This window comes from Lissotriton vulgaris, chromosome 1_2, assembly GCF_964263255.1.
Source record: "Lissotriton vulgaris chromosome 1_2, aLisVul1.2, whole genome shotgun sequence".
In the NCBI taxonomy this organism is placed as follows: domain Eukaryota; kingdom Metazoa; phylum Chordata; class Amphibia; order Caudata; family Salamandridae; genus Lissotriton; species Lissotriton vulgaris.
In genome coordinates, this window is record NC_141686.1 from 35,314,901 (window position 1) to 35,459,079 (window position 144,179).

Below are 144,179 nucleotides of genomic sequence, written 5' to 3' on the forward strand. Positions count from 1 at the left end.
AAAATATAATGAAAATTAAAGAAAATCTTTGTATGCTAGGTATTTTTCTGCTTTTATAGATCAATTTGTTAGCTTGTATTTGGCAATATTAGTATGCCAACATTTAGAAAGGATATTCCAGGCAAATTTTAACAAATGGTGTATTTTCAAGCTACTTTACCCAGAGAGCTTCCGATGAGTACTTTATCGTATCATGTAATGCAATTACCAGCCCATCCGGGGAGCCATGCAGTGGTGAGCAAGGGGCAGGATCCCAGAGAAGATCACAAAATGTTTTCACAGAGGTAAGTAACATGTGCATGGGTTCATCAGAACAGACTTCTAATTTCTTTGGCACATGGTCATTCTACCTCTCTTAGCCATAGTTTCATGATCCATAAATGAGAACATTGTACCCAACAATAAAACGAACGTACTGCAAAAGGAGTCCCCATACCAATGCACAGGCATCACAGACTACAGTAGGCGTCATGACTCGTTTGCGTATAGGTCCACAAACTATTCTAAGACATCGAGTCTAATGGAAATTAAGAATGCAAACCTCCTTTAGTAATTAATATATAGAAGTAATAGGTGTACTTTCCACTCTTCCGGGATATTGCGTGGTTCTAACATCTAGTGCAATGTAATGTACTTGAAGCCTACGTGTATGGTCTCTGAGCTCTCATATACAATGCATACATGTATATATTTAGAAAGAAGTACACGAGCTTCGTTTGTCAGGAGACCTGGGAACGCTCGCTCCTCCAGATCAGCAGAAAGCTGCCTGGTCTCACATTACAAACAGCTCAGGCCTGGAGCCGCACTCGCGGGAGGAAGCGTTGCCATGGAAACCCACAGCAGTCTGTAATGCGAGCCTGTACTCAAGGCATTTACATCTGCAACTCCTCAATGGCAAAATCTTCCAATTTCATGCCTTTCACAAAAATATCAAAACACGCCGTTTGCAGCGATCAAAACACGCATAACGGCGTCTATGTTTGTATGCGAATACAGCGTGTCCTCGGCGAAATTCGTAAACCCGGCAGCAGATGATTTCAAGTTTTAAGAAAAGTCATTTTTCTCTTGCAAGAACCTAAATCACAGCGCTTTCTTAGGCACCAGCAGCCTGACCGCACCACCAGTCCGAATACACACACCTCAAGCGCTGCTCGTAACCAACAAAGTCCATCAAAGACAGCGCACGCGCAGAGTGGACTGTCAATGACGAATCAAAAGTGAACCCCTTTACAAGAGCAGCTTCAGGACCTCTCAATTAAGATGTCCAGGATAATGTTTATCATCATTTATATAATATCTAAATTTAAAAACTATACATAATGAGCACAATAAAAACAAGCTCTTGGGATTGCTGTGGGGAGGAGGGGGGGAAGAGAAATGCACGGCCTGGCGGCCGTGAAAGTGAAGTGAATAATTAGTGGAGGATAAATGCCTGCCTGAGGCCGAGCGCACGCTGGAGGAAGCTTCAGATGCCAGTGGGAGGGAGGCTGATTGCTTTGATGTGGACGCACAGATGGTGCCTGTGGAGGGAAAGCGCGTGCTTATTCACGTGAACTGTTGAAAATCCGCTGTTGGTTTGACAATTATTTTGCATACTAAAATTCTCCCCTATCCATTCCTTCAGAATGGCACAGGTGAGCCCTAAAAAATGGATAGACGAAATAGGGGACAGTGTGTGTCATAGAGTGTGGCATGAGCCCACATACCAATAGTTCGAGGTATTAATCACAAGCTGATGCTGGTGCAATAGTTGTACAAAAGTATTGTTCATGAATTCCAGGCGTGGTGGGAGTTCCTGGGGTGACAAGGTGGCGTGGAGATGTTCTGCAGGTGTCAGTGTCGTAGCCAGAGGAGCTGGGGGAGAGGTCAGTAACAGAAACCATCCCACAACCAGCAGGATGAGGAGGGCAAAAAGTATAACTATCGTGGAAAGGAAGCATTTACTGTTCAGAAGTTTGACATATTTCTTGTGCGCTTCAGACCCTCGGACCGCTGCCATTGTGCTCAGCCTGTTGTCACTAGCGACTGTCTGTGATTGGTGGTTGCTTCACTGGATGTGGATACCAAGAGTCCTACGGGCTTCCCATTGGTCCAGCATACCAGCACCGGTCTCAGCCAGAGATATCACAGCCCTACAGCCTATTATACACCAGACAGAGTCAAAGGCCAGCCCCTTTTCTTGGTCTCAAGTTGTAGCGAGTGGAAGAAGGTTTGCAGTGGTCTGGAAAGAGAGCTTCTTGTTCCTTCCTCTGGTCCTGCAGAGGAGGGATGACTGGACCCCCTCAGGTTTGATCAGTTTCGGCTTCCGAAGTGGTGTAATGAATCTAAGCATCACTGAAAAGGACAAAGGTCGGTACTACTTCTGTGTCGCAATCCGACAGTCCTTGTTTCACCCATTGGTCGTACGGGAGGGGGAGAGGCACCATTTTACAATGGGTAGCATGTATCCAGTTCTTTCTCCCTTCGACTTTTACAGCAGTGCGGGTGGCCAGACGAACCTGTCAGGGGTGCAACCAGTGGGGCTCCAGACACTTGGTACGCTGAAAGTTTCGGATCACCACCCGGTCACCTGGTTGAATGGTGTGGCCTGGGCCTTCACTCTTGTCAGGGATAGCAGTGGAATCTGATGATAAAGAGTACGAAAAGAATCGGTTAACTGGTACAGGTAGTCAGTCAATACTGGGAACTCAACACCAGACAATTTCTTGGGCCTTGGTACGCCCCATACATTAGCTGGTCTCCCGAATACCAATTTGTAGGGAGTTAATCCTATCCTTGAGTGGGCAGACGTCCTTACTGACAAGAGAGCAAGGGGTAGTGCCTCTACCCATGTAACGCCTGTTTCCGCCACTAATTTGGCCAATTTTAATTAAAGTACCCCATTGTATTTCTCCACCAATCCGGCTGACTGAAGGTGATTAGCAGCATGAAACTTTTGTCTAACACCAAGCCCGGAACACACAAACTGGACCACATTGGCTGTAAAATGTTGGCCATTGTCACTCGAAATTCAACGGGGCAACCCAAATCGGGGAAAGTAGTTTTCAACAAAACTTTGGCCGTTGTGATAGCTGTGCAATCCTTGGTGGGGTTGGCCTCCACCCATCTGCTGAAGGCACAGACCACTACAAGGACATATTTCAAATTCGCACACCTGTTCATGTGGATATAATCTATCTGGATGGCCTCAAAAGGAAACGTAGGTGGGGAGAAGCCACCAGCGGGGGTAACTGTACCTTTTCCTGGATTGTGCATAAGGCAGATCATACATGACTTAACCACTCGGTCAGCATATAGGGGTATTTTTTCATTATACCATGTTGGTTCTAGTAACTTGCATATTCCCTTTGCACTGATATGGGCAGGGCCATGGGCCATAGTGACAACTGGGGGGACATGACTGTCTGGTAACATCCATTGCCTCCCTTCGGATATACGCACCCAACATCCCTCTATCTCTTTCTCTGCCAGATGTTCCTACCATGTGTGCAGTGGCATGATATTGAATCTCGACCACACTCTGATTAGTATTTTCCAACTTTCCTCCTTCCACCACCCATCTGGCTGGTCCTGTCACAAACATTCCATCTGATTTACTTAGAGCAGTCTGTCTTGCTGTTTGGTCTGCAAGGGCATTGCCTTCCCCTACATCATCAGTCACTTTCTGGTGGGCTTTAGATTTAATCACTGCAACTTTTTTAGGTAATGTCAAGGCGTCTAGAAGTCTGTGTATCAGGGGTCCATGCTGTTTTCTGGTCCCATGTGAGGTGTGAAAATTTCTTTCGTTCCAGAGTCTACCAAAATTGTGAGCCACCCCAAAGGCGTACTGACTGTCCGTATAGATATTAACAGTCATGTTTTTACTGATTACACAAGCTCGTGCCAAGGCCATTAATTCAGCCGTTTGGGCCAATGCCTGTGGAATTTGTGCTGTCTCAACTAGTGTAACACGAGTGGCGAGGGCATATGCAGCAGATGTAGTTCCATTCGATCTTTTAAGACATGAACCATCTATGTATAGTGTTCCCTCAGCGTCTGTTATGGGGTTGTCTTGTAGGTTCACACAACCCTTTGTCTCTTCTTTTTTTTTTTTTTTTTTTTTTGGAAAACCTTTATTGATCAAAACAAAGTACACCGCTATTCAGCCGTACATCCCGGAGGCCAGGCAGCATCTTATCTCAAATCGGAAACAAGTACAAAAACAAGGCAAAGGAGTAGTCAGGTTTAATTTTACAATGAAGAATACTAAAATAACAATAAAGGAACAAAGTCAAGGAGAGAAAAAAGACAAAGGAAGAGAAAAGAACAAGGAAGGAAAAGAGGAAAGAAGACCAAGGCTGAGGGCCATAAGGATATTTTAGGCACATATCGCCGGGAGGGGCGGGGTGCGCGCATCCAACAAGCAGCAGGTTGCATAACAAAAAGATGGACGGGGAGCAACAGTGCCGGATACAACACATGGAACCTAGGGAAGGGGGAGCTACGGGGAAAGGCGGACCTCAGGCTGCGTCATCTCAGGGGGTGCACAAATGTCTCCCCTATATGAGTTCCATGCTCCCCAGACCAACCCCCACATCTTGGGCTTGCCCCGGGCCAGATAAACAGTCTTCTCACGGAGCATGCACCAATCCATGTTGGTCTCCCACAGGCCAACGGTGGGGGAAGTTGAAGCACCCCACTTCTGAGCAATGTCTCTCTTGGCTATCATATTGCCCAGGGTGACCCAACGGGTCTGAGTCACAGTATAGTCATTCGGGCCCCACACGTTAAGAAGGCAACGTCGGGCCTCCGCATGCAGGGTTACACCTGTAACCTCCCTCATCACCCCATGTACACGTCCCCAATAAGAGGCAATCGCAGGGCACTCCCAAAGTATATGCATAAAGGTGGCCAGTGCGCCACAACCCCGCCTGCACAGCCCATCTTGAGAGAGTCCCATACGAATCAGTCGTGGGCCCGTAACGTAAACCCTGTGGAGTATTTTCAACTGAACAAGTCTTAGCCTGGCCGAGATCGCCACCTCCTTAGGGGAGGAGACCGCAGACTGCCATTCCTCATCATCCATCTCTACCCCATCATTCATCCAAAGGTCTCTCAGTTTCACCAGTAAGTCAATCCGCACATTAATAAGCTTTTTATAAATCAAGGAGATGGCACTATCCGGCATATGGCCGTCCAGCACCCTATCCTCCAACGGGGATGACTCTGGCACTTTCTCTCCCACGGGCATGGACGAAGTGAGAGCATGCCGGAGCTGCGCATAGCGGAAATATTCAGAGTTACCCAATTGAAACTCGGCCTGGAGTGCCTCAAAGGATTTAATCTCACCTCTAGCCATCATGTCTACCCCCCTAGAGATACCGATTAGATCCCACCTATCGAACCCCTTGGAGTGCCACAGTTTCCCAAGCAGGTCCGAATCGTATAGGGGAGTTGCCAAGGTGAGCCTACCTTGCCAACCCAAAGTTTTAGTCACCGCCCTCCACAAGTGCACCGCCGTCTTAGTGGGTCCTGTAAGTTTACGATCCAGAGAACTAGAATACAACGCCCTGTAGTAGTTCCCATCGTTCATGAGCCAGCGATCCATGGCGTATCCTGGATTGGTCGCAGGCCCATAGACCCCGTGATTGACTGCAGCCAGCTGGGAGGCCCAGTAATATCGACGTATGTCCGGCAGTGCAATGCCGCCATCGTACCATGGTATAGTCAATTTGACAATGGAAATCCGCGGCCTACCCTCCCACAACAGGGTGCGCTGCAGGCTCTCGACCTCTCCGAAGTATTTGGCTGGCACTGGGTCCTGTGTGTTCTGGAGCGCATAAAGGAACCGAGGCAGGGGCATCATTTTAAACAATGCCGCCCGGCCCAACAGGGATATCGGCAATCTTTTCCAGCCCTCTACGTCTCGTCGGAGCCGAGCCAGAGGAGGGAGCAGGTTATGAGCATAACGGGTACGGGCATCCTTTGAAATATATATGCCCAGGTATTTGAATCCCTGCTGCGAAACCTGTATAGCACAACCGCGAGGGAGGCGCGGAGTGTCGCCACACAGGACATAAAGGGAGGACTTGGACCAGTTAATAACCAGGCCCGAGTAGCCCCCAAAAGTGCCCAGTATATCAAAGGCCATAATCAAAGACCGGCAGGGAGAGGTAAGATATAAAAGGATGTCGTCGGCATAGAGGGACACTCGGTCTTCAAATCCCGGCGACCACTTAATACCTGCAACGTCGGGATGCACCCGGATCCACGCAGCCAGCGGCTCGAGAGCCAGGGCAAACAGGAGAGGCGACAGCGGGCAACCCTGTCTATTGCCCCTGCGCAAGGCAAACGAGGCAGACAAGCGACCATTCACAGTCACATTAGCAAGCGGGGAAGAATAGAGGAGCCGGACCCAGCTGATGTACTCAGGCCCAAACCCGAACTTAGTAAGCACGGCCCAGAGGTAATTCCACTCAAGCGAGTCGAACGCCATTGTGGCGTCAAGAGAGGCAAGCACTGTTGGTTCTGTAAGCAAATGCGCCCTCGCCATGACCGCGTGGAGCCTACGAAGATTAAGGGCCATGTTACGATGCGGGATGAAACCGGACTGGTCCGGATGAACCAGGTCCGAAATCACTCCCACAAGCCGGTTGGCCAGGAGTGTCGCCAAGATCTTCGGCTCGGCGTTCAACAGGGAGATTGGACGGTATGAGCGGCACAGGTCTCGAGGTTTCCCTTCCTTGTGAATGACCACAATAGTGGCCAAACGTTGGTCAAGAGGGAGCTCACCGGTCTCGCGAGCCTCTAGGAACATGTCACGCAGAGGCGCAGCAACTGTATCAGCCTTGAGCTTGTACAGCTCCACCGGGATGCCGTTGGGTCCCGGTGCTTTCTCGGAGCGCAGCGATCTGATTGCCAATGCCACCTCGTCCACCGACAAGCCCCGGTCCATATCCTCCCGCTCGGCCTCGGACAAGCAAGGGAGTTCGATCTCCTCCAGGAAAGAGGCAGAGTCAGACTCAGACAGGGCAGAAACAGATGTATAGACCGACTCAAAGTAGTCCGCAAACGTCTCAGCAATTGCGGCAGGGTCAGTGACAACCAGGCCATCGTCGCCCAAGACCTCCGGCACAACTCGGGATGCCAATTCTTTCTTGTCCAGCCAGGCGAGGAGCTTACCCGCCTTATCACCGGCGTCATAGATCCTGCCCTGCTGTTCCCTGCTCTTCGCCTTAGCTGCGTCAGTAGCAGTGGCCCTGTATTCCGACTGCTTCAGGGCAAGAGCATGGAGCAGATCTGGAGTCGGCCCCAGTGCAAGCTGGGAATTCAGATCATCCATATCCAACTCCAGCCGAACCATGTCTTCGTCCCGTCTCCTGCGCGCATCGGCTATCAAGGAGAAGGCTTCTCCTCTAAGAACAGTTTTAAAGGCCTCCCAAAGAGAGACGGCCGAGGTGACTGAGCCCGAGTTTTCAGCAAAATACAGCTCAATGGATTTTACTAGGAGGTCACGGGTCTTAGGATTGCGAAAATACCAAGGGTTAATAGGTGCGACCCTCGACGTAGCCATTACATTAAAGTCGAAAGACACCCAAACTGGGGAGTGGTCGGAGATACCCCTGGCCATAAGGCGAGCGCTAGAAACCGACTGCGCCTGGGCCGCGGGGGTCAGGACATAGTCAATACGCGAAAGACTACCATGAGCCCCCGAGTGAAAAGTGTATTGTCTCTGGGAGGGGTGCAAGAGTCGCCAACAATCAACCATACCCATGGTGTTAAGGAAGTCCGGGAGCCAGGACTGTGCACTACGTAGATCTCTGGATGGGAAACGATCAAAATCCCCTGAAACCACAGAATTAAAATCCCCACCCAGAATCAGCAATCCCTCCGGGAGACCCAAAATGGCGCCCCCAAGGTCTTGAAAAGTGGATGTTTGCAGTCCCGGAGGGACATAAATCAAAACCAAAACCAAAGTACGACCCTCCCATCTGCACACCACTGCAACGTATCTGCCCCTATCATCGACTAAAGTAGACTCCACCTCCAGGGGAAGTGACATGCGCACCATGATGCCCACCCCTCGGGACCCCGTAGAGAACCCGGAATGGGCCACCATTTTGAATCCTCTCCTGTTCAAAGCTTTACAAGTGTTACCAACAAGATGGGTTTCCTGTAAAAGAACGACATCAGGGGCACAGCGTTTAAGCAATTGCAGAACAACCCCACGTTTAATGCGATCCCCCAACCCATTAACGTTCCAACTCAGCAAATTCAGTGATTTACCCCCCATCATCAATGACGTCCCACCCCCTCAACCCCCCCCGGAATGCAGCCCAAGAGCCAAGAGCATAAGAACAATAAAACCCCAGCCTTAAAGAGTATAGAAAGAATAGAACAAAGAAGAAACACACGTCCCAACGGCCCCCCACCCTGCACCCCTGCATTAGACTAAAAGCCACCCCAACTAGCAGTGTGCCTGTCGCCCCTAAAACTACCCTACAAGAAGCCCCTAGAGGAGAATAGAGACATCCTATCCCCCCCGTCACCCTCCATATCAAAAGTGCAGATAGTGATAAAAAAGTAAACATCAGTTAAAGTCGATGCCAACCGCAGCGACCCCCCCAGAGTAAAGTCACGGGTAAATTGTTAATTCCCTGGAACCTGAACCTCCTGCTGCATCTTCCGCCTGTTCATCCGGTTCGGTCCGGCGTTGAGGCAAAGTGTCCAGCCAGTCCCCTGCCGCATCCGGAAGGTCGAAAAACAGTGTCCGGGTACCATGCTCGATGCGGAGCTTTGCAGGATAGAGCATGGAGTAGCGCATCCCCAACTCCCGAAGCCGTCGTTTCACACCATTAAAACTTTGCCGGCGCTTCTGGATGGCCTGCGTAAAGTCAGGGAAGAAGTTAATGTCTGCGTTCTGGAACCGCAACGGGCCAGCGCTCCTCGATGCCTGTAGAATGGCGTCCCGGTCCCGATAATTAAAAAGTCTCGCAATGATGGGGCGAGGGGATGCGCCCGATTTCGGTGGGCCACCCGGGATCCTGTGCGCCCTCTCGACCGAGAAGAATTTGCTCAATCCTCCCGGCGCCAGTTTATTGACCACCAAGTCCTCTACAAACAGTTCCGCTGACTCTTCCTCGGCCTTCTCCGGAACTCCCGTGATGCGGACATTCTGGCGTCGTGCCCGTCCCTCGAAATCGTCGAGCCGGCGCGCCAACTGCCCATTAGCCATCTTCAAGTCTCGGACCTCAGTCTGTATGTCCGACATATCATTAGTGAGACTCGACGTTTTGAGGTCCAGCGACTTCACCTTGTCGTTTGTCTTGCCAAGATCGGCCCTAATGAGATTAAGTTCAATCTTTAGGGTATCCACTTTGCTGGACAGCGCCTCGTGTAGACTGTGCATTTCAGCTTTCACCCCAGCAATGGCGCCCATCACGTCGCGGAGTGTAAATTCAGGATCGTCAGGGGACACTTCCCGCAGCGAGTCTTTAGTTCGACCCGCCATGGCCGGAGATCCCTTGGATTGGGAGAATCGTTCGGGGATGGTAGATTGGGACTGAGTCGGTTTCCTGCTAACCCTCGGAGGTTTTCCTTTGTCCTGGTCCCCTTTGCCCGCCATGTTGGGGCGCAGTGGCCGGATAGACCGGGAGGGGGGGCGGGCACTGAGCGCACCCCCAGTAGACACGAGAAAGGCTACAGCGAGCGTCCCAAAGTCATACAGGGGGCTGGCAAGACAACGGCCGCCCGGTCCAGTAGGCCAAGTGAAGTGAGCACGGCAGTGCCGCACAAGGTGTCTCGAGACAGGCCCCTCTCGGTCCCAACGATGCAAGACAATGGCGCAGCTATTGTCCGCCGATGTCACGACGGCATATCTCGGCCCAGGAAGATCGGATTTTCGATCCGGGAACGGGCGCCGCTTCAGCACCGGCTCAGCTGTTGGTTCCCACCGCCGTGGGACAGGATAGATGACAGGATCCTTGCGGAGGATCGGGAGGTCTTCGGAGCTCCGAGCTCACGCGGCCATCTTGGGCGCCCGCGAAGCTCCTCCTGCCCTTTGTCTCTTCTTAAGTCCATAATATGCAGTCAGATTTTTTTCCCTTGTGTCTCAGTAGGGAGTAGTGTAGCTGGGTTTAGAATATTACATCTCCTAATGTCAATGTGACTGGAAAAAAGAGTGAGCTCATAACCTGTAAGTCGTGCACTGGTAAGGTGTTGTGTCTTGGTGTTGTTGAGCAAGGTATCTTCTGCATGTGGGACCATTAAGGTCAAGGGTGAAGACATAACAATACCTGCGCTAAGGCGGACCATAAGTGCAGCAGCAGTTGCGCGTAAACATCCAGGGAGGGCTCGGGCTACTGGGTCAAGTGTAGCCGAGAAATAAGCACAAGGGTGATGTTTGTCTCCAAAAATCTGAGTTCAGACCGCGCAAGCACAGCCATGTGTCTCATGGACAAAAAGGGAAAATTGTTTGCCATAGTCTGGTGTGCCTAACACTGGAGCTGTACATAAGGCATCTTTGATTGTCTGAAAGGCAGTCTCATGTTCAGTTGTCCATGGAAAACCTCTTTCTGGCATATCTTTAGTAGTGAGAGCTAAAAGAGGTTTGACAATGGCCGAGTAGTTAGGGATCCATTGTCTGCAATAGGGAGTTTGGGGCCTAGTTTTTCCTGACTGAATACTCTGTGCTAATACCGGGCATTCACTAACCCAGTGGCCATAAGCCTTACAGTAGGCACACTGGTCTCTACCAACGGGACCTGCCGAACTGATGGACTTCTGTAAAGGAGACTGAAGGGGGCGCTGGGGCAGCCTCTGGAACTGGTCCGAAGGCGGACCTTGGCCTCTAGCATTTTGTCCCCGTGGTGGATAAGCTTGTTGTAACAAAACTTTTGTTTTAAGGTACTTGTTCTTCCTAACCTCTTTGTCTTTATCTTCATTCTCTCTATTCTCATGATATTGGGCCATGGCAAGGATGCCTGAGGACACCAGAGGAAACAATCTGACCTAATTCCTGATAGTAAAGAGCCGGATTCTTACGGGGGTCTGGTAATTGGAATTTCAATTGAAGAACATCTGCTCTTTTCCATGGGACATGTACCCACATCCTACACCAGTGGGCTGGGGCTGCTCCAATACCCTGGTTATTGACGAGCACTGCAGGGATAAAGACGGGAGCTGTCTCTCTCATAGGCATTGCTTTGTCATTCGGAGATGGCGGAAAAGCCGTGGTGTCTCTGAACGCAATCATGATAACAAGGGCCTTGTAGTGTAGTTCCTAGTTTCCCACTAGGCCCTGCGCATTGGAATAACATAAACAGTAGTATCGACGTGGAACTGCGGATATTCCAGGCCTCCACTGACTATGCTAAACTTAATTGGGTTGTGTTACCAACTAGCTCAGAGGTCACTGGAAACTTTCTTCTCTGCATAGGAAGTGATCAGCTTCCTTGGCACAGACAAGAAGGGATTCAGCTTTCCAACAACCGTGCAACATGACAACTTTGCTCCTCAGATCAAGAGTCAATCTCTAGGGTCGTGTGAAACAATAGACATGTATTTCACTCAGTCAGATTAGTGCAGTTTACTTTCACGAGATGTAGAGAATAGAAAGACGGGCGTTTGTCAATAAAAGGTTAACATTTATTGAACAGTCTTTCTTCTCGTACAAGAGAAATGTATTGCCACAATTGCAATAATTGTTATTATAAAAAGTACGTACAGTAAGATAAGTATTGCGAAATAGAACTGTAAAAGCATTGATATGGTTTCTTAGCCATACAATGGTTTAAAAGTAATAAAACATATATACAGTCATATATACATTAGGCTAACATACTCAACTGGTGCTTCTAACTAAGCCTACCCCAGTGTGCCTGACCTAAGCCTAACACGTGGAAGGGGAGTAAGTAAGTAGCTTTAAGTTAAGTTGGTTTTGCCAAGGTTTGTTTCAAGAATTCTCGTCTAAGGGTTTAGTCAACACCATACCTCTGAATAGAATGATGGAGGATTGGTATCTCCTTCAGGGGTCTCTCTCGATATCCCAGTCACCCGCAAGGGTAAACCGGAAACGCCGTGGCTGGATTTCTCTGCACGAGAAAGGCAGCGGGTCTCTTCAGCGCGTCGAGGAAGGAGGGGGGACAGCGTCCACGGGCAGCTGGAATCTGCTGGATGTCTTCGCAGAGGACGGCTGCTCAGCTCCTTAAGCGTACTGCACCATAGTTCGCGCTTTTGCAGCGATAATGGTATCAGCAGCTTCACCACCACAGGGACAGCAGGCTGCAGCGACAGAGTGCTAGATTTACCAACATGGGGTCTTGCAGGCAGCTGGCATCAGCAACAGTAGCTCGCATTGCTTAAGGCAACGTTGGTAATATTTATACCTGACAGGTGCCGGGTTTGACGCAAGTTTGCTGGACATAAGACGTCAATTAAAGATGTCACTAGGAAGTGATAGTTATCAGTTGCTCATTAGAGTTCCATTACTAATCAAAACATAGCAAGCGGGGATTTCCAGGTTTGCTGAGTTTTTATCTTGTTGAAGAACTCGGAGTGTTATCTAGGAATATCAGATAGTGACTACTGCTCTGTCATTGCACTAATTGGTCGCAAAGGAAGTGGCAGAGAGAACTATGCTGGAATGTGGCTCTGTTTGTGTGAGGCCAGAGATGACTTTTCAGAAAATCGCACTTGAACGGTTATGCCAATATAGGGAATAAATGGATTTATAGCCGAATAGGGGCATAAGGTCACAGTATCGATCAGGAACCTAGATAAACACGCAACAACCACTCCACGGGTTAATGTACATCAAAATTACTAAAACTAAAGCAATTAGATGCATGTGTGACATTGCCCACCCCAAAATACATAAATGCATTAGAAATAGGCGTACTTGAAATACATGAAATTCAGGTACTGTACGTTTTTTGAAGCATAGTAATCATTCAAAAAATTATTGCATATGAAATCAATGAACGATTATGCATAAAGAATTACACATGAAGTATCTCTGACAGAAGAAGGGCGAGATAAATCATCACATAAAAATGCATTGTAATAACATGTGTGCTAGAGGCTGGTGTAATGTTGTTATGTCTCTAGATGTGTTTAGAAATAGAAGTGTGAAGCTTCTGTTCCCTAAGAATAGTTGTTACGTTAAGCAAAGAATTGTTCGTGCCAAAAAAGGTCAATATTAGAAAAATTGTCCAATTCAAAGAAAATAGATTTCCAAAGCTCTTGGCAGTTTTTGTTGATCAAAACTGAAGGCCGAATTCAGAGTTCATGGGAACGCTGTGTGTCGGAAAGCTTCTCAAAAGTTATTGTTTCTGTACGGGTGAGAACATCGTATCAGACAGGCTCTCAAAGAATTGGTCTACAAAATCAGGTGATAGTTCAACCAAATTAGATAGCGCTGTAACTTGGCAGGTGTGAGAATGATTGCTGTCATCGAAGGCAGGACCAGCAATGCTCACTGAACGTTGTACCTGGATGATGTTGCTTTTGTCACTCGCTCCACTGTTACCACTTGGCTGTAGCACAGGAGTCTCCACGAATGCCGTCATCAGGATCGGTAGCCGCTGGGGACAACACAATGCGTGAGCCGTTATTGGACTGAGCAAAGTATCGACGTCCATTGGTACTGCTGATGGAAGTAAAAGACAGATGTCCAACACGCATTCATCGCCGCAAAGCATACACCGTAGCACAGGTAAAATGCAATTTTGCCATATCGGTCTGAATGAAAGGAACCAGTTCATGTTTAGATCTCTCAGCCTGGCCAATCCAAGGACGTTAGTTATCCTGTCCCGGTAGCGCATTGCTAGGATTGTCTCTTCCATTCCCATGGGAGCTATGTCTGAGCCGAGGCTTGCCATAACGTAGCAGGAGGGTCAAAAATAGAATCCCTGCGACGAGTCCCAAAAACAATGGTATGCCGCCAAAAATGGAGTGCACAAAATTAGGAAAGATTCCCAAAATTGCATGGAAGGGTGTTAGCAGTCCCGTAAAGACTGTCTTAAATATGCCTGGGATGCTTGTTGCACTAGACATGTTAAGGAGTTGGCTGAACATTTCTACGAAATGCACGGGGCAATTTGTTGATAAAAGGTCATGAACTTCAGTAGCTGTCCTTGCAACTAGAAGATCATGCGTCTCTTTAGATGACGTTATAGGCACTGTTGTCTGTAAAAGTACAGATTTCATTTTGCTTAATGTATAAATTCGTATAGAATAGAGATTCAGACGAGGCCAGATGGGAGTCACTATGTCTGGAGGCCCACTCGGAAACAATGCTTGCATACAGCATTTGACCATGGATGTTACTTCTACTAGATAACTTTTCCCTGGCACGAGGCCACAACATCTGTGATCTGTTCTAAGAATGTAACTCCCGTTCGCGAGTTGCATAAAGAAGGGCTCTATCTGAGTTGCAGGTGTGACTAGCTGGTGGCATGAAAGGTTGTTTGAATTTCCATCACATGCTCTGTGTAAATTAATACCTTGACACAAAAGTATACCGCTTAGTGAATGTTTACAGTTATCACCACTAAGAAGTATATTTTTGTCGCTGTCACTATAGCAAGAATGAGTGTATGGTAATTTCCATTCAGATTTTACATATCCTTTACCCAATTGTTCATATTGGCCAGCAGGTATGTACTCAAGGCACTTTTTAAATCGGAATTGTGATAATTCCGTGTATTATCCATTCAATGACAGGACTCTCTGACATTGTCAATGATAATCTCTCGAGTTTTTCGATGCTCAGGATTGTATAGTCTGCTCCTTTCTGTGCCAAACTGATCTGTTTATCAGTAAGGTTAAAACTGGAAAATTGAGACTGGCCATGTTGTAACATTAGCAAATCTCTGTCTATCACATCAAAGGCAGAGGATACAATATTGTCCAACGAATATATTCTGGAAGACAGAGTCGTTAACCCATTGTCTACCACAGAAAGTGATTTCTCCAAATTAATACGATCAATTTCTCGTATTTTTTCAGCAGTTTCAAATTGCTTTACTTTCCAAGCCTCGTTGTAAGCAGCATAGATACTGGTCGCTATGAAACACTTTTTACGCTGTTTGCGTGGTCCAAGAATGAAATCGCGCAAATCAGCACCATCTTTTAGTAAAGACAAGTGTTGCTTAATTTCAGCCAGTGTGGACGAAGTTAGCCATTCAAGGCAGAGTTTCCCTACACTGTATGTTGTAATAATCCCTGGATGTTGTCTCTGGGAGTATCTAGGGTCTAATCTGGTCACTTTTAACCCCTGTGTTTTATTCAGGAATCTATCTTGACAGCTATTTGTGTCTGTAGGCCAGATTAACCACTTTTTCCAATCAGGATTTGTTCTGTTGAAATGTAAAATTTGTGACACGTCTAACTCAATATCTGTGGTTGTATTATCAGGTATTGGCTTTGGTATAGACGGTGTTTTAAGGTCTTTGATCTTAGCTAGGCCAAGACAAGATGTTTGGTGTATTGTGTCATTTAAAAATAACATTTGTTCTGGTATCATGCAGGTTCTAAATAGTGCTTCAATGCCTTGCACCTGCCAATCTTTTGTACCCCAAATTGTTTTCGTTTCAATATTATTTTTCCAATAATCAAAACCAAATGTCATCATTTTGTCATAAAATGCTTCTGAATATATCAATTTAGAATTTGTCAGCATTGTTTTCATTCCTGTTTTATCTAACAGTTATTATTTAGGTGGTGTAGAACAATGTTCCCATTGATTATACATAAAAACATTTCTAGGCTGTGCAGATTTATGCAAGTAATGATCCCCATAGTGGGTGTAACAGAATAACTGCTCATAACTAGATGAACCTTGTAAATAATCATGATCTGTGAATCTAGCTGACATTACTAAATCAGACATCATGTCATTAATACTGTTAAAGTCCCAATCATCAGAGAATGTACTAGGTGTCACAAAGTCACTTAAGGAAACCTTTAGTTGATGAGGATACTTCAGGATTTCGACCGGACCATAGATATCATAGTCTGTTTTCTCCCATACTACCCCACCAGGTATCGGAATTGCTGTGACATTTACTGTTGACAGTTCTCTTTTCTTCACATGGGATGATCTGTGTGGTTTCAGGACTAGGTTGAAGTTCTGACTTGCTGTGTCCATTGTAATATATTTTCCTTCAATGAATTTTCCCAAACACAGTACCATGATGAGCCAAAGCAGGAGGAAAAATACACCTAGACCGAACCAGAACTCTAGCCAAGGGGAAATAAGGTAGATTTCCTTCAATTGATGAAAGAGTTCCGTTGCTTTTTCTTTAAAAGTCTTTTTAGTTTCTGGCATCACTTCGGGGTCGTTTTGATCTTCAGAGAAGTTGTCGAAGTTGATGAAATAACCAGAGGCAGTTCTGTCAATTGATGGGATTGTTCTTTCAATCTGTCTCTCGGTAGCACTTTCTGATGCCACATCATTGTAGACTGGTGTTGTTTCTTGACGAACTGTTTCAATCTGTGTTTCAAGAGGCACGAGTTCCATGGCATTATTGCATAGTCCTTCATTGTGCACTGCAGGCTGATCGAATGTGATGAGTCTTTCAGTTTGAACCTCTTGGATTGTTGCAAGTTTGGGTATTCTGTTGTTTCTTGGGAGTCCACTGGGCCTACTGTTGATTATAGGCCACATGCTTGTGGTTTTACCAGATCGATAGACACGACTCTGTTCTCCTTTTTACCAGCAAGGGGCGGTAGCACAACTGATCTTGTTCCGGTGACTGCTAAGACAGGTACTGCTTTTCTGTAAGAAGGCCCAAATTCCTTCTTAACCGCGATCTTTTCTCTGACTAGATCCCCAATCTTTGGAATCCAGACAGGCCTTGCTGAGGCTGTTGCGGGTGGTGCCTCGTCAGTGGTACTTGGCTGTTGCTTTAACTTTATGTTGCTTAATGATTTTCTTGTTTCATTCAGTTCCTGTAAAACAGCCAAACGATCATTTACATCAAAGTGCGTTGTTTCTTCTTGTACCACTGACATCTGACTATCGAGGTCCTGAACTCGCATTCTAATTCCGAACAATAGTTCGTATGGGCTGAAACCTTTTAGAGAATTTCTTGGCATGTTGTTAAGACTAGTTTGGACACTTATTAAATGTTTGACCCACCCAGCGCCTGAACCTAATACCTTTGCTGTTATAGATTGCTTTATGTCCCGGTTTTTTCTTTCTACCACACTATTCCCTTCGGGGTGCGACGGACAAGAATACCGCAACCCAATTCCCATGCTGGCCATGGCCTCCTTATAAGCTCGAGAGCTGAAAGCAGGACCCTGATCAGAATGGAACGTGGTAATTGCGTATGTGCCGATAAAGACTCGCAAATCTTTTATAACCGTTCTAGTGTCAGCCGAGCGCTGGAGGCCTCATTTTTTAAGTGCTTTTCGTCTTAACTGTTAATAGGACGCAGGATGGGGTGTAGGCAGCGTTACGCTCTTTCTGACTGGTAGCCGGTAGCAAGGTTCGCTACTGCGATCCCTATTACAGTTTTCACAGTTGTTTGCATATATTTGGTGTTCTACACTCATTCCCGGCCACCAGAATACTGATTGTAATTCAGTCAGTGATTCCTTGATCTCTCTGTGCCTAAGACCCAAACCCATGTGTGCGTCTGCTATTAAAAATATTCTCCTGTTCATGTTTGGAATTACTCTGTCCCCCACTCCAGGGATTCGAGCAAAAGGAACGGAGTTTGCATCGAATATGTATGCATATTTGAGTGGATAGTTTACGGGTAGTGCTGCACAGTCGCCTTTTACGGTCGTTTTTACTGCCAGCATGGTTTCCCCGTCTATGTATTTAACTGTACGCTTTTTTGTGGCTACGGAAGCCGGTTTAGTTGCTTCCGCTTTGGCTGTATTAGCCAATGAATTCCCTGCAACGTGAACGCCATCACGTTGAAGACTCTGTGCGTGAATCACGTGAGTCTTTTGTAGTTCTTTACTTAAAAGAGCTACCTCGTTCCAGAGCAATTTATGCTTTATTGTGGCACCTGTGTCATCTTTGTAGTCGTTTTCGATCCAACTCTGCAGTTTATTGTTGTAAGAGTTGACGCAAAAATGAGAATCGCACACTATAAGTGTCGGGAATTCACGTTCTGCATTTTCGAGCGCCATCTTTAAAGATCTGATTTCAGTTCTTTGAACCGAACAGTTTCTTACAGATTCGGTTTTTGTTACTTTTGGTGTAATTTTACCGCACAGCCAACGACATTTAATGATCGCACATGCTGCATTGTAGGATTTTCTCTCTACGTTGAAATGCTGTACAAAGCTATCTGTATAGATTATACAGGCGTATTGTGGGAGAGGCAGAATTTCGATTGGCAGAGGATATTCTTCTTCATGTTCTAAATCATTCAGTTCTTCAAATTGCGGGGCGAAATAGTATTTCACGTCTTCCGCTCCTAGAGACTCTATGCACTGTATCCATTTCGGATCCAGTGACACTGTAGGCAAGTTTACTGGGCTGAATAGCGCCTCGAAGGCGGATTCCGCTGTAAGGATATTAATCCGTTTGCCGTGTGCTAGTTCTCGTTCATTTGCTAATGCGATTTGCACTGCTTTCACAGTTCTTTCTGTGGGACTGAATGCTTTTTCTGCTTGTGTGTACAAGTGAGATTTAATTGAAATTGGTACCTTTTCTCCCTCAATAGAGGTTAGGTACGTGAATCCGCATCTTCCTGGGATGACTCGGATTACAAGATCGATCGTGTTGTCACGTGTATCTAATTTTGTTTTTGCTAACATATCTGTTTGCAGTGATCTCAAAATTTCTGTGTGTTTTTGAGTCCAATTGATTTGTTTAAAATCAGGTTTAATTAGTTCGTAGAGAGGTTTAACCCTCTCTGCGTAATTTAGAATGTAAGTTCTTCCGAAATTCAGAAAACCGAGTATGGATTGTAAATTCTTCAGCGTTTTTGGAGCTTGGAGTACAGCGCACTTCTCTAAGAAGTTGTCCGCTAGGCTTTTCCCTTCACTTGATAATTCGTACCCTAAAAATAGTACTGTCAGATGGGCAATTCAGGACTTTTTAAAGTTGAATTTGTAACCCTCTGCTGCGAACCCAAGTATGATGGTGTTCACTCTTTTCAAGTGAGTATCCAAGTCGTCGTCTGTGAGATAAATATCATCTACGTAAGATAATGCTTCATCATCATAGATTTGTAGTAACTCTGTTACCCTAGCTGAGAATATTCCTGGGCTGTTCTTGAACCCCTGTGGGAGTCGACAGAATTTTTTCTGCGACCCAAATGCGGAGAAAGCGGTCAAATATCTGCTTTCTGGTGCAATGTTTTGACAAAAGAAACCATTAGAAATGTCTAATGTTGTTTTATATTTTTTCCTAACTATGTTATTCATTAGGGCTGCACTATGCGAGTTTTGTACTGCAAAAGTTTTGCAACATGTATTAAGATGTCTGTAGTCCAAAACTAGACGATATGAATTGTCTGGCTTGGAGACAGGAAACAAAGGATTGTTCATTTGAGAGGTGCATGTTTCAATCACCCCCTGGTACTCAAGTTGATCTAAGATCTCCCTGACCTGTTTTTTAGCTTCTTGCTTTATGGGATACTGCCGTTGGGCAGGTGGTTCACTTTTTAATTGGATTTTGTGAGGAGGTGAATCCTCATCCCATCCTTCATGATTTTTATACAATGCAGGTGCCTGGGCCACTGCCCATTTCCTTGCATATGTATATTTTTTGTGAATCGGAATGTGATTCGAGAAGGCAGGCATAATCACTTCTTCGCCACGAGGGCACTCCCTGACAAACTCTGGGGGCCAATCTTTTTCAGCTAACAGAATATCATAGCCTTTTGAGAGCTTATCCCAAAATAGACCCTTAATTTTCCTAGTCTTATCACCCTCTATACGCAATGTTATTTCGTATATTTTATGGGGCTCGCTAAGTCTGGCGTCGGCAGTTTCAACCTGAATGCATTCATTCGTGTCCACTGTCTCCAGATGACTCATCAAGATCTTGCGCGCTATACTGATTTCTGCTGCACTGTCCAACATTGTCAATGCCCACTCCCCGTTTTTCAACTGTGTCCTCAGTATTCTCGGCATGGTTGATTACTCTAATACTGGCTACCTTCTTTTTCTGAAATTGAGATTTTTTACTCTGAGCAGGTTCCTTGTCTTTGGACTTGGTGTGCTCTCCTGGGTCTGACCGTTCTCTTCTTTCCGAATTCTGTGGAAGAGATCGAGAGGGACGTGTATCAATACTTTGATATCTATCAGGTTTTTTCAGATTATCCCTATTTCTAAGGTTATATCTTTTCTCAGACGGCTCCCGCTGGGGAGACTGGCGTTCTCGAGTCGGAGTTCTTTCCCTCCGTCGAGGAGACCTTCCTCTGGACTGGAAAACTTTTTCCTTGGGAGTGGATTGTTTATTTCCATCCCAGCTCTTTTTAGGAGTGTTTAAATTATTTTTAATAAATAATCCTACTAACTCTCTATATGCTTTAGTTAATTCTCCTATGTTAACTAAGAGATCTTCTTTTGACATTTCTGCAATGTCAGGATGTGGTGTGTAGCTGGCTAGAACCGGCCACGTTGCTCCTGGTCTACCTAGTGGACCGAGCCTAGTTATGTGATCATTGTGTTTTAGGGCGCCATTAAACCAGAGCAGGTGCTCTTGAAATTTAAGTGGAATTTCAATCTCCTCGAAAGGAGCGTACTCTTCCGGAGGTTTCTCTATTTTGTAATAGTGAAACTCTTTTGTTCTAGCGTTTACCGCTGGAAAGTTTATCCATGAATAGAATACCTCTGTCTGCCGATACTCGTGAGCCTCTATCACGAAAATTACTGTACCACCTTGTGGTGTCAGTCCGTTATCTATAAGTTTTAAAGTTATAGATCTTCTTAAGTGGACCGGGATGATAATAGCATCCGGGTCTGTCTGTAGGAGACTTGAGTCCTCCTCAATTAGTAGGGATGCCAGTTTAACTGTTTCCCTTTCTTCCTCACTGTCTGTCATTTTTTTTATAAATGCAGGCTTTGCAGAGTTGGTCTCCAAGGAGACAAAGATTAGGTGCACAATATTTTGGAACACTGTATCCTTCAACGTTGAATAAACCAGAGCTTTACATAGGAATCTCTTCCTACTAAGGTCGGGCGGATTTTAACCTTTCACCCACTCCAGACGTCTATTGGAGTATTTACGGGAGAAAGGGGTGTGAAATATGCACGACTGAGTTACTCTAAAAGTCTTGCGTTAGTTTATCGCCTTACCAAACGTTAGGGCGCCATGTAATGTAGTTCCTAGTTTCCCACTAGGCCCTGCGCATTGGAATAACATAAACAGTAGTATCGACGTGGAACTGCGGATATTCCAGGCCTCCACTGACTATGCTAAACTTAATTGGGTTGTGTTACCAACTAGCTCAGAGGTCACTGGAAACTTTCTTCTCTGCATAGGAAGTGATCAGCTTCCTTGGCACAGACTAGAAGGGATTCAGCTTTCCAACAACCGTGCAACATGACAACTTTGCTCCTCAGATCAAGAGTCAATCTCTAGGGTCGTGTGAAACAATAGACATGTATTTCACTCAGTCAGATTAGTGCAGTTTACTTTCACGAGATGTAGAGAATAGAGAGACGGGCGTTTGTCAATAAAAGGTTAACATTTATTGAACAGTCTTTCTTCTCGTACAAGAGAAATGTATTGCCACAATTGCAATAATTGTTATTATAAAAAGTACGTACAGTAAGATAAGTATTGCGAAATAGAACTGTAAAAGCATTGATATGGTTTCTTAGCCATACAATGGTTTAAAAGTAATAAAACATATATACAGTCATATATACATTAGGCTAACATACTCAAATGGTGCTTCTAACTAAGCCTACCCCAGTGTGCCTGACCTAAGCCTAACACGTGGAAGGGGAGTAAGTAAGTAGCTTTAAGTTAAGTTGGTTTTGCCAAGGTTTGTTTCAAGAATTCTCGTCTAAGGGTTTAGTCAACACCATACCTCTGAATAGAATGATGGAGGATTGGTATCTCCTTCAGGGGTCTCTCTCGATATCCCAGTCACCCGCGAGGGTAAACCGGAAACGCCGTGGCTGGATTTCTCTGCACGAGAAAGGCAGCGGGTCTCTTCAGCGCGTCGAGGAAGGAGGGGGGACAGCGTCCGCGGGCAGCTGGAATCTGCTGGATGTCTTCACAGAGGACGGCTGCTCAGCTCCTTAAGCGTACTGCACCATAGTTCGCGCTTTAGCAGCGATAATGGTATCAGCAGCTTCACCACCACAGCGACAGCAGGCTGCAGCGACAGAGTGCTAGATTTACCAACACGGGGTCTTGCAGGCAGCTGGCATCAGCAACAGTAGCTCGCATTGCTTAAGGCAACGTTGGTAATATTTATACCTGACAGGTGCCGGGTTTGACGCAAGTTTGCTGGACATAAGACGTCAATTAAAGATGTCACTAGGAAGTGATAGTTATCAGTTGCTCATTAGAGTTCCATTACTAATCAGAACATAGCAAGCGGGGATTTCCAGGTTTGCTGAGTTTTTATCTTGTTGAAGAACTCGGAGTGTTATCTAGGAATATCAGATAGTGACTACTGCTCTGTCATTGCACTAATTGGTCGCAAAGGAAGTGGCAGAGAGAACTATGCTGGAATGTGGCTCTGTTCGTGTGAGGCCAGAGATGACTTTTCAGAAAATCGCACTTGAACGGTTATGCCAATATAGGGAATAAATGGATTTATAGCCGAATAGGGGCATAAGGTCACAGTATCGATCAGGAACCTAGATAAACACGCAACAGCCTCATGCATATCATCTCCCTGAACATGACCCTTGGCAATATCTAGTTTTAAATCAATCAATCCCTTAGGAGTATCTATGAACAATGCTTCGTATCTTTTCATTATAAGTGTGCACATGTACTCGGCCATGTCTGTTTGTTGTATGGCCGTCCACTGTCTAAACGTCGACCAGATATCTTTATTGCCATAAATATTACCATTATTTACCCAAAAAGCACATTGTTTTCGCATAGCATCCCTTTCACTACCCCCAGTGACTTCAGCAGACCTCAAAGACTCCTTTCTAGGGGTACCGAAGAATCCAAACAGGGTATTGGGCATAAGGGAGGACCATCTCGTTCGGTCCGGAGTGGCATAAGAGTCACCAACAGGGGTACCAATAGACTTATTATCAATCAGACGGGAATGTATGGTCGGGTTGGGTCAATAGGTGGGGCGTATGAACTGTCGGAGGAAGGGGTGCTGGCAGGATGACAGGAGTCAAAGGATCAGGCAGTGGTACAATGGGTGGGGCGGCCTCAACCACCACCGGTGGGGGTGGAGCGTTAGGAAAATTTTGAGGAAGAGTGGGATACATAGGAGCCGGAGCATAGGCAGGAGGTGGATCTTCAAGAATATCATTCAACAACGAGTCCCCCTCTTTTCCTTCAACATCAAGGTCCCTGGGAGAACGAGTGGGGTAACATTTTGTCACCATAGCCCTATGATGCCTATCTGCCATTTCAACCCCTTCCTGAACCTTATTTTCTAAATGCGCTTTCGCATGATCAGCCATAGACATCCTCTCTTTCTTTTTATTCAACGCTTGCTTTTTTCTAATCTTTTGATCTATTTCTTTCCTCCACAACGCGGTGGCGTCAAACATGGCTTGATGAGACCGTTTGCTGAGCCTCAAGCGGGCCTGGAGATCAAAGGAGCCAAACTGTGGCCACTGTAATTCAACATTGCTTTGTTTTGTATATTTTACCCATAAGGAATCAATCAATCAATCAATCAAAGCATTTATATAGCGCACTACTCACCCGGAGGGTCTCAAGGCGCTAGGGGAGGGGGGGTCCGCTACTGCTCGAACAGCCAGGTCTTCAGCTGCTTCCTGAAGGCAAGGTGGTCCTGGGTCAGGCGGTGGTGGGTCGGGAGGGAGTTCCAAGTCTTGGCGGCCAGGTAGGAGAAGGACCTTCCTCCTGTGGTGGCTCTTCGGATGCGGGGGACGGCGGCGAGGGCGTGGCCGGTCGATCGAAGCTGGTGTGTGGGAGCATAGAAGTTGAGGCGGCTGTTGAGGTATCCTGGGCCTTGGTTATGTAGGGCTTTGTGTGCGTGGGTGAGGAGACGGAAGGTGATTCTCTTGTTGACCGGGAGCCAGTGCAGATCTCTCAGGTGTCCAGAGATGTGGCTGCGACGGGGGATGTCCAGGATGAGTCGTGCTGAGGCGTTCTGAATCCACTGGAGTCTCTTCTGGAGTTTGGCGGTGGTACCGGTGTAGAGGGAGTTGCCGTAGTCCAGACGGCTGGTGACGAGGGCCTGGGTGACCGTCTTCCTGGTCTCGGTGGGGATCCACCGGAAGATCTTACATAGAATGCGCAGGATGTTGAAGCACGACGAGGAGACGGCGTTGACTTGTCTGGTCATGGAGAGGGAGGAGTCCAGGATGAAGCCCAGGTTGCATGCGTGGTCTGTTGGTTTGGGTGCGCTGCCCAGGGCGGGGGGACACCAGGAGTCGTCCCAGGCGGAGGGTGAAGATCCCAGGATGAGGACTTCCGTCTTGTCCGAGTTCAGTTTCAGGCAGCTGTTCATCATCCACTTGGCTACGTCTGTCAACCCTTCATGTAGGTTGGCTCTGGCGGTGGCGGGGTCGTTGGTGAGGGAGAGGATCAGCTGGGTGTTGTCGGCGTAGGAGATGATGTTGAGGTTGTGTTGGCGTGCGATGGCTGCGAGGGGGCTCATGTAGACGTTGAAGAGGGTTGGGCTGAGCGAGGAGCCTTGAGGAACGCCGCAGATGACTTCGGTGGCTTCTTATCTGAACGGGGGGAGGTGGACTCTCTGTGTTCTTCCGGCGAGGAACGAGATGATCCATTCCAGTGCCTTCTCCTGGATTCCGACGTTGCTGAGGCGCCGTACTAGGGTACGGTGGCAGACAGTGTCGAAGGCCCCGGAGAGGTCTAGGAGGATGAGGGCCGCTGTTTCTCCGTTGTCGAGCAGGGCTCGGATGTCATCGGTGGCTGCGATCAGGGCGGTCTCGGTGCTGTGGTTGGCCCATAAGCCAGACTGCGAGAGGTCGAGGGATCCGTTTGTCTCGAGGAAGGCGGCCAGCTGCTTGTTGACGGTCTTCTCGATGACTTTTGCAGGGAACGGGAGCAGCGAGATGGGGCTTAGTTCTTGAGGTCGGTGGGGTCGGCTGATGGCTTCTTTAGTAGAGCGCTGAGTTCGGCGTGCTTCCAGCTCTCCGGGAAGGTAGCGGTGTCGAAGGAGGTGTTGATGATGTCCCGCAGGTGGGGTGCGATGACAGCGTCGGCCTTGTTGAAGACGTGGTGAGGGCAGGGGTCGGTCGGTCGGAAAACATGATAGCAGATGGCCCATATTTAACATGCATCTCATAACTTGGAGTTCCTTCTGGAGGCAGCGGGCAGGCTGCCTCCAGAAGGGATGCCTCTGTACATACGCAACAACATAAATTTCGGAACTTACTACTGACTTGGCTTTTGCAAAAGTGAATACAGACAGAAAATAGAGCACAAGTGGTGGATGATCAGTCCCCCTTACCCGAAATATTGTTCTCTTCTGCAGACGTAGGCACGAGACCAGATCCAGACAGAGACCGCACTAAAGGGGGCACCAGTGGGACGCAGTCAGGTGGCCCAGACCGGATGGGGAAGACCGTGTGCAAGACTTCTGGTCTACCAGACTCAAAAGGGTCCCTCGGGTGGGGTACCTCCGCCGGACGTCTACCACGGACCCCCTCATGACCACCGGGCCAGACCTACGTCTCCGTGGTGTACCTGTTCAGGCACCATTTGTAGAGCCAAGAAAAGCCCACCTCAAGGAGGACTGGGGGCTTGGCGGTGTGGGAATCACCAGAGTCTACTCATACCCTCCTTGTATAATAAAGTGGACCCGGAAACCTCTGTCTGCAGAGAGAACCACCTTTATTACAATAGCCCGGGCTATGGAACAGAGTCCCAAGGTAGTCAGACACAAAACCCAGGAGGCTGCTAATTTACTCCACAGCAAACAAGCCTTATATACATTTGTATTCCACTCTTTTGGCATTCAGTCCATTGTTCAATCAGGGCGGTGTTTGCAGTTGATGACCTGATCAAGGCGGTGTTTGTAGTTGATGACCTGATCAAGGCTCAGCATTCAGACCATTGTTCAATCAGCTTGATCAAGACTCGGCATTCAGACCGTTGTTCAATCAGCTGGATCAAGGCTCGGTCAGTCAGACCATTGTTCAATCAGCTTGATCAAGACTCAGCATTCAGATCATTGTTCAATCAGCTTGATCAAGGCTCAGTCAGTCAGACCATTGTTCAATCAGCTTGATCAAGGCTCGGTCAGCCAGACCATTGTCCAGATGACCTGATGTTTACGAAGCAGGGAGCATAAGATGAAAAACAAGCTTGTTTACACAGGGCGTAGGTGTCTCATGGCTCTCTGTTGATGAATTGGTTAACCGCAAAGAACGAGAGGCTTGGGAATGTGATCGTTTTTTTTAGCGTCAGCAGAAATGGAGGCTGTAGGCAGGGTTTTGTCACGAGATGGCAAGAAATGGAGGAATGTAAGGAAATTACTAGGACCTAGTAAAAACTTATTTTCTTCATTACGTTGGATATACAAATTTTCTGTCAGGTTTAAAAAAGATTCTGGAACATAAGAACAATGCAAGACACTGGTTGCTGTTGTATTCGTTATTGGTTTAATACCTGCCACTAATTATTTGAGCGAAATTAATTTCAAGTTGATTTATTTTTACTCTGACAGGGTGTTGGGCCAGCATTTTTAGCGCAAACTCCACCACGGTTTTCAGGGAAGGACCAAAGTGAGTGAGGCTAATGAATATACAATAGCAATTTCCTTTTCTACATTACAATAGACTTCCATAAAGCGTATGTAGATCAGCTCATACCTATATTAAAAAACATCTATGAGGAACTCAAAAAACTGGTACTTTTCCTCGATCAATGAATGAAGCACTTATAAGCAGTGGCGGTGTGTCTATTGGGGCGTTGGGGAGTTGCCCCCCCCCCCCGCCCGCAGTGCCCGCAGCTCCCTCTGCGTCTCTGAACTTAAGTAAACTCTTAGTTTACTTAAGTTCAGAGACGTGAGGGAGAACTTACAATCATGTCAGTCAGCATGACGTCCGTCTGCCCACCCCTTCAGAGTCAGAAGGGGGTTGGCGGTCCGGCATCATGTTGACTAACATGATTGTCTGTCAGACGTCACCAGGGGCATGCAGCAGCACAAGTGCGCATGAGTTAGGACAGACGGCAAATGTTTGCACCGTGCCCACTCATGCGCAATAGTGCCTTCTCCATCTTGCGCATGCCCATTAGGAGAGCGATGGTTGAGCAAAGGCTCAAACCTCGGTCTTCTAATGGGCAGGCGGGCGGAGAGTAACAGTGCCCTAAATCAATCCTGGCGCTGCTGGGAGCACCAGGATTGGCTCAGAGGGGCTGCCACACACTTGGCAGCAGTTCCCGTAAGCGCCAACGGACCCGAGGCGGCCCGAACCTGCTCAGGTAGGATTTGTATTTTCTTTTAAAACTACCCTCACCCCGACCCTCACCCCCCGCGACACCCCCCTTCATCCCCCGCGAGCTGCGACTGAAGGTCAGGAAAAGCCCACCTTTTCATGGCTCGAGATTCAGGCACAGGTAGCTAGAAGATGAGATAGGTCTTACAGTGCTTGGCTTTTTGTTTCATTTTTTCATACACGAAGGACGTTGTTGGGGCCTGTGCTTCTAGCGCGTCATTTAACACAATATCCGCACGCACAGATTACAATAAACTGTGGACTGAGTTTGTTCCTTTTTAGTTTTAAGTAACTACTGTCACTGCCGTCAGCAGGTCTCCAAGCGTCTCACATGTTTTGGCGTTAAAGGATGCAAGTTCATATGAGGATTAAATGATGTGCCCACGGTCACACAATTTGGTAAAACAATGATGTTGAGATTGGCAGTTAGGTCCTTTGTCACCAGTTAGGCAGTTTCTATACCACCTAGCTGTTCATGTTTGCGAGACTATACCAACCAAGCGCGTGCTCAGTTCTAGCTCAGCGCTTTCGGTTAATTTGCAAAATGTATGAAGTTGAAAAGGTCCAGTTTTTTTTAATCTTTGAATATGTAGTTTGTCGTTAATAAATAGAACCATTTTACTCTGTCGATTTAACTGGAAAGATAACTTTTAGTGTTGGAAAAGCCTATAGAAAGTGTACTGTCACTGAGGCCCACAAACCCAGCCTTTTCTTTGCAGCTGCTGCAAGTCAGTTATAACAGTGCCAAGGAGCAGCTGCATAAGTGCCCTGCGGCCTCACCCACTGAGGTGCAGAAGCAAAGGGGGTTGTAAAGTGGCCTGTGCAGGGACACACGCTTGGCTTAAAATTTGCATCTTCCGAGGGAGTGGGAAGGGGGGCTGCTGCTGAAGATTACGGACACGCCCTGGATAGACCCTTTCTCCCAGGTTTAATTTCAGTCATTTTGCACTTTGATTTCTGAAATCATAAATCTCAGGGCAGGCTTGAGTAACAGGGCCCTGCAAATTTGTTTACTTGTCCCTGGGCACGGATTTGAGGTCATACAACAGACAGACCTGGGCGTGAGATGGATATGCTTTATTGGCGGCCTTTCCCATGTTCGGAAATAGATTTAACTTGTGCGTACATTCTTTCCTAAAACATAAATGGGACACTCAGATTTGTAAATTCAAGGATTGAATTGCATTTCCTTTCCACATCTCTATAGTGTGGCACATGGGGAGAGGGTGGGTGAAGGGCTGTAGGAGTCTCAGGTGCCTGATGTGGGTCGTCTGATGGATGTAGTTAATTGGAGAATATATGTGGCTGTGGGGGATATGAGTTAGACATTAGAAAAGGAGCAAGTAATAAGGCCTAATGATGTGCGCCTGGTGGCTGGAGGGGCACATGGGATGTAGGTGACATACATTGGAGTGTAGAAGACACATAATGTCTGTAAGGTACATCTTGATGCAGTGGGTAATATGTGAACACTTATGAGGTGTGTGAGTGGCACACACTTTCTACGACGGAGAGCTGTGCGACCTATCGTAATTATTTGGGGTATATCATAGAAACATGTGTGCTGTGTGCTCTTGACATGGGGTGTGTTTCAGAGAGACCTGGATTTTGTGAAAGATATAGAATAGGTGGAGGTAAGTAAGGTCTGTGTGAAAGGTCCATGGTCCAAGGGCCTGTCCGTATGGGTCTGTGAAATATGGGCTGCCTCGTGCAAAAACGAGACATACCATAGTTGGCATATTGGGAAAGTGTGTAGGTGTTATATGGGTAACAGCTGGGTGTTTAATATGAGGCTTTGTATACATGTGCCAGATTTAGACAGCATTTGTGCGCCCACTAAGCATGGGCGAATTTTGCGAATCTGGCGTTTGCGAATTTTGCGAATTTGCGAACTCGCAATCCGCAAAATCCGCGAATTCTTGCAAATTTGCGGATTTTTTTTGTGTTCGCAAGGATTTCTGCCAGTTCGCAAGGATTTCTGACAGTTTGCGAGGGTTTTGTAACAGTTCGCAATTGCGAACTTACATGTCGGCTCGCAACGGTCACGATTATGTTGTTTCTACGTCTGGTTCATCATCACAGGTTCCCAGCACCCTCTGTTTCACCCCTGCCACCCTCTGTTTCACCCATGCCACCCTCTGGTACATCAATGCCACCCTCTGGTTCATCATCACAGTAGATTATGGGGGGAAAAAGCAAGCACACCTGCCTGCTTCAACTGACATGAATTAATTTGGGGTTGATTTATTAATGTGTCACTGTTTTAAAATTCCAGTCTGGCACCTGCTTCCTTATCTGTAATTTGCTTTCTGTTGCAGTGCAATTTTTTTTTCCAGGACCTTTGTGGCCTACTTGTAGCTATTCTATGAGCCTGCTGTGAGGGTCAGAGCAGGGTCATACAATTGTTGCAACTAGCAACTGAACTCTGGAGGGGCCCTTGTCAGGAAGCACTACAGGGAACGGTTACTAATGATGAGTTTGAACTTTTGAACCTGCTTTCACTTTTGCAAAACTCGTTTTTCTGCAGAACAGCATTACAGCAACTGTAATGCCCCACCAAGCTTATATGAGAAAGTTGATTTCTAATCCAAAAGTTATCCAAAGAAAATCAAAAGGCCTCAAATCCAAAAAAGTGCAGGCAAATGTCAACCTGAGGAGTTATTCTGATAAAAATCATCATTTTCAGAAGGTCTATGCTGCTTGCTAGTAGATTTCTTGTGCAGAATTGCAACTTTTGTAATTTCGCGAGTGCGAGATTGTTGCTGCCCGCCGCACCTACATGTTCGCAATTGCGAACTTACACCGCAAAGAAAAAAAATCCGATGCGTGCGAATTTGCGGATTTTCGGTAAATTCACGAGCGTTCGCGGATTGCGAATTTACCGAAAATCCGCAAAATCCGCGAGCGTAACGGATTTTCCGCCCATGCTTAGCGCTCACTTGGGGGGGCTTTCGAGTGTCACGTATGTGTGTGGCAGATGTCACAGAAAGTATAATATTTCAATCAGCAAATGCAGCAGGGAAGGTTGGTAACGACGTGTGTTCCCTTGAGGCTATGCATCGTAGGCCTTATGCTCTTGATCAACCCTTGTTTGATTGACATCTATTACTCCCACTCTTAACAATTCATACAAGACCAGTTGTGATTACTCGCAAACCTTGTTTCATGAACTTCAATGTTTACAGTGCCTAAATATTGTGTCTAGTTTCTTGTGGCAATGGACCTAGGGTCATCTAATCCCTCTTCATGCACACGTTATTATAGCTACTTATTTTTACATGAACTTACGTTCACAGGTCACTGTGTGCATCTTTTTACATGAATATTGAGATACATGCTTCAGATGCCCTGCAACATGACATCGATTTGTAGGTTAATATGGATGACCCATACGGTAGAGCCCATTGGTCAACCTGTTGCCTTTGATTACAGTGCTTGCTTTTATTTAGATAAGCACATCCCTACATCATGCTTTTGCTGCTTCATGTGCTATTGGGCATTCGGTTACTGCGAATACTCCACTTCTAGTTAACACCCTGCACATGGTTTTCTTGTTTCCTCAAGTTTGCTTGAAAATGCACCCTTTGTCCACTCTTTTTTTACCCTTGCTCGCCATAGTGCAGTACAGCAATAATTTTACCCCTCACCACTTTCAAATGTCACCAGGGCACCAGTGCTTATAAGCACTTATAACCTCGCTCCTACAGCCTGGGAAGCCAGCAGATCAATGCAATTCGTATAGACCGCTATCCCTCATCAATAATGATGCAAAAATCCTCGTAAACATACTGTCTAACAGACTAAGTTTGTTAATGGAGAAGTTGGTACTACTGATCAGGCATGCTTTGTCCCTGGCAGCGCAACATCCCACAAAGTCCGTACCCTTTTCTCCATTCTGCAAAACATTGATCTGGAATTGGTAGCCGTGGTGGTCTTGCTTGAAGCCAGGAAGGCCTTCAGTTTGGTGAAATGGGATTATCCATTAGGGATACTACAATGAATGTGAATGATAATAGGCTTCCTTTGGTGGATATGACTTCTATATAGCTCTCCAGAAGCCAGAGTTCTAATTAATGGAGAGACATCGCCACCCTTCTCAATTACTAGAGGCACACAGCAAGTATGACCATTATCCCCTTTGCTATTTGCATTGGCTATTGAGCCCCTTGCGGCCAAATTGCGACAACACCACCAGGAAAGGGCTTTGCATTGTAACATGAGACATATAATTATTTTTTCCCTTTATGTGGATGATCTCACTCTGTACCTCAGAGACCCTCAACATAATCTCAATCCTATATTGAGAGAGTTAATTATATTTGAGGGGATATCGGGTATTCATAATAACTGGGGACAGTCACAGCTCTTTTGCTCACAGCTGCTGCAATGCCCTTCTCACTTGACTATCCTAGAGATGGCGTGAATCAGAAGTGAAGTACCTGGGGATACATGTCACGGCAGATCGTACGGAACTAATGCAACTTAAGTAAGGAATCGTATTGGCGACTATTACAAGCTGTGTCACACGCTGGATCTCATGGCCCTCTCACTGGCAGGGTGAACCTCTCTAATAAAAATGGTGATTCTCCCTAAGTTACTATATTTTTTTATGAGTATACCATATGATCCTGGTAGACATGTCTTTGCTGCTTTGAGGACGGAACTTATTAGATTGACATGGGGAGGCAAGCAACCGAGGCTGAAATGGGAAACACTCATCAGGCCTCATCAGGCCTTATTCCTAAGGTGGCTTTGACATTCCCAATCTAGAACTGTATTATATATGTGCCCAAGCTCACTATGCAAATTACTGATTTCACTCACTGACATACATGCTACATCTATCAGTGGAACAGTGGCTCACAGATCTGATCCCTTTGACGGGATTTATAATTATTATTCCTAAATCTCACGAGAAAGATCCCACGACGGTGACATGCACTGTCACTGCATGGCGAAGCGTAGCTGAGGTACTAAAGGCTCCAATGATATACTCGCCCCTACTTCCTTTAGCGTACCATGCACATATACAGGTTATTGAAGAATCAAGCTTCAAATACGTCTCATAAAGACAAACATACGGTGCTGGGGAGATCTATACAAAGATGGGAAATTCTGTACACTGGAACTAAGCATGGGCGAATTTTGCGAATCTCGCGTTCGCGAATTTTGCGGATTTGCGAACTCGCAATCCGCAAAATCCGCGAATTCTCGCGAATTTGCGGATTTTTTTTTTTTTGTGTTTGCGCGGGTTTCTGCCAGTTCGCGAGGGTTTTGTACAATGTCGCAAATTGCGAACTTACCTGTCGGGTCGCAAGTTTCGCGAACTTGTTGTTTCTACGTGTCCAGCCTGTTTGGGACACTCTTCTTCATCACTGCCACTCTCTGTCACCACTGCCACTCTCTGACTACTCATGCCACCCTCTGGCCCACCCATGCCACCCTCTGTTTCATCACAGCACCCTCTGGTTGTCCAGTCAGTGTACATTATTGTGGCAACGCAAGCACACCTTCCCTGCCTCAAGTGACCTGAATTAATTTGGGGCTGATTAATGTGTCACAGAATATTTTTTTAGCTGGCACCTGCTTCCTTAGTGCTTCCTGATTAGTGAACTTTTGCACTTGCTAAGTGCTTTCATTGTTGCAAAATTAGTTACAACTCCTGCCCTGCCCCAACTGACAATAATGAATTAGGGGCTGATTAATGGATTTGAACTGCCAGCCTGGCTCCTGCTTGTCTCCCTTAGCTGTAATTCAGGACCTTTGTGGCATATGTGTAACTATTCTGAGGTTCAGAGCAGGGTCACATAATAGTTGCAACTGGCAACTGAACTCTGGAGGGGCCCCTCAGCAAGCGCTACAGGAAATGGCTACTAATGATGAGCCTGAACTTTTGAACCTGGTAAGTAGTTTCAGTTTTGATTAGATCGTATTTCTGCAATTTTGCACTTATTCGCGGGGCGCGAAGTTGTACTGGGAAGCCGCGAACTCACGCGAACAGTGCGAGCAGTGCGAGCAAAATCCGCTGCTCGCGGATTTGCGGATTTTGCGGGAGATTCGCGAATCTCGCGGATTACGAATTTCCCGAAAATCCGCAAAATCCGCGAGCGAAACGGATTTTCCGCCCACACCTAACTGGAACTGTTTTTTAACAATTTAGATCCAACCCCCATGGATATATTCCTATATGTGAGATTGAGACGGGGCATTAAGGAGAACACACACTCCTTCCCACTGGAACCACTGGTATAATCCCCGCTACATACACTATTGCAGTCTGAAGCACCCACTCATGTAGTATCCTTGTTATATCACACAATCCAAACTAACTAGGTGCTGGACCAGTGTGCTGCACGAGAGCAGTGGGATAAAGATCTTGGCATTGAAATGACAGATAAACAATGGGAATATTGCTGCATGCAAACACGAAAGTAGTCTGCAAGTAGCCGCTTACTCAATATTAACTTTTAAAATTCCTCATCAAACTTATTACACACCTGTCAAAATGTACCAATTTAAGCTTAGAGATAATGACCAATGTGACAGATGAGGGGAGGAAGGGGTGGAGTTTCTACACCTTGCTTGGAGCTGCAATAGAAAAAATCAATACTGGCAAGAAGTGTTTACAGTATTGGAGTAGATGATATCATTGCCATTATTAGCATCCCTGTCATTAGCTCTACTAGGATACACTGAGCACATTGATGCAGGATATAGAAAATATGTGTCGCTTGGGCTTTTACTTGCTAAGCATAGAGTTGCATGCAGATAGGGATGAGATAGGGCCCCAAGTTTAAGGAGTGGATCAGAGACCAACTATTCTGGCAGGAACACACACTGTCTTACATATTCAGAGCTGCTTCCGCCCACTTCTTGTCCAAAGGACATATGGGACCCCCTAAAAACATATTTATTATCCCATACAGTGGAAGTCACAGGTGACCAAACGTCACGATGAGGAAAGATACACGGGTATGACATATGGCATCGGATGTGGGAAGTCAAGTGATACAAACCAAGTTGGAATTTATAACCATGTTTAGAGTGAGTTCACTACAGGAGGTTGTCCCGTGACACATGAAGCAATGAAGTAGGAGACCTATATGAGACCAAGAAATGTTTTTGTTTATCTATGGCAAATAGATGAATACGTCTCTATATATGACCAAACATAATGTATGTTATTACTTTATATGGAAAAAGAGAAGGAAAAAAAAAGAAATGTCTCTGCTCAAGTTCTGACTATAGCAAATATTTGAAGCATATATGTGAATTCCATGTTTCTTTCTGCCTATGTACAACTGTTAAAATATGTGACTAATGATTGATAAAAAAATATTTTAAAAAGTTTGTCCTTATATTTGAGCACAACCCCTGTCCCTCTTCTCTCTTATCTGTTTGTAGGGTAGTCATTAAATGGGTCAGTGGCCTGGGTGATCACATTGAAAACAGTTGTTACGTTGGCTTCCCTGCTGGCTCCCACGTACTCCTTTTCCCCACCACGCCCCATGCACTTGGTTGCACCCCAAGCTGCCTTTCTGATGCTGCATCCTTAATAGCATTGTGTTTGTACTCCATTATTTTTACCTTCCCTATTTTAACTTCCTCACATTTTCCTCTGCAAACCACTCCTGATAGTCTGCACAGTATCTGGCTGCTGCTAATATTTTATTGAGGGGCTCTTATCACAAGCAAATAAGGGCAGTTTGCAATATGTGTCCTGATATTTGAGTACAACCCCTGTACGAAAGTTGTATCACTGATGGGCAAGCCTTCACCAAATGGGATTTTCATGCCACTATGCTGGCGATATATTTATAACAGGAGCTTCTATTATGTATAGACTATCTCTTTCTTTCCTTGGATTATATGCATTGTTTTTTACCAATCTACCCTCTCTTCTGGCACTTATGTTTTTCTATGGTTCAAACCCCAAATTAAATTAACTGCAGCATCTGGACACAGGCCATTGTCTTTCACTCTCTTTAGTTTATCTTTTTATCTATTCCCACTCCAGTGTAACCATATTGGGGGAAAGTATTGGACACTAAAGGGGTGATGTTAACTATTACCACTCCACTCTAATCATACTGGGAGAAGGTGTTGGACACTAAATGTATTACATCTACTATTCCCACTCCAATCTAACGATATTGAGAGAAAGTGTTGGACACAGAAAGGGGTGACAATTCATTTTCCCCCTCCAGTCTAACCATATTGGTGTTGTACACTAAAGGGGTGACATTTAGTATTCCAACTCCAATTTCATAATATTGGAGGAAGATGTTGGACACTAAAGGGGTTCTATGTACTATTCCCACTCCAATCTAAAGCTATTTGACAAAGATGTTAGACGCTTGCATTTAATATATACACTTCAATCTAAAACATTTTAAATAAGGCTAACCAAATTACATTCACAATTAATACTCCATACTCACACAGAATTGTATACAATACAATAACATTTAATCAACAAACACTCTATCCAGAACTACAGACCTATATATACATATTTAAACATCAAAATAGATTTTGTTTTACAAATAATAATTAATATAAATATTAAAAAATGTACTACGATTCCTAAACTTTATACCATAAAAAGGCATGATCCAATATTAACAATCCTAAAAATAATTTAATCCATGTTTTACTAAAAACTCCCCCCAATCAAACTTAATACACATAACATCAAGCACACTACAATATCATCTACATCAGTATTTTTTTACAGTGACTTTAAAAGCAACACTAAAAATTATATTTTTACCATTGACAATTTCTGTTGATGATATTCCTGAAATCCCGATATCCTTAACACAATATTTTTGTATGACTATATTGTTTTCTGATAGTTTGCCCTAATACCGTTTAAGTCTACTTTACTTTGATGTAAGAGGAAACCTTCCTCCTTCCCTCGTGGTATCTTCCATCTGCTGTAACAATTAATTGAGGCTTTGTGTCCATGCACTTGTTTGGGCAGCCATTTCAAATATGAGCTGTTGGAGGTTAGCCACGGACATTTGTTCTAGGGTAAGAACATCCTCAAATTTTTGTTCCATACCAGATCATTTTCTAAGGAAGCGTAAAAACACCTGTACCATTTGCTTTGTGCATGTTTTGATAATATTGTGGATGGCTTTATCAGCATATGTAGTCTGCCAGTGTTCTTTTTCTAAAAAGTGTGTTAGAACAGTTTTATTAATTGTGCTCTTAAAGCCCTTATCTGCTATTTCTTCATCCACTCGTTTTGAAAAAACATAGCTCCAATGCATTTCTGTAGCTTCTATTTTTAGGGGGCGTGCAAATCAATAGTCTGGTAAGAATGTCTTCCATCAGAGGGCTCGTCTCATCCTGTTCTTCTGTGCCAGTGCACACGGGACTGGAAATGATGGATGGATGCCCATAGTATTTATTATTTTCCCCTCCAACTTTATTTTTGTCTGTTTAGATTGTAGAGGGTCCCTGGATTATTTGCTAAATCTAACAATATTAGCACTTTGTGTACCTTTCCTTTCACCTCATTAGTCAGACCTCTAGCAGCTAAATCTCACTCATTAAATGCTTCCCAATGAATCAAACAGAGTTTCTTTACTTTTTACAACAATATTTGCTTTAAATAGTTCTGACGCTATAACTCAAAGGTACCCTGTCATGGAAACTGCAGTTTTTATTTTCTAGCAGTGATGGCATGCCAATTACTTAACAATACAGAAAAGGGGGTGGTGATGGACAGAGTATCTGAATTAAACAGAACACTCATTGAGGTTCCGTGAGAATCGTAATGACGTTTGGGCTTGATCGAATATGGATGAGTTTGGTATCTACGAACCGCAAATGACGAGTTTAGTGGGTATACGCGTTTTCGCTACACTACTTAGAAGGGTTTGTCTTATTTACGAGTTTCTTCATCTGAACCCTCGGGTTCCATTTTAGATACGGCATCCATTTTGTTTCTTGCCCTCACGTAGCCGGCGAACGAGCAATGTCCGCCTGATGACCCTGGGACTCCCAAGCTCTTGCGGAAGATCCATATTCCTTTGAGTGTGTCTTTATGACTAGGGGAATGACACGGCAAAGGCAGATGGCTTCTCTCGAGGCTCATCTTGCCGTGCCGGTCTATTGTTTCAGCCTTGCATGCGCTAGGCTCGAGTCCTTTGATCCTGTGATCATGCTTCCGATATTGCCCCCACACTCTTTTCAATCTGTTGTCTGTCTTTGTTTTCCTTGCACCTGTTTCTGTCCCTTCTCTTCGCTCGTTTACAACCAGAATGGAATGTGCCTAGTGGTGGGATAGCGTGCTTTTGCAGTTGGGAACCGGCAATGCTACTGTAATTATGTTCCGGGCTTCTGAAAACATGAATGCAACCCTTTTGAAGTTTACCGTGAGAACTGAGTTGTAACCTTTTGTATGTTGTGCAATGGCGAAAATGCGTATATAAGGAGCGATCCACTTTTGCAATTCGAAGCAGACTCTCAGAACCTACACTTTGTTGTACTTCTAGCGATTTCTGTATCCCTGCAGTAAATAAACGCTGATCTTTGACGCCGAAGGAAGTGTCCCGTGTCTCTGTAATTTGTACGCCGGAACAGGTATCCCCACGAAGGTTTCAGGTGTTGTGCCCTGGCACCGCTGGGCCTTAATTTAGCCCAGTCCTTCAGTTGGCGCCCAATGTGGGGCGACATCAGCGGTACCGGCCTAAAGCCTGACGATCGTGAGGAACTTCGTGTGAAATCTCAGAGGGAAGGTGCACCCCGCTTCATCGATCCTGTTGTCGAAATAAGTGGTCCGAAGATTTTTCCCGCGAAGATTTCCGCTTCCTGACGGCTGCGACGGACTGATGCCCTGACTGTCGACCTGTTTTGGCGCCTGGCGTAGTCCTTTGTACGGCGAGACGATAGACGGGCCTTCCTGGTGACGCCATTGTTCTTTCAGTTAAGTATTTGTGAGTCGCTCCCAGTCCTTAGTTGTTGGTTCTTTGGTTCCTTTTTGGGACATTTGCTTTGTACTTTGAAACTTGGTTGTTGTTGTTGAAACTTGGTTGTTTGCATGGTTCCATTGCATTTGTGGTTCTTAGTTGTTGATTCTTAGTTGTCGGGTTTTTCTTTGACGATTGCAATTGCCAAAAACCGAGGGTCTCGTATTTTTGCGAGGATATCGTAATTCGATAACCCTTGAAGTTTGAAACTCGGTTAGTGTGCACGATGCCTGGCCGTAGTATTTTGTTTGGTTTCCTTAAATGTTGCAACACGGATTCCCGGTTGGAGGACTCGTGTCCGAGACCTCCAGTTGGAACTCCGATTTATGAGCTCTATAGTCGACATGGAGTAGGCCCCATTGTCTATAATGAATTCTGGATCCGTTATACAAGAAAGGATGGTGTTCTTAGTTGGCCACCCCATGGTAGCTTTGAGACTGAGATTTTAGATAATCTCGAAGCAAAATTGTTTAAAAAGAAAGCTAGGCCAGCAATGTTTGATTCCTTTCGGTTATGGCGCAAAGAGGCCAGACAGAAAGAGATCAAGCAGATTAAGAAAAATAAGAAAGAAGGTATTATTTCGATGATGCAAGGTGCAGAACAGCATCAGCGAGACAATGCAGAGAAGGAAAAGGACGTTTCTATTAGACAGCATAGCATGGCGGTGGATAAATGTTATCCGGTTTTACCGTCGAGTTCTGAAAAGAAGGAAGAAGCATCGAAAGAGGATCCTTTGTTATCGTATTTACTAAAATCACCACCTCCTTATGTACAGGGTACTATAGCTCCTGTAGTTTCCCCTGTTCTTCCACCTGTTGTTCCGGCGGCTGCTGGTCAGCCCGTAGCTGGTCCTGTTCCTCCGAATCCCCTTGTTCTTCAAGTGGGCCCTGCTCCTTTACCGCCTCTTCTTCCTACTGCTCCTACGTTTACTCCTACTATTGTTGCTCCTGCTCTTCTTTCTTCTTCTCCTTCTGTTCGTAATCGTATTCCTACTTCTGTTGCTACTCTCTATTCTCCGCTTCTCGGATCGTTACTTGAATCAGATGTCTCTGAAACTTCACAGAGACGAAGTCAAATCCCTGGTGGAAGGGAGAGTGCGACGTTAGTAACTATGGCGCGTAGGTGGATTAGACACCCTGCTAAATACACTTCGCGCATAGTTTTTGATACATTCTCTCAGTTTAATGAGCCCACACAGAGATTCGTGTTTGAGGAGATGTGCAAATCATTAAGAGAAGAGTGGGGTAATGATGAGTTAGATATCGTACCGCCCGACTTGACTGAACTTCAGGGTCAGTTTTCGAACGGTATGATCGTAGGTGGTGATGTACGGCGTTTGTTAGCTTTTAGGTCCAAAGTGCCTTCTCGAATGTCATTTGATGACGACTCTGATGACCCAAAAGCGAAACCTGATCAGTATCCTATGCGAGAGGTTCCCCCAGTGTGGATGCCAGGTGATGCTGCTGCTAATCCTGCTATTTTGCCACACTTCCAGAGAGTTTGGATACACCTCCCATGGAAGCGATCAGAGGTTTTGCAGGTGAAGCAGTCTTTGCCTGATCCACAAAAGAATCCAGCAGGTTATTATAAGGAGTTATCCCAACTCGTGGATGCTTCTATTATGAACCTTGCTGATATTGACATGTTATTTGGTAATGTCGTACCGCAACCAGTCTGGGCGAAAATTCGCCAGGAGAATCATGCAGTCGAGCTAGGTGGTGATTGGGCAGCACTTGTAGCGGCCGATGGACGACAAGTTGGTGGGGCTAAGCCTGAACAGTTAATTACGGATCTGCCCCAAAGAATTATCACGCTCATGAAAACACTCATGCCAGCGATGAGGGTGAACTGGGATAAATTGTCTGCTTGCAAACAAAAGAAAGACGAGAGTGTCTCCGATTTCTTTACTAGGTTTGAGGAGGCATTTATCGATCATAGTGGTCAGGATATGAGCACTGAGGGAGGCCAGCGATTGTTTGACGATAAGTTCGTGCTCAATCTGTTGCCTGAGCTATGCAACAAATTGAAAAATTCTGAAAGTGCATGGGCTGTCTCAACAACGGCTCAAATATTAGCAACGGCTCAATACTATGAGAATAGGGAAAAAGAAGAGAACGATCGTGCAGACTCACAACAGCAGCATGTGCAGTATCGACCGCAAGCACAGTCCTCTAGGATGCAGTCGCGCTCTGACTCCTCTGCATCCAGATCTATGCTTGGGTATAATCAGTGTGCATATTGTAGGGTAGAGGGCCATTTGAAGTTTAACGAATGGTGTTTCGGTTCGAGGAGGTCGTGGTGGTTCTCAGCAAGCATCTCGAGGTAGAGGTCGTGACTCCTCTCACAATCAAAATGAGCGTTCTGCTCCTTCATCGGACGCAAACAATTGTTTTGATCAGCGAAATACATCGTCTGGTAGATCTGCGCAGTATCATGTGGATGACTATTACGTCGAGAATGACATTGGTGTGGACAACAATTACTAGGACAGCCATAGACAAAGAGAGGGAGTTGTATCAGTTCCGGTTGATCAGAGAGGGCCTTACGTCGCAGTTGCCACATCGGGCGTAATTGAGCCTTTTCTGTTGGACACTGGTGCAGCAAAAAGTTCCATCATGCATTCGAAACTCCCTGGCGCACCTTTGTCTGGCTTAACGAACGTTTCTGTTGGATACTCTGGCGCCCCGGTTAGCAATCCAGTTTCTAGCCCTTTGTCCCTTACGATCGGACCACGTGAGCTAGAGGCTCCTTTGATTTTAACTACTGGTTGTGGTGAGAATCTCTTGGGTCTGGATTTGCTGAATCGGTTATATGCGACTCTGTATTGCTCTCCTACGGGAGTGGAGCTTACATTAGGTAAGAGAGTGACCTCTCTTATGTACTTGTCAACTGATAAGTTCCCGCCGGAATTGAGTTCCCTTCCTGAGTCTTTATGGGCAACAGGTCCCAATGATGTGGGCCTATTAGACATACCACCTTATGTAGTCCAATTGAAATCACATGTGAGATTACCACGTAATCCCCAATATCGTATCTCTCTTGATGGCGAGCGAGCGCTATTAGCGATCATTTACGATATGATCGAGAAGGATGTTATTGAAGAAACTAGGGGAAATGTGTGTAATAGTCCTGTGTTACCTATTTTGAAACAAACTGATCCATCCAAGCCTCCGGTGTACCGTTTTGTAATCGATTTGAGAGAAGTGAATAAAATTGTCATCCCACAGTTTCCAGTGGTGCCCGACATTACAGCTTTGCTGACTCTGATTCCAGCCTCTGCCTCCTGGTTGTCGGTGATCGACCTAAAGAATGCTTTCTGTAGCATTCCGATTGCTGAGGAAAGCAGAGATCTATTCGGCTTCTCATTAGGTGGTCGCAGTTTTCGGTTTAAACGCGCACCACAGGGCTACTGTGAGAGTCCATCGATCTACAGTCAGGCCCTTAAGAGTCAACTTGATTCATTTGTGTTACCTGCGGGTGCAGCCTTGATTCAGTACGTCGATGATCTGTTAGTGGCTGCTGACACTGAGCAAATTTGCAAAACTGCTACAGTATCGTTGTTAAAGCACTTATGTGACTTACATCACAAGGTGTCACCTTCTAAGCTACAGTATTGTTGCCAAGAAGTAACCTATTTAGGTCACTTATTGTCAAAGGAGGGAAGAAGGTTGACCCCAGAAAGAATTGCAGCGATTGCTCGAATGACTGTGCCAACAACTCAGAGAGATGTACGTGCCTTTCTAGGTATCACGTCATACTGCAGGCAATGGATTCAAAACTTTTCATTGTTAGCGAAGCCATTGTCAGCTCTTACGTGCAAGGATGTTCCGACTCCTTTGCCATGGACTGAAGATTGTCAGAAAAGTTTTTCTGAATTGTGTGATGCGTTGTGTTCGGCTCCTGTTTTAGGTACCCCTGATTACAGTAAGCCGTTTACACTATACGTTCACGAGAGAGAAGGTTGTGCGTTAAGTGTTTTGACGCAACAATTTGGCGGCAAACAGCGTCCATGTGCATATTTTTCTTTGACCTTAGACCCAGTAGCTAGAGCATTGCCGAGTTGTCTAAGAGCGACAGCGGCAGCTGCGGTGTCCATTCGACAGTCCGCAGGTCTGGTCATGGATAATATGCTCACAGTGATGGTTCCGCATGCAGTTGACACTCTCTTGAATCGAACAAAGACTCAACATCTGACGAGCGCAAGGTTGTCCGGTTATGAGTTGACACTTTAGGAAAGTCATATACAGATAAAACGTTGTAATGTGTTAAACCCAGCAACATTGTTGCCGATCAATATGGAATCAGGTGATGTAGCGCCACATGTCTGTTACTTAAGGACTGAAGACGAGACTAAGGGTCGTATTGACCTGAAAAACACTCCATTGGTAGATCCCGATGGTACTTTGTATGTTGATCGTTCATGTTTCAAGTTGCCGAATGGTGATGTGACGACTGCGTATGCTGTAGTGACATTGAGTACGGTTGTGGAAACTGCGAGATTGAGTCAGAATTCGGCGCAGGCGGCAGAGTTGATTGCTTTAACGAGAGCATGTGTTTTGTCTAAAGGAAAGCGAGTGAATGTGTTTACCGACAGTCAGTATGCATTCGGCGTAGCGCATAGCTTTGGTCGATTGTGGAGAGAAAGAGGATTCATGACGTCGCATGGTACGAAGATCCAACACTGACAGCTCGTGAACGGTCTTCTTGATGCACTTACATTGCTTAAGCAAGTGGCAATCATTAAATGCAGCGCGCATCGAAAAGTTACAGATGATATTGGTCGTGGTAACATGTTTGCAGATGAGATTGCTAAAGAAACGGCTAAGAATCTGACGAATCGAATATATGTTACGAGTTCAGTGAGATGGCCGACGGAGACTGGTATGTGCGAGGACACAGTTGAGAGTGTGAAAGTGATTCAGAATGAAGCTACCGAGACTGAAAAGGCTAAGTGGAAAGAAAGCACTGGGAAGTTAGATACGAATGGATGTTGGGTTGATTTGTCAGAATATCAGAGATGGATGTTACCGGATGCGTATGTGCTTGCCGTTGTTACTATGGCCCACGGCATGTCACATATTAGCGAGAAAAGGTATATGTAAATTGTTGTCTCCTGTATGGAAGAATGATGAGATTGCTAAGTGTGCTGAGAGAGTGGTTAAGAACTGTATGGTATGTTTGATGCATAATCCTGGCAAGGGCACCCCCACTCCACCTGGTCATTTTGCTCCTGCTACATGCCCCTTTGAAGTTATCCAATTGGACTTCATCCATATGGAGAGATGCAATAATCTAAAATATGTGTTGGTTGTGGTTTGCGCATTCTCCAGATGGATTGAGGCCTACCCTCTTAAGGATAATACTGCCCTGTCCACAGCAAAAGTTCTACTTAAGGAATATTTCCCAAGGTATGGCATGCCACGGATCGTATGGTCGGATAATGGAAGTGAGTTTGTGGGAAGTGTGATGAAGAGTGTGTGTAAGGGCCTGGGAATTCGCCAAAAATTTCATAGTGCTAATCATCCCCAGTCGGCGGGTTTAGTGGAAGGGTACAATGGTACTCTGAAACTGAAACTTGCCAAAATCCAAGCAACGACTGGTTTAGCATGGCCTGACGCATTGCCTCTAGCTCTCTTATCGACCAGGGCGACTGTGCACTCTCGAGTAGGGCTTAGCCCATATGAGATTGTGTTCGGCCGTCCTGCGAACATTTGGGGAGTTCCGAGGCCTAAAGAGTTTGACAGACTTGAATATCCAATGTTGATTGACTATCTTTACGATCTGACTGCTAAATTGAGTTTGATTCATTAACAGGTTTTTGAAGCTCTACCGGCACAAACAGAAGGACCAGGACATCGGCTCCAACCTGGTGAATGGGTCGTTGTTCGCAATTTTGGGAGAAAACGGAATCTTGAGCCAAGGTTTGTGGGACCCTACCAAGTTCTGTTGGCAACGAGGACTGCAGTTCGGCTGGACGGTAGAAAGCATTGGGTGCATGCCACCCATACGAAGAGGGTTCCGCTCCCATTACCAGCAGATAATTGGTCTCGGAAAGGATTTGCCCCGACTGAGACTGACATTATTCCAAGCTACGTGCCATTTAGTGATGCTCAACTTGTAGAGAACGATTTAGCTCAATCAGATACACCTGTTGAATCATCTGAAACTGTACCTTTGTCCTCAGCATTGGAGAATTCAAGTTCTGAACTGTCATCTGAACAATCGAACACTGTTTTCCCATCTGAACCGTTGTTTGAAGAGCAAACTCGATCTGGAAAATGTCGATACTTCCTTCGATCGCGTGATATGGACAAATAAAACTTCCCTTTTATTTTTGAACGTACATTACACCCTCACTGTTGCTATGAATATTGTGGACATTTGCATTTTTCCCTGATTTTGAATCCGTCAATTTTGTTTTACATATCACGTGTGTTCCTCTTTTTGTGCAGCTAGGAGACTTATATTAAAATTGAAGGTTTAATTGATTAAACCTACCATCTGGGTTGACCGTAGGGCCGTGCGGGTACCTACTTCTGTTTAGCAGGTTTCTGACACTAGGTCGGTTACTTTTGTCGGTTTCTGGGTACTCCTGGGAATTGATAATCGCTACTCAGAACGAGGTGCGTCAAGAAAGTTACGGACGGTTTTCAGAGGATGAAGTTTTCTAAGCTGTCAGAAATAGAGAGGATGTCGGCGCAAAGATCCAAATTGCATAAGATTTTACGAACAAAATGTTTTTTGTTACAGGTTTTCATGTTGTTCCTAACTGTTTCTATGCTACTGGTGGGTGGAGTGTATTATGGGATTCAGTCGCTATTGCCTTCCACTTCACCTACCTCTCCTTCTCATGATCTGAATTCTGTTCCCGTTCCCACTATTTCTCCACATTCCTTTCATCTTCTGCCCCACCATGAACAGGTTAGACATGCGGAATTTATGAACAATTCCTTTGTCCAACTTCTGCATCAACATCAGTTGGTGATGAACACTACTAACTGTTGGGTGTGTGGGTTAATGCCACATACCATGGATAAGGGTATTCCGTATTTGGTTCTTCCCTACAGCCCCCAGGGGTCAGCTCGAGCATTCCAAACTATGTTCCGTAGTGCACTAGATTCCTACCCCCGTCGAGAGCCACGCTCCACAGACCTTGGTCCCGGCCCGTATCACAAGTCGTTAGCGATAGCGATTGCTGATTTGGATAGAGAGATTTTTGATGCATCGCTTATTCCAGAGGAAGAGGTGCGAGCCTACAAGGATTTGAGTGAGGCCGAGTATAGTAAGTCAGTGGGTGATAGACAGCTTAAAAGCTCGTCTCCAATCTGGATCGTACCCCACCTAGGTCATTTTTGTCTGCAAGGTCTTGATCGAAATCCGAGAGCTCAACTTGGGAAGAGTGCTTGTACTGAGACATACGTTTTACCGATGCTCTCTTCCCCTGTATTTCTGACTGCCAAGGGTACTTATTTCGTCTGTTATGATCGCGCTTATACGTGGTTGCCCCGTGACTTTTCGGGCACCTGTTATATCGCAAATTTTTTGCCACCGACTTTTACAGTCGCCTCAGATTATCACAAGACTAGAGTTGTGAGAGGCGTTATTAGCAAAGAGGACACTGCCGGTCAAGAAGCAGGAGACTTCTTTAAGGGTTTCCTACCGTTTTGGGGACCTATGGTCAATAGTAGGAACCTGAGACAGTTGACTCGTGTGGTAGAATCAACTGCTAACATAACTGCAAGTGCTCTTGGTAACCTGACAGCAGAGCTTCAAGCGGATAGACTTATGACGTTACAGAACCGTATGGTTCTAGACGTTGTACTCGCAGATAGAGGTGGTGTGTGCAAGGTGATCCATTCGAGCTGCTGTATTTTCATACCTGATAACGCTCCAACTGTTTATTAAGCCATCTCGAAGTTGCATAAAATCTCCGAGTCCATACACGTGGACGAAGGTGATTGGACGCTTCTAGGATGGTTTTGGGGCCTGATGTCGACTTGGGGTAGGAAGATTCTGATGATTGTAGGGGTTGTTGTGACGTTTCTGTTCACGTGTTGTCTTTGCGTACAGTGTGGTCCTGCCTTATGTAGCCTCTGTGCTACAACGTGTATAAGAAGGCCTTCTGTTACCAGAGAGACATTGATGGATAAGATAATGTTCCAGCAACATCTAAACGATCTGATGAATATCGATATTGATTCTGATTTCGACTAGTGCTTGCCTACATGAGGCCAAAAGGAGCGTCTGAGGTTCCGTGAGGATCGTAATGACGTTTGGGCTTGATCGAATATGGATGAGTTTGGTATCTACGAACCGCAAATGACGAGTTTAGTGGGTATACGCGTTTTCGCTACACTACTTAGAAGGGTTAGTCTTATTTACGGGTTTCTTCATCTGAACCCTCGGGTTCCATTTTAGATACGGCATCCATTTTGTTTCTTTCCCTCACGTAGCCGGCGAACGAACAATGTCCGCCTGATGACCCTGGGACTCCCAAGCTCTTGCGGAAGATCCATATTCCTTTGAGTGTGTCTTTATGACTAGGGGAATGGCACAGCAAAGGCAGATGGCTTCTCTCGAGGCTCATCTTGCCGTGCCGGTCTATTGTTTCAGCCTTGCATGCGCTAGGCTCGAGTCCTTTGATCCTGTGATCATGCTTCCGATATTGCCCCCACACTCTTTTCAATCTGTTGTCTGTCTTTGTTTTCCTTGCACCTGTTTCTGTCCCTTCTCTTCGCTCGTTTACAACCAGAATGGAATGTGACTAATGGTGGGATAGCGTGCTTTTACAGTTGGGAACCGGCAATGCTACTGTAATTATGTTCCGGGCTTCTGAAAACATGAATGCGACCATTTTGAAGTTTACAGTGAGAACTGAGTTGTAACCTTTTGTTTGTATGTTGTGCAATGGCGAAAATGTGTATATAAGGAGCGATCCACTTTTGCAATTCGAAGCAGACTCTCAGAACCTACACTTTGTTGTACTTCTAGCGATTTCTGTATCCCTGCAGTAAATAAACGCTGATCTTTGACGCCGAAGGAAGTGTCCCGTGTCTCTGTCATTTGTACGCCGGAACAGGTATCCCCACGAAGGTTTCAGGTGTTGTGCCCTGGCACCGCTGGGCCTTAATTTAGCCCAGTCCTTCATCATACCCAGTCAAGAGATCAGGGCTTGATCCATGACTGTTTTTTAGCTCACTGCACCATCCCAGCTCAGAACCTGGCTACATGCAAATTAGTCTGTCCCTGGCCCAGTGCATCATGGGAACAGGGCAGACCAAACTACCAAGCCAATTCTTATACTGGGAAGGAAACAAGCTTCCGGGGACCGGTTTCTGGCATTACAGCCGTCTTCAGCCCGGCTTGCTTGAATGCTGATGGTGCAATGAGCAAGGGACTCACATCTGAGTATACCCTTCCACGCTTATGGTGGACAAAACGATTCAGAAAAGGGGGTGGTGATGGACAGAGTATCTGAATTAAACAGAACACAAATACCCAGTCAAGAGATCAGGGCTTGATCCATCACAGTTTTTTAGCTCACTGCACCATCCCAGCTCAGAACCTGGCTACATGCAAATTAGTCTGTCCCTGGCCCAGTGCATCATGGGAACAGGGCAGACCAAACTACCAAGCCAATTCTTATACTGGGAAGGAAACAAGCTTCCGGGGACCGGTTTCTGGCATTACTGCCGTCTTCAGCCCGGTTTGCTTGAATGCTGATGGTGCAATGAGCAAGGGACTCACATCTGAGTATACCCTTCCACGCTTATGGTGGACAAAACGATTCAGAAAAGGGGGTGGTGATGGACAGAGTATCTGAATTAAACAGAACACTCATACCCAGTCAAGAGATCCGGGCTTCATCCATCACCGTTTTTTAGCTCACTGCACCATCCCAGCTCAGAACCTGGCTACATGCAAATTAGTCTGTCCCTGGCCCAGTGCATCATGGGAACAGGGCAGACCAAACTACCAAGCCAATTCTTATACTGGGAAGGAAACAAGCTTCCGGGGACCGGTTTCTGGCATTACAGCCGTCTTCAGCCCGGCTTGCTTGAATGCTGAAGGTGCAATGAGTAAGGGACTCACATCTGAGTATACCCTTCCACGCTTATGGTGGACAAAATGATTCAGAAAAGGGGGTGGTGATGGACAGAGTATCTGAATTAAACAGAACACTCATACCCAGTCAAGAGATCAGGGCTTGATCCATCACCGTTTTTCAGCTCACTGCACCATCCCAGCTCAGAACCTGGCTACATGCAAATTAGTCTGTCCCTGGCCCAGTGCATCATGGGAACAGGGCAGACCAAACTACCAAGCCAATTCTTATACTGGGAAGGAAACAAGCTTCCGGGGACCGTTTTCTGGCATTACAGCCGTCTTCAGCCCAGCTTGCTTGAATGCTGATGGTGCAATGAGCAAGGGACTCACATCTTAGTATACCCTTCCACGCTTATGGTGGACAAAACGATTCAGAAAAGGGGGTGGTGATGGACAGAGTATCTGAATTAAACAGCACACTCATACCCAGTCAAGAGATCAGGGCTTGATCCATCACCGTTTTTTAGCTCACTGCACCATCCCAGCTCAGAACCTGGCTACATGCAAATTAGTCTGTCCCTGGCCCAGTGCATCATGGGAACAGGTCAGACCAAACTACCAAGCCAATTCTTATACTGGGAAGGAAACAAGCTTCCGGGGACCAGTTTCTGGCATTACAGCCGTCTTCAGCCCGGCTTGCTTGAATGCTGATGGTGCATTGAGCAAGGGACTCACATCTGAGTATACCCTTCCACGCTTATGGTGGACAAAACGATTCAGAAAAGGGGGTGGTGATGGACAGAGTATCTGAATTAAACAGAACACAAATACCCAGTCAAGAGATCAGGGCTTGATCCATCACAGTTTTTTAGCTCACTGCACCATCCCAGCTCAGAACCTGGCTACATGCAAATTAGTCTGTCCCTGGCCCAGTGCATCATGGGAACAGGGCAGACCAAACTACCAAGCCAATTCTAATACTCGGAAGGAAACAAGCTTCCGGGGACCGGTTTCTGGCATTGCTGCCGTCTTCAGCCCGGTTTGCTTGAATGCTGATGGTGCAATGAGCAAGGGACTCACATCTGAGTATACCTTTCCACGCTTATGGTGGACAAAACGATTCAGAAAAGGGGGTGGTGATGGACAGAGTATCTGAAGTAAACAGAACACAAATACCCAGTCAAGAGATCAGGGCTTGATCCATCACAGTTTTTTAGCTCACTGCACCATCCCAGCTCAGAACCTGGCTACATGCAAATTAGTCTGTCCCTGGCCCAGTGCATCATGGGAACAGGGCAGACCAAACTACCAAGCCAATTCCTATTCTGGGAAGGAATCAAGCTTCCGGGGACCGGTTTCTGGCATTACTGCCGTCTTCAGCCCGGTTTGCTTGAATGCTGATGGTGCAATGAGCAAGAGACTCACATCTGAGTATACCCTTCCACGCTTATGGTGGACAAAACGATTCAGAAAAGGGGGTGGTGATGGAGAGAGTATCTGAATTAAACAGAACTCTCATACCCAGTCAAGAGATCAGGGCTTCATCCATCACCGTTTTTTAGCTCACTGCACCATCCCAGCTCAGAACCTGGCTACATGCAAATTAGTCTGTCCCTGGCCCAATGCATCATGGGAACAGGGCAGACCAAACTACCAAGCCAATTCTTATACTGGGAAGGAAACAAGCTTCCGGGGACCGTTTTCTGGCATTACAGCCGTCTTCAGCCCGGCTTGCTTGAATGCTGATGGTGCAATGAGTAAGGGACTCACATCTGAGTATACCCTTCCACGCTTATGGTGGACAAAACTATTCAGAAAAGGGGGTGGTGATGGACAGAGTATCTGAATTAAACAGAACACTCATACCCAGTCAAGAGATCAGGGCTTGATCCATCACCGTTTTTTAGCTCACTGCACCATCCCAGCTCAGAACCTGGCTACATGCAAATTAGTCTGTCCCTGGCCCAGTGCATCATGGGAACAGGGCAGACCAAACTACCAAGCCAATTCTTATACTGGGAAGGAAACAAGCTTCTGGGGACCGTTTTTTGGCATTACAGCCGTCTTCAGCCCAGCTTGCTTGAATGCTGATGGTGCAATGAGCAAGGGACTCACATCTTAGTATACCCTTCCACGCTTATGGTGGACAAAACGATTCAGAAAAGGGGGTGGTGATGGACAGAGTATCTGAATTAAACAGAACACTCATACCCAGTCAAGAGATCAGGGCTTGATCCATCACCGTTTTTTAGCTCACTGCACCATCCCAGCTCACAACCTGGCTAAATGCAAATTAGTCTGTCCCTGGCCCAGTGCATCATGGGAACAGGGCAGACCAAACTACCAAGCCAATTCTTATACTGGGAAGGAAACAAGCTTCCAGGGACCGGTTTCTGGCATTACAGCCGTCTTCAGCCCGGCTTGCTTGAATGCTGATGGTGCATTGAGCAAGGGACTCACATCTGAGTATACCCTTCCACGCTTATGGTGGACAAAATGATTCAGAAAAGGGGGTGGTGATGGACAGAGTATCTGAATTAAACAGAACACAAATACCCAGTCAAGAGATCAGGGCTTGATCCATCACAGTTTTTTAGCTCACTGCACCATCCCAGCTCAGAACCTGGCAACATGCAAATTAGTCTGTCCCTGGCCCAGTGCTTCACGGGAACAGGGCAGACCAAACTACCAAGCCAATTCTTATACTGGGAAGGAAACAAGCTTCCGGGGACCGGTTTCTGGCATTACTGCCGTCTTCAGCCCGGTTTGCTTGGATGCTGATGGTGCAATGAGCATGGGACTCACATCTGAGTATACCCTTCCACGCTTATGGTGGACAAAACGATTCAGAAAAGGGGATGGTGATGGACAGAGTATCTGAATTAAACAGAACACAAATACCCATTCAAGAGATCAGGGCTTGATCCATCACAGTTTTTTAGCTCACTGCACCATCCCAGCTCAGAACCTGGCTACATGCAAATTAGTCTGTCCCTGGCCCAGTGCATCATGGGAACAGGGCAGACCAAACTACCAAGCCAATTCTTATACTGGGAAGGAAACAAGCTTCCGGGGACCGGTTTCTGGCATTACTGCCGTCTTCAGCCCGGTTTGCTTGAATGCTGATGGTGCAATGAGCAAGGGACTCACATCTGAGTATACCCTTCCACGCTTATGGTGGACAAAACGATTCAGAAAAGGGGGTGGTGATGGACAGAGTATCTGAATTAAACAGAACACACATACCCAGTCAAGAGATCAGGGCTTCATCCATCACCGTTTTTTAGCTCACTGCACCATCTCTGATCAGAACCTGGCTACATGCAAATTAGTCTGTCCCTGGCCCAGTGCATCATGGGAACAGGGCAGACCAAACTACCAAGCCAATTCTTATACTGGGAAGGAAACAAGCTTCCGGGAACCGGTTTCTGGCATTACAGCCGTCTTCAGCCCGGCTTGCTTGAATGCTGATGGTGCAATGAGTAAGGGACTCACATCTGAGTATACCCTTCCACGCTTATGGTGGACAAAACGATTCAGAAAAGGGGGTGGTGATGGACCGAGTATCTGAATTAAACAGAACACTCATACCCAGTCAAGAGATCAGGGCTTGATCCATCACCGTTTTTTAGCTCACTGCACCATCCCAGCTCAGAACCTGGCTACATGCAAATTAGTCTGTCCCTCGCCCAGTGCATCATGGGAACAGGGCAGACCAAACTACCAAGCCAATTCTTATACTGGGAAGGAAACAAGCTTCCGGGGACCGGTTTCTGGCATTACAGCCGTCTTCAGCCCAGCTTGCTTGAATGCTGATGGTGCAATGAGCAAGGGACTCACATCTTAGTATACCCTTCCACGCTTATGGTGGACAAAACGATTCAGAAAAGGGGGTGGTGATGGACAGAGTATCTGAATTAAACAGAACACTCATACCCAGTCAAGAGATCAGGGCTTGATCCATCACCGTTTTTTAGCTCACTGCACCATCCCAGCTCAGAACCTGGCTACATGCAAATTAGTCTGTCCCTGGCCCAGTGCATCATGGGAACAGGGCAGACCAAACTACCAAGCCAATTCTTATACTGGGAAGGAAACAAGCTTCCGGGGACCGGTTTCTGGCATTAGATCCGTCTTCAGCCCGGCTTGCTTGAATGCTGATGGTGCATTGAGCAAGGGACTCACATCTGAGTATACCCTTCCACGCTTATGGTGGACAAAACGATTCAGAAAAGGGGGTGGTGATGGACAGAGTATCTGAATTAAACAGAACACTCATACCCAGTCAAGAGATCAGGGCTTGATCCATCACCATTTTTTAGCTCACTGCACCATCCCATCTCAGAACCTGGCTACATGCAAATTAGTCTGTCCCTGGCCCAGTGCATCATGAGAACAGGGCAGACCAAACTACCAAGCCAATTCTTATACTGGGAAGGAAACAAGCTTCCGGGGACCGGTTTCTGGCATTACAGCCGTCTTCAGCCCCGCTTGCTTGAATGCTGATGGTGCAATGAGCAAGGGACTCACAGCTGAGTATACCCTTCCATGCTTATGGTGGACAAAACGATTCAGAAAAGGGGGTGGTGATGGACAGAGTATCTGAAATAAACAGAACACTCATACCCAGTAAAGAGATCAGGGCTTGATCCATCACCGTTTTTTAGCTCACTGCACCATCCCAGCTCAGAACCTGGCTACATGCAAATTAGTCTGTCCCTGGCCCAGTGCATCATGGGAACAGGGCAGACCAAACTACCAAGCCAATTCTTATACTGGGAAGGAAACAAGCTTCCGGGGACCGGTTTCTGGCATTACTGCCGCCTTCAGCCCGGCTTGCTTGAATGCTGATGGTGCAATGAGTGAGGGACTCACATCTGAGTATACCCTTCCACGCTTATGGTGGACAAAACAATTCAGAAAAGGGGGTGGTGATGGACAGAGTATCTGAATTAAACAGAACACTCATACCTAGTCAAGAGATCAGGGCTTGATCCATCACCGTTTTTTAGCTCACTGCACCATCCCAGCTCAGAACCTGGCTACATGCAAATTAGTCTGTCCCTGGCCCAGTGCATCATGGGAACATGGCAGACCAAACTACCAAGCCAATTCTTACACTGGGAAGGAAACAAGCTTCCGGGGACCGGTTTCTGGCATTACAGCCGTCTTCAGCCCGGCTTGCTTGAATGCTGATGGTGCAATGAGCAAGGGACTCACATCTGAGTATACCCTTCCACGCTTATGGTGGACAAAACGATTCAGAAAAGGGGGTGGTGATGGACAGAGTATCTGAATTAAACAGAACACTCATACCCAGTCAAGAGATCGGGGCTTGACCCATCACCATTTTTTAGCTCACTGCACCATCCCAGCTCAGAACCTGGCTACATGCAAATTAGTCTGTCCCTGGCCCAGTGCATCATGGGAACAGGGCAGACCAAACTACCAAGCCAATTCTTATACTGGGAAGGAAACAAGCTTCAGGGAACCGGTTTCTGGCATTACAGCCGTCTTCAGCCCGGCTTGCTTGAATGCTGATGGTGCAATGAGCAAGGGACTCACATCTGAGTATACCCTTCCACGCTTATGGTGGACAAAACGATTCAGAAAAGGGGGTGGTGATGGACAGAGTATCTGAATTAAACAGAACACTCATACCCAGTAAAGAGATCAGGGCTTGATCCATCACCGTTTTTTAGCTCACTGCACCATCCCAGCTCAGAACCTGGCTACATGCAAATTAGTCTGTCCCTGGCCCAGTGCATCACAGGAACAGGGCAGACCAAACTACCAAGCCAATTCTTATACTGGGAAGGAAACAAGCTTCCGGGGACCGGTTTCTGGCATTACTGCCGTCTTCAGCCCGGTTTGCTTGAATGCTGATGGTGCAATGAGCAAGGGACTCACATCTGAGTATACCCTTCCACGCTTATGGTGGACAAAACGATTCAGAAAAGGGGGTGGTGATGAACAGAGTATCTGAATTAAACAGAACACAAATACCCAGTCAAGAGATCAGGGCTTGATCCATCACAGTTTTTTAACTCACTGCACCATCCCAGCTCAGAACCTGGCTACATGCAAATTAGTCTGTCCCTGGCCCAGTGCATCATGGGAACAGGGCAGACCAAACTACCAAGCCAATTCTTATACTGGGAAGGAAACAAGCTTCCTGGGACCGGTTTCTGGCATTACTGCCGTCTTCAGCCCGGTTTGCTTGAATGCTGATGATGCAATGAGCAAGGGACTCACATCTGAGTATACCCTTCCACGCTTATAGTGGACAAAACGATTCAGAAAAGGGGGTGGTGATGGACAGAGTATCTGAATTAAACAGAACACTCATACCCAGTCAAGAGATTAGGGCTTCATCCATCACCGTTTTTTTAGCTCACTGCACCATCCCAGCTCAGAACCTGGCTACATGCAAATTAGTCTGTCCCTGGCCCAGTGCATCATGGGAACAGGGCAGACCAAACTACCAAGCTAATTCTTATACTGGGAAGGAAACAAGCTTCCGGGGACCGGTTTCTGGCATTACAGCCGTCTTCAGCCCGGCTTGCTTGAATGCTGATGGTGCAATGAGTAAGGGACTCACATCTGAGTATACCCTTCCACGCTTATGGTGGACAAAATGATTCAGAAAAGGGGGTGGTGATGGACAGAGTATCTGAATTAAACAGAACACTCATACCCAGTCAAGAGATCAGGGCTTGATCGATCACCGTTTTTTAGCTCACTGCACCATCCCAGCTCAGAACCTGGCTACATGCAAACTAGTCTGTCCCTGGCCCAGTGCATCATGGGAACAGGGCAGACCAAACTACCAAGCCAATTCTTATACTGGGAAGGAAACAAGCTTCCGGGGACCGGTTTCTGGCATTACAGCCGTCTTCAGCCCGGCTTGCTTGAATGCTGATGGTGCATTGAGCAAGGGACTCACATCTGAGTATACCCTTCCACGTTTATGGTGGACAAAACGATTCAGAAAAGGGGGTGGTGATGGACAGAGTATCTGAATTAAACAGAACACTCATACCCAGTCAAGAGATCAGGGCTTGATCCATCACCATTTTTTAGCTCACTGCACCATCCCATCTCAGAACCTGGCTACATGCAAATTAGTCTGTCCCCGGTCCAGTGCATCATGGGAACAGGGCAGACCAAACTACCAAGCCAATTCTTATACTGGGAAGGAAACAAGCCTCCGGGGACCGGTTTCTGGCATTACAGCCGTCTTCAGCCCCGCTTGCTTGAATGCTGATGGTGCAATGAGCAAGGGACTCACAGCTGAGTATACCCTTCCACGCTTATGGTGGACAAAACGATTCAGAAAAGGGGGTGGTGATGGACAGAGTATCTGAATTAAACAGAACACTCATACCCAGTAAAGAGATCAGGGCTTGATCCATCACCGTTTTTTAGCTCACTGCACCATCCCAGCTCAGAACCTGGCTACATGCAAATTAGTCTGTCCCTGGCCCAGTGCATCATGGGAACAGGGCAGACCAAACTACCAAGCCAATTCTTATACTGGGAAGGAAACAAGCTTCCGGGGACCGGTTTCTGGCATTACAGCCGTCTTCAGCCCGGCTTGCTTGAATGCTGATGGTGCAATGAGCAAGGGACTCACATCTGAGTATACCCTTCCACGCTTATGGTGGACAAAACGATTCAGAAAAGGGGGTGGTGATGGACAGAGTATCTGAATTAAACAGAACACTCATACCCAGTCAGAAGATCAGGGCTTGATCCATCACCGTCTTTTAGCTCACTGCACCATCCCAGCTCAGAACCTGGCTACATGCAAATTAGTCTGTCCCTGGCCCAGTGCATCATGTTAACATGGCAGACCAAACTACCAAGCCAATTCTTACAATGGGAAGGAAACAAGCTTCCGGGGACCGGTTTCTGGCATTACAGCCGTCTTCAGCCCGGCTTGCTTGAATGCTGATGGTGCAATGAGCAAGGGACTCACATCTGAGTATACCCTTCCACGCTTATGGTGGACAAAACGATTCAGAAAAGGGGGTGATGATGGACAGAGTATCTGAATTAAACAGAACACTCATACCCAGTCAAGAGATCGGGGCTTGATCCATCACCATTTTTTAGCTCACTGCACCATCCCAGCTCAGAACCTGGCTACATGCAAATTAGTCTGTCCCTGGCCCAGTGCAACATGGGAACAGGGCAGACCAAACTACCAAGCCAATTCTTATACTGGGAAGGAAACAAGCTTCCGGGGACCGGTTTCTGGCATTACAGCCGTCTTCAGCCCGGCTTGCTTGAATGCTGATGGTGCAATGAGCAAGGGACTCACATTTGAGTATACCCTTCCACGCTTATGGTGGACAAAACGATTCAGAAAAGGGGGTGGTGATGGACAGAGTATCTGAATTAAACAGAACACTCATACCCAGTCAAGAGATCGGGGCTTGACCCATCACCATTTTTTAGCTCACTGCACCTTCCCAGCTCAGAACCTGGCTACATGCAAATTAGTCTTTCCCTGGCCCAGTGCATCATGGGAACAGGGCAGACCAAACTACCAAGCCAATTCTTATACTGGGAAGCAAACAAGCTTCAGGGAACCGGTTTCTGGCATTACAGCCGTCTTCAGCCCGGCTTGCTTGAATGCTGATGGTGCAATGAGCAAGGGACTCACATCTGAGTATACCCTTCCACGCTTATGGTGGACAAAACGATTCAGAAAAGGGGGTGGTGATGGACAGAGTATCTGAATTAAACAGAACACTCATACCCAGTAAAGAGATCAGGGCTTGATCCATCACCGTTTTTTAGCTCACTGCACCATCCCAGCTCAGAACCTGGCTACATGCAAATTAGTCTGTCCCTGGCCCAGTGCATCATGGGAACAGGGCAGACCAAACTACCAAGCCAATTCTTACACTGGGAAGGAAACAAGCTTCCGGGGACCGGTTTCTGGCATTACAGCCGTCTTCAGCCCGGCTTGCTTGAATGCTGATGGTGCAATGAGCAAGGGACTCACATCTGAGTATACCCTTCCACGCTTATGGTGGACAAAACGATTCAGAAAAGGGGGTGGTGATGGACAGAGTATGTGAATTAAACAGAACACTCATACCCAGTCAAGAGATCAGGGCTTGATCCATCACCGTTTTTTAGCTCACTGCACCATCCCAGCTCAGAACCTGGCTACATGCAAATTAGTCTGTCCCTGGCCCAGTGCATCATGGGAACAGGGCAGACCAAACTACCAAGCCAATTCTTATACTGGGAAGGAAACAAGCTTCCGGGGACCGGTTTTTGGCATTACAGCCGTCTTCAGCCCAGCTTGCTTGAATGCTCATGGTGCAATGAGCAAGGGACTCACATCTTAGTATACCCTTCCACGCTTATGGTGGACAAAACGATTCAGAAAAGGGGGTGGTGATGGACAGAGTATCTGAATTAAACAGAACACTCATACCCAGTCAAGAGATCAGGGCTTGATCCATCACCATTTTTTAGCTCACTGCACCATCCCAGCTCAGAACCTGGCTACATGCAAATTAGTCTGTCCCTGGCCCAGTGCATCATGGGAACAGGGCAGACCAAACTACCAAGCCAATTCTTATACTGGGAAGGAAACAAGCTTCCAGGGACCGGTTTCTGGCATTACAGCCGTCTTCAGCCCGGCTTGCTTGAATGCTGATGGTGCATTGAGCAAGGGACTCACATCTGAGTATACCCTTCCACGCTTATGGTGGACAAAACGATTCAGAAAAGGGGGTGGTGATGGACAGAGTATCTGAATTAAACATTACACAAATACCCAGTCAAGTGATCAGGGCTTGATCCATCACCGTTTTTTAGCTCACTGCACCATCCCAGCTCAGAACCTGGCTACATGCAAATTAGTCTGTCCCTGGCCCAGTGCATCACAGGAACAGGGCAGACCAAACTACCAAGCCAATTCTTATACTGGGAAGGAAACAAGTTCCGGGGACCGGTTTCTGGCATTACTGCCGTCTTCAGCCCGGTTTGCTTGAATGCTGATGGTGCAATGAGCAAGGGACTCACATCTGAGTATACCCTTCCACGCTTATGGTGGACAAAACGATTCAGAAAAGGGGGTGGTGATGAACAGAGTATCTGAATTAAACAGAACACAAATACCCAGTCAAGAGATCAGGGCTTGATCCATCACAGTTTTTTAACTCACTGCACCATCCCAGCTCAGAACCTGGCTACATGCAAATTAGTCTGTCCCTGGCCCAGTGCATCATGGGAACAGGGCAGACCAAACTACCAAGCCAATTCTTATACTGGGAAGGAAACAAGCTTCCGGGGACCGGTTTCTGGCATTACTGCCGTCTTCAGCCCGGTTTGCTTGAATCCTGATGGTGCAATGAGCAAGGGACTCACATCTGAGTATACCCTTCCACGCTTATAGTGGACAAAACGATTCAGAAAAGGGGGTGGTGATGGACAGAGTATCTGAATTAAACAGAACACTCATACCCAGTCAAGAGATCAGGGCTTCATCCATCACCGTTTTTTTAGCTCACTGCACCATCCCAGCTCAGAACCTGGCTACATGCAAATTAGTCTGTCCCTGGCCCAGTGCATCATGGGAACAGGGCAGACCAAACTACCAAGCCAATTCTTATACTGGGAAGGAAACAAGCTTCCGGGGACCGGTTTCTGGCATTACAGCCGTCTTCAGCCCGGCTTGCTTGAATGCTGATGGTGCAATGAGTAAGGGACTCACATCTGAGTATACCCTTCCACGCTTATGGTGGACAAAACGATTCAGAAAAGGGGGTGGTGATGGACAGAGTATCTGAATTAAACAGAACACTCATACCCAGTCAAGAGATCAGGGCTTGATCCATCACCGTTTTTTAGCTCACTGCACCATCCCAGCTCAGAACCTGGCTACATGCAAATTAGTCTGTCCCTGGCCCAGTGCATCATGGGAACAGGGCAGACCAAACTACCAAGCCAATTATTATACTGGGAAGGAAACAAGCTTCCGGGGACCGGTTTCTGGCATTACAGCCGTCTTCAGCCCAGCTTGCTTGAATGCTGATGGTGCAATGAGCAAGGGACTCACATCTTAGTATACCCTTCCACGCTTATGGTGGACAAAACGATTCAGAAAAGGGGGTGGTGATGGACAGAGTATCTGAATTAAACAGAACACTCATACCCAGTCAAGAGATCAGGGCTTGATCCATCACCGTTTTTTAGCTCACTGCACCATCCCAGCTCAGAACCTGGCTACATGCAAACTAGTCTGTCCCTGGCCCAGTGCATCATGGGAACAGGGCAGACCAAACTACCAAGCCAATTCTTATACTGGGAAGGAAACAAGCTTCCGGGGACCGGTTTCTGGCATTACAGCCGTCTTCAGCCCGGCTTGCTTGAATGCTGATGGTGCATTGAGCAAGGGACTCACATCTGAGTATACCCTTCCACGTTTATGGTGGACAAAACGATTCAGAAAAGGGGGTGGTGATGGACAGAGTATCTGAATTAAACAGAACACTCATACCCAGTCAAGAGATCAGGGCTTGATCCATCACCATTTTTTAGCTCACTGCACCATCCCATCTCAGAACCTGGCTACATGCAAATTAGTCTGTCCCCGGTCCAGTGCATCATGGGAACAGGGCAGACCAAACTACCAAGCCAATTCTTATACTGGGAAGGAAACAAGCCTCCGGGGACCGGTTTCTGGCATTACAGCCGTCTTCAGCCCCGCTTGCTTGAATGCTGATGGTGCAATGAGCAAGGGACTCACAGCTGAGTATACCCTTCCACGCTTATGGTGGACAAAACGATTCAGAAAAGGGGGTGGTGATGGACAGAGTATCTGAATTAAACAGAACACTCATACCCAGTAAAGAGATCAGGGCTTGATCCATCACCGTTTTTTAGCTCACTGCACCATCCCAGCTCAGAACCTGGCTACATGCAAATTAGTCTGTCCCTGGCCCAGTGCATCATGGGAACAGGGCAGACCAAACTACCAAGCCAATTCTTATACTGGGAAGGAAACAAGCTTCCGGGGACCGGTTTCTGGCATTACAGCCGTCTTCAGCCCGGCTTGCTTGAATGCTGATGGTGCAATGAGCAAGGGACTCACATCTGAGTATACCCTTCCACGCTTATGGTGGACAAAACGATTCAGAAAAGGGGGTGGTGATGGACAGAGTATCTGAATTAAACAGAACACTCATACCCAGTCAAGAGATCAGGGCTTGATCCATCACCGTTTTTTAGCTCACTGCACCATCCCAGCTCAGAACCTGGCTACATGCAAATTAGGTTGTCCCTGGCCCAGTGCATCATGGGAACAGGGCAGACCAAACTACCAAGCCAATTCTTATACTGGGAAGGAAACAAGCTTCCGGGGACCGGTTTCTGGCATTACAGCCATCTTCAGCCCGGCTTGCTTGAATGCTGATGGTGCAATGAGCAAGGGACTCACATATGAGTATACCCTTCCACGCTTATGGTGGACAAAACGATTCAGAAAAGGGGGTGGTGATGGACAGAGTATCTGAATTAAACAGAACACTCATACCCAGTCAAGAGATCGGGGCTTGATCCATCACTATTTTTTAGCTCACTGCACCATCCCAGCTCAGAACCTGGCTACATGCAAATTAGTCTGTCCCTGGCCCAGTGCATCATGGGAACAGGGCAGACCAAACTACCAAGCCAATTCTTATACTGGGAAGGAAACAAGCTTCCGGGGACCGGTTTCTGGCATTACAGCCATCTTCAGCCCGGCTTGCTTGAATGCTGATGGTGCAATGAGCAAGGGACTCACATCTGAGTATACCCTTCCACGCTTATGGTGGACAAAACGATTCAGAAAAGGGGGTGGTGATGGACAGAGTATCTGAATTAAACAGAACACTCATACCCAGTCAGAAGATCAGGGCTTGATCCATCACCGTCTTTTAGCTCACTGCACCATCCCAGCTCAAAACCTGGCTACATGCAAATTAGTCTGTCCCTGGCCCAGTGCATCATGGGAACAGGGCAGACCAAACTACCAAGCCAATTCTTATACTGGGAAGGAAACAAGCTTCCGGGGACCGGTTTCTGGCATTACTGCCGTCTTCAGCCCGGCTTGCTTGAATGCTGATGGTGCAATGAGTAAGGGACCCACATATGAGTATAGCCTTTCACGCTTATGGTGGACAAAACGATTCAGAAAAGGGGGTGGTGATGGACAGAGTATCTGAATTACACAGAACACTCATACCCAGTCAAGAGATCGGGGCTTGATCCATCACCATTTTTTAGCTCACTGCACCATCCCAGCTCAGAACCAGGCTACATGCAAATTAGTCTGTCCCTGGCCCAGTGCATCATGGGAACAGGGCAGACCAAACTACCAAGCCAATTCTTATACTGGGAAGGAAACAAGCTTCCGGGGACCGGTTTCTGGCATTACAGCCGTCTTCAGCCCGGCTTGCTTGAATGCTGATGGTGCAATGAGCAAGAGACTCACATCTGAGTATACCCTTCCACGCTTATGGTGGACAAAACGATTCAGAAAAGGGGGTGGTGATGGACAGAGTATCTGAATTAAACAGAACACTCATACCCAGTCAGAAGATCAGGGCTTGATCCATCACTGTCTTTTAGCTCACTGCACCATCCCAGCTCAGAACCTGGCTACATGCAAATTAGTCTGTCCCTGGCCCAGTGCATCATGGGAACAGGGCAGACCAAAATACCAAGCCAATTCTTATACTGGGAAGGAAACAAGCTTCCGGGGACCGGTTTCTGGCATTACAGCCGTCTTCAGCCCGGCTTGCTTGAATGCTGATGGTGCAATGAGCAAGGGACTCACATCTGAGTATACCCTTCCACGCTTATGGTGGACAAAACAATTCAGAAAAGGGGGTGGTGATGGACAGAGTATCTGAATTAAACAGAACACTCATACCCAGTCAAGAGATCAGTGCTTGATCCATCACCGTTTTTTAGCTCACTGCACCATCCCAGCTCAGAACCTGGCTACATGCAAATTAGTCTGTCCCTGGCCCAGTGCATCATGGGAACAGGGCAGACCAAACTACCAAGCCAATTCTTACACTGGGAAGGAAACAAGCTTCCGGGGACCGGTTTCTGGCATTACAGCCGTCTTCAGCCCGGCTTGCTTGAATGCTGATGGTGCAATGAGCAAGGGACTCACATCTGAGTATACCCTTCCACGCTTATGGTGGACAAAACGATTCAGAAAAGGGGGTGGTGATGGACAGAGTATCTGAATTAAACAGAACACTCATACCCAGTAAAGAGATCAGGGCTTGATCCATCACCGTTTTTTAGCTCACTGCACCATCCCAGCTCAGAACCTGGCTACATGCAAATTAGTCTGTCCCTGGCCCAGTGCATCATGGGAACAGGGCAGACCAAACTACCAAGCCAATTCTTATACTGGGAAGGAAACAAGCTTCCGGGGACCGGTTTCTGGCATTACAGCCGTCTTCAGCCCGGCTTGCTTGAATGCTGATGGTGCAATGAGCAAGGGACTCACATCTGAGTATACCCTTCCACGCTTATGGTGGACAAAACGATTCAGAAAAGGGGGTGGTGATGGACAGAGTATCTGAATTAAACAGAACACTCATACCCAGTCAGAAGATCAGGGCTTGATCCATCACCGTCTTTTAGCTCACTGCACCATCCCAGCTCAGAACCTGGCTACATGCAAATTAGTCTGTCCCTGGCCCAGTGCATCATGTTAACATGGCAGACCAAACTACCAAGCCAATTCTTACAATGGGAAGGAAACAAGCTTCCGGGGACCGGTTTCTGGCATTACAGCCGTCTTCAGCCCGGCTTGCTTGAATGCTGATGGTGCAATGAGCAAGGGACTCACATCTGAGTATACCCTTCCACGCTTATGGTGGACAAAACGATTCAGAAAAGGGGGTGATGATGGACAGAGTATCTGAATTAAACAGAACACTCATACCCAGTCAAGAGATCGGGGCTTGATCCATCACCATTTTTTAGCTCACTGCACCATCCCAGCTCAGAACCTGGCTACATGCAAATTAGTCTGTCCCTGGCCCAGTGCAACATGGGAACAGGGCAGACCAAACTACCAAGCCAATTCTTATACTGGGAAGGAAACAAGCTTCCGGGGACCGGTTTCTGGCATTACAGCCGTCTTCAGCCCGGCTTGCTTGAATGCTGATGGTGCAATGAGCAAGGGACTCACATTTGAGTATACCCTTCCACGCTTATGGTGGACAAAACGATTCAGAAAAGGGGGTGGTGATGGACAGAGTATCTGAATTAAACAGAACACTCATACCCAGTCAAGAGATCGGGGCTTGACCCATCACCATTTTTTAGCTCACTGCACCTTCCCAGCTCAGAACCTGGCTACATGCAAATTAGTCTTTCCCTGGCCCAGTGCATCATGGGAACAGGGCAGACCAAACTACCAAGCCAATTCTTATACTGGGAAGCAAACAAGCTTCAGGGAACCGGTTTCTGGCATTACAGCCGTCTTCAGCCCGGCTTGCTTGAATGCTGATGGTGCAATGAGCAAGGGACTCACATCTGAGTATACCCTTCCACGCTTATGGTGGACAAAACGATTCAGAAAAGGGGGTGGTGATGGACAGAGTATCTGAATTAAACAGAACACTCATACCCAGTAAAGAGATCAGGGCTTGATCCATCACCGTTTTTTAGCTCACTGCACCATCCCAGCTCAGAACCTGGCTACATGCAAATTAGTCTGTCCCTGACCCAGTGCATCATGGGAACAGGGCAGACCAAACTACCAAGCCAATTCTTACACTGGGAAGGAAACAAGCTTCCGGGGACCGGTTTCTGGCATTACAGCCGTCTTCAGCCCGGCTTGCTTGAATGCTGATGGTGCAATGAGCAAGGGACTCACATCTGAGTATACCCTTCCACGCTTATGGTGGACAAAACGATTCAGAAAAGGGGGTGGTGATGGACAGAGTATGTGAATTAAACAGAACACTCATACCCAGTCAAGAGATCAGGGCTTGATCCATCACCGTTTTTTAGCTCACTGCACCATCCCAGCTCAGAACCTGGCTACATGCAAATTAGTCTGTCCCTGGCCCAGTGCATCATGGGAACAGGGCAGACCAAACTACCAAGCCAATTCTTATACTGGGAAGGAAACAAGCTTCCGGGGACCGGTTTTTGGCATTACAGCCGTCTTCAGCCCAGCTTGCTTGAATGCTCATGGTGCAATGAGCAAGGGACTCACATCTTAGTATACCCTTCCACGCTTATGGTGGACAAAACGATTCAGAAAAGGGGGTGGTGATGGACAGAGTATCTGAATTAAACAGAACACTCATACCCAGTCAAGAGATCAGGGCTTGATCCATCACCATTTTTTAGCTCACTGCACCATCCCAGCTCAGAACCTGGCTACATGCAAATTAGTCTGTCCCTGGCCCAGTGCATCATGGGAACAGGGCAGACCAAACTACCAAGCCAATTCTTATACTGGGAAGGAAACAAGCTTCCAGGGACCGGTTTCTGGCATTACAGCCGTCTTCAGCCCGGCTTGCTTGAATGCTGATGGTGCATTGAGCAAGGGACTCACATCTGAGTATACCCTTCCACGCTTATGGTGGACAAAACGATTCAGAAAAGGGGGTGGTGATGGACAGAGTATCTGAATTAAACATTACACAAATACCCAGTCAAGTGATCAGGGCTTGATCCATCACCGTTTTTTAGCTCACTGCACCATCCCAGCTCAGAACCTGGCTACATGCAAATTAGTCTGTCCCTGGCCCAGTGCATCACAGGAACAGGGCAGACCAAACTACCAAGCCAATTCTTATACTGGGAAGGAAACAAGTTCCGGGGACCGGTTTCTGGCATTACTGCCGTCTTCAGCCCGGTTTGCTTGAATGCTGATGGTGCAATGAGCAAGGGACTCACATCTGAGTATACCCTTCCACGCTTATGGTGGACAAAACGATTCAGAAAAGGGGGTGGTGATGAACAGAGTATCTGAATTAAACAGAACACAAATACCCAGTCAAGAGATCAGGGCTTGATCCATCACAGTTTTTTAACTCACTGCACCATCCCAGCTCAGAACCTGGCTACATGCAAATTAGTCTGTCCCTGGCCCAGTGCATCATGGGAACAGGGCAGACCAAACTACCAAGCCAATTCTTATACTGGGAAGGAAACAAGCTTCCGGGGACCGGTTTCTGGCATTACTGCCGTCTTCAGCCCGGTTTGCTTGAATGCTGATGGTGCAATGAGCAAGGGACTCACATCTGAGTATACCCTTCCACGCTTATAGTGGACAAAACGATTCAGAAAAGGGGGTGGTGATGGACAGAGTATCTGAATTAAACAGAACACTCATACCCAGTCAAGAGATCAGGGCTTCATCCATCACCGTTTTTTTAGCTCACTGCACCATCCCAGCTCAGAACCTGGCTACATGCAAATTAGTCTGTCCCTGGCCCAGTGCATCATGGGAACAGGGCAGACCAAACTACCAAGCCAATTCTTATACTGGGAAGGAAACAAGCTTCCGGGGACCGGTTTCTGGCATTACAGCCGTCTTCAGCCCGGCTTGCTTGAATGCTGATGGTGCAATGAGTAAGGGACTCACATCTGAGTATACCCTTCCACGCTTATGGTGGACAAAACGATTCAGAAAAGGGGGTGGTGATGGACAGAGTATCTGAATTAAACAGAACACTCATACCCAGTCAAGAGATCAGGGCTTGATCCATCACCGTTTTTTAGCTCACTGCACCATCCCAGCTCAGAACCTGGCTACATGCAAATTAGTCTGTCCCTGGCCCAGTGCATCATGGGAACAGGGCAGACCAAACTACCAAGCCAATTATTATACTGGGAAGGAAACAAGCTTCCGGGGACCGGTTTCTGGCATTACAGCCGTCTTCAGCCCAGCTTGCTTGAATGCTGATGGTGCAATGAGCAAGGGACTCACATCTTAGTATACCCTTCCACGCTTATGGTGGACAAAACGATTCAGAAAAGGGGGTGGTGATGGACAGAGTATCTGAATTAAACAGAACACTCATACCCAGTCAAGAGATCAGGGCTTGATCCATCACCGTTTTTTAGCTCACTGCACCATCCCAGCTCAGAACCTGGCTACATGCAAACTAGTCTGTCCCTGGCCCAGTGCATCATGGGAACAGGGCAGACCAAACTACCAAGCCAATTCTTATACTGGGAAGGAAACAAGCTTCCGGGGACCGGTTTCTGGCATTACAGCCGTCTTCAGCCCGGCTTGCTTGAATGCTGATGGTGCATTGAGCAAGGGACTCACATCTGAGTATACCCTTCCACGTTTATGGTGGACAAAACGATTCAGAAAAGGGGGTGGTGATGGACAGAGTATCTGAATTAAACAGAACACTCATACCCAGTCAAGAGATCAGGGCTTGATCCATCACCATTTTTTAGCTCACTGCACCATCCCATCTCAGAACCTGGCTACATGCAAATTAGTCTGTCCCCGGTCCAGTGCATCATGGGAACAGGGCAGACCAAACTACCAAGCCAATTCTTATACTGGGAAGGAAACAAGCCTCCGGGGACCGGTTTCTGGCATTACAGCCGTCTTCAGCCCCGCTTGCTTGAATGCTGATGGTGCAATGAGCAAGGGACTCACAGCTGAGTATACCCTTCCACGCTTATGGTGGACAAAACGATTCAGAAAAGGGGGTGGTGATGGACAGAGTATCTGAATTAAACAGAACACTCATACCCAGTAAAGAGATCAGGGCTTGATCCATCACCGTTTTTTAGCTCACTGCACCATCCCAGCTCAGAACCTGGCTACATGCAAATTAGTCTGTCCCTGGCCCAGTGCATCATGGGAACAGGGCAGACCAAACTACCAAGCCAATTCTTATACTGGGAAGGAAACAAGCTTCCGGGGACCGGTTTCTGGCATTACAGCCGTCTTCAGCCCGGCTTGCTTGAATGCTGATGGTGCAATGAGCAAGGGACTCACATCTGAGTATACCCTTCCACGCTTATGGTGGACAAAACGATTCAGAAAAGGGGGTGGTGATGGACAGAGTATCTGAATTAAACAGAACACTCATACCCAGTCAAGAGATCAGGGCTTGATCCATCACCGTTGTTTAGCTCACTGCACCATCCCAGCTCAGAACCTGGCTACATGCAAATTAGGTTGTCCCTGGCCCAGTGCATCATGGGAACAGGGCAGACCAAACTACCAAGCCAATTCTTATACTGGGAAGGAAACAAGCTTCCGGGGACCGGTTTCTGGCATTACAGCCATCTTCAGCCCGGCTTGCTTGAATGCTGATGGTGCAATGAGCAAGGGACTCACATATGAGTATACCCTTCCACGCTTATGGTGGACAAAACGATTCAGAAAAGGGGGTGGTGATGGACAGAGTATCTGAATTAAACAGAACACTCATACCCAGTCAAGAGATCGGGGCTTGATCCATCACTATTTTTTAGCTCACTGCACCATCCCAGCTCAGAACCTGGCTACATGCAAATTAGTCTGTCCCTGGCCCAGTGCATCATGGGAACAGGGCAGACCAAACTACCAAGCCAATTCTTATACTGGGAAGGAAACAAGCTTCCGGGGACCGGTTTCTGGCATTACAGCCATCTTCAGCCCGGCTTGCTTGAATGCTGATGGTGCAATGAGCAAGGGACTCACATCTGAGTATACCCTTCCACGCTTATGGTGGACAAAACGATTCAGAAAAGGGGGTGGTGATGGACAGAGTATCTGAATTAAACAGAACACTCATACCCAGTCAGAAGATCAGGGCTTGATCCATCACCGTCTTTTAGCTCACTGCACCATCCCAGCTCAAAACCTGGCTACATGCAAATTAGTCTGTCCCTGGCCCAGTGCATCATGGGAACAGGGCAGACCAAACTACCAAGCCAATTCTTATACTGGGAAGGAAACAAGCTTCCGGGGACCGGTTTCTGGCATTACTGCCGTCTTCAGCCCGGCTTGCTTGAATGCTGATGGTGCAATGAGTAAGGGACCCACATATGAGTATAGCCTTTCACGCTTATGGTGGACAAAACGATTCAGAAAAGGGGGTGGTGATGGACAGAGTATCTGAATTACACAGAACACTCATACCCAGTCAAGAGATCGGGGCTTGATCCATCACCATTTTTTAGCTCACTGCACCATCCCAGCTCAGAACCAGGCTACATGCAAATTAGTCTGTCCCTGGCCCAGTGCATCATGGGAACAGGGCAGACCAAACTACCAAGCCAATTCTTATACTGGGAAGGAAACAAGCTTCCGGGGACCGGTTTCTGGCATTACAGCCGTCTTCAGCCCGGCTTGCTTGAATGCTGATGGTGCAATGAGCAAGAGACTCACATCTGAGTATACCCTTCCACGCTTATGGTGGACAAAACGATTCAGAAAAGGGGGTGGTGATGGACAGAGTATCTGAATTAAACAGAACACTCATACCCAGTCAGAAGATCAGGGCTTGATCCATCACTGTCTTTTAGCTCACTGCACCATCCCAGCTCAGAACCTGGCTACATGCAAATTAGTCTGTCCCTGGCCCAGTGCATCATGGGAACAGGGCAGACCAAAATACCAAGCCAATTCTTATACTGGGAAGGAAACAAGCTTCCGGGGACCGGTTTCTGGCATTACAGCCGTCTTCAGCCCGGCTTGCTTGAATGCTGATGGTGCAATGAGCAAGGGACTCACATCTGAGTATACCCTTCCACGCTTATGGTGGACAAAACAATTCAGAAAAGGGGGTGGTGATGGACAGAGTATCTGAATTAAACAGAACACTCATACCCAGTCAAGAGATCAGTGCTTGATCCATCACCGTTTTTTAGCTCACTGCACCATCCCAGCTCAGAACCTGGCTACATGCAAATTAGTCTGTCCCTGGCCCAGTGCATCATGGGAACAGGGCAGACCAAACTACCAAGCCAATTCTTATACTGGGAAGGAAACAAGCTTCCGGGGACCGGTTTCTGGCATTACTGCCGTCTTCAGCCCGGCTTGCTTGAATGCTGATGGTGCAATGAGTAAGGGACCCACATATGAGTATAGCCTTTCACGCTTATGGTGGACAAAACGATTCAGAAAAGGGGGTGGTGATGGACAGAGTATCTGAATTAAACAGAACACTCATACCCAGTCAAGAGATCGGGGCTTGATCCATCACCATTTTTTAGCTCACTGCACCATCCCAGCTCAGAACCTGGCTACATGTAAATTAGTCTGTCCCTGGCCCAGTGCATCATGGGAACAGGGCAGACCAAACTACCAAGCCAATTCTTATACTGGGAAGGAAACAAGCTTCCGGGGACCGGTTTCTGGCATTACAGCCGTCTTCAGCCCGGCTTGCTTGAATGCTGATGGTGCAATGAGCAAGGGACTCACATCTGAGTATACCCTTCCACGCTTATGATGGACAAAACGATTCAGAAAAGGGGGTGGTGATGGACAGAGTATCTGAATTAAACAGAACACTCATACCCAGTCAAGAGATCGGGGCTTGATCCATCACCATTTTTTAGCTCACTGCACCATCCCAGCTCAGAACCTGGCTACATGCAAATTAGTCTGTCCCTAGCCCAGTGCATCATGGGAACAGGGCAGACCAAACTACCAAGCCAATTCTTATACTGGGAAGGAAACAAGCTTCCGGGGACCGGTTTCTGGCATTACAGCCGTCTTCAGCCCGGCTTGCTTGAATGCTGATGGTGCAATGAGCAAGGGACTCACATCTGAGTATACCCTTCCACGCTTATGGTGGACAAAACGATTCAGAAAAGGGGGTGGTGATGGACAGAGTATCTGAATTAAACAGAACACTCATACCCAGTCAAGAGATCGGGGCTTGATCCATCACCATTTTTTAGCTCACTGCACCATCCCAGCTCAGAACCTGGCTACATGCAAATGTAAATGTAAATGTAAATGTATTGGCATTTATATAGCGCACTACTTACCCGTAGGGTCCCAAGGCACTTCGACCGCTGCGAAACCGTTCCTGGCTTCCCTGAGAGATGGTCCCTTAATGGGTATCTCCAGGGTGAGACCAGGCATCCCCGGCGGTCTGGTGGGGCCGTTAGTGAAGATGAGGCAAGCTAATTCCCAGAGTTGCCGAGTGTGATCGCGGATCAGAGTGGGCACCGAGGCAAAAGAATTATCGAGTCCGCTGACCCTGGTCCAGAAACCTGCCGCGTTAGTCTGTCCCTGGCCCAGTGCATCATAGGAACAGGGCAGACCAAACTACCAAGCCAATTCTTATACTGGGAAGGAAACAAGCTTCAGGGAACCGGTTTCTGGCATTACAGCCGTCTTCAGCCCGGCTTGCTTGAATGCTGATGGTGCAATGAGCAAGGGACTCACATCTGAGTATACCCTTCCACGCTTATGGTGGACAAAACGATTCAGAAAAGGGGGTGGTGATGGACAGAGTATCTGAATTAAACAGAACACTCATACCCAGTAAAGAGATCAGGGCTTGATCCATCACCGTTTTTTAGCTCACTGCACCATCCCAGCTCAGAACCTGGCTACATGCAAATTAGTCTGTCCCTGGCCCAGTGCATCATGGGAACAGGGCAGACCAAACTACCAAGCCAATTCTTATCCTGGGAAGGAAACAAGCTTTCGGGGACCGGTTTCTGGCATTACAGCCGTCTTCAGCCCGGCTTGCTTGAATGCTGATGGTGCAATGAGCAAGGGACTTGAAGGACTGGGTTCTTTAAGACCCAGCGGTGCCAGGGCACAACACCTGAAACCTTCGTGGGTAACCTGCTCCGGCGTACGAATGACAGAGACACGGGACACTTCCTTCGGCGTCAAAGATTCAAGGTTTATTTACTGCAGGGAACACAGAAGTCACGACAAGTACAACACGTGCAACTTGGGGAGACTGCTTCAAATTGGTTCTGTGGATCGCTCCTTTTATACAGAATTTACCCATAGGACAACATGATACACAAAGGTTTACAACCCGGTTCCCACAATTATCCCCCAGAGGGGTCGCTTTGGTCACTTTGATACACACAAGGTCCGGAACATAAGTGCGGAAACATTTGGCGGTTCCCAACTGTAAAAACCCATCTTCCCAACATTAGTGCATTCCAATCGGCAGTAAAACAGATCGAAATAGGAACAAAGACAGGTGCAGAGGAAGATGGAGACAGTGGGGAGATCGGAAAGGGTGTAAAAGGGGAGGTATCGGGAAACACGAGATACAGGCATCAAAGGGACGTGCCTAAAGAGATGCACAGCTAAGACAATAAACCGGCACGGCAAGATGAGCCTCGAGCGGGGCCATCTGCCTTACAGTATCATCCCCCTCGTCATAAAGACACTTACAAAGAACGTGTGTCTTCCGCAAATATCTTGGGAGTCCCAGGGTCGCGAAGCGGACAGCGTCCGTTCGCTAGCTACTTGAGGGCAAGAGACAAAATGGATGCCGTATCTAAGATGGAACCCGTGGGTACAGATGAAAAACCCACATAACAAACAAACGGTTTAAGTTAGCACAGTGAAACTGCGCACACTTACTAAACTCGTCATTTGCGGTTCGTAGATACCAGACTCGACCATATTCGTGCGAGTCGAAAACACCACTTACAATTGTCACGGAACCTCAGACGCTCCTTTTGCCCTCATGTAGGCAAGCACTAGTCGGAATCATATTCGATATTCATCAGACCATCGAGATGTTGCTGTAGCATAGCTCTGTCCAACCGAGTCCCCTTGGTAACAGGTGGCTGTCTCATACACGTTGTAGCACAGAGGCCACATAAGGCAGGACCGCACTGCACACAAAGGCAACACGTGAACAGGAACGCCACAACGACTCCGATGATCATCAGAATCTTCCAACCCCAAGTCGACATCAGGCCCCAAAACCATCCAAGTAGCGTCCAATCCCCTACATCCACGTGTATGGATTCGGAGATCTTATGCAACTTCGAGATGGCTTGATAGACAGTCGGAGCGTTATCAGGAATGAAAATACAGCAGCTCGAATGGATCACCTTACATACCCCACCTCGATCTGCTAAGATCACGTCTAAAACCATACGGTTTTGTAACGTCATAAGTCTATCCGCCTGAAGTTCAGTGGTGATATTACCAAGGGCACTGGCAGTAATATTAGCTGTCGATTCTACCACTCGAGTCAACTGTCTCAGGTTCCTACTATTAACCATAGGTCCCCAAAACGGGAGGAAACCCTTGAAGAAGTCTCCTGCCTCTTGACCGGCGGTATCCTCTTCGCTAATTACGCCTCTCACAACTCTAGTCTTGTGATAATCTGCATCTACAGTAAACGTCGGAGGCAACAAGTTTGCGATAAAACATGAGCCCATGAAGTCAGAGGGCAACCATGCATACGCACGATCATGACAGATAAAGTAGGTACCCTTGGCAGCCAGGAACACAGGGGACGAGACCATCGGCAGAATGTAATTTTCAGTGCAAGCACTCTCTCCAAGTCGGGCTTTCGATCTTCTGCCGCGACCTATGAGACAAAAATTACCAATGTGGGGTACGACCCATATCGGAGGCGAGCTTTTAAGCTGTTTTTCACTAGTGAACACACTATATTCGCCTCTACTTAGGACCCTATAGGCTTGTACCTCTTCTTCAGGAATAAGCGAGGGATCATAGATATCGCTATCTAAGTCCTCAATTGCTATAGACAAAGGTTTCTGGTACGAGGTAGGACCAGAGTAGGGGGAATGTGGTTCTCGAATGGGGTGGAAACCCAGTGCGCTTCGAAACATTGTTTGAAATGCTCGAGCAGACCCTTGGGAACTATACGGTAACACCAGATATGGAATTCCCTTATCCGTAGTATGTGGCATCAACCCACACACCCAACAATTAGTAGTGTTAACCACTAACTGATGCTGATGAAGGAGCTGAATAAAGGAATTGTTGCGGAATTCTGCACGTCTAGCCTGTTCGTGTTCAGGTAAGATATGAAAAGAATGAGGAGAAACAGTGGAGGTGAGTTTAGGGTCAGGGGTAGGAGTAGGTATGGCAGAAGGTAAGAAGTAAGACATCGTGTAATACACCCCACCCGCCAATAATGCAGAAACAGTCAAAAACAATACGAATATTTGGAACATAAAACATTTGGTACGACTGAGTTGCTGCAGCTTGAATCTTTGCGCTTGAGCTCCTTCCAAGTCCGTCAGCTTCGAAAATGCCATCCCCTACGACCGTCCGCAACGTTTCTTGACGCACTTCGTTCTGTGTAGCAGCAGTCAATCCCTAGGAGTTCCCAGGAACCGACGGTCTTTAACCTAGTGTCAAGACCTACTAACCAGAAGGAAGTACGCGCGCGGCCCTACGGTCTTTATTTCACAAATATATATGCGAAAACAATGTTTCTCAGCTGTGGAAGCAAAAAGTATAAGGAACGAAGCTCAATTAATATGTACAAAATAATTACAATGGTACGAATGTTCAAACTGATCGTGGAAAACGGGATAATGCAATTGTCAAGGGACAGAACAGGATCTTTTATTAGTCTCTGGTGCTGGATCGCAAAAAGTATCGGGTTTTCCCAGGACGTGTCTGTTCGTCAAACAAAGGATCCGTCGAAGGGACAGCGTCCTGTTGATCAGCTGAATGTTCTGGTCTTGAGTCTTTTGATGACAAATGTTCAACAGTGTCTTTTTGCTGCACTGAGGATTCTCCGACAGGTTGTGCGTCGCTGAAAGGTACAAACGCCGGCAATCCTTCGGTTTCAGTTGATGCAATGCCTTTCCTCACCCACGAGTCTGCTGGCAACGGGATAGGGACCTTTTTGGTGTGGGTGGCGTGCACCCAATTCTTCCGTCCCTCAAGACGAACTGCAGTTCTCGTGGCAAGGAGGACCTGGTAGGGTCCAGTGAACCTGGGATCCAAATTGTTCTTGCGCGAAAAGTTTCGCGTTACCACCCAATCTCCGGGCTGGAGCTGGTGGCCTGGACCCTCCGTCTGCGTCGGCAATGCTTCGTGAACCTGTTGGTGAATTAACCTCAGTTTAGCAGTCAAGTCATGAAGATAATCGATCAACATTGGATACTCAAGATCACAGAAGGCACCTGGCCTAGGAACCCCCCAAACATTCGCAGGACGACCGAACACTATTTTGTAGGGGCTAAGCCCTACTCGGGAGTGTACAGTCGCCCTAGTTGACAGTAATGCTAAGGGTAAAGCGTCAGGCCACGAGAGACCAGTCGTAGCCTGAATCTTTGCTAGTTTTAGTTTAAGGGTGCCATTGTACCCTTCAACCAAACCAGCTGACTGGGGATGATTGGCACTATGGAATTTCTGATTAATTCCAAGGCCCTTACACACACTCTTCATCACACTCCCCACGAACTCACTTCCGTTATCTGACCACACAACTCTAGGCATTCCGTACCGAGGAAAATATTCCTTCAGCAGGATTTTCGCAGTGGACAAAGCAGTATTGTCTTTGAGAGGATAGGCCTCGATCCATCGGGTGAATGCGCAAACCACAACTAAAACGTATTTCAGGTTATTGCATCGCTCCATATGGATGAAGTCCAATTGAATCACCTCAAAGGGACATGAAGGGGGAGCAAAACTACCAGGAGGAGTTGGGGTTCCCTTACCAGGATTGTACAACATACATACCATACAATTCTTAACCAAGCGTTCAGCACATTTCGTAATACCATCATTCTTCCACACAGGGGACAGCAACTTACAAATACCTTTCGCACTAATATGTGCTAACCCATGCGCCATAGTCACAACAGCCAGCACATACGCATCAGGCAACATCCATCTTTTCTGTTCCGATAAATCAATCCAACAACCATTCGCATCCAACTTTCCCGTACTTTCTTTCCACTTCGTCTTTTCAGTCTCGGTGGCCTCATTCTGAATTGCTTTCACACTCTCGATAGTGTCCTCACACATACTCGATTCTGTAGGCCACCTAACCGAACTCGTCACATACATTCGAGTGCTAAGGTTTCGTGCAGTCTCCTTAGCAGTCTCGTCCGCAAAAGCATTACCACGACCAACGTCATCCGTCACCTTACGATGCGCACTACATTTGACAATCGCCACTTGCTTAGGCAACGTAAGTGCATCCAAAAGATCATTCACAAGCTGGCCATGCTGAATCTTCGTACCATGCGATGTTAGAAAACCTCTCTCTCTCCACAACCGTCCAAAACTATGTGCGACGCCAAAGGCATATTGGCTGTCGGTAAACACGTTCACACGTTTCCCTTTCGCTAACACACACGCTCTAGTGAGAGCGATCAGCTCTGCGGCTTGGGCAGAATTCTGATTTAATCTCGCAGTCTCAACAACAGTAGTCAATGTTACAACAGCATAAGCAGTAGTCACATCGCCATTCGGCAACTTGAAACATGAACCATCCACATACAGCGTTCCATCTGGGTCTTCCAATGGGGTGTTTTTAAGGTCCACTCGACCTTTTGTTTCCTCCTCTGTCCTCAAATAACAATTGTGTTCTGTTATTTCATCTGACTCTGAGCTAATTGGTAACAAAGTTGCCGGGTTCAGAACATTACAACGTTTTATTTGAATGTGGCTTGCCAACAGCGTCAACTCGTACCCAGACAACCTCGCACTCGTCAAGTGCTGAGTTTTCGTACGATTCAAAAGAGTGTCGACTGCATGCGGAACCATCACCGTAAGCATATTATCCATGACCAATCCTGCTGATTGTCGGATGGAGACCGCGGCTGCCGCCGTTGCTCGTAAACAACTCGGCAATGCTCTAGCTACCGGGTCCAAGGTCGAGGAAAAATATGCACATGGACGTTGCTTACCACCAAAAGGTTGCGTTAAGACACTCAACGCACAACCTTCCCTCTCGTGAACATATAATGTAAACGGCTTGCTATAGTCAGGAGTACCTAACACAGGAGCCGAACACAATGAATCACGTAATTCAGAAAAACTTTTCTGACATTCTTCCGTCCATGGTAAAGGAGTCGAAACATCCTTGCACGTAAGAGCCACTAATGGTTTCGCTAGCAATGAAAAATTAGGAATCCATTGCCTGCAGTACGACGTAATACCTAAAAAGGCACGCACATCTCTTTGGGTTGTTGGCACAGCCATTCGCGCAATTGCTGCAATTCTCTCTGGGGTCAACCGCCTTCCCTCCTTTGACAATAAGTGACCTAGATAGGTTACTTCTTGACAACAATATTGGAGTTTAGAAGGTGACACCTTGTGATTTAACTCGCAGAGATGTTGCAGCAACGACACCGTAGCAATTTTGCAAATGTCCTGAGTATCAGCAGCTACCAATAAGTCATCGACGTACTGGATTAAGGCCGCACCAGCCGGCAACCGAAACGCATCCAGTTGACCCTTCAAGGCTTGACTGTAAATCGATGGACTTTCACAGTAGCCCTGAGGAGCGCGTTTAAACCGGAAGCTGCGTCCACCAAGAGAGAAACCGAAGAGGTCTCTGCTCTCTTCTGCAATCGGGATGCTGAAGAACGCATTCTTCAAATCAATCACCGAGAACCACGATGCAGAAGCTGGAATCAGAGTCAGTAATGCCGTGATGTCAGGCACAACGGGGAACTGAGGAATCACAATTTTATTCACCTCCCGTAAATCGATAACAAAACGATAAACAGGTGGTTTTGAAGGATCAGTACGTTTTAGAATGGGCAGTACAGGGCTGTTGCACACGTTTCCCCGTGTTTCCTCAATAACATCTTTCTCGATCAAATCATAGATGATCGCTAACAATGCTCGTTCACCATCAAGAGAGATACGATACTGGGGAATACGTGGCAATCGCACATTGGATTTCAACTGAACAACATAAGGGGAGATGTCAAGCAGGCCCACATCATTGGGACCTGTTGCCCACAAAGACGCAGGAAGAGAACTCAATTCCGGTGGAAGCTTATCGAGAGACAAGTACATAGGAGAGACAACCCTCTCTCCCAACGTAAGCTTTACACCCGCAGGAGAACAATACAAAGTTGCATACAAACGTTTAAGCAAATCCAGGCCCAAAAGATTTTCACCACAACCCGTGGTTAAAATCAACGGAGCTTCTAGCTCACGAGGCCCAATTGTAAGGGGCAAAGGGCGCGAAACTGGATTGCTAACGGGGGCGCCAGAAAATCCAACGGAAACATTTGTTAAGCCAGACAAAGGTGCGCCAGGGAGTTTCGAATGCTTAATGGAACTTTTCGCTGCACCAGTGTCCAACAGAAAAGGCTCAACGACGCCCGATGTAGCAACTGCGACGTAAGGCCCTCTCTGATCAACCGGAACTGATACCACTCCCTCTCCTTGTCTATGGCTGTCCTAGTAATTACTGTCGTCAGTTCCCTGATCGACGTAATAATCGTCTACATTGTACTGCGCAGATCGTCCTTGCGATGATCCACGTTGATCAAAACAATTATCGGAATTCGATGAGTTATCTGAGCGATCATTCTGAGCACCACGACCTCTACCACGTGGTGCCTGCTGCGAACCACCACGACCTCCTCTAGATGAGTTACCACTATTACGTTCGTTTAGAACAGGACAATTGAATTTGATATGTCCCTCCTGTCTACAATAAGCACATTGATTGTACCCTAACGAGGATCTTTGGGAAGAGGAGTCATTACGAGATTGTGATCTGTTCGATTGCGGCTGTGATCTATTTTGTTGCGAAGTATTCTGATTCGAACGTGGAGGATACGCTTGCTGAAGCAACACTTTAGTTTTAAGCTCTTTCGTCTTTTTATCAGCACGGTCGTTCTCTTCTTTCTCTCTGTTCTCATAATATTGTGCCGTGGCCAATATCTGAGCTGAAGTAGAAACGGCCCACGCACTTTCTGAATTCTTCAATTTATTGCTCAAATCGGGCAATAAGTTTGAAACAAATTTATCCACGAACAACCGTTGACCACCCTCAGTGCTCATATCCTGACCACTATGATCAATGAATGCCTCCTCAAACCTCGTAAAGAAGTCGGAGACACTCTCATCCTTTTTCTGTTTACAAGCTGACAATTTGTCCCAATTTACCCTCATAGCTGGCATAAGAGTTTTCATTAACGTTATTATTCTTTGAGGAAGAGCAGCAATCAGCTGCTCGGGTTTAGCACCACCAGTTTGCAAACCATCCGCCGCTACAATGGCAGCCCAATCACCACCTAATTCATTTGGATGATTCTCCTGACGAATCTTAGCCCATACCGGTTGAGGCACAACATTGCCGAACAACATGTCGATATCGGCAAGATTCATTATCGTAGCGTCTACGAGCTGCGATAATTCTTTATAGTACCCTGCAGGATTTTTGCGAGGGTCAGGCAAAGATTGCTTTACCTGTAACACTTCTGATCGTTTCCATGGGAGATGTATCCATACTCTCTGGAAATGTGCCAATATCGGAGGTTGAGCCTGTGGATTAGCTGGCATCCACACCGGTGGGACTTCCCGCATGGGAAACTGACCAGACTCATCTGGCTGTCTTTCAACATCCTCAACAAACAAGGCTTGAGGTATAGGAGTGGGACGGAAAGATAACAACCGTTCAACAGCTCGGCGAACATTGGTATCCACTATCAGCCCAGTCGAGAACTGAAGCTGTAGATCAGACAAAGCGGTCAGCACCTCGTCAGGTGCGTCGGCCGATATCTGATCACGAAGGACCTTACACATTTCCTCGAACACAAATCTTTGGGTTGGTATATTGAATTGACAAAACGTGTCGAGTACAATACGTGGTGGATTTCTAAGGGGATGCGTCATCCAACCCATCGCCATATTATATAGCGAAGCGCGTTCCCTATTACCTGGAAGCTGACTACGTCTCTGAGGACCATCTGAACCAGCGGACCCAAGAACAGGTCCGAGCGAATGAAAGAAACTAGCCGCAAGAGGAGAGTTACGACTACGAGTAGAGGGAGGAGTATAGGACACAGGACTAACAAGTGAAGGAGTAGAAACAGAAGCAACAGCAGGAGTTAACAGAGCAGGAGCAGTAGCAGGAGCAGGAGTATGTGGAAGCGGAGGAGCAGTAGGGATAGCAACAGACAAAGGAGCAGGAACAGTCGGAAGAACGGGTGCAGGTTGAGGAACAGGCAAAGGAAGAATAGGTGCAGGAACAGGTACAGGGGGAATCACAGGGGCTGTGGTACCCTGCACATACGGAGGTGGCGACTTCATAAGATAGGACATTAAAGGATCCTCAACTGCCTCTTCCTTCTTTTCCGACTCTGTAGGCAAAGTAGGATAGCATTTATCTATAGTCATACGCTGTAATCTATCAAACACTTCCTTTTCCTTAACCTCCTTATCATGCTGAAATTGCTCTGCTTTCTTCACAATGGCAGCAACACTATCTCTCTGATTTCGTTTAGTCTGTCTGATTTCTTTCTGTCTGGCTTCTTTACGCCACAACCGAAAGGCATCAAACATGGCCGGCCTCGACTTTTTCTCGAACAATTTAGCCTCTAGGTTATCTAGGATCGGGGTCTCAAAGCTACCATGAGGTGGCCAACTAAGGACACCGTCCTTCTTTGTATAACGAATCCAGTAATCGTTAAAGGTAATCGGGCCTAGCCCATGTTTACTGTACAGTTCATAAGTCGGAGTTCCAACCGGAGGTATCGGACACGAGTCCTCCAGTCGGGAATCCGCACCACAAGGTTTGAAACAAGTGAACAAAGTACTACGACCAGGCATCTTGCACACTAGCCGAGTTTCACAAACTTCAAGGGTTACGGGATTTACCAAGTCCCAGCAAAGAGCAAAAACCCTCGGTTTTTGGCGGCTGCAGTCGTCAAATAACACAACAAAGTACGCTAGCAAAGTGTCACCGACAAAAACACTCACACAGCGTCAACAACAAAAACACTCGCTAAAGTGTCAACAACTAAGGACTCTGGGAGCGACCCACAAATACTTAACTCAAAGATCGATGGCGTCACCAGGAAGGCCCGTCAATCGTCTCGCTATACCAAGGTCTACGCCAGGCGCCAAAACAGGTCTACAGTCAGGGCAGCAGTCCGTCGCAGCCGTCAGGAGGCGGGAATCTTCGCGGGAAAAGTCTTCGGGCCACTTGTTTCGACAACAGGATCGATGAAGCGGAGTGCACCTTCCCTCGGAGATTTCACACGAATTTCCTCACGATCGTCGGGCTTGGACCGGTACCACTGATGCAGCCCTACGTTGGGCGCCAACTGAAGGACTGGGTTCTTTAAGACCCAGCGGTGCCAGGGCACAACACCTGAAACCTTCATGGGTAACCTGCTCCGGCGTACGAATGACAGAGACACGGGACACTTCCTTCGGCGTCAAAGATTCAAGGTTTATTTACTGCAGGGAACACAGAAGTCACGACAAGTACAACACGTGCAACTTGGGGAGACTGCTTCAAATTGGTTCTGTGGATCGCTCCTTTTATACAGAATTTACCCATAGGACAACATGATACACAAAGGTTTACAACCCGGTTCCCACAATTATCCCCCAGAGGGGTCGCTTTGGTCACTTTGATACACACAAGGTCCGGAACATAAGTGCGGAAACATTTGGCGGTTCCCAACTGTAAAAACCCATATTCCCAACATTAGTGCATTCCAATCGGCAGTAAAACAGATCGAAATAGGAACAAAGACAGGTGCAGAGGAAGATGGAGACAGTGGGGAGATCGGAAAGGGTGTAAAAGGGGAGGTATCGGGAAACACGAGATACAGGCATCAAAGGGACGTGCCTAATGAGATGCACAGCTAAGACAATAAACCGGCACGGCAAGATGAGCCTCGAGCGGGGCCATCTGCCTTACAGTATCATCCCCCTCGTCATAAAGACACTTACAAAGAACGTGTGTCTTCCGCAAATATCTTGGGAGTCCCAGGGTCGCGAAGCGGACAGCGTCCGTTCGCTGGCTACTTGAGGGCAAGAGACAAAATGGATGCCGTATCTAAGATGGAACCCGTGGGTACAGATGAAAAACCCACATAACAAATGAACGGTTTAAGTTAGCACAGTGAAACTGCGCACACTTACTAAACTCGTCATTTGCGGTTCGTAGATACCAGACTCGACCATATTCGTGCGAGTCGAAAACACCACTTACAATTGTCACGGAACCTCAGACTCACATCCGAGTATACCCTTCCACGCCTGTGGTGGACAAAACGATTCAGAAAAGGGGGTGGTGATGGACAGAGTATCTGAATTAAACAGAACGCTCATACCCAGTCAAGAGATCAGGGCTTGATTCATCACCGTTTTTTTAGCTCACTGCACCATCCCAGCTCAGAACCTGGCTACAAGCAAATTAGTCTGTCCCTGGCCCAGTGCATCATGGGAACAGGGCAGACCAAACTACCAAGCCAATTCTTATACTGGGAAGGAAAGAAGCTTCCGGGGACCGGTTTCTGGCATTACACCCGTCTTCAGCCCGGCTTGCTTGAATGCTGATGGTGCAATGAGCAAGGGACTCACATCTGAGTATACCCTTCCACGCTTATGGTGGACAAAACGATTCAGAAAAGGGTGTGGTGATGGACAGAGTATCTGAATTCAACAGAACACTCATACCCAGTCAAGAGATCAGGGCTTGATCCATCACCATTTTTTAGCTCACTGCACCATCCCAGCTCAGAACCTGGCTACATGCAAATTAGTCTGTCCCTGGCCCAGTGCATCATGGGAACAGGGCAGACCAAACTACCAAGCCAATTCTTATACTGGGAAGGAAACAAGCTTCCGGGGACTGGTTTCTGGCATTACAGCCGTCTTCAGCCCGGCTTGCTTGAATGCTGATGGTGCAATGAGCAAGGGACTCACATCTGAGTATACCCTTCCACGCTTATGGTGGACAAAACGATTCAGAAAAGGGGGTGGTGATGGACAGAGTATCTGAATTCAACAGAACACTCATACCCAGTCAAGAGATCAGGGCTTGATCCATCACCGTTTTTTTGCTCACTGCACCATCCCAGCTCAGAACCTGGCTACATGCAAACAGAACACTCATACCCATCCCTTTCTCACTGCACCATCAGGATTCAAGCAAGCCGGGCCGAAGAAGGCTGAAATGCCAGAAACCGGTCCCCGGTAGCTTGTCTCCTTTCTGGTGAAGAATTGGCTTGGTAGTTTAGTCTGCCCTGTTCCCATGATGCACTGGGCCAGGGACAGACTGATTTGCATAAATCCAGGTTCTGAGTTGGGATGGTGCAGTGAGATAAATAACGGTGATGGATCAAGCCCTGATCTTTGGACTGGGTAAGATTCGTCTGCTTAATTCAGACACTCTGTTCATCACCACCCCCTTTTCTGAATCGTTTTTGGCCACTATAGGTGTGGCAGGGTATACTCAGACATGAGTCCCTTTCTCAATGCACCATCAGGATTCAATCAAGCCGGGCCGAAGAAGGCTGAAATGCCAGAAACCGGTCCCCGATAGCTTGTCTCCTTTCTGGTGAAGAATTGGCTTGGTAGTTTAGTCTGCCCTGTTCCCATGATGCACTAGGCCAGGGACAGACTGATTTGCATATAGCCAGGTTCTGAGCTGGGATGGTGCAGTGAGATAAATAACGGTGATGGATCAAGCCCTGATATTTGGACTGGGTAAGAGTGGTCTGCTTAATTCAGACACTCTGTTCATCACCACCCCCTTTTCTGAATCGTTTTTGGCCACTATAGGTGTGGCAGGGTATACTCAGACATGAGTCCCTTTCTCACTGCACCATCAGGATTCAAGCAAGCTGGGCCGAAGAAGGCTGAAATGCCAGAAACCGGTCCCCGGTAGCTTGTCTCCTTTCTGGTGAAGAATTGGCTTGGTAGTTTAGTCTGCCCTGTTCCCATGATGCACTGGGCCGGGGACAGACTGATTTGCATATAGCCAGGTTCTGAGCTGGGATGGTGCAGTGAGATAAATAACGATGATGGATCAAGCCCTGATCTTTGGACTGGGTAAGAGTGGTCTGCTTAATTCAGACACTCTGTTCATCACCACCCCCTTTTCTGAATCGTTTTTGGCCACTATAGGTGTGGCAGGGTATACTCAGACATGAGTCCCTTTCTCACTGCACCATCAGGATTCAAGCAAGCCGGGCCGAAGAAGGCTGAAATGCCAGAAACCGGTCCCCGGTAGCTTGTCTCCTATCTGGTGAAGAATTGGCTTGGTAGTTTAGTCTGCCCTGTTCCCATGATGCACTGGGCCAGGGACAGACTGATTTGCATATAGCCAGGTTCTGAGCTGGGATGGTGCAGTGAGATAAATAACGGTGATGGATCAAGCCCTGACCCTTGGACTGGGTAAGAGTGGTCTGCTTAATTCAGACACTCTGTTCATCACCACCCCCTTTTCTGAATCGTTTTTGGCCACTATAGGTGTGGCAGGGTATACTCAGACATGAGTCCCTTTCTCACTGCACCATCAGGATTCAAGCAAGCCGGGCCAAAGAAGGCTGAAATGCCAGAAACCGGTCCCCGGTAGCTTGTCTCCTTTCTGGTGAAGAATTGGCTTGGTAGTTTAGTCTGCCCTGTTCCCATGATGCACTGGGCCAGGGACAGACTGATTTGCATAAATCCAGGTTCTGAGTTGGGATGGTGCAGTGAGATAAATAACGGTGATGGATCAAGCCCTGATCTTTGGACTGGGTAAGATTCGTCTGCTTAATTCAGACACTCTGTTCATCACCCCCCCCTTTTCTGAATCGTTTTTGGCCACTATAGGTGTGGCAGGGTATACTCAGACATGAGTCCCTTTCTCAATGCACCATCAGGATTCAATCAAGCCGGGCCGAAGAAGGCTGAAATGCCAGAAACCGGTCCCCGATAGCTTGTCTCCTTTCTGGTGAAGAATTGGCTTGGTAGTTTAGTCTGCCCTGTTCCCATGATGCACTAGGCCAGGGACAGACTGATTTGCATATAGCCAGGTTCTGAGCTGGGATGGTGCAGTGAGATAAATAACGGTGATGGATCAAGCCCTGATCTTTGGACTGGGTAAGAGTGGTCTGCTTAATTCAGACACTCTGTTCATCACCACCCCCTTTTCTGAATCGTTTTTGGCCACTATAGGTGTGGCAGGGTATACTCAGACATGAGTCCCTTTCTCACTGCACCATCAGGATTCAAGCAAGCTGGGCCGAAGAAGGCTGAAATGCCAGAAACCGGTCCCCGGTAGCTTGTCTCCTTTCTGGTGAAGAATTGGCTTGGTAGTTTAGTCTGCCCTGTTCCCATGATGCACTGGGCCGGGGACAGACTGATTTGCATATAGCCAGGTTCTGAGCTGGGATGGCGCAGTGAGATAAATAACGATGATGGATCAAGCCCTGATCTTTGGACTGGGTAAGAGTGGTCTGCTTAATTCAGACACTCTGTTCATCACCACCCCCTTTTCTGAATCGTTTTTGGCCACTATAGGTGTGGCAGGGTATACTCAGACATGAGTCCCTTTCTCACTGCACCATCAGGATTCAAGCAAGCCGGGCCGAAGAAGGCTGAAATGCCAGAAACCGGTCCCCGGTAGCTTGTCTCCTATCTGGTGAAGAATTGGCTTGGTAGTTTAGTCTGCCCTGTTCCCATGATGCACTGGGCCAGGGACAGACTGATTTGCATATAGCCAGGTTCTGAGCTGGGATGGTGCAGTGAGATAAATAACGGTGATGGATCAAGCCCTGACCCTTGGACTGGGTAAGAGTGGTCTGCTTAATTCAGACACTCTGTTCATCACCACCCCCTTTTCTGAATCGTTTTTGGCCACTATAGGTGTGGCAGGGTATACTCAGACATGAGTCCCTTTCTCACTGCACCATCAGGATTCAAGCAAGCCGGGCCAAAGAAGGCTGAAATGCCAGAAACCGGTCCCCGGTAGCTTGTCTCCTTTCTGGTGAAGAATTGGCTTGGTAGTTTAGTCTGCCCTGTTCCCATGATGCACTGGGCCAGGGACAGACTGATATGCCTATATCCAGGTTCTGAGCTGGGATGGTGCAGTGAGATAAATAACGGTGATGGATCAAGCCCTGATCTTTGGACTGGGTTAGAGTGGTCTGCTTAATTCAGACACTCTGTTCATCACCACCCCCTTTTCTGAATCGTTTTTGGCCACTATAGGTGTGGCAGGGTATACTCAGACATGAGTCCCTTTCTCACTGCACCATCAGGATTCAAGCAAGTCGGACCAAAGAAGGCTGAAATGCCAGAAACCGGTTCCCGGTAGCTTGTCTCCTTTCTGGTGAAGAATTGGCTTGGTAGTTTAGTCTGCCCTGTTCCCATGATGCACTGGGCCAGGGACAGACTGATTTGCATATAGCCAGGTTCTGAGCTGGGATCATGTTTATTTAACAATGATGCAATAATTCATTTGACTAAACAAGTGTAATGTGATTACGAAATTAGAACATCCTACTGAATTCAGAAAATCCTAAGTGAAGCACCAATTTGTCTCTTGTATTCATGATCACTTACATTGCGAAAGCACTAAGGTCATTACAAGTTTTGCTTAGGTAAGCAGGGCTTAAATAATAAAGTTTATTATTTTATAAAAAATGTTTTAATATATTTGCTATACACATCGGTTTAGCAAAAAGATTGGCCCTGTCGCCCAGAAGTAATTACAATTTCTGTAGTACATCCACTGCAACTATTATTATAGTTGATTACTTTACCTTGCAAAGCTTCCTTGGAATACAGGGCTGTCTTTTGTTCTCTAGTGGAATATAAAAAGGCAGAACATCAGCAAATGTTTGATAGATGGTCATAGTTTTTTAAATATTGGAAATAAAACAGGGTAATCAACATTTTCTGAGTTCTTTAGCACCGTTTCGCTCTTAGGTTTTAGTGCAAAGATGGCCTAAGGAAAAGAGAGCTACACAATGAATATTTAATTAATTAATAAATAATAAATCGGGGAGAGGAGTTGGCCTAACGGCTAGGGCGGTCAACCTCGTATCTGGGGAACTGGGATCGGGTCTCGGCAAGGACGCTGAACATCCTGTGATTCTGAGCAAATTACTTAGGGCCAGATATACTCGTGAATTTGCATCAGCAAACAGGTTTGTGAACCCGTTTGCGCATTTAAAATCACTGCTGGCATGCACAATTCGTAAATAGCCAGTCGTAATTTATTTGCGACTCGCTATTTAGGAATTGCTAGTCGCAATTAGGAAGGGGCGTTCCCTTCCTAATTGCGTGCGCAATTCAATGTACGAATGTTTTGTGACCGCAATAGCAATCGCAAAACTGTCGCAAATTACCACCTTCTTCAAGAGGGTGGTAATGGGGTCGCAAAAGAGAAGGGGTCCCCTAGGGACCCCTTCCCTTTGCACAGGCAGTCGAAAGCAGGGGTCCCAGGCCTGCCCTTAAAAAATGAAACGAAAATGTGTAATTTTTTTTCTTTTTTCAATGCATTCCGTTTTCCTTTAAGGAAAAGGGGCTGCATTGAAAAAAAAATCTGCTTTATTTAAAAGCAGTCCCAGACATGGTGGTCTGCTGAGCCCAGCAGGCGACCATACCTGGGAGGGCCTGCTATTTCCAATGGGGTCGCAAATTGTGTGAGGCTCATTAATATTCATGAGCCTCTCTATTTCAGACCCCATTGGGAATCGCAAAACAGTGTATGTCGACCTCAATGTAGAGCGCGGTATTCTGAAGCCTCATACCAGGAGTGCACCCCATCTATATTTTATAACCAGGTTGGAAGCCATATTCATTAAAATTGTTCTGGTTGGACTTCTAGTTCCAGTTTTAATCCTTGCATGATCCATTGACCCACCCTTCACACATCTGCACTTTTAGGTCTTTCACACCCAGGGCACCAAACGGCATGGAACAAAAGATCTCCGCCAAAGAGCCCCTCATAGGGTGCCCATCATGTATTGCAGCGCCGACCTGACGAAGGGCAAGCCCTATGATGAAGCATTACACCCAGCTGACTGGGTGTGTGAGGGCCCTAATTCCAAAAGGAAGAATCCTCCTTTCCTCCTTAATAAAGTTGGGACATTTCCACACTTAGCTAACCTCATTCCCCGTGCCTTTCAGGAACTGCACACCAATTTTGTTTGTCTTCATTTGGGCATGTATGGTGGACCTCAAAAAAGCACTTATTCCCTTCTTCTTCTTGTTGTATTGTATGCATGTGTGACCCCTGTGGGACTATTTTCTTAGGGTTACCAGGAAAGTAAACTGCCTTTACCTGGTCCATCTTGTACTCCGGTCTTCACTCACCTCTATGAAATGGAAGTGGCTTAAGATCACATTACAAGGTGCTATGATGACCGAATACTTGCAGGCCAATATAACCCCCCATGGTCTCATAGTAAGTAATTTTCACACCTTTTTCTGAAGGATGCTGTATTTAAGAAGGAGTGGTCTCTAGAAGCATTGAAATGCACTAGCAACTGTCTTATTTTTATCATCAACACACTCTAAAAGGATCGCTGACGCTCTACTGGTCAGGATCCAGATGGCAGAAGGCGCACTGAAAACTACAATCCAACTTTCTGCTTTTAATACCTCGGAAATTAACAATGAGATTGTAGAGAATAAGGAATATTTCATGAAACAGAAGATTTCAAAGCTACAAAAGGACATACACAAATTTGACAAAGAAAATGTATATCCTTATCTTAAAGCAGACTTCTCCCCGACGGGTGCAAGCAAATTGCTCTGGTTGGACTTCCATTTCCAGTTTTAAACCATGCAGTTTTAAACCTTCAGCCACCCAAGCATTCCAGCTACTCTTGCCGCCCAGCTGACCAACAGTGAACCCAACTGGCTCAGCTGTATCCTCCTCAACACACGCTCCCTCCACAAGCACACCACAGAAATCTGGGACCTCCTCGTCACCTCTACCCCCACAACGTCTTCCTCACGGTTCCAGACATTGTCACCGCCTTCTCCATCAACTACAAAATAAACCACAAAGACCACACCGACCAACCAGGAGGAGGCACCGCCATCATTCAAAAGAACACCCTCCACCAGAACACTCACTCAAATGACCCAACGACAACCATGGAACACCTACATTTCCAGATCAAGACCAATCCCAAAACCACCCTCCTTGACACCCTGGTCTAAAGGCCTCCAGGCCCGCCCACCCTTTACTGACACCATTGTAGACTCTATCGCACCGCAGGCTTTCGCATCCCCACCAATTGCATCCTACTTGGCAACCTCAACTTCCACCTGGACAACCCCAGAGACCAGACCACATCTTCCCTTCTGGAAAGCCTCGCCAACGTCAGACTCAAGCAGCTTGTCACAGCTCCGCCCCATGCAGCCAGACACAAGCACTACCCCATCTTCTCTGTCAGCTGAAACACCACCAAAAGGCACACCACCGATCTCCTCTGGGCTGACCACCACTGCGTGCAGTTTACCTTCACCACTCCCACACCACCACCTGCAGTGCCCCCATCGTACCTGGAACAAGGCCACCGAGCAACATCTCACCACCTTCCTCAGCACCTCCACACTGTTGACATCAGCAGATGCTTATAACTCAGCATGCAACCTTCACCAATGGATCTCCAACTGTACAGTCACGCTGGCACCCCTCAAGAAGGCACCCAGCAAGCAACACTCCAAAAATGTCAGTTGGGGCACTCCCGCCCTCCACGAGTCCAGACGCACCTGCAGACAACTCGAGAAGAGATGGAGGAACAACAAACCCCTGGAAACCCCTACAACCTTAAAAACAGCCATCAACGCACACAACCTCCTCTCAAAAACCACAAAGAAAATGGCCCTCCAGGATAGAATCAATGCCAACGCACACACAGCAGAGAACTCTTCGCTATCTCAAGAAGTTCGCCAGACCCAGCAGCGAGAGCACAGACGTCCCACCCTCCCAAGACCTCTGCAAGAATAATAATAACAACAATTAAAAAAAAAAGTTACGTTTTGTATTGGCCTAGCTAGACCAGTAGGTATCAGAGCGCTTCACATACATATTGTGCAAAGCTGAAGGGAATTCTTTATTTGTAGTTAAATAAAACTACTATAAAAGAGATTAAAACTTTAAAAACAGCAAGCTAACACTTCCCAATGTGTAGATATAGTTTGTCATGAGGTTTGATTTTAGCTTTACTTTCTGTTTACGTGGAGGACGGGCCCCCACACCACGAACGTCGGAGCAGCACCATCTTGCTGTCCGCCTTGTACTAATCTATTTACGAGCCTCGTTTAATCTCTACAGCAAGTCGCCATCATCAGTCGACTTATGTTAAGCGTGATACTACATACCGCGATAGCATTTTAAAATAAGCCCATATACCATTCGGAATGAAGTACATACTAAACAAGCATCAAAGTTTTCTCTAAAGAATAACCCTTTTACATCATATCTCGCATCTTCCGTCTAGGAATATTAAGCAGCTGTGAGATTACATCTGGGATCTTTATGGTACACACTTGGAACAGGAAAGAGCTGACTGCCCCTGTCCGAGACATCGCCTATTCATACGACCATTAACAGTGTACAGAACATTAACAGAGAAATCAGGAACCTTATCTACCGATAATTATAATTTCATCATAAATATACGAAGTTTTTCACCTTCCGTATCTTACTGCATGGATAGAGTCCCCATTGTTGATTTAATCTGTGTCTCCTGAAGAAGGCGGTCCAACGCCGAAACGCGCGTCGAGTTTTTATGCTTCTTTTATTATCCATGTCTCTACATATATGTGTTTGTTGATGAATTTCACTGTGTTGAATATGAGTATTATGCTAATTGTTTAGTAGAACTGTATGTATTTAAAGAATATTTTACACCCATCATATGGTCTGGCCTCTGGTCAGCCATAATATGATTTTTAACTATATTGATTAAAAATATACTTTTTTATACAAATTTGTTAATTTTTTGATTATTCCTTCTTGATCACTGGTCTGACCTGATTGTTCACTCATATGTTTAGATGTCCTAGGAATTTATTCTCGCAACTGTTGCTACCCTGCCCTAGGAGTCTATAGATCTTTACTACCCAGGGGGTCCTTGTTATTTTCACCTCTTTCACTTGATTTTAGCTTTAAACCACTTTAACAAATGTGTGTTCAATTTTGGAGCAATAGACTATGATTGCCTCTCAAAAACAGTACAGGCAGTGTAAAGTGCTAGTGCGTGCTGAAATTGATGATTTCAGGAACCGTTTTTGAGGTTTTCTTTTTGTTGGGGCAATATGTCTTAAAAATTGTTTAAAGTACATTGATAATAGCTACATTTTTGAGATCCTAAAATTGATGATGGTTGCTATGCTTAAGAAATGGATCAGGTTGCTTAGGTCGCAACAAACTCAGCACCTTCTTCCACCTCAAGATCAGGCAGATATATGACGGCTTCGAAACCCAAGAACATGCCACAATGCCATCACCACCGCACTCAACCACGCTGCACCCCAACATACAACTGGTCTCCGCTCACCACAGACAACACACTCAAGACCATGAAGAGCACCCACTCTGGAGCACCATCGAACCCTTGCCCATACCACATCTTCCATAGAGCAGCCACCTCCATTGCTCCCAAGCTTCACCACACCATTAACTGCGCCATTGAAACTGCCATCTTCCCTGACAACTGAAAACATGTAGAGATCAACACCCCGCTGAAGAAGCCACCAGCTGACCCAACAGGCCTCAAGAATTTCAGACCCATCTCCATCCTCCCATTCCTAGCCAAGGTCATCAAGAAGGCCAACAACATCCAACTCTCTGAGTTCATCAAAGAGAACGACATCCTGGACATCTACCAATTCGGCCTCTGAAGCAATGACAGCACCAAGACCGCACTCCTTGCCGGCACGGACGACATCCGTTCCCTCCTCGACCAAGGTGAAACTCCAGCCCTCATCCTACTGGGACTCTCAGCCGCTTTCAACACTGTCTCCTACCGCATCCTCATCATGAAACTCCACGACATCAGCATCCATAGTGATGCCCTGGACTGGATACACTCCTTCTTTACTGGCTGAACACAGCGAGTCAGGCTGCCTCCGTTGCTCTCAAATCCTACAAAGATCAGCTGCGGAGTGTCCCAGGGATCCTCTCTGAGCCACACCCTCTTCAACGTCTACATGGCCCCCCTCTAGGCCATCATCAGAAACCACAGACTCAACATTGTCTCCTATGCTGATGACACCCAGCTGATCCTTTCCCTCACCAGCGAACCCACAGCCACCAGAATCAACTTTCACAGCGGGATGAAGGCTGTTGCCACCTGGATGAAAGATAGCTGCCTCAAACTCAACTTGGACAAGACTGAAGTACACATTCTGGGACCCGCCCTCTCAGCCTGGATGACTCCTGGAGATCTGCTGGACTGGGAACCCCAGTCAACAAGAGAATCAGCTTCCATCTCTTTACATATGCCTACAAAGCTCTCCACGACATAGGACCAGCATATCTGAACCACCACCTTGCATTCCATGTACCCGCCAGACAACTTCGCTCTGCCCAACTTTCCCTGGCCACCGTTTCACAGATCCACATGACCAGAATCTGAGGAAGATCCTTCTCCTACCTTGGTGACAAGTCCAGAAACACCCTGCCCCTCCACCTCAGGCAATCCCCATTGCTGACCAAATTCAGGAAGGATCTCAAGACCTGGCTCTTCTACTGAACCTCCTCGCTGAGACAGATCAGCAGGCCACCCAGCCCCTTGAGACCCTCACGGGTTAGTAGCTGTGCTATAAAAACACTTGATTGATTGATTGATTGATTGATTGATTGATTGATTGATTGATTGATCAAAGTGTTATATAGCATTGTGCAAGCAGCATCTGCTCTTGGCAAGGAATGTGCAAAGTTTAATATTACTGATAATGTTGCCCAAATATGTAAAATGAGTAACAAGAATAGTGGGGTCAATGTAGTCACGCCTGAGGATGCCAAAGAAATATTGACAGCCAACTTGGACAATCTAGTTTTGACACTAAGAGTACGTGAAAATGATTTCACTGTTTACACAGTTCCTATTGAGGAATTAATTGTAGATGATGTACTGATTCCGTTACTCACTGACTTTGGGTAAAAAATGACTACTGTTTTGAAAGAATCATTTAACATTACGGAAAAACATTTGTAAGCCATTGTTGCTTTCATGAATTATTCCTCAGAAGTACAATGGCACAATTATTAACCTTGAGGGTTATTTTGATTTTGTTGTGAAATTCAGTGACGGAGAGGTTCAAGGAAAAGTTTAGGTTTCCTCTGATGGACTAGACTTTTTAGGGTGGCATCATAAGGAATTTTTGCGAAATCCCTTGGAATGACAATTGACAGCCGCCTGAACATGTGTGGCCATATAAACTCGATGGCCAAGACGGTCAGGTTCCACCTGAGCTACCTAAGAAACCTAAAACCCTTCCTTGAGGTTGCCGACCTCAAAACGGCAGTCCAAGCTCTAGTCCACTCTTGCAGGAATACCCAAAAACTCCCTGGCCCCACTGAAAGCCTGCCTCAACACCGCCGCCGACTCCTAACTGGCTCAAAGAAAATTGACCACATTTCTCCCCACCTCAAAACTCTGAACTGGCTTCCCCTAGAGGCGAGAATCCAATTTAAACTGGCCTGTATTACTCACAAAGCTCTCTACTTCAATTCCTCTGCTTCTCTCGCCCATAAACTTGTAATATCAGGATTCAGACACTCCCGATCTGCCAAAGACCTATTGCTGCAACCAGCACCCTTCTGGAAGAAAAAAACCTACAATCGGGCCTTGTCTGGGGCTGCTCTAAGAATCTGGAACTCTCTCCCACCCGCCATTAGAAGACTTCCGTCCTTGGCACACTTTAAAAGGGAAATCAAAACCTTCTTAATGGGCAAATACCTCGTCTTACGATTACATCGCAATCATCGTAGCGACTTGTTTCCACCCTCCACCTTGACATCATCCACTGCTCTACGGAGGATATCTAATACTGCACTCCTGGGCATCCCTCTCAAATGTTGAGACTGCAGGCCTTCTTTTATAAGTTTCTACCTATTGTTAACTTTTTATCCTTCTTGTAGCCGGGACCTTAGACTGTGTGCTTTTTCTTGTATAATGTATAATGTATCCTCCATCTTACCCAATTGTTTCCCTCCCTTCCTATGGCTTTATATACCACCCTCAAACCTGTAGAGCGCTCTGATAAACTCACGGGTCAGGTTTGCGCGCTATAAAACTTTAAAATAAATAAATAAATAAGGGATGTTTGGTTGTTTTATAACATGGCTGTGTGCAGCAAGTTCTGTGTATGGGGGATGCTAGTGTGCATGCTCGTGAATTGAAGAACATTTCCGCAAGGTATGCAAATGTGTTTGATAAAAAAACTTGGGAATTCTGAAAGTTTTGGGTAGCTTATACAATTAAAGGAAGGTGGCGTACAAGATAAGCATAAATTAAGGGTTGTGTGGTTAAGTGTTAGATAAGGATTATATAAATTACTAACCACAGTATGTTTGGAATGGGGTATTTAACCTGTGGAGCTTTCATTTTGGCTATCCCATATTGAGGTGGACATAAAGAATAATGAAGAATATGTATTGACCACAGACGTCTAAATGAGGCTATCTGGGTAGGTAGTCATCCTCAACCTAAAATTAAAATGATGACCGCCCTGGCTGAAGCAAATTTTTCCTTGAAGATTGATTGGTTCTGCATATCATCAAGTTGTACTGGCAAAAAAGTCTAGGCACTTAACTGGTTTTGTAATGCCCAGCAGTATTTTCAGTTCCATATATTAAATTTTGGGCTTGCTTCTGCTGTTTTCTGCATATGATGAGTGATGTGCTGCAGGGAATGAGTGTAGTGTGTTTATTTCAAGATGAAAATTTGGTCTATGGAAAGAGCTTGACTGACCATTTAGTGAGACTAAAAGCCATTTTTAGGGCATTGAGAGGCAATGGGTTGAGATTGAGACAAGATAAATGTGAGTTTGGTGTGTTTGAGGTGGAATACCTGGACAAGTGGTTGCTGGTAAAAATATTGCACAACTTCCTGGGTTGTTGAAGGCAATTGAAGAGGGGAACTGCACCCAAAGAATGTGGACAGGCAGCTGTTAGCCGTTTTGGGTCATTGCCAATTTAATGTCAAACTTAGCTGCAATCATGCTACCAAGGTTAAGTCTTTATTAAAGGTGTTTAAAAAGAATGCACAATTTGTGTAGGGTGAAGACCAAGTAATGGCTTTTGAGGTTAACAATCAATCAATCAATCAATCAGAGACATTTATAGAGCGCACTACTTACCCGGAGGGTCTCAAGGCGCTTGGGGGGGGGGGGAAGGGGGTTCTGCTACTGCTCGAACAGCCAGGTCTTGAGCTTCTTCCTGAAGGAGAAGTGGTCTTGGGTCAGGCGCAGGTCGGGAGGGAGGGAGTTCCAGGTTTTGGCGGCCAGATAGGAGAAGGACCTTCCTCCTGTAGTCGTTCTTCGGAAGCGGGGGACGGCGGCGAGGGCGTGACTGGCTGATCGGAGGTGGCGTGTGGGAGCGTAGAAGTTGATGCGGTTGTTGAGGTAGCTCGGGCCTTGATCGTGTAGGGCTTTGTGTGCGTGGGTGAGGAGACAGAAGGTGATTCTTTTGTTGACGGGGAGCCAATGCAGGTCTCTCAGATGTCCGGAGATGTGGCTGTGTCGTGGGATGTCGAGGATGAGTCTGGCCGAGGCGTTCTGGATCCACTGGAGTCTCTTCTGGAGCTTGGCGGTGGTTCCGGCGTAGAGGGCGTTGCCGTAGTCCAGTCGGCTGGTGACGAGGGCCTGGGTGACCGTCTTCCTGGTCTCGGTGGGGATCCACCGGAAGATCTTCCGTAGCATGCGCAGGATGTTGAAGCACGACGAGGAGACGGCGTTGACCTGTCTGGTCATGGAGAGGGAGGAGTCCAGGATGAAGCCCAGGTTGCGTGTGTGGTCTGTCGGTTTGGGTGCGGTGCCCAGGGCGGGGGGCCATCAGGAGTCGTCCCAGGCGGAGGGCGAGGAGCCTGGATGAGGACTTCCGTCTTGTCCGAGTTCAGTTTCAGGCGGCTGGTCGTCATCCACTCGGCTACAACAGTGAACTGATTCATGCCGCATTGCTCTACTCATCTGTTCCTGGTAGATATTAATGCATCGTTGTTGATGCCAGGGTATTGGGTGTTAACACCATTTTGTCATAGGGCAGAGTTGGAGAATAACACATTATATGCCTTCACATCTCATACTCTCATGCCACAGGAACACACCTATTCTGCCATTCAACATAAGGTTTTGGCCGGTACTTGGAGTGTTGAGTGATTCAAAGTGTATGCCTAGGGCAGGGGCGTAGGAGACATTACATTTCTGGGGGGGACATGCTTAGCCTCGGTGACACGAATCAAATTGGCTGCGATCTATCTTCACACCGCTTGATCTGATAAACCTGTACAATCACAGAGTTCTGAAGTAAAATAGTGATATTTCTGAAGTAAAATAGTGATATTAATATAATCTTTTTCAGACAAAGTTCAGGTGTGGTTTAATCAAAACCAGCCTAATACAGGGTAGGTCAGGGAGTCAAGACATCTGCTGCAAAAGGCCATTCAGGTTGTATGTCACGGTTTGAATCTCTGCAGGATCTGCTTTTCATCCTTCAAAGCTTCATATCAGTAGTGCTACTGGATATGTATAATTTTAACCCCTGTAATTTTCTATTTTACGAGGCTGTGAGAGCATGGTTAGAAGCGATTCTTTTTCTATAGCAGGAAATCGACCGAAATGAATTTGAGACCTATACATCAGCACCTGTTACATTACACAAGATCACATGTATTTATTTTTTTGGCACAGGAAGATTACGTGATTTGTCCAGAATAACAGGCTGCTGAGCCGATACCAAGACTTGAACCTGGTTCCCCAGTTTCAAAGTCTGCATCTCTGGCCATAATGTCACATTCTCTCCCCAAGATCAAATACAACGAAATGTATTTTGAAAAACAGGTAGCTCTCCTAACCGGATTTATGGTCAGAAGACACCTAACTTGCCTAACTGCACGCTGATAATCCACATCTATTATATAAATGTGCTCCTCTGAAGTAGTCAAAAGACTGGATACTGAACAAAGCGCAGTAAATGTGTCTGAAAGCAGAGACGCGGTAGAGAGCTTTAGCTGGAGGTGGGAGCCTTGAAATAGATATATCTTCTCTTTTCCATGGTCTTTTTTTTTCTCACAAACTGGGGCAATCCGGAAAGACAGCTCCTCATGTTGCTCACAAATGGAGGGGGGCAGTCAGGCCTGTGCATCATAAAGTGGAGCAGTCAGGAAAGGAGGAGCAATGTTTCATGCCACTATGGTGTAAGTTGGGAAAAAGTGAGGTTGTTTGAGCCCATCTGCTTTTTCCTTTCAAATGTTAATGAAGAGCAGTGGAGCTGGCCCTGGGAATGTGTAGCTAGAAAGTGTATGTGCCTTGCTGAGGTTGCTGAAGTGCAATGGGAGGCCAAGGGAAGGTGCAGGGTAGAAACTGTCTGGTTTTATTCTGGTTCTGCCAAAACTGGGGGGAAAGCCCTTTGTAGTCAAAATGTCTGACCCTGCCTTCACATTATACTCAGGATCACAGTTCCTAGAGATTTCATATGCACAGCATTGCATTTCTGTCCCTTTGGGTAGGACCTTTAAGACAGCAGCCTTATTGTGTGACCCACAAGGTAGTCAGAAGTACTGGAGGCAGGGTCAGACTGGGACAGAAAACAGACCGGGGCACCAAAATAAGTGTCCCCAATAGCGAATCAGGTAGCTAAGAAAGTGGCCAACATTTGAAAATCGGGGCAGGAATACATATGTACAGAAACACTTTCATAGGTGTTTTGCAAGGTATGGTCAGGGCCACTTAAATGATGTGACAGGGAAGGACCAAATTAAGTAGCAGAGTTCAGTAAATTATGTGTCAAGAAAAAGCAAATTCTGCAGAGTAATGTGGCCCATTTTCTAATGGTATTATTCCATTATTTAGTCAATCTTACACTTTGTAACACTGCTTGAGTATTGGTTGCACCTCATTAGTACCAGTTTAATATCCAAATGCAGCAATATGCAACAGAAAAGTAACCAGTTAACGTTTGCAGAGGGCCTTCCACAGCACTGCAAATTGCAGCTGCGTTTTTATTTTTGAACCATTTGAGCTACAAGCTTTTTCCCATTAAAATCCGCAGATTATGCAGCAGAGGATGGATTACGTGGCAAATGCATAATTATTCAAAAATCACATAATACCAGTGTCTCTGTGTACGGCAGACTCATACATGTGCGCTTGCTACAAGCAATGTTTTTGTAATATCAGGGAAATCAACAAAGAAGAAAAGGTGATCAGAACAATAAACTGGCCCACAAACAGCAGATTGCCCTATCGGCCAGTCCAACCCTGCCAACATACCACAGCAGAAAGACCTTAAATGAGAGTGATTTCTTAACTATTAAGCTGCAGGGTATAAACACTACCAGATTATTTGTTTGGTCTAAAAGCGTTTTTTTTCCAAAAAGGATAATATGATCAAACATTTTATTTGTTTTATATATTCGAAATGCATTCTTGGGAGCCTCTTGCTGCACTAAGGTAATTAAAAGGCTAGACTGCAGTAGCCTCAAGGTACAGAAAACACGTTGCTCAGGGCATCTGTTGGCAATGTACTTCCATTAAATTAAGTGGCAATTCTGCAATATACAGGAAAGCAAGAGGTTTGCTTTCCCGTGTATTTCTGTATTTGTGATGGGGGGGCATAAGAAAGATGCATCACCTGGTGAAGAAGAGCTCCTTCTATAACCCCCAGCACTGGTCTTTTTCATGGGGGTTGTGAGCACTCCTGTTCAGAGGTATAGGCCTCCCTGCTGGGCCCTTGGCCCAGGATTGGAGGAGACTCCCTACATGCTGTGCCTGCTCAGCAAATCAATATAGTACTATATAGAATGACAATGTTCGGCCAAGAGTTTGTGCTAAGTGGGGAGCCTGGCCCATCCCTGAAAAACAACATCCTACATCTGGCCTCAGGAATCTAGCCTCTGGCGTCAGCAAATAACCCACCTTCTAAATCCGACCCTGGCAGAACGAAGTTAGCAGGTCAAAGGCAGGGCCGGCATAGGTGCCGTTTTAATGATCCTAATGGCCTTGAAAACAGTGGTAGTGTGCAGTATTTTTTGGGTCCCCATGTCCCCTCCACTATAAAATCTGAGGGGATAAGTCCCCCACACTTCCTACGCCTATGCGACCCCTGGGCCAGGGGTCACACAGGCACGAATACAAAAGGAGATCTGCAGTCTAAATGAAAGGCACTTTCTCCACTTGGTATTTACAGAATTGCATAGGCCCCTATGTTTTACTAACAAGGTGAGTAAGCCAGGCTGAGGACACTATAAGCTAAAGCATGATTTTCAAAGCGCTCCACTGTTTTCAAGGCGCTAGAATTGGGTCACGCAGCAACCTTATACGAAGGAGACCCACCCTCCAACGAGCACCACTGAAAGCGTGCATTGCACAGCAAGCGTTCCCAATTCTTTTACACACACTTTTCTATAACCGGTCACAGCAGGTTTGGATTGGGATCAACAGTAGGCCTGGGTTAATGGGCCGGTCCAACACCTCCGCCTTGGTAGTAAATGGGAGATGAGAACAGAGGCCCTACTACTGCCTCTGGAAAAGCTGCTCAGGCGCCTACGCAGACCTGATCGGAGCTGGGGAAGGCAGGATGCAGGCAACAATCAACAAACCTCTCTCCCTTTGTCCTGGAAGTGCAGGCTGTGGTGGCAGCGAGAACGAGGTGTGAAATAATTCCGGGAGCATTCCAGCACAACAAAAGGGAAGGTCACAGGTCAAGTGCAGAGCCATTGGCACATGAAAGCACTAGTGATTTGATGTGCCAATGGTCCTGCAACTAAAGGAACAGAGAGGGGAAAATATTTTGTCCCCTCGTCCCCCCCACCCTTGTCGACCATGCCCCCCCACTAGAAAATCTGGGGGGATATATCACCCGCGTCCCCCACACTTCCTACGCCAGTGGCCTGGAGAATATCGTTTTTGCTAAGTGGGGATCACAAACCTTTGATTTCTATTTTGAGTGGCACAAATCTTCTCTTGTCTATGCCACAGCAATATTTGTTAGGTTAAGTGTCAAGCTTTTGAAATATAATTTTGAAGTGGAGTATATTCCTGGTAGTAGAAATAAGAAGGATGATTATCTCACCCACCTTTCCTGCTCCACTAATGATTCCAATTAGGATTGGGGTGATCATCAAGATGAAGACTGTTTAGTGGCCTGTGTTTTCAAGGGTGAGTACGAACGTGTTGCTAAATAGGAATGGAGAGATGCCTTAGCTATGGATTTAATGCTGCAAACAGTTCTTGAGTTTACTAGACTGGTTTGATCAAGGTTTGACAAAGGAGAAGTGGCCTACCCCTGGGCTTGCAACCACACAGTAAAATACAATCCGAGTTTTCTGTTGAGACATGTCTGCTTTTTAGGAACAATAAACTCATCCCTTTTGGCTTGATGAGGGGTAACCTGTTGAGCATCAGCCTTGAAGGTAATTTTGGTATGGGACTTAACAAAAAAAGAGTGAGAGACGCAATGTGCCTAGTTGTGAGGGCCCTACTCTAGAAAGATCAACATGTTTTGTGCCTGAGTAGTCAAAGAGGTCTGGACACTTCTTCAGGATCAAAATGTCATACTATCTACACTGGTAGGTAAGTGTAAAACTACATAACCCCTCTGTTTTCATAGTAGACCTAAACTGTATGCAACAGTATATGCAACAGTTGCCAGCGGTACGAAGGATTCCAAATGGGTCCAAAAAGCGAATCGCTTTAGACTGATGGACCTACCCTGCCGCTGGCACCATCCCATAGGCACATTGCGACTAGGTAAGGCCCCTCTCCACCTTTTTAATTAGGCAGTTTACCTACAGAATAAAGTTTGGATAGGAAAAACTGACCTATTTTAACTCACTTCCCCTTACATCTACACATACTAGGCCCCTCACCCCACTGCACCAACCGCCAGGAACAGAAGATCCCCGACAAAGAGCCCCGGTTCCGGGTGCCCGTCAGGTATTGCAGCGCCGACCTGACGAGGGGCATACTCAAATGATGAAGCATGACACCTAGCTTGCGAGGTGTGTGAGAGTACTAGTTCCACAAGGAGGATTCCCCTCCTCCTCCTCTTTCCTACACACACCTGCTGTCTCATTTGGGACCCCTCTATCGATTCCTCCTACCCAATCCTTTATTACTTTAGAGGAACTCCGTACCAATTGTGATAATATTACCACAAAATACACCTGTGATCCTCCTAATGCTTCATTTGGGCATCAGGCAGATTGAGCATAGGGCTATTTGGATGACCCTTTCACATTGGATACGAATATGGACTACGGAGGAACGGCAAATATATAGACAAGCTAGGTGAATTAATTACTCTTGATACTTTTGTTACTTTTCCATGGTTGGCCCATATCCGTAGATGGTTCTCGGATCAGGGTTTGAGCAGGTTTTGGGAACAGCCAAACCTGTTAACCCCTAAATCCAAACAGGAATGTAAAACCATCTTCTGGAATTTTATTGATCAGAGCGCCACTTTAAATTGTAGATGTGGCTCACTCACAAACCAGTTTTTGAGTGTTAAAATAACCCCTGCTTTGAACCTTTCCTAGACGAGATTGAACCTTTTCTCGCCAAAGTAATGTACCTAGAATTTAGATACGGTACACTACAAATTAAGACATTTACATCTAGGTGGAAGGAAAAAGGATGGTGAGGAAAATTATTCCAAATGTATTCAGGGCTCTTTAAGAAGAGTAGAGGACATCGCTCATGTACTATATTTATGCCAGTTATACGAAAACCCAAGGAAAAAATGGTTAAAACCTTTGGGTAGGAATCTGTGCATTAGGAAATATATTGAAATGTTGCGTATCCTAAAGTCAGATACTTCTAAGTTGGTTGTATTTGGAACAAGTAGATTTTTATTGGCAGCTAATTTTATTAGATGAAAGCGAGGTTTAAAGTGATGGAGCAAGGATTCGCACATGAAGGGACTCACTTGTATTCATGAGCCTTCAATAACGTTAATGAATTAATCAACATGTTTGTTTTAGTAATATCACATTTTACATAAACATTTGGGTGTCCGAGAGAAGCTTGCTTATGTGTTTTACTAACTGTAATACGCTTGCATCTAAGATGGCTGCTGCTACGCGAGGGTTTCTACTGCGCATGCATCTGTCACACTCACGTGACATGACGTATTCTTTGCTTTTACAGGGAATATGTCGCTTATCGCTGCTCTATGTTTTCACATGCGAGAAGCTTGCACTGCTGCTTCTGCTAAGCTGTTAGTTTTGCCTAATCCTAATGCTATAGTTAAAAATAAAATATAGGGTATAGAGTAGAGATGCATGGTATACAGTGTATTCATTTATTCTGTGTTCTAAAATTATTTCTCTTCTACTTTTCATGTATCGTAATCTTTGGGCCTGGGAGGTGTTATTACTCCATCTTGAAAATCAATCTGCACATGTCAAGACTCCAGAGGGAGCTGAAGTCATTTGTCATTGAATTCGAGCCAAGGACAGTCTCAGCCAAGATGCGCCTGGGAAGATCAACTAATGACCCCACGAGAGGAAGACTAAATGATATAAATGTTAATACAATGTGTTTACCAATAGAACATTCATTGTTAGGTGGAATAAAAATGTCATGTGAAAATAAATTGATTGGCGGGAACATAAAATTAATATTCAATACTGAGGTATCAAAATGTGGTGTGGTGTGATGACCTCTCCTCATTCATTGTCCAATAAAAATTGCGGATTCTTACACGTGCAATATTGGAGGGGTGGTATACTGACCTGGAAAATAGTATAACTAGGGTAGGCTTAGTTAGTTAATTTGTCCGACTTGTTCGAATAGCTGACCTGTCACTGACCCAACGCACTCAATAGGTGACTAAGAGCAGAGGGCTACGGAGCACTCTGTCAGAAGATTCTCTGACCCAATCGGGGTTCTGGGAAGCTGTGGTGCTGGTGAAGCACTTTGTTGGTGAATTCGATAACCCAATCACGGTTTTGATTGTTAGCTGCAGAGAGGGAGTAGCGCAGGCGTTGCAACTGAACTGCGGGTGCCTGTCTTAACCTTTGGTGGTCCTGTCCTGATCTAAATCTGGTTTTCCTGTCCTGATTCGGATCTGCACCTGCTGGCCTACTGGCAACTGCAACTTTTGGGGTTTCTGTCTTTCAATCGGCCCGTGGCCAGCGTTGGTCTTCACACTATTTTAGGTAAATATAAATCTGTGTGGGTTTGTCATCGTATATCTTGTTCATTCTCTTTACCCGCCCTATACGTGAAAACTTGATTATATATATATATATTCCTTTTCTTACCCACCCTATGGTTAAAATCTTTAGAAAATTCTTGAATAGAATGTTCCTTTTTTGTCTTACCCATCCTTTTAGTAAATGATCAATTCGTTTTGATTTAATAGTGTGTTCCATTTTCTTACCTTCCCTATAGTTGAATGATAAAATCGTTTTACATATTATGATCCTTTTTTCCTTACCCTCCCTTTAAATTTGATGGCTTATATCGTTTGAATATATAGCATGTTCCTTTTTCTTACCTTCTCTCATTGTTAAATGATTAGTATAATATATCTTTTGTATAGTTATACATTAATTCTGATTTTCTTTATGGAAATTCTTTTGGTGTTTAATCTCTGGATCAATGAAATAGGGCAAACCTCCATCTTGCGATTTTTCATAGGGATTGACATCTCTTTTTGCAGCGCTTGCACTTTATGATATTAATCTTCTTCGTAGTCGATTGTTAAAATTTCTCATTATAATAAATTCGTCTGAGGCAGTTGCACTTTATGTAATCAAAATTCCGTTATTGACTTCTTAACTAATACTTATGATCGATACGAAATTACAATCTTAAATTAAAAAATTTTTAAATGTTAGTTGTCCGATTGTTAGTTATTGCTGTCACTTACTTATTATAGGAATAACCCTAAACTGTTAAATTCTTATAGGATGCAAAATATTGTAATTAAGATGAGATTGTTAGGCACCATGCACTTTAAATTTTTAAGCATATGCTGCTAAAACTGCAAAATCGCACGTTAGGTATTGCTTTCTAACTGGAATGAAGATCGATGTTTTTATTCCTTATTTTTATTTTTTTAATAATAATGCTTTGTATTCATTGCTTTGATGATTCTGTGAATCGAATAAAGATGCTTCAAGAAAAAGAGCAAGAAGAGGTTTGATGTGATTAACAATGCTTGTTTCAAGACGTTCCAGAGGTTTACATCAAGTTGCCTGCCACCAAAACAGTGAAAGGAAAAGGAAAGTTCAGTGCTCTGTTCCTGGTGATAGAGGTGAGTGAGAATGGAGCTGCAATGGTCACTGGTGAAATTGTGTACTTGTGGTCAAGTTTTGGCCTTGGTATGTTGCTGCGTTTGATATGTTTCAGTTTCCGTGATTACTGCCTCTCAGAATCTTATTATTGATTCTTTTGATGGCAAAATCAAAGTTTCTGGCACATCTTCTGTTCACATGGACTGCAATTCCAAAATGCTTGCAAAGGTTTAGGATTGCATTGTCTGTTGAACTTTCTTTATTTTGATCATGTGTTTTCATTGGTTGTATTTATCATTATTGTATTGTTTGTTTTCTTTATTATTAAAGGGGAGGAAATGTGATATGTCTTGGGTACACTCTCTCAATCCCTGCACTGCAAGGATATCATTTATTTATTTATTTTATTTATTTATAGTGTTTTATATAGCGCGGACAAGACCCGTGGGTATCAGAGCGCTTAACAAGGGAGGAATTACATATAAAGATAATAAAAACAATAACAACAACAAGAGAGTAGTGAGGTAGAAGGCAATATACTGAATGGACGAGATTAAATATAAATATATTCAAAATGTCTGCGCAATTAGCATTATGTGGCGAGCAAGGCTTGGCTAGTGTCATGGTAACAAACCATGCTCGTTGAGGTAGGGTTAGAAGGCGATCGAGTGCATATCAAGGATAATAAGTATAGATAAATCAAGTGAGGTAGAAGTTATATATAATGACTGTGACATATAGTAACGGTACCACATATAGGGATAAATAAATCAAGTGAGGTAGAGTTATAAAGTATGACTGTGAGATATCGTTAAAAGTTCACACTTATAAGAGGTAGTAGTGATGTGTCAAGCCTTGGCTTGGGCACGGCATCAGATCATTGTTCGATAATGATTTTCCCATTTTCAAGGAGAGGGGGGCCCTCAGTTAGCGTACTTGATCATCCCAGTGATCCTTGGGTTTCTCTAAGTAGGGTATTTACTCATCAAGTGGCTCTTCAGTTCTCGTTTGAATGTTACTGTATTTTGAATCTTCCTGATGTTTGGAGGGAGTGAGTTCCATATTCTGGGGGCAGCTCCAGAGAATGCTCGGTTGTAGGTCTTTTTCTTGTGGAAAAAGGCTGGACGTAATAGCAAGTCTTTTGCGCTTCTAGTTGTTCTGTTACCTCCTGAGATCTTAAGTTTCTTAGCTAAATATCTAGGTGTGTTGTAGTGAACCGCTTTGTGCGTAATACAGGCCATCTTCATTTGAATTCTGGCCTCGTATGGTAGCCAGTTTAGTGCTTTCAGGTGAGGAGATATGTGATCGAATTTCTTCGTTCCCGTGATGAGTCTCGCCGCTGCGTTGAGGCAGGCTTTCAGTGGTGCTGTGGACGTTTTAGGTAGGCCCGCTAATGTGGTGCAGCCGTATTCGATCCTCGAGATGACTAGTGATTGGATAGCCAGTTTTAGATCTGCCTCAGTGATAAAGGGTTTCAATTTTCTTAAATAGTTCAGGTGGAAGCGGGCGCTCTTGGCCATTGAGTTAATATGGTTTTTCATGTCGAGGTTCTTGTCTAGTGTAATTCCTAGTGATTTGGCTGAGTCAACTAGGGTCGGGGTGCAGTTTAGTGCTGTCACCAATTTAGTCCACTCTATAACTTCAGATTGGTTTCTAGTCGTTGAGATTAGCAGGAATTCAGTTTTCTGGGCGTTTAGTTTCAGGTGGTTCATTGTTAACCATCGCAAAGTACTCTTGAGTGTCTTATTCATTAGGTCAATGTCCTCAAGGGATGCGATCTTTATGTATAATTGCGTGTCGTCCGCATACATATGATAGGATACCTGTGATTTTTGAAGGATCTCCGTGAGAGGTTCTACATATAAGTTGAATAAATCTGGGGACAGCGAAGAGCCTTGTGGGACCCCTATTGTGTTGGGGCTCGGGGAAGAGATTGCTTGGTTAACCAGGAATCGCTGAGTCCTGTTCTGTAGGAAAGAATTGAACCATTTCAGCACGTTTCCAGACAAACCCATCCTGTCTTGTAGTCTGGTCAAAAGCACTTCGTGCTTTACCGTATCAAATGCTGATGATAGGTCAAGGAGGATCAGTAGGCAAGATTGATTTCGGTCCAGTGCTTGAAGGGCGTCATCAACAATGTGTAAGATCGCAGTTTCGGTGCTGTGCCCTGTTCTGAAACCTGATTGGCAATCGTCCAGTAGCGAGAATTTAGCGATGTGTTGACTTAGTTGGCTCTGCACGCATTTCTCAATGAGTTTAGCCAGTAGCGGGATGTTGGTCACTGGTCGATAGTTGTTTGGATCTGTAGCAACAGCTGTCGGTTTTTTGAGGATGGGCATCACCTGCCCAGTTTTTAGACAGTCAGGGAGGGTTCCTTGTCCAAGTGAGGCGTTTATTATCTCGGTCCAGATCGGAACTAGAGTGTGGCTGATGTCTCTTACACACTTTCCTGGTAATGGGTCTTGAAAGTGGTTGTTCGGTCTAAGTTCTGCCAGCGTTCTTGCTATCTTTTCCTGGTCGCATAGTTCAAATGTGACCCATTTTGCTTTATTTTTAGTTTGGAGGCTCTCTGGTGAGAAATTGGACTCGTTAATGGATGGAGGCAGTGCCTTAAGGTTAGCTGCTGCAATTGTGAGGTCATCTTCAAGCAATTTGGATTTTTTCGTGAAGAATGAGGAGAATTCCTCGCAGCTTATGGGAGTTTTAGTATTCTCTAAAACCGTTTTGGCAAGTTTATTTGACTGTTGTTTTAAAATCTCAAAGAGTTTTCGTGGTCTGTTCTTGGCACTGTCCAACTCTTCTCTGATAAATTCTTTTTTTGAGTTGATTATTTTTTTGTTGTATTCTCTTCTTGTTTTTCTGAGTGCTTTCAGCTCAGGGGAGGAGGGATGGTGTCTCCATCTCCTTTCGGCCATTCTCAGTTTGCGCCGATCCTCATTCAATGATTCATTAAACCAAGGATTTTTTGGTTTCTCTGATACCTTTTTCATTTTTTGGGGCATGGTGTCCTTGACGATATTACCGATTGAGGTTATGTAGTGATCCGTCAGCTCATTGACATTTTGCTTATTGATGGGTGGCTTCAGGTCTCTCTCACACCTTTTAACCAGTATTTCAGTGTTAGCCTCCTTCGTGTCTCGGATCAGTTTCTGGAGCTTGCGTGGTTGCACGGTCCTGCCCTTTGTCATTGTAGGGATCGTGAATGTTATGATGTGATGGTCAGACCAGTCACATGGGTCAATAGCCAGGATGGATGTCTCATCCTTTCTTGAGATAATCCAGTCTAAGGTCGCTCCTTGTGAGTGAGTGGGTTGGTTGCAAGCTTGAACCAGGTTTAGCTCATTGAGGAAGTTTTTAAGTGAGTTGACCAATTTGTCGCCGCCGTTATTCCAATGGAGGTTAAAGTCACCCAGGAATATGTTATTGGCGTCCGAGTTAGAGTTGGTCGTTATGATCTCCATCAGTTGTTCTGTGAACTTTGCGTTCTCTCCTGGTGGGTGGTAGAATGCATGCAGTTTGCAGCTTTGATTCTTTGGTGTTCTCACATTAATACCAAGGTATTCACAGGATTCTAAGGGGTCAGATTGGAAATGGCAGACCTCGATCTCCGACCGATGAATGCAAGCAATGCCTCCTCCCACATTCCTAGGTCTGTCTAGCCTGATGATGTTATATTGTGGCGGTACTAAGAGATCCATGGTAGGAGATGATGATTCATTGAGCCATGTCTCTGTGAGGATAGCCAGGTCAATTTCCTTATTGATGATGAGGGCAGCTATATCTGCTGCGTGTTTCGTTGCCGAACGACAATTAAGTAGAAGGCAGTTCAGAGGTTTCTGTGATTTAACAAGTTTTCTGTTCCCTGCTTCGGATGCAATAAGCTGAATATGTTGTAGGTTTTGGTGAATTGCTTTCCTGTCATTCTTTCTGGTCGTTCTATTAGAGTCAATCGTTACTGTTTTGATATTCTCCACCTTACTACAGTCAGGTTGTTCATAGGACCTGAGTAAGGCCCGAGTTTCTTCATTCGACAAGGGCTTTGTCCTGTTGGGTCTGTTTTGTCTAAGTACCAGATTCTGGATATGTGAGACTCTGGTGTGCGTGTTTATCGTCATCTCCCATATTTTTCCAATTGTCTGCGAGACTTTCATCGAGTTTTGCGCCAGATTACCTACGAGATTTTTGAGCTCCTTGATTTCCTTCAGTGTTCGGGATGTGTACTTGTGTGAGGTAAACCTGGCTGGATGAGCATTGAAGTTTGCTCTTCTCTGCCGCTGATCTAGTCTCAATCCCATAAACCTTTTCTTGGAAAGGGGAGTTTTTGTGGATAAGGATCTGTAGAATTCCAGTCTCGTATTCGAGGGAGGAGAGGGTAGGTCGATGTCATCTACTCTGCTCGTTTCATTAGCCTCATAGGGGTATTCGCTTGGAGCTAGGGTACAGTCTTCCAGCGCAGTGGGGTTGGGCATTAGCGGCACCGGCTCTTTCCTTGGGACCCGATTCTTCACTTTGTTTCCAAGGTTGGTGGCCATCGCTATCCTTTCTCTCTCAGTCTCTGGTGTTACCAACGTATTCACGGTTAAGTCTTCAGCGTTGACGGTTTGGTTGTTCTGGCCGTCTGATAGATTGGTGTCTCTAGTATTGGAATCGACGTTTTCACATGTGATATCTGGTAGTGTCCCGTTTTGTTGAGGGTTTGGTCCTCCTCTGTAATCCTTAGAGTTTTGGACAGTCCCATCATTAGAGGTTAGCGTCGGCTCCTCCCTAGGGAGTAGGTCTTGTTCGATGTTCTCGTGACTAGTCGACCTTCTTGTCTCTTCAGCCTCCTCATTCGGTACTGTCAGGTCAGTTTCGTTTCTGTACCTCGAGTTAATCGCCAGACCTTGTGCCTGGTGGTCTCCATTCTGATTGGTGTCTCTGGAGGTAGAGACAGTGTTTCCGGGGCCGAATTCATGAGTGCTCAGATGTGGTTGGTGTCTTGGTCTCTCAAGCCGCTCTTTTATGGAAGGGAACAACTTGTCGAATTTATCCAGTTCGCTGTTAGCTGCTTGAATTAGCACTATCCCTGTTTTGTATATGGTAATATATAGTTCTGCTCCCTCTCTAATTGTAGGCGAGGTCGTTATTTTAGTGCCATACGGGATGTTCTTTATAGCCTTTATGTTAAGCGTATTTGTGAGGGCATCTCGCCATTTAGCCGTTTTATATGAGAAGAAAATTAGGTCGTTCACTATAATTCCTTTGTCTATGTTAAAGTATGGGTCCAAGAACAGTGTGTCAGGGTGTTTCTTCAGGGTATCATGTTTGAATTTTTTCGTTGCGTTTTTGGATAGGTTGGATGGATATTTTAAGTTCAAGGCGTTCATGCCAGAAGCCACAGGGAGTCTTACATCCATGTTGCGCCAAGTTGTGGGATATATGTTGGGTCACCAGTGTTGGGATGTATTCTCTTTGTGTATTTTAAATTCTTTCTGTATTGACTTACTAGGATAGGTAATTAATGTAGACCTCTCTTTATTTCTTATGAGGTCTCAGCTTTCTTCTATCGGAGCTAGGCTTCTGTTGTAGTTACGACAAATGTTTCGCTATTCCCTATGTTATTTCCTTGTCCTCTGAAGCTTTTAAAACTGTGTATTGCAAAAATGTCCGCCGTTTTGGTGCTTGCTATCGGCATGGGCTTTTTCTCTTTTCACTGTATCTTTCATTTAGTCCATTTTCCCTTTCATGTCTCGGATTGGCCTCAATTATAGGCTCCTTCTTCTCTGTTTAGGCCCTAGTTGTCCTTTTTCCCTTTCTTGCCTCTGGGTTGTTTACTTTCTGCAGAGCGAAAGTAAGTTCAAATACCTACATCCCATTTGCCTGTTCCTAAATACCGAATCGGTATGATTCAGTATTTAAGAATCGGTAGGCATTCTCCAATAGATTGCAGAGATCCCTGCGCTCTTGGTTCCATCGGGGGGCGAGACCGGACAATCAGTGACAACTCTTCTCCGTGTCGGCTGCTGTCCGCATTCTCCTGTACCTGAAATAAATGCTTACCATATTTCTTCTTTGTGTTCGATCACTTCATAACAGTTACCTGATTCTAAAAGGCATATCATAAATATGCAGAATGTCAGCTAGTTCAGTGCAGGAGAAAAAAATTAGCAATGCTGTATTTTTTGCTCTTTTGCATCAGGATTCGAATGTAAGACAAACTCTTTCCTGCTCCAAGAGAGAGTGCTACATGGAGACATGTGTTCCATCCTTATTTCCCTTTCCCCGTGTTGTCAAGATTGGCTTTTGACCTCAGTGGAGTACAAAGTGAGGGAGACTAAGCATCATAGAAATCCAGAACCGCCCACAGTTAAATGGTGAGCCTGACTGCAAGGCACTGACAATCTTTGGTGGTTGAACAGTCTTGACATTGGCTACAAGACACAAGCTCTAAATGAGAGTAGTCCACTTTATTATTTAAAGAATGCCTGAGAATTATAGCCCAGCCTAAGAGTGTATGGAGAAAGATCTGATCAATTGCTTTGGGCTGAAGCCAGTCCAATACTTTTAGAGATTATATTAGAGAAATAGTCCCATTAAGATCTAAATCTATGACACAGTGCATGATTGAAATGAGAATATGAAACACATGCAATTGAAGGATTACTCATCCCTTAACCAACAAACCATTCTAAAAAAATAAGTGGAAGGACTAACCAAGTTAGGCAGTATGCACGTGTTAGTACTGCGCATTATCTCACAGTACCTGACATCATGACGGGTGGCATTGATGGAGCGAGGTGGAAAAACACAACATTTTGTGTACCCCTCGTGATATTAATGTCCCATAACATAACAGGTACTAATAGTGTGATGTGTTTGATTAATCGACTTTAGAGTAAAATGCATTCACAAACATATGGGAAGTACTAATCTTGCTTGCATGGAGTGAAATAATTAACTAATATATGTTGTCATTGTGATGTGAATTAATGCGCAGCTTAAGTTTAAATAAAACGCAATTTAAATGTGCTTATTGTAAACTTTTTGTGCTAAAAGGGTCGATTATGTAAGTATAAAACGCATTTATGTGGCTTCCTCGCTAGGTAACAACTAATGGGAAATATTAGAATGGTGGGAGGTAAACAGAATGGGTTTCATTACTATAATTAACATGGATTTTTGTTTGTTTCTATGATAGTTCCAAATGTGGCCGGTGAGGCCTAGTGAGAAAATTGCCGCTCTGAGCTACTGCGAGTGGGTACTGGTCTGCGCAGGCGCGTCAAAGATTTCTGCCAGCGCGAGTGAGCTGACTATGCTTGAGGGAGAGTTCAAGGCTACCTTACCCGGAACCTAGGATGGGTGCCAAGCATGAACGATCGCATGCCCAAACCATGGGAACGAAGAACTGTCTTAAACAAAAGACTTTTATATTTCCGCAGAGTCATGTGAAAAACAAATGTGGTAACGGTGAGGAAGTGCTCATCTACCCCAAATGTGTCCAATCGGAGTTCAAATTAGAGATGTTAGTTACTTTTTAGATAGATTAAGTTAGGGATTAAGGGCCAGGTGTAGGTAGGCAAATACTGGTCGGTAATGGCCGAAATTCAGTAATTTTGGCTGTTACCGACCGGTATCTGGAAAATGAGATGTAGGTGGCCATTTTACTGATTCAGTAATTTACCGAATCGGTATTTTAAGGAATCTGTAAATTACCGATTCCTTAAATACTGATTCAGTAAATTACCCATTTTGCTATGTAGGGAGCACTCAATTGAGTGCTTTTTCCCTTTTAGGATTTGTTATTTACCACCAACTACAAGTTGGTGGTAAATAATGAAAACCTTAGAAAAAGCATTTTTTTTGCTTTTCCAACAGTGCCATGTTGCAACATGTGCACCCATACACAATTGAGGGGTGCAACAGGTTGTCAAAGTGACACCCTGCCACCCTTCAATGTTTCCCCCTTTTACCGAATCGGTAAATACCGATTCGGTAATTGGCATTCATTTCTATGGGATTCCAGACCCATAGGAATGAATGCTAATTACCAAATCGGTATGTACCGATTCGGTAATCACCGAAACTTACCGTTCCGGTAATTTTTTCGGTAAAAATACCTACATCCCATTTGCCTGTTCCTAAATACCGAATCGGTATGATTCAGTATTTAAGAATCGGTAATCTGCGATTACCTACATCGGGCCCTTAGTGTATAAAAACCCCTGATTTTGGCTAGAAGGGGTCGCTTTTTCAATTTCCTCTGGAGATGCTGCCGGACTGAATATCGATTGCTTGGAACGTAAGAACTTTAACTTTTGACTGTTTGTTTCCTTTGCAGGTCTGTTAGGATAAGATGAGGGTGTTAGCTAGGGATGATAGGAGAGAATGAACTTGGAACTATCTGTTCTTTGCTAAACTCTTAAATAAATGTCTATTTTCTAAGCTTTAAAATAAATGATCATTTTGAAAATAAAGTTAAAGAATTCTTCTTGAATAAAGAAATAAATAGATGCTAAATGTCTGACATACTAAGGTTTGCCTTGAATAAAAATTAGATAAATGAAGAATATAAAAGCTGGCCTTTGATTCTTCCTACGCCTAATTTTCGTTCTAGCAGATCCATTGCCATTATGGTGGTGTGTCTGAATAAATAGTGTTTAAAATGAAACCATGGTAAAATGCTTTACATTGCAGGTGTAAATAAAAAATAGTTTAATAGGTTTAGACACTCCGCCAATGTTATAGTAGGACTCCTTTGTTGTTGGCCAGATCTTTGACGCTAAATTATATGAACAGAGTAAGTATGCAGTGTAATGGGCCCCACTGTTGAATGTTATGTGTGTTTCTGAGGTTTTAGAGAAATGGCCATAGCAATTTTATTTCTGGAGTCCCGCTGTAGCAGCATCACTTCCCTTGACCTCACAAGAAGTGACATCACAAGAAGTGACAGCAGATGTTAGCACCTAACACCTATGTTTAGCAAGTCTATCATGAGTACATTTGAACATATTATAAGATTTAACAAATCATATTTCGTGTCAGGGTTGTGCCAAAAAAGTAATGCAACTCTAACCAAAACTTAGACTTTTATGTTTTCAAAACTGGTTGCAAATTCTGCATTTTAAAATATCTTTCAAAGGTGAAGCATCTGCTAGGAAGATCTTTGAGTGTCCAGTGAATCTCCGAGAATAATAATAATGGAAAAATAGCTCTAGAGGTGAACACATTTTCTGGAGAGATCTCTGTTTTGTCAAGTCCCAGTTTTGAATGAAAGTATCATTGAGGGTTAATGTGTCTCCTGCAAAGTACATCATGTAACATGCAGACAACAGGTTTTCATTTTACTTAGCTGGTTAAGAGGGTTACTGCTTGTGTGTATGTGTGATGCAAAGTACTCTGACACCCTGCATTGAGATTAGTAGTGCTATAAAAAAAATAGTGGTATGTAAATTGTTATTTGTGTAAATACAGGGACAGACCAACACATCTGACATTCTTACAGTATATATAGGGATTGAACAAAATCAAATCCATGCCTCTTAATCAATCAAACAATCAGGGCTTCTAAAGCGAAACTACTCACCTATTTCAAGTCACTGGGGGTGGGGGATGAGGCTCTGCTGAGTGCTGCGGTCATCCTAAAAGCCAGGTCTTGAGTTCCTTCCTGAACTGGAACAGTGTGGGGGCTTGCCAGAGGTGGATAGGGGGTCGTTCCAGGCCTTGACTGTGAGGTAGAAGAAGCACTTTCCTCCTTTCTGGTACTGTCGATGCGTGGGACGTGGCTAGAGAGAGGCTGGCTATTATGAGGTGTCCTTTCGGTGCGTGGGAGGAGAGGCGGTTGTGTATGTATGTTAGTCTGGTGTTGTGCAGGGCCTTGTATGCGTGGTTGAGGAGCTTGAAGGTATTTCTTCTTTTGAGTGCAGCAAGTGGAGATTGCGTGAGGTGTTGCGTGATGTGGCTGCGACGGGGGAAGTCAAGGATCACTCTGGCTGCTGTGTTTTGTACTGTCTGGAGTTTTCAAAGGCGTTTCTTGTTGATTACGGCATAGAGCACATTGCCCTAATAATGAGGGCATGCATGACGGTTTTTCTGGATTCAGATGGGATCCATCTGAATGTCTTTCGAAGCATGCAGAGGGTATTGAAGCAGGTTGAGGATACAGGGTTGATCTGGCAGTTCATTGTGAGCAATGAGTCAAGTATGATTTCGAATTTTCATGTGTGGTCCAGTGGGGTGGAGGTATTTCCTAAGGTGGGGGCCACCAGGAGTCATCCCATGTGGAGGGGGTAGGCCCAAAATGAGGACTTCTGTTTTCTCAGTCGTCATTTGTTTGGTAAAGTATCTATTATGCATTGTTTTGCAATGTATTATGTATAGATGTTGCAAACTATCACCTAAAACTCATGCACTCTGTTGTGTCCTTGTCTAAGTTATATTCTGCGTACAGTGAATGCACTGTAGTACCCTATTTATAGTAAAGCGGCCCTCCTTCATATTGATAGTTAGGACTGATGAAAAAGGAAAGCTTAATCTCAGTCAAACATTTCCTGTACTTTAACATATAATTGAAATGATAAGATCAGTTGCTCTGAGAGCTACAATTGCAAATGGACAGAAAGAATCTCCAAGCAACATAATACAGCATGATTGCCTGGCAACCATGTTGGAATGGATAATGAAGCTCTCCTGTGAGGAGAGGGAAATAAGCATGGTTTGCCACTGCACCTCTCTGATGGTGCTGGTGGGCAGGAGCAGCACTGAGAAAATGGAAGGGCAGTATTATGTGGGGGATGGTTATTGTGTCCTTTGTGGCATGATGGTGGCGGTGGTGAGGACAGTGGAAAACATGGTACAGGCATGCTGGAGGAGAGTTGGCAATGGTTGTTAGTATTATTTTGCACAAAGTCAAGAAAAACAAGTTGAGACTGAAAATAAGAGTCTGCAAAGTGTTGTGAAATGGAGCTGTGCTACAGGAGAGCCTGAAAGAAGTGCTGAAGAACTATCAGAGGGAGGGGCAAGACAAAGAAAGACAAATAAGAAATACAGACCTCCCGAATGGGCATAGCCGGGAAGAATTGAAACAAAAGAAGACATTAACGTAAGTCTTAAATTTGTGTTTGAAGATCCAAAAGAACCACGATAAAATAAATAAGACATTGGGAAAATCCTCAGATGCTGAATATGTTTTTCCTAGTATATAAGTCAACTATTGACTGCTGAAATGTTTCATTCCTTGAACTAATCTTGTGAAAAAATATTTTTGGGAAAGACGGATCAGAATTAAAATCTTCACAAGCAGAGAGAATATTTGCATGGCTCCCAAAGTAGTTATAGTCATCTTACTTTTGTCTGTTGTTATGGGTTGGTTGTGTACACAGTTCCTCGTGAAGGGTTTCTATCAAACTTTAATTATGAAAAAAATACTAATCAGGAAGAATTAAATGTCAGAAATAATAATGGGTATGATTATTTAGAAAATATCTATATGGTATTATTAAAGAGTTGTAGAAAAATCATGATTCTAATTGCTTCGTGTTCACATTTCCCTACTTGTGTTGCATTTATAAAATTGCTATGTCCTATCATTTGTCCCGGCTCTGTGTATTACTCAATAATAATGCAGCATACTCTTTTAGAGAAAGTTTTTATAGATTGTGATGTTCCCATAGATTAATAATTTGGTACTGGAATTCTTTTCATCCCAGGTCCTATTAAGTTTTGTAATGTGAATATAAAAAGAATTAACTTGAAAAATATTATTTTTTCGGGAGATAGGTGTGTGCAAACTAACTGAACTATTGCATCACTGTATTGGAAAATATAAGAATCAAAGTCAGACTGTTAAACTGAATGGAGTGTAGGAAATTACATTGTAAAGAAGAAGCTGTGATTAAAAAGTCACAAATTATTTTAATGTATTTATTTTTAAAGTTTTATATAGCACGAACATGACCCTTGTGGGTATCAGTGCACTTTACAAATAGAATCAATAATATCATAGTCGAAAAAAATACAGGATATGGCAAAATGTGAGAAGAAAGGGGCTGTCGTAGGCACAGCCACGGTGCTGGCGGTGTGATAAAATGTACTTTTCGGCACTCCATTGGCGGTCCTCGCGTCTGCCATACTACGAAGGGCAAAGATAGCCCATTTCCCGCCCATTGTGCAGTTTCGGGATCTGCCAGAAATCTCCTTTTGAACCGGTGGCGGACGGAGCCAATAGAGAGGGACCGCCATGCGGAATGCGGTTACAACCGTCGTACAAATCCCCATGCCTCAAACTGCCCATCGCACTGCAGCGGAGAAACCGGCCATTCGGGGATGGCTGACACACTACTGCGGATAGCATAAATCAAATCCCGGATACCTCCACGCGTTCCTGACCACTGGGTAAACGTCAGTTTTGGGTCTTTTCGCAGCAATTCCGACGCCGCAGACGGATTTTCAGCATTTCCGGATGTTCCCGGCGGTGTATCATGGAATCCGTCTGCCACGGTAGGACGTTTCAGGCAGTGCATCCTAATCTGACTTCCTGTTTTGCACGGTACCTGCGGACAATAATTTTCCACTGCCACGGCGGTTGGAATGCTCTTCCGAACGCCATCATAATCGACCCCAAAGTGAGGGACACGTATACGAATTCATTTTAAGTTGACAAGTTAGGTTAGGAAGGCTGTGCCCTGGGTGTTACAAAGGAGTGAATGCCAATTTAGACAGTCTTTGCAGCTTACATGATAACTAACAGAGAAGACCTTATTAAATGTATGACTTTGCACCAGATTAAAAAGTAAAAAACAGACTGGGAAACAACTGTAAAAAATGTGACTATTATTAAATATGCAAAAATTGTTAAAGCAAGCACAGCTTTTAACTAGGATATACCCTGATTCATAATTAAAAAAAATTAAAGAATAAATCAACAAAATGTTTTGTCAAAACAGAACCTTCAACACATTTATTTTTACATCAAAAATGTAATTACCTTCGAAGTAGGGGCCTTATGTACCAACCCATTTCCAAGCAGACATAGAATTGGTAAAACCCTGTGGTGCATCAGTGCCCAGATCCTTTATTCAATTCAACTAGTAAGAGAAAGTAGGGGATCTTCATCCGAACCTCTGTAGACAGTGCATGTTTATGTCGCTTAATTACACATTTAACCAATTTCTCAGGGAAATTATGCTGTAAATATGAATTGTCCCAATTTTTTCTTCAATTGGAAACCTCCCAAAACCCACGAGGAAGGCCCGTATGTAAAACCATATTTTTTTTATTATTTCCTGACGGTCCTTCAATAAATGGTTGGAAAGTATGCAGTATTTTCTCCAAATGCATTGAAGATTGTACTAAAAAATCTAATCTATTGGCTCAATTAAAAAAAATGATGTGAGGAAGATCTCCCCGTGCCCTGCCCAAGCTTCTCTAAGGATATTTGAGTTTACGTGCTTTACTTCACCAAATTGATTTGGGATCGGCTTCAAAGTGAGTGTGGATGGAATACATTTTAATTTGTTGGCTACTCCCATGATGTTGCTTAATGGAATTTCAGTATTCAGAGTTTTTCCTTTTTTAAAAAAAATTGTATTCCTTTGGGCTGTGCAGCAATTTTTACCATTGCAGGCTGTCTTCTGCGCTTTTAAGCCTTCAGGTGACAGAATCTGTACAGCTGTGTACCCCCCTTTGTCGACCTTTACATGTTCTCTTTCTGAGCCCCTAAACCGCATAGGTGATGAGTCTGTATCCCTGTACCAGTCTCCTATTTCTCTAGCCTCACAGGCTCTCTTCCTGAGTAGGCACCCTTCAAGTCCCACCGGTGACAGGCGTGGTATACCCGCGCCAGCCCTTGCATGCCCTCTTCTTGAGTTCCCAAGCATCAGTGGTGATGGGACCTGTATCCTGGCTCTTTTCCTAAGCCCTCAGGCACCAGAGGTGAGGAGCTTTGTTTCCCTGCCTCTTTTCTCATACCCTCAAGTCCCGGAGCATACAGGCTCTGTATTCCTGTGCCTATTCTTCTTTTTCCTTTCCAGTAGAGGGTCTCCTGCTGAACAGTCCCCCTAATAGGTGGAAGGCTCTGTGTCCCTGTGCCAGTCTTTCATTGCTCTGCTTTCCAGGGCCCAGCCAGTGATGTAACAAGGGTGAGACGGGCCCTAATGCAAGCAAGGAAAATACCCTTCCGTCCCCGATTTGGAAGAAAACATATTTAAAACGGGGGTGCAATGCCCCTGCGTACACCCCTTTACCCTTGTGCCACTGCACCTGCTGCTTGGTTGATTGCAACATTCTTGCTCCAAGCCCAGTGGGTGACAGGCTCCCTTGCTGCGCTAGTTCCATCATCCTCTGCCCTCAGTGGTTCTCTTCTTGAGCGCCTAAATCACAGCAATGACGGACTCTGTACCCATGTGCCGGTCCCTCATTCTTCTACATTTGTAAGCTCTCTCCCTGAGCCCTCAATCCACAGAATGTATAGGCTGTATATCCCAGACTGACAGTGCCAGCCTCTTCCTGAGCACTCAAGCCTTTGGGGAGGCTGGCTGGCATCTTTGTGCTAGTCTCTTTCATTTCTTTGCCCTTACAGGCTCTTCTCCTGAGAACTCTAGCCGTACAGGTTCTAGACTTTGTATCCCTGTGACAACCCTCACTTGCAGGCTTTCTGAAACCAGAGGTTCCAGACTCTGTATCTGCCAACTCACAGGAGCTCTAAGCCCCAAAGATGGCAGTCTCTATACCCCTTTGTCAGCCCACACATGCTCTCTTATTGATGCAGAGAAGTGACAGGCCAGTGTGTGCCAACCAATTCAGGAGATCTTCCAGAGCCCCCGAGGGCCAAAGATGATAGGTTGTGTTCCCCCTTTCCCCTCCCTCTTTACTCTACCCTCCTGCGGTGACAGGCGGTTCATTTTAATTTTTCCGAACAAGGTTATGAATAGTACTTAATTTCCACTGAAGGCTCCCATTGTTGAATTTTATTATGACTTTGAAACGGGGAACGGCCATTACGTCGCGGCAAACACATGGGAACTCGTTAACAGCCATAGACAATAATTCATTCAATTTATTCTACTTAAACTAAGATTACATTTAGAGCTCTTGGATGTCTCCATTCTAATACTTTTGCACATTTTCTCAAAATGTAAACTATTCCTTGTGGGTACTTTAGTCTGCCTATTAGATAACCTAACATATCTATAGAGTCACCTTGAAGTCTGCCACCTGCTGGAGTTAACCTACCCACATGACTTTGTAACTTCTGCTTATGCAATCTGGCAAAATGATATTGTGAGCCACAACCTGCAAGCGATTGGATTTCCAAATCATTGTTGTTCTTTCGACATCCTCTTCAATTTATCACTAGCAACGCCTGGCACATTCAGCTTCCTCTAGCACAGCGACTTTTTTTTTACTCTTCCTCTTTTTCAATGTTTTGTTCAGACAGTTTGCAAAGTATATTTTACTCCCATATTTTATAATAGGCAGTGCATAATTTATTTCACGTCAGATTATTACCCTGTCACCACTACATGCATTATATAAGTTTTCCTTTTTCCTTCTTTTAACTCTTGGAAGTCTTTCTTACCCTGGCACTGAAGCTGATGCCATCTTAATTTCAAATTTCTTCTTTGTCACTGAGCACACAACTGTACATGTCTTTAGGTACTAGATTCCTTTAACCACATCAGCGAGAGTTCTATGCCCGGCACTTTTCTAATTGCTTCGTCTAGCTTGGGATTCTTATTCAACCATAACTTTCCAGTTTTTTGTGTAATAAATGTTTAAAAAGAACTAAGCTCTTGTAACCTCATGATAAAATCTTCCTAACTAACAGGCTGCCGCCAAACCTCCCCTACACACGTCTTATTCTGCTGCTGAGATATACTTTTTTTGTCGTTCTCCTACAGCAATTAGGCATAGGATTAGCACTGTTTCATCCACACTGAGCTAGAAAAGGGACAAATCCTTTTGATATCTTTGCAACACTTTGCTAATCCTATGCTTACAAATTCTGACAGAAAAAACAGGCCTTTAAGGTTAGCAGATTCAGAGTGTCGCTGGTGCTGTAGTGTGCTCCATATAAAGGCACTGCTCCCTGTGAACTACCTTGAGTTCCCTACTTCTATTTTATAAGTACATAAAGACAAAAAATGCGATCACCAGCATCTATAAAGACTTCGAGTGTAACTGGTGCTTTGCACCATCACAGCTCTTCTCCCCATCTCTACCAAAACTCAGGAGCCTATCATCACCACTCAAGAAGTTACAATGACCAATCAGTCCATACTCTTCAGAACACTCTCGGACCCCTGCCTTTCCCATGTCATCATCAAAGGACTGGATTCCATCAGCGCTGCCCCAGCTCGATCCTGAATGACTCAACCATCATAGCCGCTGTAATAAGATGATCTGTAGCCAAGTAGTATTGATTGATGATGGTTTATTGATGGATTTATTACAGCCACCTACCTGGACGCATAGTACTCCCCCCTCCTCAAGACACCCTCAGCAGACCTGAAGATGCTCGCCAGTTACCTGCCTATCTCCCTTCTACTCTACCAAGCAAAAATCATGGACAAAAGGGTAAACAAAAGCCTAGCCGCCCACATCCCTGACAACCATTTCATCAACACCACTTAATACGGATTCAGCCCCAATCACAGAACAGGTGCCACCCTCATCGCCACCAGAGATGATACCCGGATGATCATTGGCAAAGTTGACACTGCAGCCCTCATCCTACTGGATCTTTATGCAGTCTTTGACACTGTTTCCCTCTCCCTCCTTATCCAACGACTGCAGGAAGCCGTCATCCAAGGTCATGCACTTCGCTGGATTTTCCACTTCTGGACAGGCTGCACTTAGTCAGTCAGCCTAGCCCCTTGTTCCTTGGACACTGTCAACCTCATCTATGGAAATCCACAAGGATCCTCACCCGGCCTCATTCCTTTAAATGCCAACCAACTCCCCATGACTGGCCAAGTGAACACAGTCTACTTTTTAACTTCTATACACTGAAGATTAACAACAAGATCTTCAAATGGCTTCCAATCAACGCTTGCAGAACTGTTACCAAAAACCCTCATCACCAACAAGCCGGACTACAGCAACACACTCTATGCTGTAATCAACCCTTAATTAGCCAGAAGACTCCAGACCACACAAAGTGGCCAGCCTCAGCCTCAACCTCCTACCCCACACTCACATGACACTGTGCTGCTTGATTTAGAAATCCCTTAAAAACAGAAGAGAAGATGCATTTGTCTAAACAGGAACAGTTTATTTAATTAAATGTTTTGGGCGGGCGAACAGTTACAGGCACAGGGTCTGAGGACTGTCTCAATGTTCATACTATTAGCATCTCTCTTATATTCAATTCTTATCAGGTTGGAAAAGATTCTGGCGTGCCATATATGGTGAGGAATGTTGGCTGCTGCCTTTGGAGTCATAAGTTAATTGTTGAATGGTTACCACAGGTAATTCTTTACCTTGTGTGTCCGGCATGGGGATGTGATCACTATGTTTGCTAGGCCCTGATTAGCTATGTGTTCCTAACTCATGTGGCATCTGATTTGTATGGTACTTTTGGAAATGTGAATACCCTCTCCAGCCATTTGCACTTTGTTGGGCAATCTCTTTTGACCCTTTGTAATGTCACTGAGCCTATCTGTGGCATTGATCAAGAGTTTCCTGACAGCATCAGCCTGCTAGCTACGCACCCTCCCACCTGTGACCTATCAATCAGCTACCCGGTTCTTAGTCTGAAGGCCTGTGAAAACTCCCAGCACCTCAGGGCCATTTGTTGTTTATGTTTGAGAAGCAAACCTCCACTTGAGGGGTTTGTTGAGCATTGTAAAAAAAAAACAATAATCATTGCATTGAGCATAATTCTGTGCCATCTTTATGGCAGGTGGTCCTCCACCTGAAGAGTGAAGTCAATGGCCCCTGTTGGCCTTGTGGGCTGGCAGGCCACATCTGAAGTCTAAATCACATCCAAAGTCTCTATTCAAAACTCATGGAAGACTTTACTTTTGTCATATTTTAAATGTGTGCCTGTCGCCTTCTTCCAGAAACTTTAAAAGCTTTAGGGGTCATTTTGGGTTTAGTGGATTCAGGACAATGGTAGCTTGGTGCTTTTAAAGTGCTAAAGCTGGACACAAGAGTTATATATATCTATATAGGGGGATTAAAATTACCTCTAAAACAGAGGAGCAGAAATATGCTACTTTAACTAGTAGTCGCGTTTGCAGAGTGGTGGAGAAAGGGTGCTGGGCGTCCAAGCAACGCTCAGGAATTCCGTTGCGTAGGACATACAGGCGGTACCAGGAGGGATTTTTGGCCCCCAAACTTCCTCAGGACTAAATTGGACTTCATCCCCCATCCCGTAGTCTGCCATGAGGCACATTTGCAGAGTGGTAGAGAAAGGGGGCCATGGCCTCCGAAGACGTCTTAGCAAACCCACTGTGTGGGACTTACTGTAGGTAACAAAAGGGGTAGTTGGCCCCCAAGAACATCCTTGGGGGCCAACTTCCCAAACTATTACCTCCAGTCAGTCCCACACAGCAGCACTGTTAAGTACTCGTACCAGGCCATGCCCACTTTGCCCACCACTCTACAAACGCACTCCCTGGCACGCACTTGGATAGGGATTGAAGTCCCCTTCACTGCTGGGGGTCCTTTAGGGCACAACTAGCCTACCTTTTACCTCCAGTAAGCCCTACGCAGTGGAATTGGTGAGAGGTAGACAAAGGCCATACCCCCTTTCTCCATTACTCTGCAACCACGCCCCCTGGAACGTTGTAAGTTGGGGGATTAAGTCCCTTTGAATCCTGAGGGTCCCTGGGGTCCAACTAGCCCTTCAGGTACCTCCAGTAAGCGCCACAGAGCTGCATTGCAGAGAGGTGTAAAAAGGGGTGTGGCCTGGTCCACCTCTCTGCAACGCAGGCCTGTGGCGCTTACTGGAGCTATCTGGTGGTCTAGTTGCCCCCCGGGACCCTCTGTCTTGATGGGGAATTAATTCCCAAACTTTAAACGCACCACAGGGTATGTTTGCATAAGTCACCCCAGGCCCGCCCCTCTCTTCACCACTGTGTAAACACGCGCGTGGCACGTTTTCAGTTGGGGGATTAAGTCCCCTTGAATCCTGAGGGACCCTGGGGTCTACCTAGCCCACCAGGTACCTCCAGTAAGCGCCACAGAGCTGTGTTGCAGAGAGGTGTAAAAAGGGGCTTTTCCTGGACCACCTCTCTTCAACGCAGGTCTGTGGCACTTACTGGAGGTACCTGGTGGGCTCGTTGGACCCCAGAGGCCCTCAGGATTCAAGGGAACTTAATCCCCCAACTTAAAACATGCCACAGGGAGTGTTTGCGCACGTCACCTCAGGCCCGCCCCTTCCCTTCACCACTGTGCATGTTTTAAGTTGGAGGATAAAGCCCCCTTGAATCCTGAGGGTCCCTGGGGACCAACTAGCCCACCAGGTACCTCCAGTAAGTGCCACAGAGCTGCATTGCAGAGAGGTGTAAAAAGGGGCGTGGCCTGGACCACCACTCGGCAACGCTTACTGGAGGAACCATGTGGGCTAATTGGCCCCCAGGGACCCCATCCCCCGGGGCCTGGCCATCCTTTAATTATTTTTCGGAGGGGGGCCGCGTGGCCCCCCTCCTCAGGTCAAATATGGCCCCAGAGACCCCCTCCCTGGGCCTCTTCAATGGGGACCTTGGGGGGAGCCCCAATGTTCCCACGGTCCCTGCCGGCTCCCCCGCGTCCTACAGGAGCTGGCTTTGCGTTTCCACATTGGGAGTTGCTAACAAGCAGCTCCCTATGTCGAAAAGAAATCTGCTTTGCTTCATTGAAGCGAGAGCAGGTTTCCCTGCTCTTGTTTCAATGAATCAAAGCAGTTTGCAATGACATGGCGGGAGATGCGCGGCTTCCCGCCCTGTCATTGCAAACAGCAGTGTCCCGCCGGTGGGCACCCCAGGACACTGCAGGAGCCGACCCTGGGGGGGTGGCGGTCCCCAGGGCGAACGAGGGCTCCAGGATGGGGGACGCGCGGCCTCCCTCCCAATGTGTACACAGCCCCGGGGAGATGGTGGTCCCTAGGGCTTGGTGGTCTGTTACGGAACCTTGAATTAACATCCTTAGTGCCCCAGGGGGGTGGCTGTCCCCGGGGCGTGTGGAAGAAATCCATCTCCCCCTACACAAGTTTATAGTTAAAAAAATTAATGCCCCGGGGAGGTGGCAGTCACCGGGGCGTTTGGGGGAAATCGAGCTCCCCCTACACATGTTTATATTTAAAAAAATTAATGCCCGGGGAAGGCGGTCCCATGGGCAGCGCGGGGCCGTATGTCCCCCGCGATTATAATTAGTAAACGCCCCGGGGGTGGAGGTCCCCGGGGCTTGCCCCCCCCACACAATAAAACCCCCACACAATAAAAATAAGAAGCCCCCGGGGGTGGAGGTCCCTAGGGTTGCGGGGGGCCATGTGGCCCCACAAATATTTATGGAAAGCCCAGGGGGCTGGCGGTCCCCTGGGGCTGCGGGGCCTCCCTGGGCCCTCGCAATAACATTATTGAATGCCCCCGGGACTTGGCCCACCCAGGGGCTAAATAATAATAAAGCGCTGGGTACGCCGGGTTCTACAGAAGTCCATGTTCTGGTGTGAACCTGGGCTTCTACTGGAATTCTCCACGGCATATTATCAAGCGCATTATTGCCGCTTTAGCGGCAGTTTTCTGCCTCTAAACCGGCAATAATTTTAACGCAGTTCTTGATGATATGCCCCTTGGTTTTTTCATCAGCTTGGTGTATTGCAATTCATGATTACTTATATATATATATACATATATATTCACTGAAAAAAACATAGGTTTCACACATGTTATAGTTAGGAATTAGCATTTAAAAAACCTTAGAAATTCACTAAAAAACCATAGGTTTCACACATGTTATAGTTAGCTGGACATTTCACTCATACAAAACCATTGAAATTGCCCCATTATAGTTAGTTCCGCTAACTATAACTCGCGCACCCGCAATGCACTGCTGATGATGTCACATATTACATCACTCATGACATGGTCAGTGACATCACTCATGAAATCACTCATGACATCTCAAATGACATCACTGATGACATCATCCTTGTGAAAGAGTGGCAGACCTCCTCTCAGCATAATATAACCCTTGATACACACATTCAAAAATAGAAACTGGAATTGTGTGAAACCTATGGTTTTTTAGTGAATTTCTAAGGTTTTTTAAATGCTACTTCCTAACTATAACGTGTGTGAAACCTATGGTTTTTTCATTGAATTTCTAAGTTTTTTAAATGCTAATTCCTAACTATAGCGTGGCTGAAACCTATGGTTTTTTCAGTGAATTTCAAAGGTTTTGTAAATGATAATTTTTAAATGTATTAATTGTTATATTTTTTATACTGATTTACTACATTATTTTAAATTATTAATTTTTTGATATTTTATTTTTTAAATTACATTACATATTTTTAATATAAATTGAAAACCACTGTGCAAACGCGCCCTGTAGAGTGTTCTGAGTTGGGTGATGAAGTCCCCTTGCATACTGGGGTCCCTGGAAGCCAACTAGCCCACCAGGAACCTCCGGTATGCGCCAGGAGGTTGCTTTGCAGAGAGATGTCATGAGACCACGCCCCTTTTTACACCTCTCTGCAACCCAGCCCCTGGGCGCGTTTGCAGAGGGGGAACTAATTCCCCTTGCATACTGGAGGTCCCTGGGGGCCAACTAGCCCACCAGGAATCTCCAGTATGCGCCAGGAGGCTACATTGCAGAGAGGTGTAATGAGGCCATGCTCCTTTTTACACCTCTCTGCAACGCAGCCCCCGGGCAAGTTTGCAGAGGGGGAACTAATTCCCCTTGCATACTGGAGGTCCCTGTGGGCCAACTAGCCCACCAGGAGCCTCCAGTATGCGCCAGAGGGCTGCGTTGCTTTGCCCCGGGGTGGTGGTCCCCAGGGGAGTGTGGGGTGGGATTGGGCCCCCCCACACTTCTTTTTCACTATGCCCCTGGGATTTGGTCCCCCCAGGGTGTAATTTGAAAAAAAGCAGACTGGGTTTTAAAAATTTTTTGGGGGGGCCTTGGGGGTCCTTGTGGGACCACCTGAGCAGGCCTAGGGGGTAAGGGTGTTTCTACCCTGCCCTCTTTTTGCGTTATACACATTTGTTTTTCTGCTTTCTTGTGCCTCTTTCTACCGAGCACAATATGGCTGCCAACACTTCCTGGTTTGGAGTGTTCACAGCCAATGACCATGCAGCTCGTGCTCGCAAAGGTAGGCGTACATACGCGTACTTTACGCAGACTGTGCGCGTACATACGCGTACCCCGCGATTTTTTGAAAAAAACATTTTTGGGGGGGCCTTGGGGGTCCTTGTGGGAACTCCTGAGAAGGCCTAGGGGGTCAGGGTGTTTCTTCCCTGCCCCCTTTCTGCGTTCTACATGTTTATTTTTCTGCTTTCTTGTGCCTCAGTCTACCGAGGCACAAGAAGGCTGCCAACACTTTCTGCTTTGGAGTGTTGACAGCGAGGTTATAACAGACTCCAAGGCTCTCTTAGAGAAGCTAGACAAAGAAATTCAGATCTTCAAAGATAATACCATCAACGGTAAATCAGCCCAGTACGAACAGGATTCCAAATCTTTCACGTTAGAAAGGGCTTACCCCTTTTTAAAAGACGATTACTATTCTCAAACGGATTCTCGTGGAGCACTTACTAACTTCCAAGGGAGGTCACGAAACAGGTTTAAAACTTTTTCAGAAACTTCATCTTCTGAATCATCAGGGTCAGACTCAAGAGGGAATAAAAAACAAACTCCTTTTTTAGACAAAGGCCAACAGCCAAAAGTCCGGTTCAAACCACAATGGGAGATGAGAACGCGGCAAAACTTTTACAAGTCGTAGGAGGCTCTTCCACTATAGTTAACCTTTCCACCAGAGCATTATCAAAAGATGAGGAATCAGTCCTCAATCTGGGTCTTAAATTTGTTCCTTCTAGGCAGACGGATTTTACCAAAAATAAGCTGGAAACAATAGAATTCTGCCGCAAGATTAGACTCAGAGCATTCTTTGCTAACCAACCACCCAATACCATCACTGAAACCACTGGACTCAGTAACAAATCTTCGTTTGTTCCTAGTCACAACATCCCCAAACAAATATATGCCTTTGAGCAAATCATGTTGTCATCCATTAACAAACTGGAAAATAAGAAAAAGTTTGTACAACGTAACATCACTAAAGGACAACAGGCCGCACTTAAGACTCTTAAAGAAGATTCTTCTGTGGTTATAAAACAGGCCGACAAAGGCGGTGCAGTTGTGATTTGGCCCAGGGAAAAATATTTGGCAGAAGGGTTCTCCCAAGTCAATAATCTAGAATGGTACAGAAAGCTAAAAGAAGACCCATTACAACAAATTCAGGCCTCAATTTCGAATATCGTCGAAATAGGAAAGGAGAGTGGGTTTCTAGGCCCCAAAGAGGGAGATTTTTTAATGAAAAAATTCCCAAGAACCCCAGTGGCATATTTTTTGCCCAAAATACACAAAGACCTGGCCAATCCCCCGGGACGTCCAATAGTCTCGGGGTGCGAATCATGTCTTGAGCCCCTATCTAAATACGTGGACTTCTTCCTTAAGCCATTTGCGACTAAAGTGAAAGCGTATTTGAGAGACACAACAGACTTTTTGACAAAAGTTGAAGGAACCTTGTTTGGTCAAACCACCCAATTGATGGTGACCATGGACGTCACTTCACTTTATACGCAGATCCCACAGGATGAGGCGTTGGAAGTGATAGAACTCTACCTGGACTCTAGAGAAAGACCTCATAGAGTCCCCACGTCCTTTCTCCTGAAATTAGCAGAAATCACATTAAAAAGGAATTACTTTCGTTTTAATGACGATTTTTTTATGCAAACCAAGGGCACCGCGATGGGGTGCCCTTATGCGCCTGAGATGGCCGTACTGTTTATGGTCGAGTACGAGAAAAAATACGTGGAAGAAAACAATCCCTTTCAACACCACATAATTCAGTGGTACAGATATATCGACGACGTGTGGCTCCTGTGGCAGGGGAGCCACACTGAATTGATTGACTTCCACAATTGGCTCAATGCTAGACATAAGGACATTAAGTTCTCTGTAGACTCAAGCAATTTGATAATGACATTTTTGGATGTCGAAATATCAAATACGGACGGCAGACTGAGTTCCTCCTTACACAAGAAAGCAACAGACAAAAACGCCATCCTCCACTATAGGAGTTCACATCCAAGGAATTTAAGGGCAAATGTCCCATATGGACAACTTCTTCGTATTAGAAGAAATTGCTCAGAAATTAAACACTTTGATCAACATGGACAGATCTTCTGTGAGGAAATGTGCCAAAGGGGTTACCCCAGTAAGCTACTAAAACATTCATACAAAAGAGCACGTTATACCCCTAGAGAGTGTCTCTTTGAAACCAAAGCAAAACGAGACCTAGAGAATCTGGTGTGCGTCACTACCTTCTGCGCAGAAACACATAACATAAGACAAATGGTGCTCAAACATTGGCATCTTCTTGAAGAACTAGAAGTACCCTTTCCACGCCCGATTTTTGCGTATAAGAAAAATCAAAGCATTGGACAACAAATTGTCCGTGCAGACATAAGGCTAAACAAACCCAAAAGCGATTTGTTATCACAATGGGGTTTAAAACCCATTGGAGGCCACCACAGATGTGGGAATTGTGTGGCATGCGATTCCACCATTGAGGGTAATACCTTTCAACATGCCAACCTGAGCTGGCCACACGCTGCCTTCTCGAACTGCAGGACTAAAAATGTTGTGTACGCCATTGTTTGTCCCTGTCCAAGAGTGTATATAGGGAAAACGACCCAACAAGTGAATGCACGCATGACACAACATCGATCACGTCTCAAAAATAAAGTGCAGACTGCACCCCTTGTACAACACTTCATTGAGAAAAATCATGCGGATAATGATTTCCAGTGGACTGTCTTGTACAGTATGAACCAAATGAAACCCGGCATAAATATAGAACAAGTGTTGCTTAGAAAGGAGGCATATTTGATTTTAAAATTCAACAGCGCCCAAACAGGCTTGAATTCGTTGTCTGAGATTTCGAGGCTGTGAAGCACTTGGAATCTCAACAAACGACCCGTAAACTACAGGTACCATAATGCTTGGCGGCGGCTTAATATAGTGGAAGAGCCAATCCGTGGCCACGGTATTGGTGGATGATTCACAATGAGAAGAAACCCATAGCGAGAGGAAGGTGAGTGAAGATGGGGGAGACCGCTTTGTTGCAAACCCACATTTTAGCACCCAACTAAAACCGTAATACCTCCTTGCAGGTGTACAGCGCGATTAGAAACGCTGTCTTCAATACCGCTGAGGACGCTGAATCACGGTCCCACGAGGCGGAATCAAAACAACGGAGACGTGCGAGATCTGAGAAGATCGGAACACGCACCCTGCTAGAAAACAACGCAGGTACGTTTGACTTTACTTCGAACATTTTTGAGTAGAAAGTCAAAACAAAGAATGGGCTTTTACAAGCGCTATTCTTCATACCTTACAGGTTTTTGGAATCCCCGTGTGACCGCGGAGGACACTTCCAACAACTTCAAAATAAAAAGACCCCCTCACGCTGCCTACACCATTTTAGGTATGGATTTATTTGCTTTTCTGTCTGTTCATCAGACTGTCCTCTGATCGGTCAGCGATGTAAATAGTAAATATCCCTCATTTTGCACATTAGGTCCACAGTCACAGTAAAAGGACCCAGGAAGTCATTAGCTTCGTTACATGTATTGGACCCGCGGGACCGCGTTGCCAACAGTTTAAGGTAACAGGCTTGGTGACATCAGTTTTTCACAAAGGGGAGATTAAGTTATTCTTATTCCGATCTAGCGACTGAATGATCTTCTTTTGCATTTTCTATTCAGATTACCCCCAATGAAAGAGCCCTGATGAGAATCTGTTATGTATCCTCAGATTCGAAACGCGTCGGCAGGCACTCAAAGAAAGTAAGCAGGAATTTATTGCTAATCGCATTACTAATTGCTTTGATCTTTTCCTTAAAATTGATATTTGATCTTTCTTATAACAATTTGGTTGCCTTTTCCTGTTTCATTTTGTGGTAATTACAAGTGCGAAATATTTCACAAAGAGTCAATATTTGTGAAAACGTAGCTTTTGAAAAAGAAGATTGTTTAAAAACTGTCTATATTTGTATATATGTTCGTTGTATAATAGTTGTATATATGTATAAATGTTATGTATAAATGTGGTTCACAAGTACCTTTCTCTTCCATGAAAATATAAAAAGAAACTTGGTAAAAAAATTGAAACAGGTTTAAATAAAATACCTGCACAAGCAGAAGATATTTCCTTTGTTTGTGTTTTTCCAAAAATTTTTAAATAATCATTCATGTGGGGGTAGGCAAATTCTTCATTGCTCATATTTCATTGGTCCAGCCTCCCCTGCATCCCGGGACCAAACTCCTTTTCTTTACAAAGTGGAGTGTTGACAGACAGTTGACAGCCAATTAGCATGCAGCTCGTGCTCGGAAAGGTACGCGTACGTACCCGTACTGTACGTGGACCTGTACGCGTACAGTACGCGTACGGTAAGCGCCTATAGATATACTTATGATTTTATTTGTAATGTTCTCAGGAACTACTGAACGGATTTACACCATTTAACAAAAAGCGTGATCTGCGAACCGAACTCTCCCTTTTTGCCAAATTTGGTTTAATTCCGTTCAGCCGTTCGGGCTGTAGCCCTGGCTAAAGGTCCTATGGAAAATTGCATGGGGAAAACACGTTTTTCTCAGCCCCTGCTTCAGGAATCACCCCCACTTTCAGGGAAGGAGCGGAGTGGAGCAGGCCATTTTCTTGGAGAAATTCGCGAAGATACATCCACCGTCGCCAAAGTTATTCCAAATAGAATGTTGCGGATTTCGGTAACTAGGTCCTAACTATAACTACCTACTGGCAACCGCCAGTAGGTAATATATATATATATGCATTAATGCACTTAAGCATACAGATTACTTGAGTTCTCATTATGTGTATATAGTGTACACTCAATGTGTATATATATTAACTATTAATGTTTTATATACATATTTATTACACACTTGATTTTAACATTGTGTTTTATATGATGGTTTTTTATTGAAATTCCAAATATTTATGTGACACTATTTGCACTTTCCTGGCGTTTTGCACGTTGCCCATTTTGCACTATTTTCTGAATCGCTTATGGGGATTATCCCGAGATTAGAGCATTGGAATGTACACTGATGATAGCACTTTGCATTTGCACTTTATTAACATTCTGTACATCGCAGAAATATTATTTGACTATGGGATTATCCGTAATGTTAGTAGCAACAAACGCTACAATGTTGTCTGTGTCTATTAATGAGATCATTTTGCATGTGACCATATTCCACCAATGGTTGGACATTTTGACTAGCATTTGCACTTTAAATACTGCCCCCTCCCTTGCATGCGTCATGTGACCAAGGCCTCTGTGAAGGCCGAAACGTTATGCTGAGGTGTGCCACTTTTCTAATTGAATAAAAACACTGCTCACCTGCATTTGGGTCTCCTCTCTTCATCTGCGCCGAAGGTAACCAGGACTGGGCTCCGGGCGAGAGATAGCAGAGATTGCTTCATATATATATATATATATATATATATATATATATATATATATATATATATATATATATATATATATATATATATATATATATATATATATATATATATATATATATATATATATATATATATATATATATATATATATATATATATGTATATATATATATATATATATATTCACAGAAAAAACCATAGGTTATAGTGGATATATAGTTAGGAATTTGCATTTACAAAACCTTGAAAATTCAATGAAAAAACCATTGGTTTTAGGCCATATATAGTTAGGAATTAGCATTTACAAAACCTTATTTTACTCGCATAAAACCATTGAAATTCCATATATAGTTAGAAGCGCTAACTATATATCGCGCACCCGCAATCCACTGCTGATGATGTCACATATTACATCATTCATGACATCTCAAATGACATCACTGATGACATCACTGATCACAACATCCAGTGATTGTATGTGTCTGTAAAGTTTAAATATGTTTTACATATTGAAGAATGAGTGGATGTATAAGTGTCTGGATGAAGAATTTAGTAGGTGCATGACTGACTGTATGAAAGAGTGATTAAATGTGTCTCACTGAGTGCATGGGTTAGTGACTAAACTGTCTTAATTTGTGCATCAGTATGTTTGTTGTTGTGTAAGCTGCTGCATGTGTTGATCAGTAGCTATAAGAGTGGCCATATGGGTTATTGATTGGTTGCCCAAGTATTTGAATGGGAGGCTGAGTGTGTGTGTGGGTGGCTGGGAGGTGCGTGACTCTGTGCATAGATGTGTAAGCAGTTGATTCACTAGGAGTATGAGTTCAAGAGTGCATGTGGAAACAGCAATATGGGCGGTTGACTGTGCATGGGTGTGTTGGTGAGTGAATGGATTTCTCATTGCTACATGTGCAAGTAAGTACGTATGTAAAACACAATACATGTGAGAGTTGAGATATATAAATAACTGAACATAAGAGCCAGTGAATGTGTGAGTGGCTGTATCGATCACTGTGAGCTTGTATCAGGGATTATATAAGAGAGTAAATATGTGTTATTATATGTTTGAATAAGTAAGATGTGTATAACTGTATAGTTGAGGAAATGGAGGTGTGATTGATTCTTTGCATGACTGACTAGGTGTGTGAGTAACTCCATGGATGAGTGACAGTCTGTGAGTGTCTGTTTATACTGAGTGTATGTAAGGTTATATTAGAGTCTGAAGAGGTTCATTGTATTATCACATGAGTGATGTGATCAGTGATGACAAATGAGATGTCATCAGTGATGTCATTTGAGTTGTCATCAGTGATGTCATCAGTGATGTCATTTGAGATGTCATCAGTGATGTCATTTGAGTTGTCATCAGTGATGTCATCAGTGATGTCATTTGAGATGTCATCAGTGATGTCATCAGTGATGTCACTGACCATGTCATGAATGATGTAATATGTGACATCATCAGCAGTGGATTGCGGGTGCGCGATATATAGTTAGCGCTTCTAACTATATATGGAATTTCAATGGTTTTATGCGAGTAAAATAAGGTTTTGTAAATGCTAATTCCTAACTATATATGGCCTAAAACCAATGGTTTTTTCATTGAATTTTCAAGGTTTTGTAAATGCAAATTCCTAACTATATATCCACTATAACCTATGGTTTTTTCTGTGAATTTCATTGGTTTTTTAATAGCAAATATGAAAAGCTTTAAAATGTCAAGTACGTGATAGATAAAAACATTTTCGTATTTATGCACGCTGATGTGCTTTGAACGCTGCACCCCCCCCTCCCCTCTTTTGTCTTAGTAGTACTCTCTCTTTGCAGATACTGAAGGGTAGTTAACGCAGGCCTTTACCCCCGTTGTAATCCGTCGTGCCTCCTTGTCTCTCCATTTGATTGATTGTTGTCCAAGCATTTACTGTTTTAGAATTGGTTCTCTTTGGATCATTCTCTATTTACAAACAAGCACAAAGTCGCAATACTCTGTTTAGTCTTTGCAGATAGTGAAAAATCGTGTAAAAAAATAAAAGTAATCGAGCAAAATCAGTAGGCCACTAATTGGATCTCTTTTTGACCTCGCTAAAATAGAAATATTAGGAACAACCCTTCATGAGAAATACGAAAATAGTGAGATGAACTGAGCTCCACACCATGAGGGCTGCAAGACAGCTCGGCTCCATCACCCATCCCGCACAAAATAACGACAAACCCTATGCAAATATTAAAAATATAGACAACACACCAGCAAAGAAACAGGGTAAAACATTTTATTAAAAAACTATTTACATAACGTTGGTTTATAAGATGATGTCAGTAGTGGACCGATGTGTGAATAGATCGAAAGCAGCACAAGGCTCCAAGATCCGGATGGCAAGCTCCTGGATGTTGGGTGCCATAGTTTAGAGTTCTGAATTTCAGCCTTTTTCAATGCCTGTGCTTTGTTGAATCAAAATGGCGGCTTGACACAAAGCTGACTCAAGCGTTGCTACTGATGCTATGCAGACCAAAACTGGTTTTCAGTTTGTACATTTTTCTAGATTTTTCAATCCAAGTTTGGTTGACTTTGTAGAACGATGGCTTCAGATTTTCAACATACGGTGTGGTGGCGCTGACTGGGAGGGGGCGCTTCGCTCCTGCCCCCTCCCCAAGTAAGATTTTCATACGTGAAAGTACGTTAATGGTTTTGGTCCCTGAGATGCTTCGATGTCACTGCCATTCTCAAATAGCATAAGTTCTGGATGTTGGGTGCCATAGTTAAGAGTTCTGAGCAGTGCTTGTAACACTGTCTGAAGCTTATTTCCACCTACTGCAGCTTCACTATTCTCAAAGTAAGTGAGTGTCGTTTGTGGACCTGACTGCATTAGAAAACAATGTGATATGTTACCTTCCTAAACAGCTTGACGGAGGCCCCTGAGGGGCGGTGTGATGGCCATGGACTCGGAGAAGACGCTTGGCTCCGACACCCTCCCCAAGTCTTATAGCACTGGTGTAGCCTGAGATCGCCCCCGACATAGGCGGCCGGCTCCCGGGGTCCGGCGGAACTTTTTGCCTTTTGATGACTCTTCAATTCTGGACCTTGTCCCACAATCCGTTTGACCTGAAGACAAGCTGTAGTGGGGCGCCCCTTTATCGTTTTAGTTGCCATTCCGCCCGCTTTTGCTACACTGTGCCTCTTCCGCCATTCAGCTGTTTACCGCCCGCTCTTGCGACTACAGCGTCTCGCTCACCATGTAGTTGAGTTGCGCCCGCTCTTGCGGTGCAGCGATAGGCGGCTGCCACAGGACTCTCAAAATGGCGGCCAGCTCTTCGGTTTTGGGCCTGGTCCACTAAAATGGCCCTGGGACACCTTGGAACTCGGACGCTTCCCTGATAGGGCTTGGGTCCCATTCTCGAAAAGCGTCCCCTCAGCCGTGAAGATTCTACAAAAGTCTTGGGGGCCTCCGACTCCCGCAGGCTTCTGGTGGGGAGCGGCTGCCATGATTGCTCGTGGAATGGCCACGACGGAGCTACGAGATGGTAGTGGTCTCATGCTGACGCCAGCTTTAGTCTGAAACATCCAGAAACACTATAGACTACCAATTCGATCAGTTCCGGTAGCGCCCCAACATGACCCGGAAGAGAAGAACTTGCCCTCCCCTCTTTGACTGATGGTTCTTGTTGCCTGTCCCCTCTGTTGTCATTTAACAGAACTTTTTGGACTGCTGAAAGGGGTTGTGTTCTGAACACTGGTTGGTGGAGACATTTAGACTATATTCTTGACCTACGTTGTCGCGTAATGCGTTTTATGACACGCCGCGTTAGCGCACCCGGAAGTGATCCGAGGCGCGGCGCGCAGCGCGTAACGTAAGCATAACAGGTCATGTGACTTGTTAATAAAACTTTTCATTGGTTCATTTTACTTTTGTTAATTTAATGATGAAAAGCTTGGTCATATGACCTAAAAATTACGCTTTTTATTATTTTCGAACAATATTTTTTTTTCAAACATATGTTATAATATTCCAGGCTAATGTACTTTCCCGGAAAATTTACAACTGTCTTGCAAGTAAAATATATTCCTTTTTCGAGAAAAAGGGCGTTTCTTCCTTCCATGACGGAGCCGTTGAGTAAAAGAGATTCGGCCTGCTGTCTTAGTCGCCGATACGCCTGATTATCAGATTCTTATCGATCACTTTATGTTGCAGACATGAAAAACACAACTGCCCTTGACCATTTATCTTTACTGCGTTCCTACATATTATACCTTTTATCCGTCATGTAATTGGACTGCTTTATTTCACTTGCCTTTTACTGATTCGAAAACAGTGACTAAAAGTAAAAACTTTACCAATGTAAATACTACTACCGTGTTTTGTTTTAAAAACCTTTATTGTGAAAATGTCAGTATGCAAATACGGGCCTATAACCACGTGGGCCGGCCACGGAGCAAACTGAAATCGTATATGATGAGGAGACATTTACACTGTAGAGGAACGTAACGAGCGGGCCATTAGGTTGCAAGAACTAAGGTGTCTAACAGTTGCGGAATCGGTGGACATACATTTTGTAATTAAAATAGAACAGGGCCACTTACAATAACATTTTCTAGATATACATTTGCGGGCAAGGAGTTACGAGTCCCATTTATACCGGCGCCATTTTGGGCGAGGCCGGGCAGGTCCAAGATATAGTCAAAATGTCTCCACCAACCATCGGCCAGACCAGAACCCCTTTCGGCCCTTTATGCTACAAGATGGTGTCTTCCATTCAGAAAATATTGTTGGCAGCATTTTGAAAGGAAACAGAAACAGCCGTTCTCCTAGTGAGTTTCACATTGTTACATTTAGGAAGAATGTTGAAGAGTAGTATGTGGAAAATCTGAAGCCATTTTTCTACAAACTCTCAATCAGACTTGGATGGAAAAAAAAAACCTGAAGAATGTACAAACTGAAAACCAATTTTTGTCTGTATAGCACCAACAGTAACGCTTGAGTCAGCTTTGTGTCAAGCCGCCATTTTCATTCAATCAATAGCATCCCCCTGCACACATTCAGGGACCTGGTCGTGTCTTCAGATGAAACGGATTGTAGGAAAAGAAGCAGAAAGGAAAAGGAAAAAAGTTCCGCCGGACCTAGTGAAGCTGCAGCAGGTGCAAATAAGCTTCAGACAGTCTTACAAGCACTGCTCAGAACTCTCAACTGAGGCACTCAACATCCAGGACTTGCCATTCGGATCTTGGCGCCTTGTGCTGGTTCCGACCTATTCACACATCGGTCCACTACTGACATCACCTCATAAGCCAACGGGGCACCCCACGCCGACTTTCGGCGCAGCATTGTAGGATGGCCACACCAGTGCGGCAACTTGCTGGACAAAACATCGGGGCCATCCAGATCTCGGCGCGTTCGACTCACTGTACCGCAACAGTGACCGCAACTCAGCTGGACACGCCGTCTTTCGGCGCAGCATTGTAGGATGGCCACACCAGTGCGGCAATTTGCTGGACACCACCTCGGTGCCATCCGGATCTCGGCGCGTTCGAGTCACTGTACCGCAACAGTGACCGCAATTCAGCTGGACACGCCGTCTTTCGGCGCAGCATTGTAGGATGGCCACACCAGTGCGGCAATTTGCTGGACATCACCTCGGTGCCATCCGGATCTCGGCGCGTTCGAGTCACTGTACCGCAACAGTGACCGCAACTCAGCTGGACACGCCGTCTTTCGGCGCAGCATTGTAGGATGGCCACACCAGTGCGGCAATTTGCTGGACACCACCTCGGTGCCATCCGGATCTCGGCGCGTTCGAGTCACTGTACCGCAACAGTGACCGCAACTCAGCTGGACACGCCGTCTTTCGGCGCAGCATTGTAGGATGGCCACACCAGTGCGGCAATTTGCTGGACACCACCTCGGTACCATCCGGATCTCGGCCCGTTGTGCTGCCTTCGGCCTATTCGCTCATCGGTCCGCTACTGACGCCGCCTCACATGCCAACGGATTTTCTACGCTTTTTGTAGCCCTATGCCGCATAACAGGTCATGTGACTTGTTTATAAAACTTTTCATTGGTTCATTTTACTTTTGGTTTCCTAAAGATGGAAGGCTTGGTCATATGACCTAAAAATAACACTTTTCATTGGTTTAGAACATTTTTTTTTCCCAAACGATGAAAGCCCCACCTTGTTTCTGGATCATTCAGACTGAAGCTGGCGTCAGCATGAGAGCACCACCATCTCGTGGCTCCGTCGTGGTCATTCCGCGAGCAATCATGGCAGCCGCTCCCCACCGGAAGCCTGCGGGAGTCGGGGGCCCCCAAGACTTTTGTACAATCTTCACGGCTGAGGGGACGCTTTTCGAGAATGGAGCCCAAGCCCTAGCAGGCAAGCGTCCGAGTTCCAAAGTGTCCCAGGGCCATTTCAGTGGACCAGGCCCAAAACCGAGGAGCCGTCCGCCATTTTAAGAGCCATGTGGCAGCCGCCTATCGCTGCACTGCAAGAGTGGGAGCAACTCAACAACATGGTGAGCGAGACGCTGTAGCCGCAAGAGCGGGAGCAACTCAGCTAGATGGCCGCCACCTGGGGAGGCCCGTTCATGCCGCCTCCCCCACGCCCCCCCCCGGGCCGCCGCACGCCAATTTTCGGAGCAGCATTGTAGGATACCAAAACCAGTGCGGCAGTTTACTGGACATCACCTGGGTGCCTGTCGTACATGTTGTGTCAGCCATGTGACACTGGACACAGACCGCTACTGACGAGGCCTCCCCCCGCACCACCCGGGACGCCCCACGCTGTTTTTCTGTGCTGCATTGTAGGATCCCTAAACCAGTGCGGCACCCAGGCGACATCACCTGGGTGCCGTCCAGAACTCTGCACGTTGTGCTGCCTTGGGACTATTCGCACAAAAGACAGCTTCTAACCATTGTTGCTTTTTGTGTTGAGAAATGTTTAAATGTTTTTAGTTTTTGTTCCGTTCGTTAAAGTTAATAGTTAATAAAGTTTTATAACCTTACTTTGTTGGAGTGTTATCTATTTTTTTAAAAACGGGTGAATGGGGCCTTGAATCGGGTTATTGTCATGTGTGGGCTTTGGAAGTGTGCTGCTGCAGGATCGGACATTTCAAACTCAAATGCACGTTCTTTTTCTTACCTTTCCGAAGCATGGAGCGCAATAGCAAGCAGAGAAAGGGTGATGCACGTGTTGAACACTACCTGACCTGGCAAGTTGCTGGCAGTGCCCCCCCGCCCGCTCCTGAAAGAGGAAACACACACACCGCCGCTCCGAGTACTTCACAAATCTTTAAAAGACCATGCGCTTGTTCATGAGGCTTAAATGGTTTATCACCTCTTCTAGAACCCCTGCATCGACCCTCTGACGTTTCCTGGAAAAATTACCATGTAACACAATACCAAGCCCTGTCAGCTGAAACCCCCAAGGAATCGTGGGGCATATTATCAAGGGGGTTTATCTCCGCTTTTTTGGCTTTAAAAGCCTTGAAAGCGGAGATAAAATTATCTCCCTATTACCAAGCTGTCGCTAACACCAGTTAGTGACAGCTAAAAGGAGATAGCGACCATCTTGGGCCCCGCTTTGCATGTCAGTGATACTTATCACTAATGACATGCAAAGCGGCGTGCCAAGATGTTAGCGACTGGAAACAGTCCCTAACATCGCTACCTTCTATTACCAACTTTTGGAGATATTCGCGCTAAGCGCGAATATCTCCAAAATCTAACACCTGCCCTGAGCAGTTCTTAGCCATGTTATCCAATGGGAGGTGGATAACATGGCTAAGAGCATTTGCTCGATAATACATGAATATCGCTGACTTTTCTGCGATAATAGCAAGGTTTACCTGCGATAAAAATCGCCGATGTACGGCGATAATTTTTGTCTCTAAACAAGTTAGAGACAAAAATTATCGCTAGTTGTTCGTAATATGCCCCCGGGTTTTTGCTTGCAGAAATCGGGAGGCGGGAGACTAGCACTGAAATCAGTAGTCACACGCCTGAATCGGGAGGATTGGCATGTCTGAATTCTCTACAGCTGGGGCCAAAAACTACATCCGCAGGGTTAGGTGATAGCCTGGGACCAGCCTGGCATCTAAAATGGCTGCCGTGCACGACAAAATTGTGGCATTGGAAAAAAGGCAAGATGGCGCAGCCGCTGGAAGAGATGTATCAACATATATCAGCCTCCTCAGCCACCCTCAGGAAACATAGGGGATTAGGATACGTCTCCCGCACCCCCTTATACCTAGTACTTTAATTAACGAAGCACAAAATGGCGAATTCCCGTTTCGCTACCAGTTTGCGGCCCAGTTCGCGGCCCGTGAAGCGCTTCTACCGTGAAAAATCATTTTTTTTTATTTTCCCCACGGGACCCTTTAATAACCCCAACAACATTCCTAGGGGGTCAAGAGGGGGATACCTTGCCCCCTTTCATTAAATTCCCCCTTAGTTTTTCACCTTTTCTTCTCTCTCGATCCTACCGAGAGACAAGATGGCGGCCGCTCCGGACTGTCACGCAGCAAAAAAAAAAAAAAGCTCACGCACAGCCGCTGGAAGAGATGTATCAACATATATCAGCCTCCTCAGCCACCCTCAGGAAACATAGGGGATTAGGATACGTCTCCCGCACCCACTTATACCTAGTAATTTAATTAACGAAGCACAAAATGGCGAATTCCCGTTTCGCTACCAGTTTGCGGCCCAGTTCGCGGCCCGTGAAGCGCTTCTACCCTGAAAAATCATTTTTTTTTTATTTTCCCCACGGGACCCTTTAATAACCCCAACAACATTCCTAGGGGGTCAAGAGGGGGATACCTTGCCCCCTTTCATTAAATTCCCCTTTCGTTTTTCACCTCTTCTTCTCTCTCGATCCTACCGAGAGACAAGATGGCGGCCGCTCCGGACTGTTTAGAATGTTGACAGACACCGGAGAGCCAATCAGCTTTCTGCGCGCAAAGTTCCGATAAGCGAAAAGTAAGCGGACCGGATCGCTGCCCGGAGCGCTGTTACAGATATATATCTTGATTTAAACGTTAATTTCTCAAAATCCACTGAAGCACATATATTGAGACCTAGCAAAGGCACATCGGGCTAACAGTCCCTACAATTTTGCCAAGTTTCGTGCAAATCCATTCAGCCGTTCGAGCTAAAAGTGAGTCCAACCGCCCTATGGAAAACTCAATGCAAAAAACGCGTTTTGGGACCCCCCTTTTTTCTCAGCCCCCCCTTGACGAAACCCCACCAAATTTTCAGGGGCTGCTCAGAGACAAAATGTGCCATTTTCCTGAAAATTTCAGCCGATTCCGTCCACAAACGCCAAAGTTATTAGACATAGAATTTTCAGAAATCCCATAGGGAAAAAATCCTAACTATATATACCTACTGGCGAACGCCAGTAGGTAATATATATATATATATATATATATATTTAGACCATCAAATACACAAAAGCTATTTGGAAGGACACACAGCAGCTCACCCACCATCTGGCGGTGCGACCTTTCACCATTCACGCCAAAACCCTGGTGAGTTTGTCTTTTGCCGACACGTTTCAAGGCTTCATTGCCTCTTCTTTGGGGCTGTGTTCACAAAAGACAATGCATTTCGCTTTGGCATCTCATTTCCGATATTATTATTTCTTTTTAGCCTTCTGGCAGGCTCGCTACTAACTCAAATTTCAATGATGCATTATGGGATTCATTGTTCCCAAAGCGATAAGCAATCTTCCCTAAGTGGGTGTATTCGTGCTTTTGTACAATCTTTATCCTTATAGTAAGGTCCAGAGACTTGGGATGAATGTCAGTAACATTGGTTTGCTGCGCTGTATCCAGCCCAGAGCTCGTTCCAAACAACAGCCTCCATTAACATTCTGAAGAGATGATGCTCCTCCACTACGACCTTAGCAGCCGCGATCATTTTGTTCATCATATGCCCAAAAGCTATTTGGAAGGGCACACTGCAGCTCACCCACCATCCGGTGTGACCTTTCACCATTCATGCCAAACCCCTGGGGAGTTTGTTTTTTGACAACAGGTTTCAAGGCTTCAGTGCCTTTTCTTCGGGCTGTGTTCACAATGGGGTCCTGGGGGGGGCGGCCGACCGAAGGGTGGCCTGCCCCGCCCGGGGGAATTTAGGGGCCGGGGAAAGGGGGGGGTTGGAGCTGGCGCCGACCGGGGACGGGTTGGGCGTTTCTGGTAGCTTTTGGGCTCGGGGGTGGGGCTTTGTTGGGCTGCTTTTTGGTAGGGTTTGGTATCCGGCCGGACACGCGGCAGAGACGCCATTACAAGTGTGGTGTCTCGACCGCCGGGCGGGGGGTGGCGGATGGACAATTTTTCGATTTTCTTCATTGTCGAGGACTGAGATAGCTCACCGCTTTGAGTATTGTGGTAACAGCGGTTCGAGTTGTCAATTTTAAAACACACGGCACGAGTAGATGGCCTGCAGGACAATGGACTGACAATGGGACATTGCAGGCTTGGGTGAAGCGAGAATTCCCGGCAGGCTGGACACTTCGCTGGCGCAGGGACGGGCTGCGGCTGGAGGTCTGCTGGACACATCGCTGGACGTGGGAGGAGCTCGGGAGAGCAGCATGCGGCTCCACGCGGCCGAGCGGATGGGCCGGCTCTGCCTGGTGCGGGCGGTCGGCTCCCTCGTGGGACTAGGTAAGGCCCAGCTGCCCCTACCCGAAGGGTCCTTACGGCCGCCGGGGTTATGGGGGCAGGGGAGTAAAGACTGATGTGCTTCTTGGGCCAAATGACTAATTTTGCCATTTAAAGCGGAACACGGGGCTTACCAGCAAACATTTTTCAGGATATCTGAGAGGGTCGTTACTTGGGGAACAAGTAGGTCTCGCTATTGAAGCCCTGAAAGGGGGCATGTGGTGGACATGTTAGTTGCATAGGAGGGTGCATGGTGTACATAACTTGTGTTTCGCTTTTTATATACGTCATAGAATGGCTGTTTTTTCCGTTTCAGTTCATGAAAAGGTAAGCGTGGTTTATTGGTGGTAGGTTTCAGTTAGCACGGGTTATGGAGTTGGGTTTAGGAGTTGTGCTTCAACACTGCCTATTGATTTGGACACAGGGGACAATAGGGCACGCACCTCACTTAGATACTCACTTTTGATGTGTCCATTTTACGTGCATTGGTTTGGCATGGATAATGAGCACCACAAACACAAGTACAACTTTAGTGATGGTATGGACTTCTTGGTGGTGGAGGGGGGTGGGGGGGGAGGACGGGAAGGGACCTGTGACAGTATCTAGACCGTGTGTATGCGAGATTTAGAGGGGCTTAGCTGCTGCTTCCAATTGGGGAGGGGTATTTCATATACACGGCAGCTAATCACGGAGCAGGAGCATGGATCGGCAGGGGTACAGGGGAGGTTTGCCACCCTTGAAAGTGGGGGGGGGGGGAGGTTTGCTGACCTGGGCGTTTACTACAGCATGTGCGTGGTACTACAGCGCGGGGTGAGCGACTGGGTTCAGGACGTGCAGTGCGCTGGGCTGTCTTACGGAGTGAGCCAGGGTACTATCGGCATGTACGTCCATGTACATCTTGATCCACGTGGTTGGGACACCATCATTCCTGTCCTGGGGCTTTCACTTTTGCCTCGTTGTTTGAATAAAGATACGACTACAATCCCCAGAAGACATTAGGTCGTCAATAGGGTATTTAGCACGCATGGAGCAAGTCTCCAGATACTGACATCCACCCCAAAGCATAAACATTGAAGCATTAGCAACCCCAACATGTTATCTAGGGAACCCAGTGGGGCGGAGTGGTGGATACAAGCGAGGCTGAAACGTTTTTTAAACATCAGCAAGCACAGTCCAGATGGGTCGGCCCAAATTTGGAATGTCCATCAGTGCACACAGCTGTAAATTGGGCAGTTTAAGTATCGCCACACGCATTGTTAGCCTCTATAGTGCATATTCTTCAAGGAGTCAGGAGGCCTTTTCAGCACACGCTGTGGATGGCACGCAGCCCAGTCCCTGGCCGTGGATAATTCGAAGGCTCACTGGCCTGTGGGGAGATCAGAAGGCTTCACCACAGGCCGGTGTCTCTCATTGACTGGTAGGGGTGGGGGCGAATCAGTCACGGTCCATGCCTGGGGGGCGGGGGGGTCTACTTTGCATCAGGGAGCTAATTAGCAAGCTGCACAGTGCAACTTTCTGCTAGTTGTCTCCATTTGTTTAGGCGGCATCGGTGCTGCTTTGAGACAGCAAGAACGTCGGCGTTCCTCTTCGTAACCCCGCGCAGGTGTGCGCAATATAGAGGTGTGGGGAGCTGTGGGTACAGATCAGGAATGCTGAGCGGTGGCTTTAAGGGAATGCATAGACAGCTGCGTGGCCAGAGCAGACTCATAGAATACTGCCCAGAGAACTGTCAACAGAGAGCTGTCCATATAGGCTGTCCATAAAGAGCTGTGGGTGGGGAGCAGTATTGAAGGCTAGGTAGAGAGTGAGGGTGCAGAGAGCGGTGTAGGTTGCACTCGGAAAGGAGAGCGGTGTGCGTAGATAATGTGCATGGAATATTGCGTGAAGAGCATGAACAAGGAGCTGTATGTAGAGACAGGTATATAATGGCCGAC